Source organism: Callospermophilus lateralis, unplaced genomic scaffold (genome assembly GCF_048772815.1).
Source record: "Callospermophilus lateralis isolate mCalLat2 unplaced genomic scaffold, mCalLat2.hap1 Scaffold_63, whole genome shotgun sequence".
NCBI lineage: Eukaryota > Metazoa > Chordata > Mammalia > Rodentia > Sciuridae > Callospermophilus > Callospermophilus lateralis.
Genome location: NW_027514713.1, coordinates 19,687,116 through 19,831,294, shown reverse-complemented (window position 1 = coordinate 19,831,294; position 144,179 = coordinate 19,687,116). Strand labels below are relative to the sequence as shown.

Below are 144,179 nucleotides of genomic sequence, written 5' to 3'. Positions count from 1 at the left end.
GCAGGACAGAAGGGTGTGGAGAAGTGACAGTGTGATGGGTGACATCATATAAGTGAGCTGCAGCCAGCCACCGACACAGCTTCTAAATCAGATTTTAAAAGACTGATCCTTCTCCAACTTTCTGTGTCTTCCTCAAACCTTATCGTGAAGTCTAATTTTAATGATTGTATTATTAATTTTAGCCACAGAGTGAATACGAGGGATTATTTTAGTGAAAAATTTACCCCGACTATTTGTAATTTCAATAAATATTCAATAGTAGGTTGTAGATTGAATAGTAGATTGCAGATGAAGTTGTCATCTACCATCTCTCTCAAAGTTATCCACTCCCCCCATTGTCATTTCAGGATACCATCGCCTCTCACTTGGAATTTTGCAGCGGTCTCCTTAGTGGGATAAGCATCTCCATTGTCCACCCCACTCTTTCCCCACTCTTCTTTCCACACTCCCTAGAATTACTAATGTGACTTATTCAAAGTGCACATATTTTGGCTCTACTTTCTAGAATGGCTTTTCACTGCCATCGGGATGGGGCAGGTCCCACCCAGAAACAACACTCATCCTGTATCCTCCACTCCCCCGATAGCTCATTCTTGGAGCCCTTATCTCCTCCACCCAGGTAGTTCTTTGAGTAAGCCAAGGTGGTAATGAAAGCAAAGAACTGCATCTTAAGTCTGTGAAAGAGAGGTTATTTCTCTTTTACCAGAACAGAACAATTACTCTCAAAGAATTTCCTCATATCATTTCCATGGTTCCAGGATATGTCATTTTGCATTATGAAAACAATTTCTTCTAGCCCTTCGCTGTCCAGTGGACTGTAACTTGTCTGAGTCAGTATCAGATGATGCTGAGAGACAGGCATTCTCCCAAAGAGGCTTATATGTTTCATATTGTGCAATTGCAGAGATTAGTCTAAAATGCAAAATGTGAAAGTAATTAATTCTTTGAAGCTAGATTTAATTCTATGCTGTATATAAATCTTTGTGGAAATAACTCACTCACTCCACTGTTTTCTTTTAAAGAATTTTAAAAAAAAGTTTCATCCATAAATTTAAACCTAAATCACTTTTCCCTCCTGAGCCTTCTTAAATTTGTATAACTTTGGAGGGGTGGGGGAAAGTGGTGGCAGATAAAAAAAAAAATTAAGCAGAGGATTTTGTCAGGTTTATTGAGGTAAATTATTCACCCACTTTAGGTGAGTAATTCCATGAAATTTGGCAACATATGCAGTTCTGTAACCACCACCATAATCAAGATAAACAGCATTTCCATCACCTCAAAATGTTTCCTTGTGCCCTTTAATAATCTGTCTGCTCTCGTGGCTCCCAGCCTGCAGCAGCCACAGACCTATTCTCTGTCCCTGTGGTTTTGCTCTTTCCAGAATGTCATCTAAATAAAATCACACAGTTTGTAGCTTTTGGTTCTGGCTTCTTTCCAATAGCACAATTCTTTAGAGATTCACCCATTTTTGCCATATGTATCAGTAATTAATTTATCTTTGTGAACCAGTTGTACTTCATTGCAAGAATATGCAATGAATATGTATGCAGCAGTTGCTTCTGGATTTTAATGATTATGAGTAAAAGCTGATATAAACAAATTTTTGTGTGGACATGTATCTGTATACCTCTTGAATAAACACCTAGGAATGGGATCACTGGATATTAATAAGTGAATGTTTAGCTTTATGACTATTTTCCAAAGTACCAGTACCATTTTGCATTACTGTCAACAACTTCTGAAACCTCCACTTGCTTCTCTTCTTGGCCAACATTTGTTTTTTTTTTTTAAATTTGGGCATTTTAAGAGGTATATGGTGGTACCCCATTGTGATTCTCAATTTTATTAATTCTATTTCTAATTTAGTTAATTGTCGGCTGAAGGCAATGCATTAAGTCTAGAAGTACAGACCGAATACTTTTTTTAGAAAAATGTTTCCCAGTCGTAAATGTTGGACCTGATATAAGCACTTATAACAAATTCAAATCACTGAATTTGTATAAGTATTTTTCTTATGATCTTATTATTGCTAAGGACTATTCTTATATCTCACACAAAAAAATAGCAACTAGTGTTTTATAGTACATACATTTAAATAAGAGCAACATGTATTTACTGAACCCATACTCTGGGCTAAGTGAGCTGTCCTAGTTGTTACTTGTTCCCAATATCTATCCTTCCCTTCTTGGTAAAAGTTTCCCTGATCACCTGACTACATGACTAACTGGGATAAAGATTACATTTTCAGTCTCCCCTGTAACAAAGCATGTCCTTGTGATGTGGAAGTGACATGTTACAATTTCTAGGAGTCTTCTCTAAGGACATTTGACATGCACCATCTGTCCCCTTCCTACTTTGTTTCTTCCTCCTACCTAATGGCTAGAGCTGAAGATGTCATGTCAGTCCATGACTGAACTTTGACAATGTGGTCAAGCACAGAAGAGCAGTAAGCCAGAAGCAGCCTTCAGGGTGCAGGGTGCACACCTGTAATCCCAGCAACTTGGGAGGCTGAAGCAGGAGGATTGCAAGTTTGAGGCCAGTTTGGGCAACTTAGTGAGACCTTGTCTCAAAAATAAATAAAAAGAGCTGGGGACTCAAGTTCAATTGTAGAGCACCCTGAGTTCGATCTCTAGTACCAAAAAAAAAAAAAAAGACCCCCTCCCTCCAGAAGCCATTCCAGTCAAACCAAAACCTTCAGTGGGATCCACAGTGCTCAGCCACCACAACCTGAGAACTCTGCAGTACAGCTCTGCCCAGATGAGCAAGTAGCTGACAGTAATAAAGGATTATCATCTAAGCCAATGAGTTTGGGGATGGTGTGTTATTTAGGGTGTCTAATTGGTGTATCTGTTTGAGCTACTGTCTTTTGGCTCTCTATTATTCAGAACTGAACCAAATCCTAATTAATACAGATACAAAGGAGCACAATACAAAGCCTAAGCCCTCTAGAAGTATGTAATAAAAATGGGAAAATTGGAGCCAAGTTAATTTAATTAGGAAAGGAAAGTCTTTTTAAAAGGTTGCTGTAACAACTTGATAAATCTATAGGGAAAAAAATGAAATTTGAACTCTAACTCACTCATTAGGCAGAAATTAATTTGAGATAGATCATAGACTTAAACATAAACCTCAGAAACATAAAGGTTTTATTTCCCATTTTAATTACACTGAATGCCCATAATATGCTGCTTTAATAAAAATAATTCCCACAATTGACTAAATATCTATGTGTCAGACACCAAAAAGCATTTTTACATACATTATTATATTTCATCCTCAAAACAACTCCATAATATAGGTGTTTGTAGAAAAGAGCTCTTTGGCTTAACATTCTTTTTACTTTTTTTTTTTTTTTTTTTTTGGTAAGGTTATCTGAGTTTCCTTAGATGGCTTGGCCCCTCCTTCATGTCTAATCCTTTTGGTTTGCCAGGGTGGCCTCAGACTCTGGGTCTACCATCACACACTTGATCCAAACCTGGGCACGTGGAATCACAGTGATGTCCCACATTCCTGTTGCTGTCCCTCTTCTCTTCAAGTAATCTCTTTGTTTAAATTTTTTATTGGTACATAATAATTATACATAGTAGTGGAATTTATTGTGACATATCTTCACATGTGTGTAACATTACTTTAGTATGTGCTAATGAACACAGATGGTTCCTAAACTTTAGCATGCATAAGAATCACCTGAAAAGCATGCTAAAACAGAGGTTCCCAGGAACGGTGGAACATAGCACATGCCTATCTTCCTAGCTACTCAGGAGGTTGAGGTGGAAGGGATCACTTGAGCCTACAGACCAGCCTGGGCTACATGGCCACATCTTTATTTAAAAAAAAAAAGTCAATGATAACATAAATAATATAGAGGTTTCTGGACCCCATCTCAGAGATTATGACTAGTTCTTCTGCAATAGGGTTCATCACTTCACATTTCTAAAAAGCTCTCAAATGATGCTGACAGGTGCTGGTCCTAGTTGCTAGGAGCTTGTTAAAGATGTGGATTCATAGGTCCTCCTCCACACTTCTAAATCAGGCTCTCTGAAGACACAGAAATCTGAGATTTTTTTTTCATACCAGGATTGAACCCAGGGGTGCTTAACCACTGAGTCAAATCCCAGCCCTTTTTATTTATTTATTTTTTAAAGACACAGTCTCACTGATTAATTAGGGCCTCGCTAAAGTGCTGAGGCTGGCTATGAACTCACCAACTTTCTGCCTTATCCTCCCAAGTTACAGGCATGTGCCACCACATCCAATTGAGATTTGTTAAATAAAAACTCAAATGAGTCTGAATGCCAAAGTTTGACAATAAAGTATTTTTTGGTTTTTGTTTTTAGTTGTAGATGGACACAGTATCTTTATTTTATTTTTATGTGGTGCTGAGGATTGAACTCAGGGCCTTGCACTTGCTAAGCTAGCGATCTACTGCTGAGCCAAAACCCCAGCCCCAATTAAGTGGTTTTGAACCTTGAATTTATATTAAAATCACTTGAGGAGTTTTTAAATGATTCCAGAATCTACCTATGTCCTTTTGAGAGTCTCATTTAATTTTTTGAAAGATTTTGTTAGAGATAAACTTGCAGCCAAGGGGTAAGAAATGCTGCTGTCAATTATAGTGTCCTTAGGAAGGAGAATGGCCAGATGTACACGTTACATCTAAAGCTTGCTGGAGGGGTGAGGAGAGAGAATGAGGGAACATCTATATTCTTAAATTGGTAAAATAGCCTTCTAATATATGAGTTTTAATGGCTGCATAGTACTCCATTCTAAACTATTGAACATGAACTAGGGGCCAGACACTAACTTATTGACAATTCATATTAACTCCATCTTCCCAGACAACTGAGATAGAGAGAAGCTTAAGAAGAACCTAGAATTACCTGAATCCGAAACTCAAGTTCTTTTATACACCAGAGCTTTCAACTAGGCTGCCCACCAGAAATACATGGAGAACACTTAAATTACATAGACACCTGAACCCACCTTTGACTAAGGAAATCCAGATCTCTTGGATTGGCATCATATCTGTCTAGTTTTTCCCATTTCCCAGGATTATGGTGCATGGCAAAGATTGGGAATCTCTGTCCCTCAGCATTTTGCTGATAATAAAGGTACTCATTTCTGACTTCCTTTTTCCTTTCTAAGCTACAGCAGAGTCACTTTCCTCTCCTCCCATTTTTTACCAGGTAACCAAAATTACCCAAACAAACCAACCTCTCAGAAGGTCCTGAATGGATTTATCCAGTGCTTGGCAGCACCATAGGCATGGGCACATAATGATAGGCCATCACATCCAGAAAAGCTACAGTGCTTTCTCACTGCAGTGAGAAAGAATGGGGGATGGCTACGTGTTTTCTTCCCAGGAGGCCAGGACAGAGTGTACCTCAGAGCAAAGGGCAATGACATAGCGGGAAGGACATGCATCAGATGATGGTTCTCTTATAAGCCTTTCTTTTTTTTCTCTCTCTCTCGACAGAAAGCAAGGACATGATCTTCTGTCCCCTTGGAATTAGTGGTAATCTTTGGGAAACAGCTTTCAAATTGCCAGGGTCAGGACAGGGCGCAGGTGGCCACGCACTCTGACCACACTTGTTCTAAAACATTATTGGTGTTTTATGTGCAACCAAGCAAATACACATGTACACATGCATTCAGATTACCCCAACCAGAATAATTCATAAAGCAGAGTGACTAGAAAGTATTAAATAGTTTTTAGAGGTAGATGAAGTTAGTAATATTTCAGTTTAGATACATGATGTTTTGCCAACTAATATATTTCTACATATTTCTTCCTTTTCACCCAAATTCAAGATTCCTTTTCCTAACTGCCAAAGTGCTCCAGAAAAAAAATGTTTTGAGCAATGTGTGTGCTATGTGGGCATCAAAGCCTCTGTTTTGTCTCATGTAAAAACAAGAACACTAGTCTATGATCCTGACAGTCATGATATAGGAAGGGTAGAGACTCTGCGATACAGGTGACAATAATTAATTTCATTTCATTCAATTTGATTCATTCATTCAACCACTCATTTAGCATTTATTAGGCACAACATACTATAAATGACATCAAGCATTACTACAAAACAATGGTAAAATAAAACAATGTCTTTGAACTTTAACCAAAGAATATCCAAGTGAGGGGTCCAGGTATCTAAATGTATTATTTCAGGGAGTGATGACGAGACATAAAAACAGAGCTGTCAAGGTCAGGGGTACACCTACCTGGCCAGCTATCCGAGTAGCCTCAGATGGAGACAGTACATGCTACTACCAAATGTGGGTCTTCTAAACTTTGAGAGCATTTCCTTTCATGTCCTCCCCTTTTGAATGTACAAAATTGCACAAGTGGCAATCTGACCATTATTATTTCAGATAGCTAAGCTACATCCTGTTCATGTTGCTTTTTCTATCAAAGATTTACACTTGCTGATACAATTTGGAGATCAAAATATTTCATCACATGGGAGTATCATTTTCACATCAAGGTGATCAAAACATCATTGTAAGATAGTTGTGCAAAATGATGAGTGTTTGGAAGATTTATCTTTTCAACATTTACTACCTGTGGGTAATCTATAAAGTCCTGGCATCTGAAAGAAATAGATGGCAGCTTTCTGACTGTATCAGGTGGCAGACAGTGAGCATTAGCAAGCTGGCAAAGACCCACTTGAGATTAACTCATGAGAGAAAAAGAAATGAGATATTAGCAACCACATGGATTGTTAGTAAATTTTGCTTTTTTCCTTCCTTTGAAAGATCTGGAAACAATTGCATACATTTTCTTTTCTCCTTTAGTTACCCCTAAAATACATCTAAATGCAGAAGTATATTTTGTTCAATCTACTTGTTTACATGACTAATTCATGAATATATATAACATGCCTACTGTGTATACAATGCTTTTTAAACAACTTTGTTGTGGTATAATTCACCGAATACACAATTCACTCATTTAAAATATATAACCCGAGTCAGGCAGGCAGTCGGTCCGAGCGGTCGTAACCTCTCCAGTTCTCTTGAGCATTGCTGTCCTTCTTTCTTCCTGGTCAGCAACAGCGGCTGCACCAGAAGCATCGCAGTTCCTTCGGGAGGCGAGGCAGGGACTGAGCGGCGACAGCGGAGCGTCGAGCCCAGCGCAGCTGAGGCGGCGGCGGCGGCCGGGCAGCCAACATGGCGGCGGCGGCGGCGGCGGGCGCGGGCCCGGAGATGGTCCACGGGCAGGTGTTCGACGTGGGGCCGCGCTACACCAACCTCTCGTACATCGGCGAGGGCGCCTAGGGCATGGTGTGGTGAGTGGCCACGCCCGCCCGCAGCCCCGACCGCGCCGGGACACACCACCGCCTGGGGCTCCAGCGGACGCAGCCGCGGCCTCACCCGCGCTTTGGCCTCCCGCGCCGCGACCCCAACCATAGGCTTCTTGGTCCACGCGACGGGGTTTTAGCGTGGGGTCCCCGGGTGTGATAGACATTTAGGTGTTGTTAAGGGCGTTTCCAGGGCTGCTCTCTCGCGGTTGGGAGGGGCTCAGCGGGTGGAGGTTAGGAGACCCACGTACTTGGTCGCAAGCGCGGACTTTCAAGCCTCGACCCCCAGGAAGGGAACCTCGGCCCCTCTTGTCCCTTAATTGTCTAATATCACAGCCTTCTTTTTGAAGTTCAATTGTAAACCCTGGGATGCCATCAGATGCTCGTCGATGGTGGCGGCGGTGTTCTTGAAAGCCTTTCGCCTAGAGCCTATGTGCAGAATACCGAAATACTATTTTTTCTCCTTCCATCTCTGTTTACCGTGAACAGCTTTCATTAAGTACCTCCAGTGATGCTAATGGTGCTTTTCTGCGCACGCTTTCTAAAAAGCATTAGTGACACCAGTATTGGTTGCGAAATATTTCAACCTTGAAGTCTTTAAGTGGGTTTTAATATTGTGCTGTTTGCGTTTCAGGAAGGATAAGCCAGCATCACTCTCTTAACTTATTAAAAATCTATTTGAGTTGGGCCTAATTGGACTCCCCTCTCCTTACTCTAAGTGAGCTCTGTTAACAGCATAAATGCATCCAGACATTTTAGCTTAATTATGGTAGACTTTTCCTATTAATGTTTGGTTTGGGTTTTGTTGTTGTTGTTGTTATTGTTTTTTGTGCTGAGGATTGATTTTTCTGGTGCTTTGTGCACGCGAGGCAAGCACTGTACCTCTTAATATTTTTAGTGGTCAGTATATAAAGTCTAAATGGTATTCTTATAGAATCACATTCAGGCTGTCTCATCTTGATCCAGATCTCTCTAGAAACGATATTGTTTTTATTATAATGACCTAATTGAAGTGTTTTATGTTGATGAAGACTTGTGGAAGGAGATTCTCTTACACCTAAATCTTGGGTCTCTTTTGTATTAAACTAATTTATTGAATGCATCGTGGCAGGTACTGTGCTACCTCCATTATTTAATTTTATCTGGCTAGGCACCTTGTGGAAGGAAGACAGTGACAATATTCCTCTTTCAGCTCTGCCTATGATAATATCAACAAAGTTCGAGTAGCTATCAAGAAAATCAGTCCTTTTGAGCACCAGACCTACTGCCAGAGAACCCTGAGGGAGATAAAAATCTTACTGCGCTTCAGACATGAGAACATCATTGGCATCAATGATATTATTCGAGCACCAACCATTGAGCAGATGAAAGATGTATATATAGTACAGGACCTCATGGAAACAGATCTTTACAAGCTCTTGAAGACACAACACCTCAGCAACGACCATATCTGCTATTTTCTTTACCAGATCCTCAGAGGATTAAAATATATCCATTCAGCTAATGTTTTGCACCGTGACCTCAAGCCTTCCAATCTGCTGCTCAACACCACTTGTGATCTCAAGATATGCGACTTTGGCTTGGCCCGTGTTGCAGATCCAGATCATGATCACACAGGATTCCTGACAGAGTATGTAGCCACACGTTGGTACAGGGCTCCAGAAATTATGTTGAATTCCAAGGGCTATACCAAGTCCATTGATATTTGGTCTGTGGGCTGCATCCTGGCAGAGATGCTGTCCAACAGGCCCATCTTTCCAGGGAAACATTATCTCGACCAGCTGAACCACATTCTGGGTATTCTTGGATCCCCATCACAGGAAGACCTGAATTGTATAATAAATTTAAAAGCTAGAAACTATTTGCTTTCTCTTCCACACAAAAATAAGGTGCCATGGAACAGGCTGTTCCCCAATGCTGACTCTAAAGCTCTGGATTTACTGGACAAAATGTTGACATTCAACCCCCATAAGAGAATTGAAGTCGAGCAGGCTCTGGCCCATCCATATCTGGAGCAGTATTATGACCCAAGTGATGAGCCCATCGCTGAAGCACCATTCAAGTTTGACATGGAATTGGATGACTTACCTAAGGAAAAGCTCAAAGAACTCATTTTTGAAGAGACTGCTAGATTTCAGCCAGGATATAGATCTTAAATTTGTCAGGACAAGGGATCAGAGGACTGGACGTGCTCAGACATCGATGTTCTTCTTTCCAGTTCTTGACCCCTGGTCCTGTCTCCAGCCTGTCATGGCTTATTCAGTTTGACTCCTTTGAGCCGTTCGGAGGGGTGGTTTCTGGTAGTTGTGGCTTTTATGCTTTCAAAGAATTCCTTCAGTCCAGAGAATTCCTCCTGACCACCCCTGTGTGTGTCACCCACCGGTGACTGGCAGCAGTATGTACTTCCAATGCACGTACTGCTTACCGTTGCTTTAGTCACTAATCGCTTTCTGATTTGAAAGATGCAGTGGTTCCTCCCACTCCTGAATCCTTTCTACATGATGCCCTGCTGACTGACCCATGCAGCCTCACCAGAGCAAGAGTCTTTCCACATTGGCTCTAGTCACTGGCATCTTTATGATAGGGAAGGCTACTACCTAGGGCACTTTAAGTCAGTGACAGCACCAAATTTGCACTTCATCTGTTGACTATAACTTTCCCCCAGAGCTTATGGAAATACCTTGGATGACATTGCAGCCTACAGCAAGTGCTTCTGTCTCAGGAATCCTTTGGGAGCACTTGTCAGTGTCTTTTCTAATATCATGTTAGTTACTAACATATTTAAGGTATGTGCTATTTGCCCAGCTTTTAGAAAATTCAGTCATTCTAAATAGAAAGGAAGTACTGCACCCAGCAATGTCATTTTGCAGATTTACTGTGGTTACTTATAACAAGGGTAAATCTAAAGGAATTCAGTGTTTCACTACAAGGGATTTGAATAGTTGGCATTTTACTATACAATGTTTAATAGTATTCAAGTGGTGAAAACAAACATTAGCAGAGCAGATCAAAAAGTTAAGAAGTATTAGCAGTGATAAAAATGTCTTTGATGCAACAAACATGGCCATTTGAAATTTATTTAAATTGTAACTGAAACTGGTAGAGAAGTTCAAGCTATAAGGGACCATTCATTTCAACCTATCAAAGAAGATTAACGAATACTTATAAAATTACTCAAGGTAAGCAAATATTATTACTGTTACTTAAAGGAGTTTAAATATTGAAAATTATGTCAGATTATACCTTTAAACAGATTTTCTGAAAACACCATTTGTTTATATTTAAAAAAATGTTGAAGACGTCTCTTTCACTCATGGTTTCGTATATATTTTTAAGCAGCAGGAAGACTACAGGGCAGAAACTGAACTCCTGATGGCAAGAAATTAAACATGCTTTTAATAATCCAGTAGACTATTATTTCAAAGTCTAGTATTTGTAATTGAATTACACCAATACAAGATATTAATTACATAATTATACAAAATAAAAGTCACTCAAACTTTTTCAATGCAAGATTACTTTGCTGTAATACAAGTTGGTAAGTCATAAATCAAAACACTGGCATAAAAGGTCAAATGTCTTTTTAAAAAATTATTATTGTAGCAAACATGTAGATAATGCCCACATGCTGAGTTTTATGTTTAAAGAACTTTTTTTTTATTGGCTCTGACTTTACCCTTTCTGTTGTTCCTTTCATCAAGCTGAACAAATTCTTAGCTCCACCAAGTATAACCTCCCACAGTCTCATTCCACATGTGGACACAAAAGGAGGCACAGGACCCAACTGATCTCAGAGTAAAGATGAAGATTTTTCTATGATTGGGGGAGAGTTTTTGTCTCAATAAACAAACATAAAATGTATTGTGTCAACTGCTATTGGCAGCTATTTTGAGATTACAGTGGTAGTCAGTCTATGGACAGAACCAAGACATTGCAAAGGACAGAGTGGAGAGAATCATAAAGGTATGGAACTGGTGTCTTTGTGTTGCTTCATTTCCAGTCTGCCCTGTTCCCTAAAAGCCCTGGTAGGCTATAGAGTACAGTGCCTTTTTGTTTAATTCAAAATGTTTTATTCTTTGGTTTTGGTTACTTAAGTCCAAAGCATTCTTGATGGAATCTTTGTCAAATCAAGGCAAAATCCTTCTAAGGCTTTGATGTTGATTATATAGTTATCTTCATGAACACCTTGATTTTAAGATATTTAACACATACATCATTTTTTTTTTTTTTTATCGCTGACAACACAGTGAAGAGATTGAGACACCGAAGGAATGGTTGTTATTAGCTTTTTTTAATTATTTCCCAGAAGCATTTTTTCTTCTTTTTTTAGTTGTTGACAAACCTTTATTTATTTATTCATTTGCATATGGTGCTGAGAATCAAACCCCACACCTCACACTGAGCCACAATTCCAGCCACAGAGGCATTTTTTTCAACTTGACTAAAACATTGAGTGTTTAGGGTTTTAAGTCAAATGATTTTTTTTTTGCCAAAATGAAAAGTGTATTGATTTAATCTTGAACTTTAGGTTCACCCTATTTATATGTTTGCTATAGTTTCAATAAGTGTCTTCCAAAGCTCATATGTTAAAGAATTGGTCAGCAACCTGTGGCACTATTGGAAGGTGGTGGAACTTTGAGGTATTGGGTCCTAGTGAATGAAGTTAGGTCAACAGGATGTGTGCTCTTGAAGGGGTGACGGGGACCCCAGCCTTTCTTCCCCCTCCTCTCCTCTCCCTTCATTCTTTGTCATCATGAGTTGAGCAGGCTTCTGTGTCTCATGTTCCTACCATGGCTCAAAGCAACAGGGTCTAATAAGCATGGACTAAAACCTCTAAAACTGTGGGCCAAAAAAGACCCTTCTGTGTGTGTTTGTGTGTGTGTGTGTGTGTGTGTGTGTGTGTGTGAAAGAGAGAGAGAGAGAGAGAGAGAGAGAGAGAGAGAGAGAGAGAGAGACAAAGGAGAGAGAAAGAGAGAAGGATAGATAGATAAATATTGGGGATCGAACCAAGGGCCTCATGAGTGCTCTACTGAGACAGGATCTCATTGAGTTGTGCAGAATTTGTGATCCTACTGTGTCAGCCTCCTGAGTAGTTGGGATTATAGGTGTTGCCACCACCACACTTGGCCTAACCCTTCCTCTTTTTAAGTTTATTTTCTTAATTTATCTCAGGTTATTATGTAAGAGTGAATGAAAGCTACCATGTTTAATTTTCTTTCTTTTTTGCTCCTCCTTCTCTTTCTTCTTTTTGGCACTGGGATTGAACCCAGTGATGCTTAACCACTGAGCCACATCCCCAGTCTTTTTTATTTTTTATTTTGAGACAGGGTCTCGCTAAAGTTGCTTAGGGCCATGCTAAATTGCCTCAAACTTGCAATACTCCTGACTCAGTCTCCCAAGTTGTTGGGATTACAAGCATGTGCTATTGCACTCAGCTCATATGTTTAATTTTCATCTCTAGACTGAGTCCATCAATTATAATGGCAAGAGATGGGAAGTTATTGACTTTTTTTCACCCATTTTAATACACTGAGAGTTTTTGATCCTTTCACATGAGTACTGTTGGAAGGTAGACTTCCTAATTCTTCCTATACCTGGTTACTCGTGATTCCCTAAAAAGGAAGTGGCTAATTTTATGTTTTGGGAGATGCCATAACAATCACATAAAAATATATCCTTTTTAAGAGAAAAGATGAAGATAATAAACTGTTAGTCTGATTTTTTAGCTCAAAGAAACATAGAAGAATAAGGGGGAGGAGGAGAAGAGAGGAAGGCTGAGGAAGAAAAGGAAGAGGGGAAGGAGAAGAATAAAAAGAATGAGAAGGAGAAAGAAGAAGGAAGAAAATATCTTTGTGCTTCTTTACCAGAAGATAATCTGCACAGAAGAGATTAAAATATAGAGCCATTATACAATCTCTCTCCCTCTCTCTCTCTCTCTCTCTCTCTCTCTCTCTCTCTCTCTCCCCATTATACAATGTTTTGTTACAATGTATTCATTTGATAATGGTGCTTTGTTGTGTAATGCCAGATTCCTGGGACCCCAGTAGATCTCCAGGAGCTGAATCTGATGCAATCACACAAGAGTCTTTATTGCAAGCTTGAGCCTGGACTCATAACTGTTCCCCATGCAGCGGTCCTTTGTCCAGTGAGATTTTAAAGGTTTGGGGGGAATACTCTATGTGTCACAACATCACATAGCAAAAATCATTCCATACCGCAGGAAAATCAAACAACAACTCTTAACATTGATTAGCACATTCACTGGTGGGAACAAGTTGGGTAGGGGTGATTGGTTAGTACAAGAGGGGGATTCCTTTTAACTGATTGGTTTAGGCCATGAGGGGTGTACTCGCTAAACTACGTGGTTTCCCAACAGTTATCAACCACGATAAGCTAGTGGGGGGTCATCTGGCATCCCAGGTATTTTCTTTGTCTCATGCTGATTGGTGGTTGATAGGGAGTGCTATGGGTCCTTACCTAGTCTAACTGAGTCAGAGACTCCTGGCGCTGCAGATCTCTCTTGTTATTTACAGACAAACAACTCAGCAGGGTGGGTATGTGCCTAGGAGTGCTCTGTGGGTTTTTCAAAGGACAAAGGTCACGCCCCCTTCCTTGGACAGGCTTTGCTCTGAGGTAGAGGCTGGTTTCTCAAAAATGGAGTCACATCAGTTTCTCAGTTGCTTCCTTTTGTTTCTGATATGTACTGGAGAGTATCCTCCACCTCATTCTATGCCATGAATGCACAATTTCCTCCAGGAAGTATAGAAAATAGACAGGTTATACTACTTTCTATCAAGTTCCTTCACACCAAGGCAGGAACAGATGCTAAGTTGGTCTAATGCTAGGTTGGCTGGGAGCCCTGAGCAGAAATGCTCCATGTCTTTTTGCTCCATTGCTGAATGCATTGCTCAGTTCAGGCCCAAGACTGCCAGATGGTCAAAGAAACCATGCCTTCCACAGAGGTCTGAAAGCAGATAACACCTGAGTAGAAGTGTATTGAAATAAAAACAAAAATCCTTTGACTCATCTGAATACTGAATAGGAATAAAGTGACATTTAAAAAATTGTTTGGCTTAAATTTGGTGTCTTGATTGATTTCATTTCATTGGCTTGAATGGGGTTTAAGATGTTGCTTAATGAGGGAAAGCAGCAGTTGTAACATTGGCTGGTTCTAAGGAGGAGACAGGTCACAGCCTGGCATTCACTGGGCCATGTTTTCTTAGTGGGCAGAGTGATACCACAAAACAAAACTGGGTAGACAGTTTATTTGTTTACTTTTTTCCCACACAGGTATGGCAGACCATCCTCTCCTTCCTTTTTCCATGTGGTTATCACATATGGGCAGGGTGTGTGGCTCTTTTTGGAAGGATCTCAGCATCTTTTCATTTTTTTTTTGCTTTTAACTAAATTTGAAACATTTCCAACAATATAGAACGACACTAAAATCTTCAAATCCTGTGACATATTATGAAGAACATATTGTTGGGAATACATTGTGAATTTATTTTATCCAGGAAATGAATATCCACAATGAAATTAATGCCTACAGTATTAAACTCTTTCTGAGGGAAGCAGAAATGTAATTTAATGGTGGTGAACAATCATGTTAGGTGATCAAGTATATTCAGAATATTCAGTATCCTGATTCAATTTCTTATTTCCTTTCTTCTGCAAATCTTATATTTATTCTGCTCTTTCTCCCCTTGGATTCTAAGGGAACTTAGATTATTGACTTGAAACATTTCTTGATTTTCTCTTGTCTTAATTTTGCTATATCTGATATGAATACGTCCACTTCTGCTTTCTTCTGATTAATGGTTGCTTGCTGCACACACATTTAGCTATTTGTAGCTCAATACTATTGTGATTATGTCCCACAAATTTTGATATTTTATATTCCATATTCATCTAGTTTAGTGTATATATATGTGTGTGTGTGTGTGTGTGTGTGTGTGTGTGCATGGCGGGGAGGGAGAGATGGAAAGAGAGGGAAAGAGATGTGTGTTTGTATTTTAATTTCCCTCAGGGCCTCCTCTTTGATCTGTGAATTATTGGTAATGTACTGTTTAGTTTTAAAGTATTTGGAAATTTTCCTGTTATCTTAATACTTTGATTTCTTGTTTGAATCTACTTGGTTGTGGCTAGAGAACATACTCTGATTTCAATTCAGATATCACTTTATTGAGGTTTAAACTTGTTAAAGTTTGTTATAGTTCTGGAAGTGATCTATATGTTCCATGGAAACTTGAAGAGAATGTACATTGTGTACTTTGAGTGTTCTGCAACTAGATCTTGATGGATGGTATTGGTTGAGCTTCTAATAGTCTGATTTTCTCCCTAGTTGTTCTGTTAATTGTTGGGAGAAGAGAGTTAACATCTCTAACTGCTATTGCAGATTTGTCTATTTATCCTTTCAGTGCTGCTTTTTTTTTTCCTTCACATAAATTCTCAGTTGTTGTTGGGGTGTACACATTCAGAACTGCTGTGTGTTCTTTGAGATTCGTCATTTTATCACTATTGTCTCCTTCTGCCGCTGGTGATTTTCTTATGTCTGAATTTTGTTGTATCCACTTTCTTTTGGTTGCTTGCTATATTTTCTCATCATCTTATTTTCAATGTGCTTAAAGCATCAGATTTGAAGTGAGCTTCTTGTAGACAGGTTATGATTAAGTCATGTTCTACCAATTGTCTTTTAATTGGTACATTAGGAACATTTATATTAACATAATTTGATATGTTTGGGCTTAGGTCTGTCATTTTATTCATTTTTCTATTCCTTTTGTTTTTGTATTTTTTCTTGCATTCCTGGGAATTAAGATGTTTTAATAGTTTATATTAATCTATCCATGGTATTTTTAGTGTATCTCTTTGTAAAGCTTTTTAGTGACTTCTCTTGGTAGTATAACTGTTACAGTTTGGTGTCATGTTATTTTGCTAGTTTGATTCAACTGTGGAAATTTTACTTACATATATGTTCCTTAGCTGTCCTTGTATGACTACCTTAAATAGTTCTTCCATATGCACTTAAAACTATACTAGGCAATTTTATATTTTTTTTTGCTTTGACCTTCAAAAATGATTTAGAAAACTTAAAAAAGAGGAAAAAAGATTATTATAATTACCCAGAAAAAAAGACTATCATAATTTTCCCCCAGAAGGTCAAGAATGGGAATTTATTCTTATTTTTATTTTTCTGGGTTGAACCCAGGGCCTGGAGCATGCTAACCAATTGCTTTACCACTGAGTCACATTCCCAGCATAAAAAAAAATCATTTTTACATAAGAGATGCTACGGAATTGCAAACAATAATTTTATTATGCCTTCTGCCTAATTAAGACCTATTCAACATTTAAAAAGGTGTAGCAGGGCAAGGTGGCACAGGCCTGTAATTCCAACAACTCCAGAGGCTGAGGCTGAAGGATCAGAAGTTCAAGGCCAACCTTGACAATTTGGGGAGACCCAGTCTCAAAAAAAATAAAATAAAAAGAGCTGGGGATGTAGTTGGGCGGTAGCCTGCAATTGCGAGGCTCTGGATTCAATCCGCAAAACCAAAATAAACCAAACAAAACCAAACACAAAACGCCCTACTTTCCTCATTGAGCGAAAGAGGAAAAGAAGATCGACAGTGCGCACGAGCACAAGGGTCCTCCAGAAAAGGAGGTCTGGATGCCAAAGAGAGGGACGGCATGGCTCCATCCTGGCCTCTCACTGGCTCCGCCCCTCGACGCAAATTGCAAATAACGTCACGAAAAGTCTGTACTTCCGTTTCCGGCAACTCACGTTTCTCTTTCTTCCTGTCTGGCTGGAAAGATGGCGTCCGGTAAGGAAGGCGCTGGCTCTACCGCCACCTCTTGCAGCTCCACCACCGGCGTAGTAGGGAAGGGCAAAGGCAAAGGCGGCCCTGGAGATTCGGCGGTGAAGCAAGTACAGATAGATGGCTTGGTGAGTGGACTTCTGTCACCACAGGCCCACGTGCGGAGCGCAGTTCCCAGCCTGATCCCGCTCGCCCTGTCCTCGCTGCTTTCCCTTTGGGTTTCGTGAGGCCGGTCCCAGATTTTCCCTTAGTTCCCTGCTCTTACCTTTCCACTTTTTGTTCGGGAGACAATACAGCCATCTCTGGCTTCTGATGGGGCAGTTGGGGATAGATAAGAAGCGTGAGGGTGTATGTGTGTGACACATACTTGGTCTTATTTTGAGATGTCTGGGAGAGAAGATTTGGAAAACAGGCTTCTGGGTGCCAGCAGTTGACGGAAGGTGTGGAGAAGGATTTAATACCCAGTTTAGGGCTTTGAAAAGGGGAGAGTGATGGGACCAATATTGTTTCCTTGCCTGGGCTTCTGACACCTGTAGCTTCTCAAGAGATTTACCTTGTAGTCACTCTAGTGTAGTTCAGCACTTACCTGTAACCGAATAATCATAATGAAGTCTTTTGTGGTGGTAATTCTGAACTATATAAAATGCCTCGGAGAATAGCCTAAAATGTATTTAGTCGTTAGGATTTATGAACTAGGACATTTATGGAAATCTTGGTTAAGGAATTGGACAGATCTAGAATCATGAAATTTTATTTCTATTGTTACAACAAAAGTGCATTTGTAGGACTTTTTAGCTTTTAAAACATTCTTCCTGATTTTCTTAAAAAGAAACTTCCTCTCTTGGATTCCTTCGTATTAGGTAACTTTCATGTTTTTAAAGGTTTGTTATTTTCTATTAGACATTTATAATAAGGAAGGGTTTTTAAATTCATGTGCAAGTTGTAATTTCAGGGGCTATGTTTGAGGAAATTACTGATAATTTCGATCCAGCATACAGCTGAAATTTTGAACTGACATAAGTAAACTGGTTTAAAAAAGGTGGCCTGGTTTTGAGAGTTCATTCAGTCTTCTCATCTCTGTCATCCACTAGCTCTGGGACCTTGGCAAGGTTAACTTTTCTAAGCCTCACTTTCTTCATTTGTCCAGTGGGGATGAGAACTATCTATGACAGGGTTCTTGTTTGGATTAAGTGAAAAAGAGTGATCTTCACTAATCACTTAAACTAGTTAGTTGTGGTTATCATTGAGTTCAGTGTCTTTGGAGGGCAGAGTTTGAAAGATGCAGGCAAAAGGATTACTTTGGAATGTTTCTTCATTTCCATAATATTTTGAATAATATATCATCTACTTACTGATATCTTGGGCTTTCACTGCTTATTGGAGGAGAGATGCATGTTCTGGAATAAATGACATTTAAAAAATTTTTTTAGATGTTGATGAACCTTTATTTTATTCATTTATTTATATGTGGTGCTGAGAATCGAACCCTGCGCCTTTACATGCTAGGCAAGTGCTCTGCCACTGAGCTACAACCCCAGCCCCTAAATGACATAGCTTTAGAGACTACAAATTATTGGGTGGACTTGAATTATACCTGCAAAAGTAAATACCACTTATTCACTAGGGAAATGTTTAAGTCATTTATTAGGAACTTATTTCTTAATAAATTTTCTTATGCTTCAAAATAATCCTTTGAATTATTTAGTTTCCTGAGTTGAAAAAGGCAACAAGTATGTGGCATGAATCTATTTATTGGAGGTAATTTATTCAGCAAATATTTTAGAACATTCTTCTAAGTGCTAAGCACTTCTGTTGAAGTCAAAGAGCCATCTGAATTTGTAATGTTTTATTCTTTTCATTTCACTGTTAGTAGAATCTGCCATCACCAGTTCCCTGAATTAATTAAAAAAAGATCAATGATAACATTAGCAAGAGCTGTCAATGACATAAAAATATCAGATAGGCAAAATAATGTTTATATATATAATTTAAATACTTACAAATAAACATTGCTAACTAATTTTCAACTTGGAAAATATAATATTGAGAGTATCTTTGAATCCCTTTTCATCTCTTCCTCTCCTTTCTCTTCATTTTATGTGAATCACCATTGTGAGCTTTCTTTGATTTCTTTACAACTTCACCAGATTATTTCTAAACAAATTAAGTTTTGACTATTAATATAAATAAAAGAATAAAGTGTGAATTGAGTTGCATAGTTTCTCTTTCTCATGTTTTGAGTCTTGAGATATGTCTGTTTCATATCATGATTGTTAAGTTTTAGGATGCTTCTAGTTAGCTTTACTTTACTTGGTAGTGTCGTATTATTTTCCTAAGCAGTTTTACCACTTCACATTTGTCCCCAGTAGTATATGAGGAGACCCAGTGTTCTACACCTCTTTTACCTTTGGTGGCTAGACTTCTGTCCTTTCTACTATAATAAATTAGAATAGTATCACTCTCAGTTTTTCATTCCAGTAGACTTTTTGTGTCTCTTATTGTCTCCTGAAAGGGTCTCATGTTTGGTATAGTGTTGTGGAATAGAAGAGTGGATTTTTATTCTAGTTAAGTGCTCTCTATGTAGACAAGATCAAGCTCCTTCCTGTTGAACTTTCCATGTAAAACCCAGTTACTTTCTCAGAATGATTTGAATCTTACCCTTTTTCAGTTCATTAGCTCCTCTGTACTCCTAAGTGTGGTTCATGCACCAGTAAGATGCAGAACAGCATTGGCCTGACCTGAGAAGTTGTTAGAAATGCAGACAAAAAATATCATAAATTCTCAACCTCCTCTCTCGACCTGAATCAGGTTATATGTGGGATATTTTTGAGAAACACTTGGTCTGGTCCATATTGACTTCCTTTCATTGAACTTTTTATAAATTGATAGCAGCATGTATTCATCTTTGTATGTGATCAGACATGTCAGTTACTTCTTCAGTTGAATGATAATAACTCTTTTGTAGGCTGAGGTGTAAGACATTTGTATCCTCCATCTTTCCAGTGCTAAAAACCCATTGCCATTAAAAATTGTTACCTTTTAAAATGATAGGTTTGATGATGGAATATTTCTGGAAAACAGATTGAATAGTCCTGCTGTCAAGCACAAAGAGATTGTTGGAGTTCTTTTGTTGCGATTGTTCATTCTCTCATTTATCATGTGGTACCCAGTAACAGATTTTATTGTTTGTTAACACTTTTTATTTTGCAAGTAAAAAAGTCTGTCATGAATAAAAAAAAAAATATTACCTTTTAGGCTTTATTTTCCTATATTTGTAAGAAGTTCTTTTACCATTTTAGTATATTGTTAGCTTATTGTTAGTGTCTCTTCCTGTGGGTTTGTAAATAAAGTCAAGTATATTATTAATTAATGGGAAAGCCTGAGTTACATATATCTCTGTTGTCAACTCATGTCTTCTCATTTGAGCCCTTGTTATTTTCTGAACCTCTCATTTGTTGCTTGTTTGTTTCCTCATAGTAGAATATCATCTTCTTGAGAGCAGAATCTGTTTCAGGTGTGTTCACTGCAGTATTTCCAAGTGTCTAGAACAGTGCTTGACATATAGGAGGCATCCAAACACTGAATGAATTAATATAATTCTGTTGTGGTAGTTTTATTGAAAATGAATCATGAGAGCAAACTGAGTAAGTCCTTTGTAGGATAATACGGCTAATAGAATAGGTGAGAAAGGAGCACACAATTGAGAATATTCAGAAACTAGTTAGTTTTATGAGCTTTGTTCATATTTCATCTTTTTATTCGTTGGACTTTCATCTTCAAGAAAATCACTCATGTTAATTGAGTACCCAGTTTTTATAAGACCCTGCACAAGAATGTTTAACAGTATTTTTAATTTGGCTTTAGTGGAGAATAAATAGGTTATTTCACATATGAATTTTTCAGTCAGATAACTTGAAAGTCTTTCAAACATCAAAGCTTTTACATTTTAACCATTTTAATTACAAATCTTTCTGATGTATATTATGTAATTTTCTACTACTATAGGTGGAGAATATTGAACATAATCTCATGTTTTTGTGATTTAGTATAATCATTAAGAATGTAAATTATTGACCCATATTGGACAGTATTTCTCAAAAATAGGGTGGACCAAAGGGGAGGCAGGAGGGGCCGGTGGGAAGGAGAAAAACCGGGTAATGAAGTTGACCAAATTATACTAGGAGCAGGTATGATGTATTACAGTGAATTCCAGTTTAATAGATAAGTAATGCATTGATTAAAAAATAATGAAATAGAAGGAAGACCAGTAGAGTAGAGATGGTGATCAGGGGGAGGGAGGAAGAGAAGGAAGAAGGTCATCTTGGTAATTAACATGGAGAAAACTATATCATATGCATTTATGAATATGTCAAAATGAACCTCAATATTATGTGTAACTATAATGCAATAAAAATTAAAAAAGAAGAAAAAATTCCAAAGGGTAGTCCTAGTCTTTGTATTTATATAATGATTGTCCTATGTCATTGAGTTTAGGTTGGATGCTTTTTGTTTGTTAAATTTATCTCTTATGACCTTGACTTCTAGCTTTTTATTTACTGTAGATGAAAAACCAGTTAAGCATTCTTGTTAGGATTATTTCTAACCTTAGAGTAAGTACACTCTTGAATGAGGGTTAAATTAAGTACACAGCCTGACGTATTGACTGCTTAGTTTTATTATTTGCTCAGACAAGGAAGATGTTATTACTTGTAAATAATAACTATTTTATAAAAGAAAAAGGCATTTGACATATATTATTGTATCTTGGTATACCTCCATTAACTGATAGGACTAGTATTATTTGGATTATACATATGATTAATCCTCTTACAGAAGCTGAGTGCTTTTCAAAGTCATAATGCAGCCTATCCTAGAGCTTGAATTCAGATCACGTCTTGTTATCCTTGATTCATTTTTCTTCTATTATTTCATCTGTTTCATACATTTTAAGGACTTGATGTTTATTTTTATGTAATAGGTACTTTATAAAGTGCTTCTTGACTTACAGGGGTATTTTCTCCTGGTAAACCCATTGTAAGTTGAAAATATGTTAAGCCAAAATTGCATTTAATAACACCCATTATACTGAACATTTGGATTAGCAACATAGAATACTGTAGCCTATTTGTTTATGCTCTCATGGCTGGCTGGCTGGCTGGCTGGCTGACTGGCAGTAGGGCTCACTGCTGCTACCCAGCATTGTGAGAAAGTGTCTCACCACATATCTCTAACTTGTGAAAAGATAAAAATTAGAAGTTTGAAACCAAACTGCTATCACTTTTTTTACACCATTGTACAATCGAAGATTTATAAGTAGAACCATCATAAATCAAGACTGTAGATTACATAGCATTGATGTCATAAGAGCTCTGATGTAAAGAACCATTATTCCCGTTCTATAAATGAGGAAATGCTGATAAACAGATTTATTCGACTGATTAATGTCAAAATGAAAGAAATAGAAACTAAGTTGAACACAAATAATCCAGTGTTCCTTTTTTGGTCAGAACATATATTTTCTAAATTTAGGTTTCTTAAATCTGGTCATATTTCTCACTTTTTATTGTGTCTGCCAAGCTTTCTTGGATGAAAGCTTCTGATTTTAGTATTTACATGAAAATTTGGGTGCATTTGCTTTCAATTCAAAATTAACTCATAATTTTGTTTTGGTAAAATATTTAATCTATCATGCTTGCGTATTATTTTATTTGGAAAGGTATGAGATACAGTTTCAAGGGAAGATACCTTTGGTTTTTTTCCTGTAAATTACTTTTAGAAGATCATTCTATAAAGTGTTATACCCAGTGCAGTTTGAGTACCAGAGTACAGTGTAACATACATACCCATCTATTTGATGGTAAAGTGTACTGTTTAATCAAAATTAAAAAGGCTGAAATGGATACCTGAATATATTGGAGTAGTGTGCTGTATTTTTGTTAATATTGGTATCAAGCCCAAGCATACAAGAAAAAAAAATGTGATTCAGAAAAGTAGTGGTAACTTAGTATTAACTTAGTGAAAATAATGAATTATTTTTTTTTACTCTTGAGACTGAACATCTCCTGTATTTTTTCATCACCTTTATTTTTGATAAACTTTAAAAAATCTTGTTTTATCCCAAAATAATAAATAAACTAATCCCTAAATGGCACAGGTATGCAGGTATCCTGATGATTATATAAAAATTTTCTAGCCTATACTTTGTATAATTCTATCCCTGTCCACAACTAGTTTCATTGGATTTAAATGCAAATGTTTGCCTTTGATACAATACATATATGCTAAATAAATTTTTAGAAAGAAAAATGTACATCTATATTGTAAGAAAACTTAGGGAAAGCACAAAAATCCATAAGGAAGAAAGTTTTAAAGCTTTTAACATGAAATTAGGTAGCACCATTATGATTTGGTGGTTTATCTTTCTGGTGTTTTTCCTGTGCTTAACAAATACATAGACTAGAAAGTCTTTGTTTTAAAATTAAGTGTGCATGTTTGTATGCTTATTGTAGTGATTTAATTCAGTAAATATTTCCTTTTTCTTAGAGTAACCCCTATCTGGAAAAGTCTCAAGCTTCTGGCTTCATCTTTGATTGTTCCTTGGGGTTTTACTTAGATTCTCCTAAGATCATGTTTTTTTTTTTTTGTTCTTAAATTTATCATTGTATTGTCTGTGCTATTCATTTCTAGCTCTCCTTAACTATTGCAAAAGCCTTATGTTACTGGCTTCATAGGCTTGATTTTGTACTGAACCATCACACACAATACTACTGAGTAAATTATCCAATAGGAATAGCTGTAGCCCTAAATCTCAAAAACTCTTTGGAAAATCAGCATTCTATTCAAAATAAAACCAAGTGTTATTGCCTGATATTCTAGGTGTTTTCAACCATCAATTGAGGAATTATAGGCACTATTTTTTTTTTAAATATTGTTTTAGTTGTTGATAGACCTTTATTTATTTACATACGGTGCTGAGAATTGAATCCAGTGCCTCACACATGCAAGGCAAGTGTGCTACTGCTGAGCCCCAGCCTCAGCCCCTGTAGCCATTATTTTTAGGTCTGTTTTACTGGTAGCCCTTCAAACAGTTAAACTCATGATATTTTCCTTTTGGAGGACCCCCGCCATTTTATATTTTATACAGAAATGTATAATCTTAAGTATACATTCTGAAGGATTTTTTGACCAGAAAGATGAATAGACCTTATGGACTTACTATATAGTGTCCTTTGTTTTTGTTTTTGAACCCAGAGTCGCTTAACCACTGAGACGCATCCCCAGCCTTTTTTAAATATTTTATTTAGAGCTAGGATGTTGCTGAGTTCCTTAGGGCTTCACTAAGTTGCTGAGACTGGCAGGGATTACAGGCATGCACCACCATGCCTGGCTATAAACAGTTTTAATACTGGAAAGTAGAAGCCCTTTTAATCTATTAAGTCTGTCTTTAATTATAAAGACAGTACACTGGGCAATATGGGCACATACTACACAAATCAAAACACAGAAGACAAGATGGTAAAAAGAAACTCTTACTGACTGTCATCCCTGTTTTCCAGCTACCTCTTCTCAGTCACAGTTTGTTTATGTATGTTAAGTATGAATTTATTTATTTATTTATTTATTGTGGAACTGGGGATTGAACTTGGGACCCTTTACCACTGAGATATACTCTCACCCTTTTAATTTTTTTTTTTTTTTTGTATTTAGACAGGATCTTGCTAAATTGCCAAGGCTGGCGTCAAACTTGGGCTTCTCCTACTTCAGCCTCCCGAGCAGCTTGGAAATTACAGGTGTACACTACAACAGCCCATAGTCACTCTTTTTTTTTTTTTTTTTTATTTTAGAGAGAGAGAGAGAGAGAGAGAGGGGGAATTTTAATATTTATTTATTTTTGGTTTTCGGCAGATACAACATCTTTGTTTGTATGTGGTGCTGAGGATCGAACCTGGGCCGCACGCATGCCAGGCAAGCGCACTATCGCTTGAGCCACATCCCCAGCCCCATAGTTATTCTTTTTTATCCCCCTGCATCTATTTTAGCAAATTCTGCCTGCTTAAAAGGCCTCCAAATCACCTAAAGGTTTTCTATTTAAGCAGTTGTCAGTGCTCCTGGATATAATAAAATCAAATGTGTTAGGAAATACATAATTTATAGCAGTTACGATTTTTTTTTTTTTTTTGGAGAGGAAAATTTGTAGGTTGGTTTTCGTGTGTGTGTGTGTGTGTGTGTGTGTATAATAAACATGGAAACTTAAACATCTTTAGCAGTTAACTTTAAATTGTGATTGTATATTTGTACATTTAATTGCATCATTATACTTTTCCTAAGTTGAATTTTTATGAGACAAGTGGTGTTCTTTTGAATTTCTTTTTTTTAAGAGAGAGAGAGAGAGAGAGAGAGAATTTTTTTTAATATTTATCTTTTAGTTTTTGGCGGGCAGAACATCTTTGTATGTGGTGCTGAGGATCGAACCCAGGCCGCACGCATGCCAGGCGAGCGCGCTACCACTTGAGCCACATCCCCAGCCCACTTTTGAATTTCTTGAAACTGTGTTTCCCTTCTCCCTCTTTTTCCCAACAATAATTAGTTGATTAAACTTTAAAAACGTGGAGCATCAGTGATCATTAGGTTCAAGAAAATAATAATGAAATGTGTTCTTTCCAAAATGAAATAATATAGAAGTGATATTGATTAAGCATACTGGAGCATTGTACCTAGTCCCATGTGTGTCATGGGCTAAATATCTTTTTTTTTCTCCTATTAAAGTTACTTAAATTTCTTTCACATCAAAACTTAGCAGCAGTGATTTAAATCCAATTTATTATTTGACTCAGCCAGTTATGAAATGGAACCCCTATCCCACTTGATCCATAAAATGTGTTAATTTAAGACTAATGCAGTTTTCTGCTTTTTGAATTTACATTTTGGCGAAAATTACCTTCTTTGTTCAGTATTAGAAAAAATGATCTAGGCTTAACCAAATAAGAAAACTGCCAAGTTCACAGATCAGTCAAAAAAAAAGAAGCCAGAATTAAATGAAAGTCTAGATATTGACTTTACACAATATGCTAAAGGGAGATTTTGTGGTATCACATTTTCTTTGAGAATAAAATTTATTTTTCTATAGTAATAGCTATTCTCTGACGATGATTGATGTGAGAAAATCATGCTATGGGCCTTACTTCCCAGAAGCTATAAAACTGGAGTAAAACCAACTATGAATTGTGTATCCTGTCTGACCCCTTCTTCAACTAGCAAGCAACTGGTGCAGTTTGGGCTTTGATTTTTATTTCAAAAAGAAATAAGAAGAGGATCTTGGAATGGACCTTGCCCTTTCTTTTGAGATAATGATCTTTTAAAGGGAACTTATATACACATCCATATAGAATATTTTAAGTAAATCAGTTTAATTGCATTCTTTATCATTTTTTTATTTAATTATTTTGTTTATTTTTATGTGGTGCTAAGGATCAAACCACTGCCTCATCACACATGCTAGGCAAGTGCTCTGCCATTGAGCTATATATAGCCCATCCCAGTTTAATTCTATTCTTGACTTTTTTTTAATGCAGATTTAAAAAATCTTGTTCTGACACTTTCTGGCATTAGTCTTTATAAGATTGTTATAAGAGATAACTCTAGGATAATTTTGTGTTAGGTGATTGACATTTTTTTCCCTTTTTTCAGGGAGGGGGGTGCCTTGTACCAGGGTTTGAACTTGGGCACTACACCACTGAGCCACATCTCCAGCTCTATTTTGTATTTAGAGACAGGGTCTCACTGAGTTGCTTAGTGCCTGGCTTTTGCTGAGACTGGCTTTAAACTCGCAATCTTCCTGCTTCAGCCTCCCAAGTTGCTGGGATTACAGGGATGCACCATCATTCCAGGATAGGTGATTGCTTTTTAAAATTTTTTTTAAAAAAATATTTTTAAATTTTGATTTGGTGCCAAGGATTGAACCATGCGCCAGGTGAGCACTCTACCACAGAGCCACAACTCCAGCCCATGGTGATTGATTTTTAATGTTATAATTTACATTTTAGTAGGCTGAAAATCTCTGAGGAATGGATAGTAAACATTCCAGTTAGTACCCCACATATCAGTATCCTGAATGTACTTAGCATATTTTAGTCACTTTTAAAATATTTATTGGATGGGCAAATGAATGGATAGTGAATGAGAATAGGTGCACTGTTTGTTGTAATAATAGCAGTTATTATGGTGGTAGTTAATATTTACTGAATACTTCTTAGACATTGTATGCAAGGTACTTTGGGTTTATTAGGTTTTAATCTGTGCAACAGTGCTAAGAGATAGATATTGTCTGCTTTATTCTATAGGAAGGAGGTGAGGCTAGGATAGATAATGTATTCTTAAGCCACAGAGCTGTCACTCAGGCTTTATTTTGTATTCTGGTATCCAGTTTCTTAACTTTGCTACTAGTTTTTACTGTATTTATGGACCAGAGGGCACAGTTGTATAGATAGAAGATTTTATTTTTAAGCTTTTAGCTAAAGATTTTTCTTTACTCAAACATTATTTTCACAAATAAATAAGAATTTCTAGAATTACTGTGTACTAGACAACAAAGGGAGGATAGTGCTTAGAGGCTTGAATGCTAGGCTTTCAGCTGGGCTACTCCCTGGATGAATATTTTACCCTTTGTCTTAGCTGATAATTCAAAGGGATGCTCTGCTGCAGAAATAAAATTGTTTTTACTCCTAATAAATTAAAAATTTAAAATAGTATTAGAGCTGGGCTAGGGTTGTAGTTTAGTGGTGGAGCACTTGCCTAGTATGTGTGAGGCACTGGGCTCGATTCTCAGTACCACATAAAAATAAATTAATAAATAAAGTGAAGGTCCATCACCAATTTAAAAATTATTTAAAAAATAGTATTAGAGCTAAAGAAGTAATGGTCTTACCCTGTGGAGAGGTGTATGCCTGTCATCTCATAGAAATGCAGAAATATTATTCTCAGTTCTTCAGGAGGCTGTGGCAGGAGGATCTCAAGTTCTGGGCCAGCCTGGGCGCAACTTAATGAGATTGTCTAAAAAAATACGAAAGGGCTGTGGGTATAGCTCAGTGTAGAGCATCCCTGGGTTCAGTAGTCAGTTACCCTCCCACACCCTCCCCCCAAATAAAGGTCAGAGAGAAAAACATGAGCTTGGTAGTAAAAACAATTTGATGTTCCCGTCTATTGATAATGGTGTATTTGAGAAACTTCATATTTGTGACATAAATTAAGATAAGTAAGAATTATTTACTTACTAATGTTGCAGATTTTGTGGTATTCAGGGTGTGGGTTATGGTTTGTGAATGCTGGTCTGCAGGATAAGCATAGGATTGAAACTGAGTCATTAGAAACTTTCATAGCAGTTTCATACTGCTGTAATAGCCTAGTGTGACTGTTGCACACTGTTTCTTTAAAAATTTTTACTTTTCTAATAAATGACTTAAAACAAAATTAACTGAAGTATTGGTCTGTGATGGACTGGGGGAAAATAGCTTATTTACTGATAGCTTGGAAGCATTATTATAAATGATTTTTATACACTGTTTTAGTAATAGCTTCTTCCTGTAACTAGTGTAATAATATTTATAGAACCATATAAAAAATAAGCAGTTTCATGAGCCAGGGGTGGTACTTGCCTGCAATGTCAACAGTTTGGGATGTTAAGGCAGGAGGATCCTAAATTCAAGGTGAGTCTTGGTAAACTTGGCCAGATCCTGTTACTAAATAAAAAGAGAAAAGAGCAATGTTAGAATGCTTCTGTGTTCAGTCCCCTGTACTACTTCCAAAAATAAAGCAAAACAAAACACACAAAACTGACTAAAGTAGTAGTGTGGTCACTAAATACCACTAGATTCACTTAATTTTAGTTTTAGCATCTTAATTTGAGCTTTTAAAAAAAATCTGTGAACTATCTAAAAAGATGAACAAGTAGTTCAGTGCTTTGTTTGCTATAGCTATACCACACAGGTTGCACCTCTCAACATTCACAATGAATTCAGTTTTATAAAAGCAGATTAAAAATAACAGTATAGCTTTGACAGTTTTAACTCAAGTCTAATTATTTTAGTTGGTTTTTCAACAGATCTTTTTTATGTCTATTACAGAGACAATAGCAAACCTGCTGCTTTTCCTAATGGAAGTTTAATATAAATAATTTCATACAAAGTTGAATTGCTGTGTTGTTTAGAATTGGCACATTATATGCTTCTTCTGAACAGTTCTCTTGGCTTGTTGAAAACTGACTGCTACTAAGAGTTATCTCTTTTACATTGGTGGTATGTACAGTTACAGATTATGTGATAATTTGGAGATATATGTTCATTAACATCTGCAGTGGAATTGAAGAGCAACCACAGCAATAAGAGATTTGAATTCAGAGTTAACAGGTGTTGAAGATGATGTTTGTTCACATGAACAAACAACAGATTTTTATTGCTGGTTTTTAAATTTTTTAACTTTTTAGTGTTAAGGATCTCTGGACATTTGAGGAATGCCAGGGAACTTTGTTTCTGTCCTCAGAAAAAAGCCTTTAAATACATAGACACAAAATAATGCTGATGGTTTTAAGAAATTCATAGATATCTTTAAGCTCACCCATGACCTTTAAGTGTGAATTTCTTTTTAGGCCTTTGACTTTTTGATGTAGAGTTAATGGCTATTTTGAATTTATTTTAAGGCATTTTTTTGATGCGAGAAGGTAAATACTTGAATATCCAATTTCTTTGATAAACCAGTTTTACATCAGCAGCAGGTTTTTCTAGAAGCTGATTATTAGTTTCATTAAGCATTAAAATACTGTTTTTAGGTATCCTAATATAATTTAATATATTCTTGATTATCTAGTCTTATAAACTTGAGTGTGTATACATATGTATATGTGTGTATGTATGTATTATATATAATGTAGGGATATAATAGTGATTCTTAACTTACATTCTTGGACCTTAAAGCATTTTAGGGATCTTTGAACTCAGAGAGTAAAATTGGGAGTGGGTGCATATTTGAATTATTTCAGACTTTTTAAAGTCTTCATTTTTAAGTTAAAGTAATACATACAAATGTACAGTTTGATTGTAAATAGCTGTGTAACTGCCACCACAGTACTCTTCTGCATTCAGTATCTTTCTTCTCATCTTAGCCCCAGGCAACCACTTATATCCACTTTCTGTCACTATTGTTTTGCCTTTTCTTTTTTTTTAATATTTTTTAGTTATACATGGACACAATATCTTTATTTTGCTTATTTATTTTTACGTGGTGCTGAGGATTTGAACTCAGTGCCTCACATGTGAGAGGCAAGCTCTCTGCCACTGAGCCATAACCCCAGCCCTGTTTTGCCTTTTCTAGAATTCCTTATAATGAGATCATATAGTACATAACATTTTGTTTGACCCCTTTTTTTGTGAAGTAGTATTCTCTAGAATGGATAAGCCAAAATTTGTTTATAGTTCTGCATTTGGTGAACTTTTGGGTTGCTTCTGGTTTTAGGCTACTGTGAGTAATGCTGTTAGGAACATTTGTAAACATGGCTTTATGTGGGTATATATTTTTATTTCTCTTGGGCAGATTCTTAGGAGGAGGTGTTTGTCTCATGTGATAAGTTTTTTTTTAACTATAAGATACTGTACAATTGCTGTTTTCTACCTTCTCACCAACAGTTTTTATAGAATTCAAGCTTTTGAGAAAGGTGTTAGTTCTTGAACCTTTTTGAAAAGATTTTAGTTTCCCCTTACTCAAGACAAATTCAAGACTCATTGGGCCCAGGCACAGAGATTGGGGTACAACTCGTTCCTTGGCTCTTGTGGATTGTATGTGGACTTGCCTTTGGACATTGCTGCATTTAACTTGCAGGGTTTACATGTTCTGATTGTATTTCCTTTTCTAGCTTGGCTATGTATTTAAACTTTTAAAACACAGTTTATCCAACATTTCTACATGTATGTAGGGGTAGAGTAGGTTTGAGGTACTTCATATTGGCATATTACTAGGCCTGAAATTCTTAGATTCATTTTAGAATAGTTTCCTTTTTACTTCTGAACCTTACCAGAGTTATTGTCTTTTAGAAGAATGTTAGATGTTATCTTCATAGGTGTGTTTAGCAGGGAAAGATTAACCTTGACACCAGTCTTAGAAATATTGCTAATTAAAAGCCATACTAAATTTTTCTTGAAAGGATTTCATGAATATATTGTTTCATAACTCATTAATAAAATTATATGAAATTGATAATTATGAATTTATAATGTTATCTTAAGATATGACTGCTTCTGCCAACAGATTAGGTTTATTATTATCTATTGGTGCTTTTAGAAAAACATGAAAGAGTGCCATCCTTGTCCCAGTCCTTATCCATCTCTACGTCTTTTTGTTTCCAGAAAATAACAACTTGTGTACTTTATTTATTTATTTATTTATTTTTTTTTCAGTCAGTGCCAGCCTCAGATGTATGTGAGGAAAAAGCCTGTGTCCTCGAGGATAGGATGTTGGGTAGGGTGGTGGGGAGACAATAAATGATTAATAAATCATATTACAAGTTGGTTATGTGAGGGGGAAGCACAGATTGCTTAATAAAAAGGGGGTGATCTAGGAGGAAGCACATTCAGATAAGGGAGCTCAGCAAAACAAGGACCCCATGTTATTTGGACGAATTTGGTTTTTCAAGAAGATCCAAGTGTCACGAATAGTCTTGGGGTGAAAACAGCTGGGTGGGCGGGTGGGGGTTTGGAGGAGCCTCCCTGTACTGCCAACTTGGGACTTGGGGCTCACTACCCAGCGGAGACCCTGGGTAGCGAACATGAGTGCCTCTCTAGTGGGAATGGGTTTAGGGTCACCAAGGATGCCACAACGAACTGGTCACCTCGACAGGGAGACTTTCGGAGAAGTTGGGCATGGTAGTTTGGAGGTTAAACGAATGGGGTTGAAGAAGGGGCAACAGTGACAAGCGGCTCTGGGAAAGCCCTAAAGGGACGCGGGGACTGTTCAGTAGGAACCGGTGCCAGGCAGGAGGCGGGGAAGGCCAGATGCAAACGCCAAGGTAGTTTTGGAAACGGATCTGGAAAGGTAGGGTTGCACAGGTAAAGGGGAGGTGGCTGGAAGGGCACAGCCCAGAGGGCGGGACTCCTGACAAAGGCGTGCTCCAGGATGGGGGAAAAGGAGGGGCCTATCTCGCAGTTCTGTCCAGCCCCACGAATAAATATTTGAAATTCCAAACTTGGGGGTGGGGCCTGAGGAGCTACATTCTCCCCTCTCTCAGTGCACAAACACTAACCCTAATCCTAAGATTCTCTTTAAGTTTTTTCCCCGGGGTAGGGACACGCGGGCAGTCGCTTGGATGGGCGGTCTGGAGAAGGGTTGCTATGCACCACTGCAATCCGTTCTAGTTGTCCCAGGTCCACCTACCACTCCGTCCCGGTAGCTGGGTTCCGGCGCGAGTCACATCCGGCCCAGAAGCCTCAGTCTCTTCATTTGCCAAGTGGGGACAAGCTGTAGTGTGGCATGGCCTGGAAGGCATCCCCACCAACCTCGTCTCCCCTCTCTTCTTGGGCTGCGTTCCTTCCCTGGGCATGAGCTGGGGATGTGCCTGGGTCTTGCGCTCTCTTTTTCACTGTCCCGGACACAGGGACCCACTTTTCTGACAGCACGAGGAGCGGCTCCAGCTTTGGACGCGGGTTGGGTTTGGCAATTTCACGTCTCTGCTCCTTCCAGGCTGGAGCCCTACGCGCCGGATTACAAATTTCTCAGTCACCTAACAGGAGAATTTAGGGAAGTACAGGGCGGTCTGAAAACGCGCCGTCAAGTTTCACCAAGCCGCGAGGGGGCGAAAGGGACTATTTAGAATAGGATTGTTGGCCCCCAATGGACAAGGGATGGAGTCAGAAGTTCGCTAGCTCCTACCGCCAGCACACTCATAATCTCCAGGCAATCAGACAGTCGTCCAACGAAGCGACGAAAACAGGCAGGCGCCCCTACATGAGGTAGCACTGAAGCCCCAGGTCTGGACCATTTGGCTCAGCCTCGTCTAAGGTGCAGCACTCGGGGTTTGGGGGAAAAGGGATTCCTCATACCCCAGTGTTAAGGCCGGCCCTTGCACCTATGTGGACAGATCCTTTGCTGTGATCTGGGTTGACCGTCCAAAGCTCTAAGGACTCCTGATCTCTGCCGCCCTCGCCATCTCCATTCTCTATCTCTCCCGGAAGCCTCCAAGTGATACGTGGTAATTCTCACCGCCCGCTCTGACCCTTGGTGATTTCTTCCATAAACCCCGGCCGGCCGTCGTGACCCCCACAGCCCCTGGACTGCTGGTGACTTCCACAAGTCCGGCGTGACCGTCATGGACCGGAAGAGGCCTCAGGTCTTGCGCGTTCTTTTGCGAAGGTCTTAAGGTCCGGGCGAAAGGAGGAAAAACTGGGTTCACCACAGTTGGGCAGGACCGGACCGGAAAGTCAACTTGTGTACTTTATGAAAAGTAAATATTAAATTTTATTTAAACAATTTAAAATTCATAGTTGTTAAGTAATATCTGCATCCAGCTCTTCACAGTGCTGACTACTTGTTCTCTTTTGGGGTTTCATGACTAAGAGGTCTTTTCCTGGATCCCCTAGTTAAGGCTACTTAACTCCTCATTACATTCTCTCCTTTCTTTTCTTCCTAGTACTTTTCACAACTGTAATCACATCAGTTTTCTTTATTGTCATTTTAGAAGTTTTTTTTTTTTTTAATTTGAATACTGTAGTTTATTTAACCCTATATAACCAAATAGTATCATGTCACCATGTAACCAAATAAAAGTATTAAGGTGATACTTTGCAATTTTTTTTTAAATTTAATATTTTTTTTATTCTAATTAGTTATACATGACAGTAGAATGCATTTTGACACATCATTTGTAAAGGGAGTATAACTTCTCATTCGTTTGGTTGTATATGATGTGGAGTTACACAGATCATATAATCATATATGCACATAGTATAATAATGTCCGATTCATTCTACTATCATTCCTATCCCAGTGCCACCTTCTCTCCCTTCCCTCTCCTCTGTCTAGTCCAAGAATAGAAGTTCTTAAAATGTGGGCATTTTGGACATTATCTTAAAGAATTTCCAATGTTCAGACTATTTTAATAATAATATATAAGCATTTTTTGCCAATTTTACTTTCATTCTTTTTCCAGTGTTTAATGGAGGTTTCCAGATGATCTGTGATTTGTGACATCAAAAAGATGAAATGCAAAAACAGATGATACCTGTTTTCTATTAAGCCATACATTAAAAAAATATACAAAACTGTAAAACATTGGGATTCTTCTGATCAATTTTTTAAATTTAATATTTATGAAACTTTGAACTCAGTTTTGAATCCTGATTATTTTTATTTTGAAAAATATTTATTTTCATTAAAATGTAGTGTATTAGTATGTAATATGTTTGCTTTTATTTTTAAGAATTATTTTGAACATATTTCAGTTTGAGTTTCTTTTTGTGGGGGGGCAGTATTGCATTGAACCTAGGGGTACTTAACTACTGAGCCATCTCCCTTCCCCTTTTTATTTTATAATTTGAGACAGGGTCTTACTAAGTAAGTAGCTTAGGTCCTCAATAAGTTGCTGAGGCTGGCTTTGAACTTGTGATGCTCCTGCCTCAGCCTCCCGAGTTGCTAGGGCTACAATTCCATTTGAATTTAATTATTGATATAAAAGTTCCTTGTGATCCATAATGATTTTTAATTTTTAGGGACTGTGGTATAATGTTTGTTGGTACCTGTCACAGAGCTAAAGTCTAGAATTTCTTGAGTGATAAGGAGTGTCTTTTGAGCCCCTTCAATCTATTTTACTGGGGTGACTTAGAATGCACCTGGCACCAGAAAGACCAAGTGATTAGAGGATTAGAATTTTTGAGTCTCACTGACCTCTGGGAGGGTAGGTGGGCTAGAAATTAAATCCGTTAAGGTCTGTAAAAATTCTTGAATAATGTTTGATGAGCCTTTGGTTTCTGAGTACTTGGAGGAGCCAGGTCCAGAGCCTGGATTCATATACCTTGTCCTATGCATTTCTTCATCTTACTGTTCATGTTCATCTGTATCCTTTATAAAGCCCTTTATAAGAAACCAAGAAATGTTAAGCAGCTTGTTTACCTGAGTTTGGTGAGCTGTTGGAGCCAATTGTTAAATCCAGCCAGATGGTGTGGGAACCCCTGATTTATAGTGGTTGGAAGGAAGTTGAACAGAAGCCTTGTGATTCTGTGCCAAAAGTTTCGAACTCTTTCTGTAGTTACTGTTTATTAGTGACATCATATTTGATAGAAGTTATTATAGTTATCAAACAGCAAAATTTGTATTTTGGTGACAATTCAGTTGTTTATTATGATAGTGAAAGGTTTTGATTTCTATAGGGAGGTCTTACAGATTTTGCTAAATCTTCCACTTAGGAAGGATAAAAGATTTTACTTACCCTTCTTAATTCTTCAAGTTTTAGTTTTATTTGAGTTCTTGTGTAATTAATTTATTTGGATATTTTAGATTGACATTTATATTTTATCCTGGATTATTGAGAATATTTCTTAGAATTTAAATCTTTGGCCTGGGGATATAGCTCAGTTGGTAGAGTACTTGCCTCACCATGCATGAGGCCCTGGGTTCTAATCCCCAGCACCACACACACACACACACACACACACCAAAAAAAAAAAAAGGAAATCCTTTGTTGCTTTTAGACTTTGAAACAGTTTTCTTTCTTTCATATTTTAAACAGTAGTATTGTGTTCATTAGAGATTACTAATGGTCTTCTTTGCTTTTTCAAATAGTCTATATACTGAATAATAAACAATAGTAGAAAAAAGTTCCCTTTAGGGCAGTTTCAGCCAACATGACATCTGTTTACTATCTTGCAGGTTGGGATTCTTGGCCCAATTTGAGATCATGCAAACCTCACAAATCTTTGAGATAGTTCTAGAGACAACTGACTATTCAGAAATCCATACTTACTATGCAGGGCAAATCAAGTAGTTTTAAGCATTCGGATCCAGAATGTGACAAAGTTTCAGAAAATGTAGGAATTAGTACTTAAGGTTTCTACTGGCCAGTTTACTTCTGTCTCTTGAAGCATAATTTTTTGAAGAATCCTCATTTACCCATTGATTTATAGGGTAAAGAAACCTCATCAGTGCTAGTTCATGAGTCTTAACTGTTGGATCAGGCCATAAAACCTAAGACTTACTGTGGTACTAGAAGACTTGGTATGCTTCTAATATGGATTGCTGGTTATTACCTTCCTTCTCATTTCTGTACTGTAGAGAATGTTCCAGTTAGGGCTGAATTTCCTTATTATGGTTGATATTTATTGCTTTTAAAAATGTTCACTCTTGTTCTGTATTTCTCAATGTTCTCACTTTTATCAACGAAGACTCTTAAAACAGAGGAACGAAAACTTGTAGTTTAATCAGTAGTGTGCCTTGAGATCCCCTGAGGTGTTACAATAAAACAAAATAAAAACCAAGGAAGGCTACGCAATACTAGTTCATTAAAGTTAGAATGATGTAAGAAGCTAGAATTACTTGGAGAATCTAAAAACAAAACAGAAATAAATAAAATTCCCAAAACACAATATAAGAACCCAACTCAGATAATTAACCCTGAGTTCCAGGAGTGGGTTAATTATAAAGGTCCCCAGATGTCTCTAATATGTATACAGAATGAGGCTTTCTTTTTATTTATCTAAAAAAGCTTTTCAGGTTATTTTGTTAAGCGGAGAACCAAGTGATGGCGAGCTCCTGAGTGTGTAGGATCATTTGTGACACTATAAACAAAATATATCATCGGAGTATGTTTTTGTTTTGGAGAACTATTATTCTTTCCCTGTATCCACTTTTAAAAGTAAGAGCAGGGAGCATGACATCAATAAATAAGATGAATTTAAAAAAATGCATCAACACTGTTTATGGACAGAGGCATATGGTTCCTTGGAGGGAGAGGAAATGAGACGGGTGAGCCTGAGAACAGGATTTTTGTGGGAGAACATTGCTATCTTGTGGCTTGTGAGGATAGCATTTGTAGCTAAAGATTAAAAACTGAAACTACATTTTATTTTGGAAATACTGGCAGTCTGTTTTTGATTTTATTTTACTTTCAGAGACCAGGGCACAGCAGTATGACCATGAGCACCATTCCCTCTTGGCCACTAGTCCTACACTGAGTTTTTCCTATTCTATGCATGAATCCCTTCTGCAGCCCCGATTACAAGGACTTTACAGAGCTGTTGACACTGCATCTTATGTGTTTCAACTTTGTTATAAACATGTTTGAAGCAGTTGAAGTTAATAGCAATTGTGAAGGTAACTAAAAATACCCACGGGGATATGAGGTTTTATTTTTTTCCCCCTTTTGTTTTGGTGCTTTATTGTAACAGTGGCGGAGGCTTGGGGAGTGGCACGTGGAGTGGAGCCTGGGGCTGCAGCAGCTTGGGGGCCTCGGAGTAGAAAGCCCCGGGGACAAGGAAGGAAGGCCAGGCCGCCAAGTCTCCGAGTGGCCGTTCTCCTCGGATCTGTGGGGAGCCTGCCCCAACACCTCGTCTTCAGACGTTCCCCCTTCCCCCCTCCCAGCCCCGCCGCTGACGGGAGGAGGGGGGGGGGCGGGCTGAGGGGCGCCGCCACGCCTCTGCCCCGGTAAAGCGCCCGGCCATGAGGAGCCGCTCGGTCTCTCCCCCCCCCTGATGTCCCCCAGGCGAGCCCTGGGGTATAGGTCTAGCTTATCTAGCTTCCTTCCTCCTCCTCCTCCTCCTCCACCCCTCCCCCTTCTCCTCCCCCCCTTTTGTTCTACCCTCCCAGTCTCTTCCCTCACCCTTCCCCGCGCCCCCATCTTCCCTCCCTCCCTCTCCCCCACCCCTCCAGCAGTGATGGCAGAGGAATAACAACAGCCGCCACCACAGCAGCCTGATGCCCATCAGCAGCTTTCCCCCAGCGCCCCCAACTCGGGGGTGGCTCTGCCAGCCCTTGTGCCCGGCCTGCCAGGGACAGAGGCCAACGCGCTGCAACACAAGATCAAGGACTCCATCTGATAAGAGGATCCTCCATCGCTGGGGTGAAAAAGCCCAGGCACATTTCTGCTGCAAAGGGGGTGGGGGGCGGCGGATGAGGAGGCTGATGCATTCATTGAATGTGGGTTTCCCGACTTGGGTGCAAATTTGTAGGACCTCTGGTGGTGTGGGGAGTTTGTATTAACCCCTGGTCTCCTTAGCCAAAATATGCTTTTACCCAGTACTATACTTTAAACTTCTTTCCTGCTTAATTATGTAGTTTTAGAATTATTTTATAACCCTTTAAGTGAAATGTATACATCTTCATAACATGTTGTAAATAGAACTATTCTCAGCTTGTTTTCTTTGTGTAAATATAGAATTGGAGAAAAGATTAATCAAGTAATTCCAGTGAATATGATGTTTTATAATGTTTAGATTTGTCATACTTATATTTAAAGAATCTGGTTTTTCAAATTGAGACCTTGATGATCTCTAGTGCATTTTTTTTTCAAAATGCCTTCTTGTTATATCATCCTTATAATCTTATTAGCAAAACTTGATTGAACTCTACATTCTCTTTGTATTATAAAACCAAAAAGAAATTCTGAAAGAGTTGTTTTGTTTTCATAGTAATCTCTCCTCCCCACTCTGCTCAAATATAGTATGCTCTGTCTCAATCTTATTGAAGAATTGCTCATGTATATTGCTTTAAGAAACAGAACCAAAATTATTTCCTCCCCTTAACCTGTATATTGGAAAAACTTGAGTTGCTGGGAGTTAAATTTTTATTTCTCTGATAGTGTCAATCTTTTACTCCCTGGTAAGATTTCATCTTTTTTCATCATTAATGTGCATTAAACCAGATCATATCTACCAATCTTGCTTTATTATCTGATCATCTTGTTCCCTCAGTGAGTCCAAGAAGGTCACAGTGTCTGGGATCTCTATGCTACATGTTTGTCAATGATTAATGGAAATTTCCTGTGATAAGCAGCACAGGATAACCATGGATTATCAAGATTCTTTGTAACTGGCTTTAATTATATTGGTCCAGTGTGGCAGTCTGTTTTCTGTGTTGAGGGGATGGATAAGGTTCTTTCCTCATGGATATGAGTTCAGTCTTTCCTATTATCTCTACTCTTCTTTCATCTCATTTCTATCCATGCATTTAGTAAATGTTTATAAAACATCTGTAGAGTACAATAAGTTCTCTGAAACTTCAAGGAATCAAAGATGACCAGTGAACATTTTCAATGCTAATAGTTTTTCATAATCCACAGTTGACACAGATAAAAGCTTTCTTCAGTAGGGGGAGTATCTCATTTAAATACCATACATTTTATATATAATTATTTTATCCCCCTAGATTTCATTGTTTTTTAGAATATCTTCCCAGCGTCTCCCACACTGACTCAAGCAAAGTGAGCTCTCCCATTGAGTTTGAGAAGTATTTGTGATATGATTAAATGCTTGAACATGAGAATGTTGTAAATCAGTAGTAAAATTATTTACCACATTATTCAGTGGTCACTTAAGTGGAAGTGTAAGAATTGATTTAGGAAACTATTCCTAGAGACAATAGTGCCCCCATGGAAAAAGGCAGTCTTGTTATTCACTGTACCTATGGTGATAATTGGCATAAAAGATTTTGTTTTGATCAGTGTTACCAAATCCTAGGAGAGCCATCTGATTGTATACAAAGTGTTTTTGCTTTGGTGGGGACTTAAAATTAAGTACTTTTCCTGAACATCAAAATGTGAAATTACAGCAATTTCATGTCCTTACTAGAATTATTTGAACAGGTGTTCTATTTTTAGAAGGGGTCAATGATCATAGATAACAGCTCCATTTTTCCTGATATGATCCTTTGATTTGGGAGGGATTCTTTAGAGTTTTGTTGATTTGTATGTAATTCATTTGCTTCTCTTCAGTATATTTTCATTACACTTTGTCAGTTTCTGATGTGGGCTTCTTATAAGTTCATTTTCTTTTATACCAAAAGTGAATATATCTGTGTTGTAAACCTATAAACATGTAGTTATATTACTTCTTCGGTAATCAGATGGCAAGAAACAGGTAGCTTTATTAAGTCATCAGATTAGAATCAAAATCACATTTAACTTCTGTTGTTTCTGCATTTGACTAAAGGAAAAGAAGGTCACATTTCCTTAAGAACTTTCATTGTTCCAGGCACTATGCAGAATGCTTTTTAGCTTTGTTCATTTAATCTTCATAACCCTATGTGAGAGGATTTGCTGTTGTTTTTAAAAATGTTTGAAACTCAGTGGAGGTTTTTGCTCATTTTTTTTTATCACTCCCTGGTAACCATCATTTCACTCTCTACTTCAGTGTTTTAATAATTATTTTATAAAGATGGAATTTACATACCCTAAAATTCATTCTTTTAAAGCATACAGTTCAGTAGGGCTTTTTCTTTTAGTGCATTCAGAGTTGCACAATCATCTTCACAGTCTAATTTCAGAATATTGTATCACCCCATGAAGAAACCTGGTACCTGCTAGAAGTCAGTCCCCATTTTCACCTCCAGCACTGGGCGGCAACAGCTAGTCTTTCTGTCTCTAGGGTTTTTCCTAACTCTGGACATTTCATATAACTAGGCTCATACAGGTCGTCCTTTGTAGTTAATTTTCTTTACTTAGCAAGTTTTAGGGTTCATCCATGTTGTAGCGTATTTCAATGCCTCGTTTCTTTTTATGACTGAATAATATTCCATTTTGGGGGTATACTACATTTATTCACCAACTGATTGAGATTTGATTTGTTTCTGCTTTTTGGGGGTTCAAATAATGTCAATATCGACTTTGTATACACATTTTTATATGATCATATTTTCATTTATCTTCTGTATATATAGTAATGCATCACTTAACTATGGTGTTCAAAGAAATGTATGTTCTGAGAAATGTGCCATTAGGCAATTTCCTTGTGTGCAAACATCATATAGTATACTTATGCAAACTTGTATGTCATAAGTCAAATCTGTCAACGGGACCAAGAGATGTGGTAAATGCAAGATATCTGAAGCTGCTGATGGTATAACACCATCTAATCTACTCTTATACAGTGAACTTTAAAAAATATATGTACAGTACACTCTAAAATAATGGTAAAAGATATATAGTAAATTAGTCATTTATTATTATTAAATATCATGTATTGTCCACAACTGGATTTTCTATACTTTTATATGATTGGCAGCCCAGTTGATTTGTTTATACCAATGTTACCAAAACCTAGGAGCAGTGTGTTGTACTATAAGTTTAGGATGGTTATTATATCACTTGGGGATAGAGATTTTCTGGCTCCATTAAAGTCTTATGGGACTGTTGGCATTGTTCGTTGTTGACTGAAACATTATTATGTGGTGCACAACTGTACCTAAGTGTGGAATTAGTAGATAATATAACTATATGAAAAACTACCAGACTATTTTCCAAAGTGGATCTAATTTATTCACATTTTTTTTTTGCCAAAGTTTGTCTGTTTTTCATTTCAGTCATCCTAGTGGGTGTGAAAACCTCACTGAGGTTTTGATTTGCATTTCTCTTATGATTAGTAATGTTGACTACTTATGTATCTAGTTTGGAGAAATATCTGAGGCTTGGTGACTAGATAAACTTAGTTAATTGGTATTGTTTTTTTTTTAATATTGTTGCTGATGTTGTTATTGAATTGAATAAATTTTCTTTGGATCAATTTGGAATGCACTGTACCTAAATAAAAATAGGACTGTCATCTATACTTTAACCTTTCTGAGATAAAAATGTCTAACATATGAAATTCTCAATTTTGGGTGAATATTTTGATGTCTAACCACCAACTGCTATTTCAGCTAAAATGGTTGAACTCTGGTTTCCAGATGATAGTATTACCTTAAAATGGACCTGTTTTAAAATGTAGTTTATGATGAACAGTACAGCTGACATGTTTTATTGACCCTGTTATTTTTGTGTGGATTCTAGACAAACAGCATCTGGAAATTATGTGCAAATTAACTTTAAAAAAAAATCTTGTTACCACTAACTAGAAAGAAAAGGTAGAACTTTCAACAAAAAAGTAGAAACTTCTACTCTTTTGGTAGGGTTTTACTAATTAAGGTTCTCTGGGATGTATTATCAGGAGACCAATTGAAGAGCACATTGACAAACCAACATCTGCAGTTAATTATTAGTTACCATAGAGAGCCATCAATTTTCTTGTGAAGTACTAATTTTTTAAACATCAGAGTTGGTATCAGTACTGTTTATAAACTGAGTTTAGAGCATTAAAACTATTCTGATTTTGAGACTCTCAAGCTAATGTATTTTGTTAAGAATATTAAACAATAGTGAAAAATTTAGTGCTTGCTGTGTTAGTCTTGATGCTAAGTACTACATGTATTAGCTCATACAGTCTTCACAACAACTCCTGACCTTTAGATATTGTCTTAGTTATTATTTGTGTTCTTCAAATCAATATTTTGAAAAATTTAGGTAACTGATTCAAAAGTTACAAAATTATTAAATTATGGAACTAGGGTTTTTTTTCCTTTGATGGGTGCTGGGGACTAAACCCAGGGCCTAGCATATGATAAATAAGTGCTGTACTACTGAGCTACATCTTCATCCTATTTTACAAAAAAACATGAGATTTGTCAATATTTTTTATTCAAGTATAACAATTTACAGAATAGTGGGTCTCATTGTGGCATATAACATACTTTGATCAATTTCATTCCCCAGGATCTCTCCTTACCCTTCCCTCATCCAACCTCCTGATTGCTGCAAAGGGGGTGTTATCAGCCTTACTTTGTTTCAGTGAGAAGAGAACAGTTTCCAGAGTAGGCACTATCTAAAAATGGCTCCTTAGTGATGAAAGCATTTATTGCCAAGACTTTTGTTGCTTTGTCAATTGTCTATATTGGCTGTAACAGCCAGGATTTTGCTGTTTAATTATTTAAACCACATAAATGGGCAATCTTTCATATATTATCTCATTTTCTTCTTAAAAAATGAACTATACAATTTTAACTTTGACCCATATTTGTATACATGAAATATCTGAGACTCAGAAAAGTTAATGATTTGCCTATAGTCACACAATTAGACTTCTGACTGTTACTACAATCCTTTTGGCTATATTCCTTACTTCTGCTGTTGTTCTGGTAAGGAAGTAATTTATATTTCTGAAAACTAAGTGGATCAAGCCAAACAGTGTGGGGCTGGGGATGTGGCTCAAGTGGTAGCGTGCTCGCCTGACATGCGTGTGGCCCGGGTTCGATCCTCAGTACCACATACAAACAAAGATGTTGTGTCTGCTGAAAACTAAAAAATAAATATTAAAAAAAGCCAAACAGTGCACTGTGGAAATTGAGATGTATAGGCCACATGTCCCCAATATCTGTTCTGCATTTATTTCAACACACCAAATATTTGACCTCCATGAAAAGAATGCCAAGGTAAATTAGGCAGAACCAGAAACAGGAACTCATATACATGCCATATATTAGTGGCAATTTCAGATGTTTGAGTTTCTTTCTTTGTACAGTTGAAAGTGGAATAATATTTGTCAGGGCTAGACAAACAGTAGATGCTGGCATAAGACCTTGCCTTGTATATGACTCACTCCTATTAGTACAGTACACTTCGACATGACTTTTTAATTGTGGGGAATGCCTCAGCCCTACTGGTCATGCCCAGCCTAAAACTCCATCTTCCCTGGATTTAAGGACAAGATACTTGTTTAAATTCCACTTAAGTTATATGATCCCTTTACTTAAAGTCTAATATTTTCTGCATTTTTATTCTATTAAGTCTAAATCCTTATGCTTGATTTTCAAGGAATTTCATAATCTGACCTAAGCACACAAATATGTCATCCTTTATTAGAATCCTTTCCTCTTAGCAAAATGAGGTGTCCTTACTGTCCTTTAAACATATTTCTTTCTGCTGAGTCTTTCTTATGCTGTTTAATTCACTTGCCTTTTATTCTCTTTTTAGAATCTGAATCCTATGTACTTATCCAGGTCTAACTCAAATCCCAAGACTCATCTCTTACTTTTAACTCTTTAGTGTTTACAATTTGTACCAAAATACATTTTAGCATTTATTTTGTGGCAGGGTAGGGCCCTTGCCACCCTCCAACTACACTAACTCTTACCAAGGAGGAAACTGGTGTTACCAAGAAAGACCTGTTTATTTTTTAGGAGTTCCCACTCTCGAGATTATAATGAGGATCTAGAGTCACCTCCACCCATGGAGATAGATCCAAGATTGGGGTCCTTAGGCACAGGTGTAAAGGTTGATCCATTGCCTAAACCTCTTACACTGGCACAGAAGATGATGTACACACACACACACACACACACACACACGCCAAAACTCAGAAAGGAAGGAAGGAAGGGAGGGAGGGAGGGAGGGAGGGCAGGGAAGAAGGAAGGAGACCCTTTGAAATCCATTGAGAAATGATATTGTTCTGGTCAACCTGAGAGAAAATGGATATTTGTTGTCATTTTCTGACTTACCATATTGTGACCAAGCATTGTGCTCTTATTTTTATTAATTTTTTACTAAGACCTTTACTAGGATTCACCTGGTTTATAACTTTCTACATTTAAATATAACTGAATGTGCTGGGAGGTGGTGGTAGAGTCTATAATCCCAGATATTTAGGAGGCTGAGGCTGGAGGATCGCAAGTTTGAGGTAAACTTGGGGAACTGAGCCAGACTCTGTTTCAAAATAAAAACTAAACTGGGCATGGTGGCACACACCTGTAATCCCAGCGGCTCAGAATTGTGAAACAGGAGAATTGGGAGTTCAAAGCCAACCTTAGCAACTTAACGAGGCCCTGAGTAACTCAGTGGGACCTATCTCTAAATAAAATACAAAAGAGGGCTGGGGATGTGGCTCAGTGGTTGAGTTCCCAAGAGTTCCATCTCTGATAGCAAATAATAATAATAATATTATTATTATTATTTAATAATAAATGAATAAATAAAATAAAAAGGGCTGGGGATGTAGCTCAGCAGTAGAGCACCCTTGGATATTTGTACTAGGGAGTACCAAAAAAAAAAAAAGAATTTTTCAATGCATATTACTTTTTGTCTAGTTTATTTCACTCAGAATCTCCCTATTTTTGCTATTATCAATAGTTCTTTATTCTTGCTAGCTATCCAAAATTTATTATCTATTTTCCTATTGATATACATTGGGGATTTTTTTTTAAGGAAACCAGGTTATATTTATACAGTGGAAAATTATTAAGCAATGAAAATAAGAAGTACATTCACATTCAACAACTTGGATAAATCTTATAAAAATACATATGGAGCTAAAAAAGCCACACACCAAAGAACACATGTGTATGATTACACTGAATGAAGTAACAAAACAGGCAAAGCTAATCCTTGTTATTAGAAGTTAAAATAGTGCCTAACTCTGGGGGAGCAGAGGGAATAATTAGGGGAGCAATGAGAGAGGGCTCATGAAGGTGCATTTGATGTCTAATTTCTTGACCTGGGTTAGGGTTTTGTGGATATGTTTACTTTGTGATTATTCATTGTGCTATACGTGATTTTCTTTTGTCTGTTATATTTAATAAAAGAGAAGCTCTATTAACAATAAAAAAAATCAATCTCTACATTCATGGAATAGATAGTAATCAAATGCCTACTATATGGTTAATATGAGTATAAGGGTTCTGAGGCATGACATGTTCCCACAGTCCAACATTGGGGATTTTTTGACTATTACAAATAAAACCACCATGAATAGTTGTGCACAAGTCTCAGTGTGGATGTATGCTTTTATTTCTCTGGAGTAAATATCTCGACAGATGTGATTTAATTTTTAAAGCAACTGCCAAATAGTTTTCTAACAGTTTGTGCCATTGTTTGTACTACATGTTATAGTCTGCAGTTCTAAGAGAGATACCATAGTCTTCATCTTTGTCAACATTTGTTATGATCAGTCTCAAATTTTGTCCATCCTACTGTATGTGTAATAACACTGCAGTTTTGATTTACATTTCAAATTATGTTGGATATCCTTTCATGTGCACATTCACCATATTTGTATCTACTTTGGTGAAGAAAAAAATCTTCTGCCCATCCTTTCAAATTGGGTCATTTTTCTTATTAATAAGTTGCAAGAATCATTTGTATATCCTAGATATCATTCTCTTGAGAGATATATGTTTTGCCAATACTTTGTCCTAGTCTGTCAGTTTACCTTTCCATTTTCATAACAATGAATATAGAATAGACAAAGTTTATTGTTGTTGCTGTTTTTAGTACTGGGGATTGAACTCAGGGGCATACCACCACTGAGCCACATCCCCAGACCTATTTTGTATTTTATTTAGAGACAGGGTCTTGCTGAGTTGCTTAGTGCCTCACTTTTGCTGAGGCTGGCTTTGAATTTGCAATCCCCCTGCCTCAGCCTCTTGAGTCACTGATATTACAGGTATGTACCACCACGCCCAGCATGAGACAAAGTTTTTAAGTCTGATTTATTTCTGAGAGGAGAGAGAGAAAAAAGAGAGCATGAGGCAGAGAGAGTCTCTGCCAAGCAGCTTTTTATATTTTCTTCCAGAAGTTGTATAGGTTTAGCTGCTACATTTAGGTCTGTAGTCTATCCCTACCAGTAGTGTGTGAGGGCTCCCATTGATCCACATCCTTGCCAACTTATTATTACCTTTTTGATTATAACCGTCTTAAGAGATGTGAAGTAGTATCTCACTGAGGTTGTACATTTCCCTAATGGTGCTGGGTATTCTTTCATTTGCTTATTGGCTTTTGCTTATTTTCTTTGGAGAAATGTCTATTCTAATTTCTTGCCATTTGTCTTTTCATATTGAACATTAAGAATTGCTTATATATTCTAGGTAGTTGTATTCTAACTACATGAATTGTAAATATTTTCTTCTATGATTGTATTTTCACTTTCTTTGATGGTAGCCTTTAAAAGTTTTAAATTTGATGAAGTTTATTACTTTATTATTTCTTCTTTTGGTGCTTGGGCCTTTGGTGTCTTAACTACGAAGTCATTGTCTACTCCAAGATTTACTTATGCTTTCTTACATTTGGTTTTGGTTCTTACATATATATGTGTTGTCCATTTTGAGTTCTTACATTTATGTCTGTGGTACATTTTGAGGTAATTTTTATGTGGGGTAGGGTTTAACTTAATTCTTTTGCATTAAAGACTACATCATTTTGAAATATATATTCATTTGGAATGCAATTCTAGGATGTCAGTGTTTTTTTCTTTCAGAACTTGAAAATATTGATGTACTGTTTTCTGGTTTGCATGGTTCTTGAATGAATTTTGACATTTTACTCTCACTCCTTTGTACATAATGGTATCTGTTTTCTGTAGATGCTTTTCAATTTTTTTCTTAGCACTGGTTTTAAGCATTTAGTGTATATTTGTGTCATCTTTATCATTTTTCTTGTTCATTGAGCTTTTTGAATCTGAGTGTTCATCAGATATGGAACATTTTTATTTATTATTTCTTCAAATGTGTTTTTCTCACCTCTTTTAGGAACTACCATAACACATATATTGGACTGGTTGAAGCTGTGCATACTGATGCTCTGTTCAGTTCAGTCTCTTTCTCTGTGTTTCATTTTGGAGAGTCTTTATCACTGCATATTCAGTTTGCTGATATTGACTTCTTCAATGTAGAATTTGCTGTTAATCTCAGTCAGTGTAATTTTCACCTTAGCCATTGTTTTATCTGAGTTTGAATTAGATCATTTTTATTTCTTCTTTTTTCTCCTTTACATGCTTATGCTTTTCCATAGCATCTTGAACATATGGTATACAACTGTATTAATGTTCTTGTATAGTAACTCTATCACAGTGTAATTAATGATCATTTCTATTAATTTTCTTTTCAACATGGGTTATATTTTCCTACCTCTTTGCATGCCTCATACATTTTTATTGGATTCCAAACATTGTGAATTTACCTTGTTGAGTATTGGATATTTTGTATTCTTTTAAATATTCTTGAGCTGTGTACAGCTTTTTGCTGAACTATCTTGGAAACATTTTGTATTCTTTTAAATATTCTTGAGCTGTGTACAGCTTTTTTCTGAACTATCTTGGAAACATTTTTATTCTGATAGACAGGAGTTACCTTCAATTTTGGGCTAATTTTTGCCTTTTATTGACTGTTACTTGATGCCCTTTTATTTTAGATTTTCCATTCCAGCTGGTGATTACAAAAATTGATCTCCATGCCAACAATCACCACCACCTTCCATCATGTTTCTTTCTGAAGATTCTTTCTCTGGCCTTACATGTGTGCCCATTGTTACTTAACCACAGACTTCAGGGGAACCCTCCATAGATGTCTAGAGAGCTAGTACATGTACACACTCTCTCTCCCTCTGCAGTTCTCTACTCTCTCCTTTACTCTGATCTGTGACTTCTAGCTGCATCGGTCTCTTCAGACTTTAAAATCCATCTCTTCGAATCAGGAGATTTTCTATTTGAGTTTCCCTTCTCTGAATGTGGCCTGAAAAATTCTTTCCAGGGAGTAAATTGGGATAATCCTAGCACTCATCTCCCATGCTTAACTTTATCTTAGAGGTCACTCTTATGCTGCTTATTATCTAATATCTGAGAACTGTTGTTGTTTGTATTTTGTCCACTTTTTTTCCAATGTTTCATATGCGAGGGTAAATCTGTTGCCCCTCTTGGAGAGATTTAGTCCTCCATAATGTTTAACACTATTCTCTGGCACATCATTTACAATAGATGATGTTCTTCCTGGTAACGGCAGCGTTAGGCCTTCTGAATGCTCCTAGGCAAGTGCCTTCACAAGTTTCCAATGGTATATGTTATTATGCTGCCAATTATTTGTTTCAGATATGTTTTTCTTGTCTCATTTAGATTGTACTCTGACATTAGGAACCCTTTATACTTAGAATTTTATGTCCCCTCCACCCAAACTGGATACATTTACCTTTAACAATTACTCAACCCTTACCCCGTAAGAATTCCCTTTGAGGTATTAAAGAATAATGCACTTGAGATTATTTATCTCCATGCCAACAATCACCACCACATTCTATCCTGTTACTTTTCTGAAGGTTTTTAACATAACCTTATATTAAACATCAATGCCACATATTTAAATGCTATGAGTAAAAGTGAATGCTGATTCATCCACTAATTGTATGTATCCTGGTAGAAAGAACTACTACTACCTTATTGTGGCCAGTTGAGAAATTTTCTTCTCATTATCCACCAGACTAGTTAATATGTCTTTAAGGCAATAAGTTTAAAAAGTAATACTGATAAATCAAAATATTGAAAACTCTACAAACTAAGCAGCTAGTTCTTCAGTAACTGGAAGCACTAACTATGCATATAAAATTATATCTGATTATGAGTCAAAGTAGATATCAAGAAGATAATATGCAATTAGATCATTTTGCTATTCTGATTTTTCCACCAATGAATTATCATTAATCTCTATTCTATAATAAGAAAAATTCTACAACATACCATATTCTATAAGAAAAAATTAAAACTAGTTTTTAAAGATCTGCTTAAATATTCCAGTATCATGTAACCAAACAACTACTCTCCACAACAACTATGTTTTTATTCAACACAAACATTCAGGGGTACATTCTTGGAGTTGAGGATGCATGCTGCTGAGAGGTGGACCTTAAATGCCTTGTTCTCATAGCTTATTTCCTCTCAGTACTATTTATATATGGGGGCTTAATAGTTAATATATGTGTTTAGGTTAATAGTGTAGTATATTTATAATATCATTGAAACCATGAGTTTATCCAACAAATCATTTGTTAACTCTCTCATACATTCTAGTCATTTCCCTAGTCACTGATGTAACAGTAGTGAACAAAACAACTAATTTCCTGCTCATGTTGGAAATTGTGTTTGAGGTTGGGTTGGAGCAGTCAAGTAGATAAACAAATGTAAGGCAAGTAGTAAGAGAAGTCTAAAGTGGTAAGGCAAGTCTGAAGAGAAAGAAAGGCAGGGTGATGGGCTTGATAGTCATGGCAAGAGGCTCTATTTTGTGTAGGGTGGCCAGGGAAGGCCTTTATCACATGAAATGCCACTGTTACAAAGACATGATAAAGTGAGGGGGTAGTTAGCTAGTCAGGTGATTTGGGGAGTTAAGGTTGAGGCAAAGTTGCAAGTGTAAATGCTCTGAAGCAGGGGTGGGCTTGGTGTATTTAAATGGAACTAACAGAGCAAGAGAAGAATGTTAGGAAATGGGGAGAAAAGGATGAGGGGAGTCACATTGATTAAGAGCAGTCCATAATAAGGCAGGGCAGTCCATAATAAAGTCATGGCTTTTTTTCCTGATACCAGAGATTGAACCCCCAGGGGCACTTAAACACTGAGCAACACCCACAGTCCTTTTTAAAATATTTTATTTAGAGATAGGGTCTCACTGAGTTGCTTAGGGACTCACTACATTTCTGAGGCTGGCTTTGAACTCAGGATCCTCCTGACAGCCTCCTGAGCTTCTGGGATTACAGATGAGTACGAGCAGGCCTGGCTAATGTCATTGCCTTTTATTTGGAAATGGGAAGCTATAGGAAGATTTGGAACAGAGAGACACAATCAAATTTATATTTAAAAATATCTAGTTGCCATCAGGACATAGATATTGGGGAAAATGAGGGCAGAAGCAAGGACAGAAGAAGGCTATGGAAATTATTCATGTGACTTATGATGTGGGTTTGGCCTGTATATTGGCTTAGCAGATGCAGAGGAGTGGTCAGAATCTGGGCATGTTTCAAATGCTTACTTGGAAAGAAGGAAGTCAGACAAATAAATAAATAAAATGCTGTATAATTTATATCAAATTCTAGAAAATGCAAAACAATCTATAATGACAGGAGATGTTTGGAGACAGCCAGAGAAGGAGAGGGGAAGGATTACAAAGAAGGATGAAAGACTCTTTTGATTTTGGTGATAGTCTCATGGGTATATTCATGTCAAAACTTATCAAATTGTACACCTAAACATTTGCAATTTATTGTAGTTCAACTATATCTCAATAAAATTATAAAAATAAAGACATAATATTGTCTAATGGACTGGAGTTGGAATGTGAGAGAAAAAGAGATCAAAGATGGTTTGTAAGTTTTGGGCTTTGAGCACCTGGATAATGGGAATTAAATTGTCATTCTTATTTCTGAGATAGGGAAGACTGAAAGGAGCAGATTTTGAGAGAAAAATGAGTTCAGTTTTCAACATGTTGTTAGAGATGCCTACTAGATACATTTTATAACATAATAAATACATGGTAGAAAAGAAATGAAGAATGACTCAGACAGTTCCTCTCTATGATCCACTGGTTCTCCAGAAAGCGCAGAAGTACACTGGACCAACGGGGACCTCTCATGGCCCCTGTAGACAAATGTTTGTGCACACCTTTTTTCCATTGTTTTCTTTATTTAACATTATGAACATGGTGGACTACATTGTTTTCTCTAAGTTTTAAAGATTCAGTTAATTTGGGGAAACAACTGATGGGTTCATTGTTGGAGGTTGATGAATAACTTTAGCAGAGACTATAGTAACAAGCCCTTGGTCACAGACAAATGAGAATGGCTCCACCAAGGATGGGAGCATTGCAGACACTCTTCCTTGGGCTGGATAGCTTGTGCCTTTCCCCCCCTTAACTGTACATATCAGTAATTCAGCTATATTATGATTTAAATCAGATTTTGCTCCTCTTGTCAGAAAGTACAACATTTGCTTGTTAGTTGATGGGTTGTGATGAAAAGGAGTCTACTCCTTGGGTTTGAAACCTAGCTACATTACTCACTGGATGTGTGACTGCCTCAATTTACTCTAAAATAAGGATTGGAATAGGACCTACTACTACTGTAAGGTACTATTGTTATGAAGATTAAATGAATTGATATGTATAAAACCTTCAGAATAACAACTGGACATAAAGAAAGTGTTCAAGAAATGTTAGCTAGTAGCTTTCTTCTCTGACAATCAGTTTTGACAGTTGGTTCCCACTAAGTTGAGGACTTTTTCGGACCAGGACCAAATATCTTGTCTTTTGATTTTCATCCACTCCCACACCATGCTAGGGCTTTGTCCAGCATCTGGTATGAATGGTAGCACAAAATGAAAGTTAAAAATATGCTGTTGAATTAAATGACTTCTTCCCTTATGGATAAAGATAAGAATCTCAAGATCTTAGCCCGAAGACTACTGTCCATCTCTCTGCCCTCACTTGTCCCTGCCTTAAAAAAAAGCAGGCCATAGTCTCCAGTTTACACCCTCACTCACAGTTCCATTCACTTTCCCACTTTCCCCTTTCCTAATCAGAGGGATCTTGGGGTGGGGCTTCGAGGAACCTCTAGGAGTTTGAAGGGGAGGGAGCTTGGAACTAGCTGTGACAAGTCATGGGTGGGATTTGGTAGTTCAGAAAAGGAGGTACCAGACCAGGAATGGGGGATGGGAGTGATGGTGAAGTGGAGTAGGCTAGTTCAGGATGGACCAGAAATGAGACATTGAGGAAAGCCAGAAAGGACCAGTTGGTGGAGTGGCGGGGGATGGGTGGGTGACAAATGGAATGTCTCGGAGGGTGGCTTGTGAGGGTACAGAAGCAAAGGCAGGTGATTGGACGAGAAAGAGAGTCCTAGTTGCCACGGCAGCAACTAGAGGAGAAGGTCTTCAGTTGAGGAGAAGGTCTCCACTAGAGAAGGACGGGGAGCTCCAGCTCCCTGCGTTCCCCAGTAGAGCCAGTGCATCGACCCCCATATATCCCTGCTGACGTGTCAACCGGGAAAGGCTGAAGCCTTCCCGGGCGCCGCCCCTCCGCGCCTTGCTACCCACCGCCCCCTGAGCCCCGACGCCCGCCGCAGCCTACTCCACCGCGTCACCGGCTCCCCGAGGTGACCACAACATGGCTGCGGCGCTGGGGCTGCTCTTCTGGCTGTTCGTGCTCTGTCTGACCTGGCGAGTGCTGGGCCAACCGGACCCGAGCACCGGCCGGCGCTTCTGGAAGCACAAACTCTGTGCAGACGACGAATGTAGCAGTGAGTGTGCAGGCGGGTGGGCGGGCGGGCAGCCCGGGGTCTCCGGTGGCTCTTCGGGGCTGCATGGGGCTCCGATCCCCCGGTCCCCAGCCCCGTGGGCTGGGCTAGGGGGTCGCAGGACGACGGGTGGGGCGCAGGAGTGACGAAGAGCCTCGGGACAAAGCAGATATATTTTGGATAAGAATGCAAAGTACAAGTGAATGTTCAGGGTAGAATATGAAGCTGTGAAGAGATAATCTTTGCTCTGGATCCTATTGGTCTATGTCCTGAGCTCAGGAAGGAGATAGGTCCACCATTTGGCTCCTAGGTTATTTTGAACATATTTGAAAGGCACATTAGCAAGCTAGACTTACGGAATTCCCTTCTCTATACTGGCTCGGTGAGACCAGCACACTTGTAGATGAAAGAGTTCCTGTTATTTCTGAGCAGAATAGACATTTCACATGTTTGTTCTGGACCAGAATTCTCCTCTGCACATTTATTCATGTGGGTGTATGTTGGTTTGCCAAGGGAAGGTAAGTTATTGAAGCCTCTATCATAAATGTATTTGTTTATGAAATACTTTGGATTAAAGGCTTCTTTATAAATTTGACTGTATAGTTCAGTCATCCTTTAAATGGGATGAAAACAATTAAGCCTCCCGTATCCTTGCCCAGTTCTCATGGGCGCATGCCAGGACATGGAAGGCAGTGTTGAGGTATCTGGAGCTGTGTGCTGAGGGGGAGTGCTGATCATTGGGCTTAAGTGGGGGTAGATAGTGTCATCCAGCTGGCTCAATGCATTCTTTTCCCCTGTAGAGATGCAGCCACCCCATGAAGATGATTTTCCTAAAGAGAACACAAATCATCTTAATAGAAATCTTCATGAAGAGCCTCGCCTCCTGAGTCATCATTTAAATATGAACCATCCTGAAGAGCCCAGCCTCTTGAGTCAACCTGTGACTGAGGACATGGGTGTCTTAGAAGTGTCTCAGATCCCAAATACTGAGAAAGCAGACCCAGGTAAAGCTTGCCAATTTTTCTCTACAAAGTAGAGGCATTATCATAATGAAGGCTTTCAAGGATATTTGTTGCCAAAGCTACAAAATAGAGCAGAGAGTGATATAGGTACATGTGAGTTCAAAAAAAAAAAAATCTCTTAAGTGAGAGAAAATCAAGAATAAAGATGACTAGAAATCAAAAATAGGCCAGAGACTGTAACTCACCTAAAAGCAAATGTTTAGCTATGACTAGCTTGTGTAAACCATTTACAACTAAAATATTATTCTTCAAAGGCCTTATGCTCTAAAACTGTAATTTTCAACCAGACCAACAGCACCAGAAACTCTGGGGGTGGGACCCACAATCTGTGTTTAGCAGGCCTTCCAGGAAAGTCTGGCCTGGTACAAGTTAGCTTGAGACTCACTGTTCATAGTCTCATAAATTCTGTGTTTTTTCCCTTTTCTTCTAAATGGAATGTAATATAGCTCAAGTCCTGTTTTGACTTGCTTCCTGGACATGGTAATTAAACTTTTTCAAATGCAGTCAATGGTCCAGATCTTTATACTATATACTTACAGGAAACAGTACAGAACTGCAATCCATTTTAGACTGACACTTATGAATACTTCATCATAGTGCACAGTATCCAGTGGGAGATGAGAAACAATTTTTCAAAAAAAATCCCCAATAATGGCATCAACAGCATTCTACTTTTGTGTTGCTCACTCTCATTTTATCAGTAAATTAGATGATGACTAATTGTTTTATTTTATCCATCCAGTATGGTGCTATGAAGCCATAATTACTGTATTTTGTGTTTTTAAAGGTTCTGGTCTGTAAGCATAGCTATAGCATTATCCTGCACCAGTGCAGGGCTTGGCAGCACTGATCCTGACCCCCCCCCCCGCCCCATCTGCACACACAGAGTGTAGGAGAACTCATAGCAGGGGGGATTCAGTTAATTTGAGAAGGAATAACATATCAGTTCTCCCATTTTCCAGAAGACATTGCATCCATATATGAACACTACTGACTTCTGAACTGTCTTTAACTCCATAAGGTTCTGAAAATGAATCACGCACCATTAAGATTTGTTATTTTCATGCTCCAAAACTTTCAAGATTAGGGAAAACTTGGCTTACAAAATTAAGCATGAATTATTTCCCTGGCCTTTTAGGTTCTACCACAAAATGATGTCAATCACCTTTATAGGTAAAATCTTCCCAAATGTCATTTAATGTGTCTCAGGTGCTGAGATGCTGAGCCAATGGGCAGACTTCACCAGCAGTCAAATTCATAGACTAATAGTGAATGGAGGGCCTGGGGTTGTAGCTCAGTGGTAGAGTGCTTGTCTAACATGTGAGGCACTGGGTTTGATTCTCAGCACTGCGTACAAATAAATAAAATAAAGGTCCATCAAAAACTAAAAAAAAAAAAATTAAAAATTAGGCAAAAGCTTAAAAAAATAGTAGTGAATAGAATCTCAGGGTTGAGAAAGACCTTAGAGGCAACTGGTCCAACTTCCTTTTTTTTGAGAGAGAGAGAGAGAGAGAGAGTGTGTTAGTTAGTTTTAATATTTATTTTTTAGTTATCGGCGGACACAACATCTTTTTTTTTTTTTTTTGTATGTGGTGCTGAGGATCGAACCCTGGCCGCACGGCCAGACGAGCGCACTACCACTTGAGCCACATCCCCAGCCCAACTGGTCCAACTTCTTAATAACTGCATGTTGGACTCCTAGCTGTTTAATCAAACGTACCCCAGTCTTATGTAACTCATACTGAAATTCCACCCCTACAAGTTCTCAGATCTAACTGGAATTCTACCTCATTTACAGAGCCTCAATGCAGGTCTGTACCCAATTCCCTTTAGTCTCTCTTGGTATTACTGTGTTCTTTTTAAATAGCTGTCATCTGTCCACTCAATAAATAGTTGCTGAGTATCTCTGCCAGGTGCCAGATGCTGTGTTAAGCCTTGGCTCATTCCACTTGTAAATCTGCAAACCAAGACTCCCTCCCTCTCTTTCAGCTTTCCGAAAATTTTTAACACAAAGTTTCACCAGCACTAAATTCATGTTTGTTGAATGTGACCCTGTCTATATATCTCTGGTTTTAAAAATTTTCCTTTAGTAAATATTGTTCTGATAGCAGTTGTATGGCCATGGAAGTAGTGGAGAGTAGACTGGAGATTGTTCATTTTATAATTGAAGGGTCTGACAGCTCTAATTAGGATTTTGAAGTTTTCTTCTCTGTGTTAATTGTCTTTAGGAGAGCCACATATTCCAGGCACTGTGACTCATATATTTAGTGAAACACTCGATGAATATTGAAACTGAAGAGAGACAATTCTTATTCTATAGCATAAAATAAAAGAGCCATTTCCCCTTTCAATTTTAGAGCTACTTATAACAGAAGGTACTCCTGTTGATGATGCTGATACAGAAAACCAACTAGAGGAGACAAAGGTGGAAGAGCCAGCAGATGCCACCCTTTTGGACAACATGCTTTCCTTGTTATATTCATTCTTGCTTTATTTCACTAAGATGGTAAGTTTGACATAATTTCTTCAATTAGAATGTTGATTATTTATTAGTTTTTAAGTGGTTTCTGGTCATGAAGTGAAGAACTTAAAATGTCTTTATGAAAATGACTCCTGACCCTTTGAGTAGATAGCTCCTAAAACAAAAGCCATAGTGGTGTGGCTTAATGGCTACTTAGTTTAGCATATGAGGAAGATTTGCTGTCTACCAAGGCTGGACATTTGTACACCTGTAAAAACTTGGTTCTTCCCCTAAGAACCTTTCATTCTGGCAGGGAGATAATAGCATTCACTTGAAACACAGTAAGATAATGGCAGAAAGAGAGGTATTTATTTGATGGTAGAACATTATTGCCCATAAATGCATTTATTATGGTTGGAATGGTGATCAATAAGGTCAGAAAGTAGTTGAGATGTGTTTGAAGCACAGGCAAAGGGCAAACAGGAGTGTGTCATGTGGTTTGTTGTTGATTAGACAGGCTGGGGTGGAGGATGGTGGGGGAAGCTGGCAGTCAGAAGAAATGTGTTCAGAGAAATGGAAACATGAAGAAAAGGATATTTGGGTAGGCCAGGAGAATGTGAATAGTTGGTGTTGTATAAAGTGTGAAGTTGGAGGGGGATGGTCTGTTGGAGAGGCCAGCAAATCTTAAAGGAAGTCATGAGCCAAAGTAGCATTAGACAATTAATAGTGGGGATCCTTAGAAAGTTTTAAGAATGAAACGAATTAGGTTAGATCTGTTTCTTAGAAAGAGTCACTTAAGGCTGACCTTTCTAAAGAAAATCATGATCCAAACAAGACATTTAATCTGTCTAGAAGCTTATCTAAGCATTTTAGGACTTACCTCCCCCTCATGGTATTTGTTGATATTGGACTTTTAGAGTTTAATTATAGGAATGAGAAAGCTTTTAGAGATTGGAGGATAAGATGGTCCTAGGGCCATTGTGACAGCAATCCTTCTCAACTGAAGTTGTTTCCTGTAGGTTGTGTTATTTCAAGACTTGTGTAAGAAAAATGATGTTGTTATTTTCCTTGTAAAATGTATAGATTTTGAAGCCAGGTAGATCTGGTTTCAAATCCCAAGGTTATCATTTAGAAGTTTGGGCAAATACCTAAAATTTTGAATATCAGATTCCCCATCTGAAAAATGTAGATAATGCTTACTCCAATCATAATAATTAAATGATTTGACAAGGTAAAGTGTCTGGTGAGGTGTCTGGCATTTTGTAGGGTTTTACCCCCACGTACCCCCTAATTCTCATGTAGGCAGTCAGAGGTGGTATAAAGACAATGAATACCTGGGGAGGAAAGACCACCAGGGTGGAAAAGATGTGATGGGGAGAAATGAATCATTTTTCAGTTGGCTCCATGTTTGTTCATGGTGGTGGCAGCCACCTGGGTAAGGAGTATGTACAAGCCAGGCAGTTAGAATAATGATATTTCCAGTGATTAAAGCCCAGTCTTCCACAGTCATAATTTGATTATCAGAATGAATCAACATCACTTGGAAAGTTTACAGCCTCACGATAATGGAAGGATTTCTTTATTCATTTTTTAGATATGCACAGAGCCCTCCTCTAGGTCTAGGTCGGGGTACACGAATGTGGTGCAGGTATGGTCAGTGATTTTGCGGTGATAGGTAAGACATTGACATGAGTGGCAAAGAAGAGGCACAATGTTACGAGACTGATTTGAAAGGATCCTTCAAAAAGGCATTTTGATGGCCCAGTATGTACAGGACATTGTGCGAGGACTAAAAGAGTCTAACAGGTGTAAGGCATGATTGTGATTTTTGAAAGCCTTAAGAAAAGGACTTAACAAATATATGCAAAAATTATGAACAAGTCAATGTAAAATCTTAAACAAGTAGTATGATATCTGATAGGACTGGAGAGTAATAGGCTCTAATGTGTTTGGGAGATGTGCACCAATCAGATTCATTGATCAATGGAATCTTAGTAGAATCTTAGTGTTAGAAGAAACCTTTGAAGGCTGTTAGTCTAGTTTCTCACTCATTGCTGTAATTTTCTTTTTTTTTTTTAAACATTTTATTGGGGGTTAACTGATAAGGAGACAGGAGGCATGCTCAAATCCATCTCCCATTGGCCATTTTTTTTAAAGAGAGAGAGAGAGAGAGAGAGAATTTTGAATATTTATTTTTAGTTTTCGGCAGACACAACATCTTTGTATGTGGTGCTGAGGATCGAACCCGGGCCGCACGCATGCCAGTCGAGCGCGCTACCGCTTGAGCCACATCCCCAGCCCCATCATTGCTGTAATTTTCTTTACTGTGGCCCTGACGAGTAGTTATGAGGCCTGTACACCAGTATTTCCTTGCTTGAGTCACTCTCTTACAAGGCTATATGTTCTTCTGTTGTCTAGTTCATCCTTGTATTGACTCCAAATTTTCCTCCACATGATTTCCTCTATAAAATTGAATTCTTTTCTACATAGAAATCCTTTAAATATTTGAAGTTATATCTTAATTTAAAAATTATTTTTAGTATTTTTATCATGGAAACTTTCAAATAAGAGCAGAGAGAATAGTAGGGGACTATAGGTAACCATAACATACTGTACATTTCAGAATACTAGAAGAAAAGATTGTGAAAGTTTTACCATAAATGATGTTTGAGGAGGTAGATATATTTAACCTGATTTAAATGTTACATAGTGTATACATGCATCAAAATGTCATGTTACCTACTTCAATAATTATAATGTTTATTTCTATGTACTAATTAAAAAATAAATTTAATTAGAAAAGCTTTAAAGAAAAGCATAGAGAATAGTATAATGAACCCACGGGCCATCACCCAACTTAACAGTAATTCCTTGATAGCCAATATCAGTGAGTTTTTTTTTTAATTTGTTCTAATTTGTTATACATGATAGCAGAATGCATTTTGATCCATTGTACATAAATGGAACAAAACTTTTCCTAGTTGTACTCAACACATGTAGTAGTCCTACATGTACCTCGGGTAATGAGGTTCATCTCATTCCACCATCTTTCCTATCGTTATGCCCTCTCGCCTGTCCTACCTCCCCTTTGCCCAATCAAAGTTCCTCCATTCTTTCCATGCCCCTTGCCACCCACCTCACCCCCATTATGGGTCAGCACCACTTTCAGAGAGAACATACAGCTTTTGGTTTTGCCATAATTTTTTTCTCTTTTAATGCTATAAGTAACATTTCATTTTGTATATGTATCACAGTTTCTTTATCCATTCATCTGTTGAAGGGTTGTTTCCACAAAACTATGGAATGCTTCACAAATGTGGGTGTCATCCTTGCTCAGGGACCATGCTAATTTTTTCTGTATTGTCCTAATTTTAGTATATGTGCTGCCAAAGCAATCACACTCTGAGTTTTAACAAATGTAGATACCCATGTAAAAACTACCATAATTAAGATATAGAACAGTTTTTTCACTAGAAAAGTGGTTTCCTTGGGATCCTTCCCAGTGAGTTCCTTCACCACCTGTTCCAGGCAACCACTGATAACTTTTTTTTTTAAACTATAGATTCATTTTTCCTACAGTACTATTTCATATATATGCCCCTATAAGTGGACTCATATCTAGGAGTGCAATTGCCTCCTACGTTTAATGTATGTTTTTATCTTATGTGATACTGTCAAGCCATGCTAAAAAATGACCACAATCATTTTATACTTCCACCAGCAATTTAGGAGACTTCCACTTGATTTCATCTTCACTAGCATTTGGGCCATTCTAGTGGGTATGTCTTTGTGAGTTTATTTTCTGACAATTAATGATATTGAGTGAACTTTTTTTTTTTTTGAGATAGGGTCTCACTAACTTGCTTAGGCTCTTGATAAGTTTCCAGCCTCAAACTTGGGATCCTCCTACCTCAACCTTCTGAGTTGCTGGGATTACAGACATGTGCCATCATGCCTGGATCAAATACTTCTTCATGAGCTTGTTGACCATACTGTTTTTGTATGTCAACTCTCTCTGGCTTGCTGGAATCCAGACTTCTCCCAGCTCAGTGCCAACTGTGGGATTGGTTAGCTAATAGTTGTTCTTGGCCCTCACAGGTACTGCTTAGAATGTAGCCCCAAACTGAAGACCACCTCCATGCAGATTTCTGGAACTCTTTTTCTTTGTGGCTCCCATCTTTCTGGTAGTTTTCTCTACATGTTTTTGACTGCTTAATCTCCTGGAACTCTGGTCTCTTTCTCCTCAGTGAGACTGTTAGGCCCCATTTGGGTTCCCCTTCCCAAACTGAGGTCTAGAGGGTGCCTCAAGGTAGAATGCTCACCTATTTGTTCTCCTGCTCTTAGGGGTGACAGTTGCATGTCCCTTGTGGCTTTCTATATGAAAAATAGCTCTTTAAAAATATATTTTGACTGGGCATGGTGGCACATGCCTTAATATTCTAGTGGCTCGGGAGGCTGAGAGAGGATTATGAGTTCAAAGCCAGCCTTAGCAAAAGTGAGGTTCTAAGTAACTCAGTGAGACAATGTCTCTAAATAAAATACAAAATGTGGCTGAGACTGGGGATGTGGCTCAGTGATCAAGTGCTCTTGAGTTCAATCCCTGGTACCAAAAAAATATATATATATATTCCAACTTTCTGGTTGCTTTCAGTGGGAGAACAAGTCTCATATAAGTTACTAACTATTGATTTCTCCTTTTGTTGTAACTTTTTGCAATAATTAAAAAAAATATGTTTGTGGGACTTCTAGGATATATTGTAGTTTTGGTGAATAAATGACAATCCCCCTGGTACAACAATTTAATCTGTTTTCTCTATTGCCTTTTTTTTTTTTTTTTGGTGGTGCTGGGGATTGAACCTCGGGCTTTATGCATTCTAGGCAAGTGCTGAGCTAACAACCTCAGCCTCTCTCTGTTGCTTTATATTTCTTGGAAATTGGCAGTCAGGTTTAGGTTCAATTCTGTTTCTTATGAAAACTTAATAGGAAATATTGCATTGACATATGCATGTCCTCTCCTTTGATGTTGATTACTAGTCAACAGTGACATTGGTGAGATTTGCTAATATATTATAGGTTGCAAAATAGCAATGGTCTGAGTTGCTGGGATTTTTCTTTCTTCATTTAAAGGCTGGGATGCCTACACAAATAAAAATTTGATTATTCTTTTTTTTGGGGGGGTACTGGTGATTAAACTCAGGGGCACTCAGGGGCACTTGGCTAGTGAGCCATATCCCCAGCCCTATTTTGTATTTTATTTATATACAGTGTTTCACTGAGTTGCTTAGCAATTCCCTTTTGCTGAGGCTGACTTTGGACTTGCTATCCTCCCTCCTCAGCCTCCCTAGCTACTGGGATTACAAGTGTGTGCCACGGCGCCTGGCTATGATTGATTATTCTTTACACAGATATTTGGTTTGTATAGTTAAGGCAGGAGATAAATATTTGTTTCCTTTTCTTCATTTAAACACTTTTCAGAATAGTAAGGTATTCTTCTAGCTTATCAAATGATACCCAAAGGGTCTTGAAATCTTTTTATTGTTTCATTGTTTTTATTTGTTGCCATAAAATTAATTAGTTCTTTCATATATTTAAGTTTTTGTCTTAAATGAATTTTTTAAATTATAAAAACCAGGTTATCTAAGAGAAAAGAATGATCTAGAGGGATTCTAGCCAGGTGTTAGACAATGTGATGATATAGGGCCTGTTACAAACTGGAAATGTATGCTCAATTTAAAGTATTTAGATTCAGGCTGGGGTTGTGGTTCAGTGGTAGAGCGCTTGCCTAGCATGCATGAGGCACAGGGTTAGGGTTAGGGTTAGGGTTAGGGTTAGATTTAGGGTTATGGTCAGGGTTAGGGTTAAGGTTAGGGGTTCGATCCTTAGCACCATATAAAAACAAAATAATGTGTCCACCTGAAACTAAAGATACATAAATAATTTTTTTAAAAAAGTATTTAGATTCATTATACTTGAAAACACTGCAAGTGAACAAAAAATATGAGACTGCCAGTATCCTTTCTCTTGAAGAAACTATTGGAAAATATTGAGGAGGTGGATTTCTGACGAGGAGGTTGGTTTAGAATTGCCATGATTCTTTGTGACTGTTTTGTTATAAATTTAAGGTTTCCCATTTCTTCTAATTTGTCTGTTTCAGCTGTTTACTACATTGCCTGATGAATATCAACCTGGGCCTGATTTTTATGGACTACCATGGGAGCCTGTAGTTTTCACTGTTTTCTTTGGATTGGTATCCTTTGTCATTTTCTTTTGGAGAACTGTTCTTGTTGTGAGTAAATTAACTTACTTATACCTTAGCACATAAGCACAAGGATTATTTTATATAGTCACTGCCCCCCCACTTTTTTTTCCTTTTCAGTTGCTAAAACACAAATTAGTGGTTTAAGTCAAACTAACCTTATAAAATAATTTAGTGTGGGTGCAGTTGGTAGAACTGGTAATTCTTACAGCCATCCTGACCAGTAGTTTCATACATATCAGAAGTCTTAAAAGTCGGATAAAAGATGGGATAGGTTAGATAAATATCCTTTTATGTAGCATATATGTCTAGTAATCTATATTAAAGAAATAACTATGCTTTGAAGATTTTGGTAATGTTTTTCAGTGGAACAGTGTATTAGATTGAAGACTTAGCACAACATAATTCATTTAGGGGTTATTGTATGTTTGCTTAATGAAATAGTAGGCAGATTTATCTATTTCAAAGCTTTGAGGTACAGAAAATGCTCACAATTAAATGTGAAGTGGAAAAAAAAAGCAGAAACTAAGATTTAAATGTTGATGAACTGTATGTTAATATAAACACATATAAACAGGGGGAAATGCTACAAAGAAATACAGTAAAATGAGAAAAAGGAGATGAGATAATTTTTCCAGTCTTTTATATATATTTTTCCCAGATTTTATGATTTGATCATATGTTCAGAAAATACCTTTTTATTTGGAAGTATAGATTATGTGTTGTCCAAAAATCCATTAAATGTTTTGTTCATTAAGTCTTTTTTTTCTGAGCAGAATTAGTCTATCTCTGTGTATGTGTGTACACATATGTATAAGCGTATATATATACCCTTATACATACTTATGTTTGTACTGTAGGTCATTCTGTTTCATAGTTATTTAACATAATTGGAAGAAAATTATTTTAGGTAAATGGACTTTGCATATGAAAAGCCTAACAGTTAAAGAGGCCAAAAGCATTGAATACAAATCTTTTCAAATCTGAGTATTCTTTTTCTGATTTCTTAATTATATCAGACATATCATTGTTAAGATAAGTTTCCTCTCCTTGTACAATTGAGTGTAAAATCTCTTAAAAAGTATTCCCTTCTTAAATAGAAGAATCATTTGCCTGGATTCCTGTGAGGAACAGTTCAATCTCATTGAACTTTTTCTCAGCTAAAAGGAAAAAGGAAATAGAAGGATAAAGAGAAGGAAAAAACATGAAAACACTTTATATTTCTCTCTTGTTTCTCATTTCAAGAACCCCGGGACCTGTTTCTCTTTTCACTAGGTTATGTGGGATCTGGTTCCTAGTTGTTGCTCCTCAGTTTCGGCATTTGACTTTGGAGCTTTAGTCTCTTCCTTAGATGACTGCTTTTATGACACTTCCCATTTTCCTCTGTTGTCATTTTGAGTAAAAGGTTAGCAAGGCTATGACATTAAAGAAATGCCATTTCTTTCTGTGTTGGAGTTTTCTGAATGCAATTTCCTATTACGAAGATCCCATGGATGATCCATGGACACATCTGAGTATCCCATCACCATTTATAACATTTGAAAGGACAAGTATATGCTAAGTTACAAAGAAATTTAGTGATGTTTTTTAAAAATTTCTGCTTAGGTTTTATTATCAGGCAGTTTATTGCTGTCTTTAGGAAATGATTGTTTTTGTCCTTTCCAGAATATGTTAATTGTCATTTCTCTAGTTGCTTGTGCATTTTCTTCTAGCAGTCTTCCCTTTCAGATTTCTTGCTATATATTTAGTGGTTTGTAGAAATAAGATGATGTAGCCTCTTAGTTTCTAAACTCAGCCAATAGCCAAATTTAAATTGGAGTTCTAAGATGTTTTCTGGTGAGTGAAAGTGGCATATCTTAGTACAAATATTATGCCTTTAATATTGTTTCCTCAGATTCCTTTTGAATAGTCATTGTTTCTGGACTTTATCCTGGTTATTTAGAATTCTCAAGTAAATGATTTTGAGTACACATACACACACACATTCACACACATCTTTACTGTGAAATAAGGTACATATCTTAGTGTTTTTATGTCAGAGCCTATTTATGAAATATCACTACCAATTAAATTTAAAATGCTTGTTAACCTTTACTTATTTTTAATCCTATAAATTTATTATCCTGAACCAGAATGTTATTAAATTCTCACTTGGTTATGATTCTGACTGTTGTTTTAGGAATGCTGTTTCTATTGAGCAGATGTTTGACATCAAATTTAATCTTTTTTCTCTCTTCTAGGTAAAAGATAGAGTATATCAAGGTAAATTTTTAGGTTTCTTAAACTTGTATTGTATTGGTGTTTGATGTGTGTTTTATGTATGTTAGAAGTGGATACAGTGACTTTTAATGTCTATTACTTTTTTACCTCCTGAAAATTTTACTATTCCTAGGTTGCTAGCATGGATAATAGAGTAGATGATGATGGTTCCAACTCTGAGATAGGAGATAAAGAGGAGGAACAAATTGTGGATAGGGAGATGATGTTTTAATTTGGGGCAGATTAACTTTGAATATTGATGTAATGCAGATGTATTACATTTGAAGAGTATTTCTATGCTAATGATTTAATCATGCATTAAGTAATTGAGTAGATAATTTAAAGAATGGTAATGTGAATCAGTATGCTTTCATTTCTGTTTTTCTTTGCAAAGAATTAAATGATTCCATTTTCTGAAAAGAAAGTGTTTTGAGAAGGGAGGAATATCAAGCTACAACACTTTAATGTATTTCCCATCTGTGAAATAAGCTTAAATTGAAATATCATTTTGGATGGGAGGGGTACCTGGGATTGAACTCTGGGGCACTCTACTTAGCCACATCCCCAACCCCCTATATTTAGAGACCAACTATTGCTGAGGCTGGCTTTGAACTTGGGATCCTTCTAGCTCAGCCTCCTGAGCCACTGGGATTACAGGGGTGCACCACCGCCCCCAGCAAAATATCATTGTTCTTATATTTTTCTTAAATTTTAATAATTTTATACTCTTATTGCTAATAAGCATAGATTGCTTTTTAAAAGCATAATACTTATGCTAAGAAGTATTTCCTCATAGTACCATATAACATGTCTTTGCTTTTAGTAGATTGAGTAATTGAATTTCATTTAGTGATTGTAATAATCTTGTGTATTTCCCCCTTTTAGTCACTGAACAGCAAATTTCCCAAAAGATAATCAATTTCATGAAAGAAAATGAAGAACTGATACACAAATTTTCAAAGTATGAAGAGAAGGTATAATTATTTTTTTGTTTCTTTCTCCCTTGGTTCTAGCTTGAATCATTTCTACCTGTTTTAATTTAAAAATTGTATTTTAAAATTTTTGTTTCATTATTTCCTACAAATCATCCAAATTCTAAGCAGTCATATGTATTAAGTACTGCTTTCTTCTGGAAAGGGTCACTTGTCTGGAAGTAACTTGTATAATAGCACTATAATTTGTGTATCTTAATTCTGAATGCTTTATTTACATAGATGAAGGAATTAAAGAAACAGGTCCAAGAAACCATGAAACAAAATATGATTCTTTCTGATGAAGCAACTAAATATAAGGTAAAAATCCCTTCTTTGGGGGGAATTACATTCTAAACTCAAAAGTAAATGTAATGAGTGAGTAATCTTGACACCTTTTTCCCCAGGATAAAATAAAGCTTCTTGAAAAAGCTAAAGAATTTCTGGATGAGAGAACTAAAACTCTTCATGTTATGTTAGAATCTGAAAGAGAACAGAAAGCTAAGAATCACGACTGGGTAAGAGTTTTGCTGCTAAGTGTTCCTGTAATTTGGCTTTTGAAATATTTTGTAAAATTGGTTAAGTTGAACTTAGTCTAGCTGTTAATTAAAGTAAGATTAGGAGTCAAGGAAGTTGAACCCACTTCTGTGCCCATTTTGTGGAACTTTTAAGTACTGATACAACAAATTATTTTTATGGGCCTAGGAAATATTTTTATTCTCAACCTTGGATAATTTTCATATTGCTTTGCTCTGCCCTTGGAAACATGCATATCAACTAAAAAACTATTGTCCAATTGAACAGTATTTGTTTACTTTTTACTTGAAAGAGTAATGAATTAATCAATTTTCTGTACTTAAAAAAATTTTACTTACATATTTTATTTTCAATTTCTATAAGTTTCTGTAATTACATAAAAGTTGCAAAAGATAGTAGAGAGTGTGTTCTGAAATATCCTACCCTCAAGTAAGCTTGATTACCTAGCTGAGGTAGTATTTATCAGATTTCTCCACTGTAAAAATTCTTTCCAATCTTTTTCATATTATATTCTTTGGAAGTTACCATGCACAGCCCACAGTAAAAGTATGAAGAGTTACGAGCTCAGGATGCAGCTCATGGTAGAGCACTTGCCTAGCATGCATGAGGCCCAGGATTCAATCCCAGGCATTGCAAACAAAGATTGCAGAGTTATGTCCACTTCCTTAAGGAGCGAATATCTTTATAAATTTTTGGGAATTCTTCTGTATGTGAGATTAGTCTATTCTCCCTTAAATTTTAACATTTTTTACTTCAAATAAGAAAATTTTAAAAATGATCTTAGGAAATTTTTTTCTCTATCACTAGAAAAAAAATTACTAATTTGAACTGGTTTATTTGAAACAGTAATTAATTAATTTTCTATGCTTTAAAACATTTTATTATTGCATTATGATTTTCTATACTTTGACCTTTTTTTCTGGTTATCTCATAAACAGTAAGGTTGTGGGTGCCATGAAATATTTATGACTTCATTTTCCCTCATCTCTTTCAGTTCTTGATTTTTTGCTTAGTCCAAAGCTGGGTCCCCTGCATTTACCTGAAATGTAATGGGATGGCTTGACAAATATTTTATTGTGTTTATCTTTTTAGTATATATATGTGTGTACACACACACACACACACACACACACACACACACACATATCAGTATTTCTACTGAAATCCTAATGCATATTTTGTGTTCTGTTTTCACCTGGCAGATAATGGAAAATAAGAAATCTATAGAGAAGCTTGAAGATGTCATTTCAGTGAATACTTCTGAACTTTCAGAGGTAAAGCTGCCAACTCTTGCTAACGGGATATTAATACTACATCTTAGTTTTGTTGCGGACCAAAAATTTGAAGTGTGCTAAAATGTGCAAAAAATGAGAACTATATGATGTCTGGTTTGGGAAAGTATAACTCTGTTTTTTCTTTGGAATTAATTCACTAACTGTAGTGTTTTGCATTAGCTTCAAATTGTCCTCAATGAAGCTAAGCTTCGTGAAGAGAAGGTGAAGTTGGAATGCTGTCAGCTTCAGAAAGAAAATACCATGCTTACAAAGACGAAAGAGCAGGTAAAGAAAATTTGATGTCATACATAATGTAAACTAGAGAAGTGAATATCATTATCTTGTATCTTTCTTGGATCTGTTTCTGAGGTAAGAAATATTCATTTAGGACCTTTTCTAGATATGCAAAGTTTAAACATGCTCCCTAAATTGAGTGCATATATATGTTCTCCATCTGTTTTGGATTTTTGGATTATTGCTTTTCTTATCAAATGTCAATCAGTTATTAACTTGCATAGCCTCAAAGAAACTTTTTAAACCAGAAAATTAAGTATTTTATGATCCTCTTTTGAGTAGTTACTGATTCACCGGCCAAGAGAAGATTACATGATAAGGAGTCTAAATTTAGGAGACAGTCATATGTGTCCAGCCATTCCTGCTGGAGGTAAATTATTTGAATTGGCAGCAATTTTCTGGGGAATGCAATAAACAGGGTCAACTTCCTGAGAGCTCTGATGTTCTTACTGCAGCTGTGAGAGTTGGGGCCACTCGGCCCTCTTCCTTAACCAAGGTCTCAACCCCCTCGATTGAGGCAGGCCACTGAGGAGTATGGTTCTCTATTTCTTTGTCTAAGTCTTGTAGTCCTGATGTATCCAGTGCAGAGACCCCTCCTTAACCCACAGGAATTCATGTGTTTTGACTTTTCAGTTGCAGCAGGAAGTCAAAGACTGGTGTACATCACACGCTGAGCTCAGTGAACACATCAAATCATTTGAGAAGACCCAGAAAGATTTACTTGTAGATCTTAATCACAAAGATGATACTATTAATGTAAGTTTATACTCCAAATACATGTTTCATCTCATGAATTCTCCTGAAATCTTCTGAATTAAAATCGAGAGTCTTCCAACCTTTTGCTTCTTTTCTAGGCTTTGACTAATTATATCATACAGTTGAATCGGTTACAATGTGAATCTAAATCTGAGGATCAAAATAGAGTAGATGAGTCAGATGAATTAACCAACGGAGAGGTAGCAGGTAAGATCAATCTCAGGGAGGTTGAATCCTTTTTTTGCTTTCCTGTCTTTAATTAAGTATTTATACAGATGCCACTTTTCAGCTGGCTGATTTTCTTCTTAAGCTTCAGGGTTGTAGACACATATCACTGGATCTATAGATATGTCTGTTGCATTGGCAGAGGTGGGTTGCTGGGGTATAATGTAGCAATAGGCATGTGAAGAACACTGACTTTTTCTATCCCATTGAAAACTAGTAAGTACACTGCAGCTACAATAGTCACATCCTATACAATACTTAGAGTATTGAACATTGTACAGTAAGAGAAATTTATTTCTTAACTTATGCAGATGATAGTTGATTTTGATACTCATCATCTCTATGGCTCTGTGGTTTTAAGGTCCACAGTCAGTCTTAAGAGTCCGGAGGTAGTTGGAACCATAAACTAAGGCTGTGAGAACAGAGGCTAGAGACTATCAGAAAGCTAGAGAGAGGGAGTGTAACAGTGTTTACTGATGAGGAAAATATTTCCAGATGTTTTCTCCCAAGTTGGATATTGCTTACATAGCAAGTATTTCAAACCACACCTGGTAGTAGATTCAGGGAGAAAATAGAGGATTGAATCTTTCTAAATAAGACACTTACTTGCCCAGGTGAAGATAGATCTGAGAGAGAAGAAAAGCTTTTATCTTACAAGAATAGCATAGATAACATTTTAGTTGTGCAAACTAGAAATTCACCTTTTTTTGTTTTGTTTTTAAGACAGACACAGTACTTTTATTTATTTTTATGCTGAGGATCAAACTCAGTGCCTCACACATGCTAGGTGAGCACTCTACCACTGAGCCACAACCCCAGCCTGAAATTCACCTCTCTCTCTCTTTTTTTTTTTTTTTAAATCTAAGCTTGCAATTCTCTTAAAAGTCATTAGTCTAATCAGTTTGGTTATTTAATTGATTTTTTTTTCTTCTGGTGTTTGAACACAATCATTATTTAGTTTGGGGAAGTTAGGAGAATATAGAGTTAAAAGTAAGGAAAGAAAAAGCTAAAGTCTTTTGTTTTTTAGGTGATCAGAATAAGAAGATCAAAGATCAAATTAAGCAGATGATGGATGTCTCTCGGGTATAGTTCTTTGTAAGAGTCCCATAGTGCCTGTGAATTCTTCCTGTGCCTCACTTTTAAGAATACCTCTCTTTTCTGCAATTTTTAGACACAAACTACAATATCAGTAGTTGAAGAGGATCTAAAACTTTTACAACTTAAGCTAAGAGCCTCGATGTCCACAAAATGTAATCTAGAAGGTGGGTTCTTCTTGAAAAGAAATTGCCATGTTGGAAAGACTTAAAATTTTATTGGAAAGATAAAGAATGACTTCTGGCTTTCATGCTTCTTACTTTTCTTGGCACTACTCCCACAAACAAGTTCTTAAGTCCTTGTACACATATAGAGATAAAGCTGTTTTATCCTTTACAGACCAAATAAAGAAATTAGAAGGTGACTGCAATTCACTACAGTCTTCTAAAGTTGGACTGGAAGAGGAATGCAAAACTCTAAGGCAGAAAGTGGAGATTTTAAATGAACGCTACCAGAAAAATGAGATGGCACTACAAAAGTAAGATTTTCATTGTTTGTTATTGTTATCACTGTGTGAACTAATAGATAATTTTATCTTTTCTTAAGATTATTTACAATTTCTTCTAGTTGTAATAAGTAGAGATTTGTCTTTTTTCCTTTGTGTTTTGTTTCCTATAAGTTGCATTTTTCTTTCCATCGTCAGTCTTAAGGGTCCTGAGGTAGTTGGAACCGTAAACTAAGGCTGTGAAGACATCATAATCAATTGTCAAATTCATATGAAGGCAGGAAGTGGTAAAATGGTATTAACAGTCACTGATGTGGAAATACCTCTCAAAGTTCTAGACCCTTTCTATGATCCCCCTATTTATTTTAATTACCTTTCATTGTGATCAGTTATGTAATTCTAATGTTTTGAACTTGTATCTCTAACTCTGGACCTTTAAAAATACTGAGTGATTTGGAATGACATGTTTTAGTAGAATAAAAACTTCAAAAAGGAATAATATTTACTTATTGATGGTACAAGTTTTGGACTTGAATATCTCAGATGTTCACACAAAATGGAACTGTGGCAAGGACCTTAGGAGTTATGATTACAGAAGTACTTGTTTGGAGTATATATTTATATATTAATCTTCTCAGTGTGAAGCTAGTTATTTTTTGAAAGTTCATTTGAAGTTTTTAATCCACAAAAAAACTTGAATTCTCTAAAAATAGGTTGTGTCAGATATTATTTGTTTGCACCTGATTTTACTCTTCGGTATATATATATCTTGTAAAGCAAAGACAGAACTTCTTACAGACGACTTCTGTTGCCTAATTAATGCATTAAATATTGAAACCTTTCCATTAACTTTTCTAAAATTCTGTGATCTCCAATTGACCTTTTTAGAATCTCAAATTTTTGTTCAGGCCAGTTCTAAATTCCTGGCCTGTTTCAAAGAAACATTTCTCATTTTATCACTTTTTTTAAAAAGAACACTTGTTTTCTCTGTCCCTACTAATAATCTGAATGACCTAAATGGCAATTAATTTTCTTTGTAATGCAATTAAATTGTAGCACTATTTTTCTCAACTCCTCCAAAATTCATTCAGTCATCATCTGTGGTTTGTACTCTTTTTACTCATCCCCAGGTACTATGTTAGTTCATGCCTCTGTCATCTTTTCTGTTTCTAACCTAGATCATCTGTCTTCATTCTCCATTTTTTATATTTGTATATAACTTATTTCAAATTCTTAGTAGTTTTCTCTATAGCCGCTTGAGTGGACTTTCTAAAATATAAGTCTGTCCATGTCAATATGTGCCTGTGGTTTATGAAGAATTTGCTTTCTATTTGATGACCTGTTCTTTTTTTCTTCCTTGTATCTTTTTAATAGTTTAAATATGTTTAATTATTTTCCTCATCCCCTGTATAAGCTTGATGTAATCATAAATTATAATGGAATTATAATTATATAATTATAATTTTATTCATCTTCTCATAATTTAAAGGCCATGGTATATATTCTGGATTTAATAAAAACCTGACACAGATTAATAGGTTTATTATTTTTTTATGGGCTTTAAGTAGCTCCTGAATCAGATAACTGTTGTGGCATTATATGTTAGTACTTCATATACTGTGAACTCCACAAGACATTCATTCAATTTATACACATATTTAAAGTTTCTATAGTTCTTCATTCTACACTGTTGGTTTCTTATTTGAAATTATTTTCATTCTATTTGAACATTGTCCTTTAATGATAGATTTGATTAGTGTATCAAAGGCAGTACAAGGATAAACAGAGAATAGTATTTTATCCACTAAATATTGCTACCTTTATAATCTGTATTAGATTGACATGAACTTCATGATTAGAGTTAAAACCAGTTTCCATTTTTAAAGGATCTTTCTTTTGGCTACTGAATTTTGACTGTTACTTTTAGCAATTTAAAAATATCCAATTAATTACCATCTGTTTTAAATTTTTTCTTTAAGGAGTCCATTATCATTGTTGTTTGGTCTTATCCCTCCCCTAGTTTCTATAGTCCTTTCTCTGTTTTTTTAACAGTTGTATTGGGAAGTGCCTAGATGTAGTTTTCCCCACCCCACCCACTTTTCCTCTTGCAGTTATGTTGCTTAGGACCATTAAACACTTCTTGAATTTTCGAGTCTTTTTCTAAATGTTGATTTTACCTCATTCTCTCTTCTGATTATAATAATGCATATTAGAATTTGATTTCCCCTGCCTCCTACATTCTGGATTTACTTCTTCTGGATATTTTCTTCTGACCTGTCTTAAAAGCGCTAGGATTTATTTTACTTCCCAAATCTGCTGCTAAAATCATTCATTGAGTTTAGGATTTTAAAAAATTCAGGGTTTAAAATATTATTTTAGTTGTAGATGGACACAATATTTTATTTTTTATAGGATTTTTTAAGAGAGAGAGAAAGAGAATTTTAATATTTGTTTTTTAGTTTTTGGCAGACACAACATCTTTGTTTGCATGGGGTGCTGAGGATTGAACCCGGGCCGCACGCATGCCAGGCGAGCACGCTACCGCTTGAGCCACATCCCCAGCCCAACAAATATTTTATTTATTTTATGTGGTGTTGAGGACTGATCCCAGTGCCCCACACATGTGGGGCCCGTGCTTCACCACTGAGCCACAACCCCAGTCCTATTTCGGTACTATAGCTCAAACCCAGGACCTTGAGCCATGTGCTCTACTATTGAGCTACCGCCCCAGACTCCTTGCTCTTTCTCATAAGGGACTAGGGTCTTACTGCTTTCCAAGCTATCTTTAATCTCATAATTCTGCCTCTGCCTCCTGAGTATCTTCGACTGTAGGTAGGTCACCACACCCAACTATTTCTTGGTTTTATAGTTTCTAATCCTTTGACAAAATTCATCATCTTTTTTTTTTCCTCTTTTGTGGTGCTGGGGTTTGAACCCAGAGCCTTGTGCATGCAAGGCAGCACTCTACCAACTAAACTATATTCCCAGCCCTGAAATTCATAATCTTGACTTTACTTTTTTGACCATATAAAGCACAGTGATTTTAAAACATGTGCGGATTACCCCATTAGCTGGTTTCCTTTTCTGTGTGATTTTTTTCTCACAGAATTTTGTCTTATGGAGTGCCTGGTCAGTTTTGATTGGCCAACATTGTTGTGATAATTATAGATGAAATTTGAGGACTAAAACGAAGTTATCTTCTTATAGAAAAGTGTTGAGGTTACTTGAGTAAGATTGTCACTTTAAACTTAGTCAGCAATTAAGATAATTCAAAAATGACTTGTCTTTTCAATGTTTCAGTATTGTTCCTTTTGGATTTTTTGCCTGTTCATCACTTAAGTGTGCAGTACTTTCTAATCTACACTCAGAGACTAGGGCTTTTATTAAGGGTCCCTTTATTGGTAGCCTCTTTTTTCCTCTAAGCCCAGGAATTTAATGAAGGCTTGGTTCAGACTCATATCTTTGTGTTATCTTTAATAGGAGAAAAGTACCTTAAAGTGCCAGCCTTACTTGTAATTCTGAGATTCCTTTTTCTAATGGATCTTGGCCACATACATATATCTTCACTGACTTTTTAGCTTGGATCCCTTCAAACACAATTTTATATTCTTATAAAGATGTTTTGATTGTTCTTAGTGCTCTCAGACTAACTCTTTGATAATTGGAAACAAAATTCTCTCTGTCCTTCAAGATTCAGTTTTCTCCATATTCCTTCTTAAGCCACTGGGGAAAATTATTATATTCATTTAGGCATCATTTATACCTGAAACAGTGAGCTCTTTTATTCTTTAGCATCTTACAAGGTAACTAGTATATTATAGCCACTCATAAAATACTTGCTGAAGAATTAAATGAGAAGCTATATAAGAATATATAATCCCCTTTTTCTATTTGGTATCAGTAATCCTTTTTTACTGTAATTCTTCTGATTTATGGAAAATTAAGTTTCAAGTTAATTATCTTTTGAATTGGAACTATGGCTAAAGTAGTACAAGGATAGCAGAAAATAGTATTTTTTAAATCATTAAATGTGGCTACCTTTGTGTCAGTAGATGAACATCTTGAGTTTCATGATCAGAGTTAAAAACTTGTCAGTAGATAATACTCTGATAGTGGGTCAGTTTGGCTTCTTTTTCTGGTTGATAGACATTATCAAAACTCAGATTTGTCTTTTTGCTTAATTTACAATTCTTTTGAAATAGATATCTAAAGTGTGAAAAATGTTCTGTGGTTAATTGCATAGCTAAAAGACATATTCTAGAAGATTTTTTCTTTGACTGAATATATCCTTATTATGGTACCAGTCTTGGATTGAGAAAAGAGTTCCTCCATGACAAAGATATACTTAGTGTCCTACCCATGGCAGAAACGAGAAAAGAATTATCCCCTGCTTTATCCTAATATGTTTAATTGTGTTAGGTTGATCAGTCCTGATCTTCCACATTGAAGTAAAGTGAGTTTTTATTATCTTATACACAGGAGACTTGCCCTTGGGGCACATGTTGTTTTCACATTTATTTTATTTACTGGTAAGTAGAGAATTAAGAGGAGAAGTTAGAAAATGTAAGTGATTTGCCAGAGTTTGATTTATGAAATTGCAGGGTTGAATTCCTATTTTATGTGCCTAAGCATTTTATAGAATTGTGGGAAGTGATATTCACAAAGAGAAACTTTTGATTTGATAACTGGCTTTATTTTAGGAAACTGAGTCAAGAAGAATGTGAGAGACTAGAAAAAGAGCAGCAGCTGTCAGCTGCAGATGAAAAGGTGTTTTCCGCTGTACAGGAAGTTGAAAATTACAAGTGAGTTCAGTTTCTAAAGGAGGGTGTCAATGTCTAATGAATTAGTGTTAGCTTTTTTTTTAATCATTTTTTTTACATTATGTAGATAGAAGAAAATAGCATGGAAGTATAAATAACGAGAGGATATGAACACATTCAATTCACACAGGAGAAAAAATGAATTTCAACTTAACAAATGAAAAATGTTAACAAAAATTTACTTGTACCCAATGGGCAAGACCATAGGGAACTTGGTCAACGCAAACAGTTCTGGGGGTTTTGTATGTTGTAGTAATTCTTTAAGAAATCAGTTTGCTGTGTGTTATATCAAGACCCACAAAAGTGTGGCATTTGATAGACCTTGGAAATCTTCTGTGGATATAATTTGAAAAAAAGAAAAAAAGTTTTAAGGAGGAAGATATTTCTAGCAGAATTACTTGAGAACACACTGATGAACAGTTAAGGAAATTATAATTTATCAATTCAGAATCTCTAGCAATTAAATGATAAAGAAGTTATTAGTATTAGGTTTTCATTTTATTTATTTATTTTTGGTGCTTTACTACTAAGCTACATCCTTAGACCTTTTTTTTTACATTGAGACAGGGTCTCAGTTGCATAGGTTCCCACTTAATTGCTGAGACTGACCTCGAACTTGTGATCCTCCTGCCTCAGCTTCCCAATCATTGGGATTACTGGCATGTGGCATTGCACCTGGCCTGTAGTATTAGTTTTGATCACACTGGATTCATATAACTATAGAAATGTTTTTCTTATGTATGATAAAAGTCTTTAAAAGTATAGCTGATGGAATAAAGGGAAAATGGTCAGAATGTTTCAAATTTTATTCAATTGTTGTAATACTTAGGCGGAGAATTGAAGAGATGGAAGAAGAATTACAGAAAACCGAGCGCTCATTTAAAAACCAGGTAGTAATTAATACTGTCCTGTAGTTGCAGAATTCTTTGATATCTAATACAGACAATTATAGGCTATTATAATGAATCCCTAAAAACATATTTTTAATGTGTTGTCTTTTTCAGATTGCTATGCATGAGAAGAAAGCTCATGATAATTGGGTAAGATTTTTTTTTTCCCTTTTCTTTATTTTTTGCATAGCCTACCGCAACTGAATTTGAATATTTTCTCTTTAATAGCTCAAAGCTCGTTCTGCAGAAAGAGCTATAGCTGAAGAGAAAAGGGAAGCTGCTAATTTGAGACAGAAGTATGTGATTTTTGGTATCTTACTGTATGTTTTATAGTGTTTTAAGGTTATGCTAGATATTATCTATGATTGCTGTTTCATAATTCAGCCCATTCTTTCTCAATATTCAAGACTACTGGAAATGACCCAAAAGATGGCAATGCGGCAAGATGAACCTGTCATTGTAAAACCAGTGCTGGGGAGACCAAATTTACAAAATCCTCCTCGGAGAGGTAGGGGGCACTTTGTAAAAGGAGCTATTTTATTTCTTGGTGCAGAATGTATGTAAATTACTTTATATTTCTGTGTGTAATGGTTATGAAATAATCTGAATGATTTGCTAAAGCGCGAGGTGTGGGGGTTGGTGTCAGGGAGAAGGCTGCCTTAAAGTAGTAACACGGCATTGTTGTCTTTAGGTCCACTGAGCCATAATGGCTCTTTTGGTCCATCCCCCGTGAGTGGTGGAGAATGTTCCCCTCCACTGACAGCAGAGCCAGGTGGGAGACCTCCTTCTGCTACTCTTAATCAAAGAGATATGCCTAGAAATGGATTTGGTGAGCATTCACATGTTGCTTTATAGTAAACTGCTTCAAGGTTTTGGGTTTTTTTCCCTTTTGAATATTCTAATGAAAACATAGAATTTGGGCCTGTATAATATATAGAAGATAATTTCTTACTTTATCTTTGTGAATGTTTTCTGTAAAATCTGTTCTAGAATAGAAACATTTATTTTTTTCCTGGAGGTCCCTGTATTGTTTTTTTCTTTTAAATTTTACACTGTGAAGTGTAAACCTTTATCTTTAAATTAAATCTCTATGGTGTTCCTTTCCCAAATATTATAAAAGTAGCCTTAAACTTTATGTAGCATACATATTTCCAATATGAAATACTGAGTCTTATTTCCAATTCTAAATAGGACTGTAGTCTTGGTAAGATTGGAAGTCAGGTTATACAGACTAAAGAAAAGGCAACCTACACATACTTCAAGTCTGTAGCTTAAAGTTTAGGACCAGTACGTGTTAATTTGCTGTTCTATCAACCCAAGGCAGTTCTTTATTTTACTTAAATCTCTTCATAAATTGTGATTTACGTATTGGGCAACCCATTTTTTTAAAAATATTTTTAATTGTAGATGGTGTGGTGCTGAGAATCAAACCCAGTGCCTCACACATGCTAGGCAAACACTCTACAACTGAGCTACGACCCCAACCCCTGGCCAACCCATTTTTAATGTTGCTTTCTAGTTATTGTTGAACCCTGACCTGTCCACCAGTGATTTATTTCTTCTGAAAAATACATACAAGGGCTCTGATATTTCTTTCCCAAGGGTCAATGGATGGACCTTTACCTCGTACTCAATGGTCTTCTGAGGCATCTGGGAATCCCGTTGCCTCTGGTAAAGAGACCAAGAAATTTCAAAGAATCTGTAATTGTGGATGCAGGATTTTTATTCTTTTCATGTTAGAATAAGTCTGAATCCATTCTTTGATCTCTAACAGACCCAGGATGTGGTCCAGCTCACATGAACAGCAGCTCCAGAAGTTCTTCTCCAGCTAAGGTGACGGATGAAGGCAAGGTAAGTTCTGTAGTTACTGTGAATCACGTGGTCGTGCAGGAACATGTTGCTTTCCTACAGTACTTGCTCTTTGTTTTATCCTTCTTTGTGTTCTATTTGTACTATCCCATTTGTTTTTTAAAAAGCAAACTGTTCCCCAAGAACCTGAGACGCGCTCAGTTTCTACGATTACTTCTTTGACTGAGCATCCAGTTGGAGTAAGTACTTAGAGGTTGAGAACTGAATTGTGCATTTCTGGGAAGGAGAGCATGACACTGATCTTGTTTGCTTTAAACTGCATGCAATATTGAGCTTACTTTTTTCCTTAACTTGGAAATGTGGCTTAAGTGTGTACAACTATAATGAACTACAGAATGTGAAAAGTTATCACTCTAACTTTATATGGTGTTTTGTGTTGAATGTTCTAAGACAAAGTAAATTCATTATCAATTGTATAATTCATCATTTTTATTTTTGTTTGGAAGAATGCTATTTAAGAATTCCTCCATTTGTGCAAACCCTATTTTGAGTGATTTGAATTAGATTGGTATCAGATTTTCTGAAAGTGAAATACTGTTTCAGTGCAACAATGATAATCTGAAATGACCTCTTGAGCCAGTCCCAAGCAATGGTCTCATTTGTTCACATAAGTGCATTCTCTTGTAACTGTGTTGCTATTATATCTGGTAGGTCTTCTGCAGCTCTATAATAAAATAAATTTTTAATTGTTTAGTTTCAAACCCACTACTCATAGGAAATGATAAATCAATATCTCAAATGTTGTACAGTAAATGAAAGTAAATATTAAAGCCTTGTCTTCCTAATTTGTGTATATAGCATTGTGTTGGAAAATACTTCTCAAGTTCCAGTGTATACATATTCCAGGAATATACATCTCTGGAGCAATCTAAGGGCAGCTTAGATAAGATTTAAAAGAGAGCAAAGACCCGGTTTTAGAGAGGAGTAGAGGCGGGAAAAGCATGGCTTGGAGGCAAACCTAGGATTGAGATCCTTTAATATGCAGTGTGGCCTTCAACAAATTATGATAATCCATTTGCTTTTGTTCCCTCTTATTTAAAACAAGACAGTCTACTTAAAGATCTCAGAGGTTGAATAATATATGAAAGACTTACTGAAGATACTCTGAATAGTAGCTATTATTACATGGGTAGAGAATGGATTTTTCATTTTATTCTGTTCTTAATATGGAAGTAATGAGCTATTGTGATGAAAGGGAAGTGATGGGGGGGGACTCCCTTTGAAATAGGTTGTAGTGAATACAGCATGACATACTGGTCAGAAATCACCTCTGTTAATAACCTCTGCCAGTCCTCTTGCCTTTCCCTTTCCTGTGCAGATATAATCAGTAACAAACTGCTCCCTCTTGTGGAATCCTTCTAACTTCTGTAAGCTGTCAGTGGGAATACACAGGAGGGGTGGGTAGAGTTTTGTTGCACTGATGGTGTTCTCTGGACAGGTGCCTGTTTTGGGTTTTAGCTTTTATCGGTGTTGGTACTTTGTCTTAATACATAGGAATTTTAAAACTTTTAACTGCTTTCAAATCTTAAATTGCAGGTTAATATGGCTATGAAAGGGCCCCCTCCTTTCTCAGGGGTACCCTTCATGGGCCCCCCTATGGGACCCCCGATGGGACGGCCTCCACCACCTCCCTTTTGGTATGGACCGCCATTTCAGCTCGGTGGGCCTTTTGGGCCTCGGCCAATTCCTCCACCATTTGGTATGATGATCTGAACAGTAGTGATTGACTTATAAATCACATTCATCTTTCATTTCTATTGCTTGCTAAAACAGTTGGTTGCTATCTCAGGTCTTAACAATGAAAGGATACAGCTGAGTACATTTTAACTTTTCCTCCAGTTTTCTGGGACATATGGGACACTATATAATCTTATACTGAGATAGGCAATAGCTATCTCATAGACAAGGATAAGGGGCTATATAGAGAAAAGCCAGAAATATTACTTCTGCAGATGTTTGTTGAAAATATGTTGATATGCACTGCAATAGATGGAAAGGTGGATGAGACACATGTCATAACTTAAAATTTTGTCACAGATATGAAAATCCTATAACATAAAGTTTGTAATCACCCATAATGGAGGCATAAGCAGTAGGTTATAGAATATAGAAAAGGAAAAGTCAAACCCTCCTTACCTTGAGAAAAGTCAGAGGGAAGTGTTAAAGAGGAAGATTTAACAGTGACCTAATAAATGTTGCTGATTTAATTAGGTGGCTGTGGAAGGCCTTTTCCAGGAGGGCATGCACCTTGATTCTGATGGCATGTGTAAAGTCCATGCTGAAATACTTCATGAATTTTTAATGGATACAGTAATAAATAGTGGGATTTCCTTTTATCAAAATTTCTTTGATGTAGTAAAGTTCTTATTTCATAATCTATCATCTTGTCATGGTAATATAGTACTTCCAAATATAAATGGAGCTCTTGTGAGATAGAAATAATTCTGCAATTATATAGTAGGGAAAGAAAAAAGATAAACCTGGAGCTAGGTAGAGCCATGTTTAAATCCTTAATATGTTGCTTCATGGCTGGTTGGCCAGGCTATAACCTAAATTTGTTCCATTTCAGTTTGCCTCATCTGGCAAGTCAGGATGTTCACCAGTTGATGTTCTAGGCTTGGGAGAAATTAAAGACTATATTAACATACTTGAAATCACCCAAGTTCAGAAATTTCTGAGTATTTACATAACTTCCTTTTTATTTTCCAGGTCCTGATACGCGTCCACCAATAGGCTTCAGAGAATATGCACCAGGTGTTCCACCTGGACAACGGGATTTGCTTTTTGACCCTCGTGATTTTTTTCCAGGACCTGCACCATTTAGACCTTTAGGCTCATTTGGCCCAAGAGAGTACTTCATTCCTGGTGCCCCATTACCACCTCCAACTCATGGTCCCCAAGACTATGGGCCACCACCTGCTGCAAAAGACTTAATGTCTTCAGGCTTTAAAGATGAACCTCCACCTACACCCGATTCTCAGAGTAGTGAGGGCTGTTCACAGGCCTTAAAACAGGGCCCATAAAATTAACCTCTGACACTTAGTCAGAAAGTGGACTATGAATTATTCATTGTGTTGAAGGATTATTGGCTTCAAAATATAAAAGTTTATTTTAAATGGTTTATGTTTTTAGAATGAAGCTGCCTTGGCGCAGTATACATTTGGAGCCAAAATATTTTCCCCCTAAATATCCCCCACTTAAACTAGAGTATCCTTCCAACTTTAAAATGTGCAATAAGGAACACCTTTGTTTTAGTTAATGTAGCATGTACAATTGCTAAATGATTTAGAATGTCATAATTATGGACATTTCCTGTGGAAATGCTTTAAGAACATGTATTTCCATTATCCTATTTTTAGTGTATTCCAGTTGATAACAGAGAAATGGTGTTTTATAAGCTTGATTTTTCTCTTTAAATATCTGTTCGCAGAGACTGTTACGCTAAAAATGTTTACTCAAAGATCATAAACTTCATTTTCCTTCTTGCTGAAGTTCTTTGTTGTAATAGTTCATAAAAAATTGTTTATTAATATTTCCTAAGTGTCTGTTGATTCATTGGATCGTCATGAGACTTTGTGCCATTGGGGAAGCATGTAAACTCACTCTCAGAACTGAAGATGGTGACTTGGCAGCATATTTCCTGTTGCTCACTGGAGTTGACCAAGGCTGGACCTTGGTCAACTGTGGACTTATACAGAGGAATTTCTTTTACTTGTGAGAAGTCTTGTGGCTCTATTTTTGTAGCACATTCATGTACTTTTTTCTAACCACTGTCCATGTGAGAATGGTTTTCTGAGAATGAGTTTACATTAGTAGCAAGAGTTGTTTGACTTGAAGTTCTACTGCTTTTGCCATTATTGCATTATAACAGTAAAATATAGGGTGGTATGTTGTGTCTATAAAAAATAAGGAAATGTCTTTTAAAAAATGTACACACACACTCTTCTCTTTCCCATAACTTGCCACTGATTTTCAAGGAATATGATAAAAAAATTAGAAAAGTATAATCCTCTGAGAAAGAATGAATGAAACTCTAAGGCTTATAAGGTCTTTAATCAGCAACTATGGGCTGAATTAAATTTTTTTTTTTTACAGATACTCAAATATATTTTATTTAAAAATCAATTAAAGCAAGTCCTGAATCTGTAACTACTGTCTTTAAAACAATGTTTCTAAGAACTAGCTCTCCAGAGCTGTAATTTTAATTACAGCAATTTTAACAGTACATTTTAAGAGGTTTAATATTTAAATAAAATTATAAAAGCCTGGTACTTTTGTTTACTGCTAGACCATATTCTTCCATTCTTTAAAGTTCCAGAAAGTAATAGGATTGTTGGAACCTAGAACATATCATTGTTCTTTTATGTCCCCTAAGTATTCTCAAAATAGGGGCAAAAGCTTCAGTGTGAAACAAAATCTCTGTGAAACAAAATCTCTAAACTATTGAAGATGACTCAGAATCAAAAAGAATTTGAGTCCGTTAGGAAGAATTCAATCTACATAGCCTCCATTTAATATCAGAAGCAGCAGCTGTGTGTAAGAGGAAAACTATATAATAGTTTATGCCATTTTTAACCATGTAAAATAAAATTTAAGTCACAAACACCAATTTTGAATGTATCTTTCAACCTCTACAGGACACAAGGCAATGCTGAAGTTACTATAACTTCTAATTTTAAGATAGCATTTAAATAAAGGTGATGTCAGCTAGGAAGATAGATTTTCAAGGAAAGGCAGATTTATTTTTTTATTCAAAGCAACAGTAGTTTTCCTTCTAAAGCCTTTTTTGTATTTATTCTATTAGTAAGCTATAATGCATTCTACATAGTTTATCTGAGCAGTTCTGAACCCACCCATAGTTGCCTCTCCTTACATCCATCTGATTGTACCACTTCTGTAGCAAAGCCCAAGGTAGCTGCCCATATACCGGTTGTGAGAGAATACTGTCCCTTGATTCAATTATACTTTTGTATCTCAAAAGTTTTAGAAGTCCTCTCCAGCAAATTGTGTTTGAGTTTAGTTACTAAAATCATTTCATTTGTGAAGCAGTAGTGTTTCAACCTGAAAGTATTACTGCTATAGTTGTAATTATTGTCCAGTGACTCATCCCCTCCCACACTAGAAAGTAAATTTAAACAACTAATTTGTGAGATACAGATTGTTTTGTGTTAATTGCTTCAAGATAAAACCACCTTTTTTGGCAGGGGAGGTTTGGTCATTCAGGTCTGAATTAAAGCTAAGCTAATGACAATGTTCAATTTAAGTTTGTTTAATGCTGATGAAAGACATTCATACAAAGCATCCTCTTTTTTTTTATATAACCCCATTCTTTGAGCCACAACCCCAGCTGCCACCACCAGTGGTAGAGTACTTGCCTAGCACAGGCAAGGCCCTGGGTTTAATCCTCAGCATCACATAAATAAATAGAGGTTAAAAAAATAAGCATTCTTATGTGAAGGATGCTAAATGTTTCTTCATATAAATTATCACTTTGAGGGGCTGGGGTTGCGTGTGAGGCACTGGGTTTGATCCTCAGCACCACATATAAATATAAAGGTACTGTGTCCATCTACAACCAAAAAAAAAGGTTTTTTTTTTTTAAATTATCACTTTGATATACATGTATCAGTTTTGCTACATTTTAATAGTAGATTTTAAGGGAGCAACTTCAACATCAGTAACATCAAACAAAAAGGTAATGAGTACTCCACAGGGTACAGAGTGCTGCCAAGCACCTTGGAAAGTTTACATGACATGGAGAAGATGAGGCCCTTCTCTTGAGAAGTTTACAGTCTGGAAATTTTGACTACTCAGAGTTTCAGTTGAGTGAACATTTTATTAAGGCAAATTCTTTATTTCCTAGAACTACTGTAGACTGAACTATTTTTTGCACTTGTGAAATTAACTCAATCCAGATGAAAGAAAAGACTAAATTTGGTTGAGAATTCTTTCAGGCTCATATGGTTTTATTAACATTCATCTAGTAAACAAAATTGACCTAACAGACAACTGAAAAATTAAAGACTAGATCTCTTGAAGTGCAAGGGCTAAAATAACTGTTATTCATTTTAAAAAGCAAACAGATGGTATGATTAGGGTTTACACTAGTTTAAAAATAGGCCAAGTATTGCATTCCCTTCATGCATTGTTCTTTTAAAATAGTGAATATTAAAATACATGGGTTCTACATGTAACCCACAAAAAAGCTCCTCACAAATCTTTATGTTCTGTGTATCAAATATCCACCTTGTGTACTATGAAAGTTTTATTTATGTCTCATCATTAAGTTAAAAGTAATGTAAATGGTGAAATTATAATAGGCTAATGACCTGCATATTTTCATATGAATGTCAATATATCTAAATAGGAAATAAATGGCAGTTGTATCTATCTATATTAAAAAAAAATAGAATCTTTCCAGATTTTGCATACTCATCACTTTATAAAGACAAGGTATGCAGGTTTTAAGGTTTCGCAATCAGTTGTCAGAAAAACAGCAGTTGTTCCTGCAGTATCTCATTAGCATCTGACTCAATTATTTTTAGATGACATGATTTAAATCCACCCAAAAATTTGTAATTATTCTGAGAGAGATGGTTTTAATGTTAACCCTGGAATCATTAATGTTAACAACCTAGAAACAATAGCAATGTGATGTAGAACAACTAATCAACATGACTAAAAATATGCTCACTTTCAGAAAAACAATCTGGTCATCTGGAAAAAAATCACAGCTACAATCTGGGGGGCACTCCCATATAAGATATTGATAAGATATTTCTAAGTAGAACTATCAGATGAGGATGAATTTAGGCCAGCTCTAAGGAACAGCCTATAAGACAGACCATAACTGATCCAATTTCCTTTCAAAGCAATCTGGTACTATCCTACCCAATTCAATTCAAAAGTTTGAAGTTAATTCAAATCAAAAGACCATATTGGAGCAAAAGTGAGCAAATGTGTAAACTCTAGCACATTCTTATTGCTGTATTTTAAAGTTTGAAGATGAGCATACCTACCACAGCAGTATTGTTTCAGGAAGCAGGGTAGGAACAGTGGTAATTTAGGAAAAAGACTATTAATTGCACAATTAATAGAAAAGTAAAAACATGTTTCAAAATCTACAATAAACCTTGTATCCAAAGGAGTCATAACAATGAGGTGCTGGACTTTAGTTCTGTGGTACAGCTTTGCAATGAACTCACTGGCCTATAGGTACGGCTCACTTCCTGCCTCCTGAAGAATGAATATGCTACCCAGAGCTATGATGATTTCTACTGAGTGGTAAAATTCACAGAAATTCCACATTACTCATGTCAGAATCATTCCTTGTGCAAAGTTTGATGTAGATGAAGATAAAGTGGTTTCTTGGTCAATAACTGTAATTTCTGTAATAACTGTAATCAGTGGGTTTCTTGTATCTGTAACCACAATAGAAAGATGATTGTTTAAAATACTTTGATGATTGATTTACTCCAATGTTACATTCTAGATAAGAGGGACTAAGAAGAAACATGAACTAGTAACCATTAGAACAGTATGAATCTTATATGTATATCACTTACAGTTCTATTACAATTGGCCCAGGTTTAATCTCATCCATCTCCATGAAAGCAAAACACTTGGTGCTGGTAAACCTTTTTTTAGGCTTGTAGTGTTTGAATTCAAAGAAGATAGCTGCACCTAAGGAATTAAAGCAAACCACATAAGCCAGAGACCACACATTTCTTATGTGTCACCAGAAGCCTATGATTTTACAAAGTAACATGTGTCAAACAATCTGATGACACAACTGTTGATAACTCACTGTGGCTGTCACTCCAAGCTCTTCTACCATGTCTGAGTGACATTTCTCCATATCATTTAATTCTACAAAGTACAACAAAATTGTATAGCAAGAATGTAAGTTATGTACACAGGTAGAATCATAAACTACCAAAGAATATAAAATATTAAATACCACAAGAAAAACAGAAGTTACTTAAGTATCAGCAGTACCTACAGAAATGGTTTCAATAAGCACCTATATTAGATAGAATAGAAATTTAAAAGAGTTCCTTTGATACTTTATTTCTCTCCCTCCTGAAACCACCATGCCCAGATTGTCCTTTCCATATTCTTACAAACTGCCAGTTATAGTATCTTTTTACCCAATGCATCTTATTGAAAGAAAAAAAAATTCTTTAACTGTTAGAAAGTAATCATTAGGTTCCTAAAAGGACTTAAGATAATTATTATAGAACCTGCTTCCTTTACTCTGTATTATGAGAAATACTTCCCTGTCAAATAATATTTAACCACATTATTACACAACTAGATAATGCAACTGCTAATTCTCATATTTTAAAAAAATTGTTGATTTGACTTTCTTTAAGTCAATATTCATAACTATGTGACATAAGATCTTGTGTTAAGTACACTATCAACACAAACCCAGATAAGTACTGTCCTTAAGAAGTCCTTAAGAAGTCAGTAACTGATAATTACAAACCTTTGGTTAATTTTTCAATATGCTTCTGGAGCTCAATGTCCACATTAAAATGAACATATGTATCTTCTTTTCTTGAAGCCACAGGAGTATCTTGCACAGGAGTTAAATCTATGCCATTCAGATCTGGAGAAACAAATAAGTTTCTGCTTATGAGCATTCACATATACAGACGGAAAATCTAGAAACTGCAAATGTTATAGTTCCTAAAGAGGCATGGAAAGAGCTGAGAGGAGATTCTCAGGCTAAGAGATTCCTATTTGGTGTGAGCAAGTATGTGAGAGTTGTTGAAGTTCATGGGGTATGTGGAGAGAAATGAATATAGACTGGATAGGAGACCTCATGAAGGGGACAAGGAAGCCTTTACATGGCCAAGTGGACAAAACTTGATCTTCATAGTGAAGTGGTAAAAAGAAGAAACATGTTTTCCTTAGGGAATAGTCCACTATATTTTTCTATGCCAAAAAAAAAAAAAATCTGGAGTATATAATTTGCCACAATGGACCTCTGCCACCAATTTCTAACTTTGATCAAGTATTTGGCTTATTTGGAAAAGCCTTTAAACCTAACCTTATCATAATTTCCCTGTTAAGAACCAAAAATGGATGAGAACAGCCAACAAAAACCCTTTTGTTGATGAATAATTTTTCATATATATTATCTAAATTCTGGTTATACTGTTTACAACATACCCTGAATTTACAACAACCAGATGGTACATTATATATAGTTTTAATTTTCTGGGTTTTAAAATCTCAGTTTAATCAAATTCAACATGGACTCATTTAATAACTCCTCAGTGTTTATGTGTTATTCATTTATGTGTTTCAAAAAGCTCAAAAACAATTTAGTACATTTAATAATTAAAAAATATTTACATAAAAATATTTCAGTTTAACATATGCAAAGGTAACTTAACATTTACAACATCATTAAATATTTTTGTGTTTTAAGTATACTTTCTGAATGAGTATGCAGTTTTACAAATGGTCTATCAAACAATGTAAATATTTTCCAGTACACTATATATTTGATAACTGGCAACATCGGAATTTAAAAGTGTACCAGTATTAGTGCTGTGGATTATGTTCTTTAAATAAATCTTTTTCTTTGTGGTCATATTTTTCTTTTAATTAGCACTAATGAACCCATGGATCTGACTTTATTTCTGCAATTGATAAAAGTTCCTCCATTTAATTTCAGCACCGATCTGTTCCTTTGGTGCAAAACTACAGATTAAAATAAGCCATTTGTACTAATTATAGTTATTTCTGTAAAATGGTATAATTTATTCCTTAATCACATCATCATCCCACGGGATTGCTTTCAGGGCATGGATGTTATGGACGCACCCTACTTCCCTGTCCCCTGATTTTCATCTGCCTCTGTAGGACTCACCTATGTAGATACCTCAGTAGCACAGGAAGAAGAGGGGCTGAAGCAGGAGAGATGGGAAAACAGGACATGGGGCTTTGTGTAGAAAACTACACACCCATGGAAGGTGAGGAGTGCTATTGTTAATCTACATCCTGAAGGCTGTAGCTGCTGTTAAGGACAATGTGTATGTTTAGTCCGCACGTTAGCTGGAATCTGAAGAGAAAAAATCTATACAAACTCAAAAGCAAGTAGGAAATATATTTTGTAAGTCTTTCAGAACTTTCTGTTATGATCTCTTCTAGGATTTTGCCTCATTATAGAATGCATTAAAGTAAGTTGTCAGATATACAAGACCATCCCCTGTCAAAAACTTTGTCCCATATGAGAAAAAACATAATGCAATTTGCCAGTTATTTACCCTTTACACTAACTGTAATATAGGGATCGATGTGCTGTCCAGCATCTTTCAGACCAATTTTCTCAGTCCTGATAGTAATGTCATTCCCGGTTCTGATGGCAACCTTGATAATAAAGTACCTGGCAACAGAGAAACCTCAATAAAAGTTAGCTCCACCAATAATTCAGAGTAAATACTTTGACAAACAGAAGATATAGCCTACCTCTTAAGAACTAGCTAGGCATTATGTATTTTTATTTCCAAAAATCATGAACATCTGATTTATACTTTTTTAGAAAAATATTTAATTTTACACATAATATATGTGCATTTCCCAACTATACAATCACCTTTAAGCAGAAATAATAATTTCTATAATAATAGTGTATAGTATGTATAATAAAAGTTTGTTAAAAACATCACTTGAGGAAGCCCAATTATACATAAGAGTATAATATGCTCACATAATATTTATATTACATATGTACTTCTATATTATACTCAGCATCTTAATATGAAGTGGTAGAACAAAGACAAGAAAAGCTTTTAAAATACTTGTTATTCTGTTCTAAAGTCTGAGACATTTAATATCAGAGTTGATCAATACATTCTTTCCTTTAGTTACCCCTAATAAATAATAATTTACAATTTGATATTTATGTTTTAATTTAACTATATAGTCTTCTATTCTTCATTCTATTTTGTATGATTTATTCTCAGAAATTAGTACTATACAGACTGCCATATAAAAGGGCCATTTGTATAACTGAACATTTTTCCCCAAAACCAACTAAAATTTTTAAAACTAAAAACCCACCCAGAACAACATGACAACATTCACCCACCAAGAACATATGAAGGAAGAAATCAACTGTTCAGTATGTTCCCTTTTTTGAAACTACCAATAGAGAACAGATGCAAATAAGCTGATTTTAATCAAGTATGTATACAGAACCTCAAAATACATTTAACAAAAGATTTTGGTTGATGTTTTTCAAGTTTCTATTCATCAATGCATTATGCTACTTTTAGTGATGAGTTATTTGAAGTACATGAAGCAATCAACACCCTATATTTGAAAATACACATTTGATTGATGGCAAATGTGGCTTGAGGAAATTTTGGGAGGTGATGGGAATGTTCTGAACTTGTATAGTGATGACAGATGCAAAACTCTATAGAGGTGTCAAAAATCAATGAATTTTATTCTTACAGAAGGGAAATGTTATGATATACAAATTATACCTCAACAATGCTGTTAAAAATGTATTACTTTCTAATTTAAACAAATATGAAGACAATACAGACAAATGCAAGAATGGGAAGGCCTGGAAGCTGCATTCCACTGTTGCATTAACAAACCTAAATGGGCTCAGGCTGATATCATTAAATATATACATAATACCTTCTATGCATCTTCTTTGATTGACAAATGAGGGTACTTTTTGAAGAGGGGCTTGTACCTGGACATCTGAGATGAACTTCAGAGAGCTAAGAAACACCTTTAAAATTTTATGAAAAATGTGAATATGTATACATTTATATTTTTATACATACATATTCACATGTATGTATATCATATATGAATTTTTCTGCAGAAAAGTTCATTCTATTATGTAGTACATGGCTGTATAAATATCTACAGTTTATGTACAAATTCTTGTGTTGATAGATATTTGAATTACTTCAAGTGTTTGGATATAGTTAACAAGGCTATTATAAATACTCTTCTGAACATCTTCTGGTGCCCATAAGCACCCATTTCTGAAACAGAGGAATCACTAAGTCACCTGGCATGTTACCTCCATACCTACTATGTAACGACAATCCATTTCCCAAGGTGGTTGTGCCAATTTTTATTCCTAGCCCAAGTGCAGTAGTGTTCCCATTGCTCCACATCCTCACTAGGTACTGTTTTCTCAGATTCTTAATGTTAGCCAATTTTGGTATAAAGAGATCAATCATTTTAATTTGCATTCCTCTGAAGATTAATAAGGTTGAGCACCTTTTCGAATAAATCAAATAAATGATTTCCTCTTTTATGAAGTGTGTTCAAATATTTTGCTCAATTTTTTATTGAGATGTCTATCTTATTGAGCTGTAGGAGGTCTCTATTATTTTGCTGGACAAATGTTTTACAAATAGCTTCTTAGTAGTTTTCTTTTATAAAGGCTTTTTGTTGAAGTAGAGCATATACATTTTAAAATGTACAAATTGTTAGCACAGTTTGCTGAACTTTCACAAAGTGAATACACCTGTATATAGGAAAGATATGATCAGCCTCCTGGGAGTGTCCTTCCCCACACCCTATCCAATTCACTCTTCCAAAAGATAGCAACCGTTGCTAACTTCTAACACCAAGTATTAGTTTTGAATGTTAAGAATGACTTTTGTCTGCCATGGTGTCTTCTGATTATGATAAATACTTACTGCTAGTATTATCAAATTTCTTAATATCTTCCTTTACAATCAGTGCTTTTTATGTTATATTTAAGAAAACTTACCCCACTCCAAAATCATAAAGGTATTATCTTGAAAGCATTTTATTGTTTTGCCATTCACACTTAATTCTATATGTCACACAGAATTATTGTCTATGGTGTAGTAGGAGCTTTAATTTCATTCAGTTTCACATAAATACTCAATTGTCTCAGCACTACTCATTAAAAAGACTGACATTTTCCACCACTGATCTGCAGTCCCACCTCAATCATAAATCATGTGGCAATCACTTTCTGAGTTTTCTGTCTTACCGGACTGTTTATCCTCTTATCACTAATACAGTATCTTAATTGTATAGCTGTATAAAAGGTCCAGGAACTGCAATAAAAATTCAGATGAGTTTCAGAAAGAGTCTATCTTTATAAATTGCTTCTTCTAATTTATGAACTAGTATATATCTTTACATTTTAAAAATCATAACATTTATTTAATAGAACTTTATTTGACCTAAAAGCCTTCAGAAATAAAGACCTAGAGATCCAGGGAAAGCTCCTGTTTTTATGTTTATGTTCCATGAAGAATGGATGGCCATGTAGAAATGACTGGAAAGGGGGTGTGAGCTAATGGTAAAAGCCTGCCAGGGTCCTAGCAAGCCCTGTCTGGTCAGATTCTTCTTGGCTTCTCTGTATAGTCTTCTTTCCTTCTGGACCTAAGGCAGGTCCTGTCTGGAATGAGGGTTTTTAAGGGAGGGGGGAAGGGAGGGTAAGGGGACAGGAAGGGAATAGCAGGGAGGGTAGGGGAGAGAGAGAGAGAGAGAGAGAGAGAGAGAGAGAGAGAGAGAGAGAGAGAGATTTGTAGGTTTTATGAGAGAAGGCTTTGAAAGAGAAGGGTGAAGGACAGGAGGGCAGGAGGAGAGCAGAGGCTTTGCTGCTGAGGTTGCTTTCGGGATTCCAATCTCCTTCAGTTAGAAGTTCCCAGCAGGCCAAAACCCCACCTTTTGGGCTATCATATTCTGATCTGACCCTGCCCACCTTCCCCCTCTCCCTCCCTCCTCCTCCCTTTCTCCTTTTAAGAAGGGAATGTGTAGATCTTTCCATCTTCTAAGATCTTCTTTGATTTCTCTGTTTAGGGTTCTGTAGTTTTCATTGTATAGATCTTTGACTTCTTTTTTTTTTAAAGAGAGAGTGAGAGAGGAGAGGAGAGAGAGAGAGAGAGAGAGAACTTTAATATTTATTTTTTTTAGTTATCGGCGGATACAACATCTTTTGTTTGTATGTGGTGCTGAGGATCGAACCCGGGCCGCACGCATGCCAGGCGAGCACGCTACCGCTTGAGCCACATCCCTAGCCCCAATCTTTGACTTCTTTCTTTGATTCTCAAGTACCTTATTTTTTTTTTTTGAGGTTACTGTAAATGGGGCAGTTTTCCTCATTTCCTTCTCAGAGGCTTTGTCACTGATATACAGAAATGCCTTTGATTTATGGGTGTTGATTTATATCCTGCTCCTTTGCTGAATTCATTTACTATTTCTGGAAAGATCTACCTTGCTCTTGGGATAGGCAGAATTAATATTATCAAAATGACCATACTACCAAAAGCACTATATAGATTTAATGCAATTCCAATCAAAATCTCAATGGCATTCCTCATAAAAATAGAAAAAGCAATCATGAAATTCATCTGGAAAAATAAGAGACCAAGAATAGCTAAAGTAATCCTTAGCAAGAAGAGTGAAGGAGGGAGTATTGCTATATGAGACCTTAAACTATACTACAGAGCAATAGTAACAAAACAGCATGGTATTGGCACTAAAACAGACTGGTAGACCAATGGTACAGAATAGAGGACACAGAGACTAACCCACAAAATTACAATCATCTTATTTTAGACAAAGGTGCCAAAAACATGCACTGGAGAAAAGGTAGCATTTTCAACAAATGGTGCTGGGAAAACTGGAAATCCATATGCAACAAAATGAAATTAAACTCATAACTCTCACCATGCACAAAACTTAACTTAAAATGGATCAAGGACCTAGGAATTAAGCCAGAGACTCTGTGTCTAACAGAAGAAAAAGGTAGGCCCTAATCTTCATCATATGTGTTAGGCCCCAACTTCCTTAATAAGACTCCTATGGCACAAGAATTAAAACCAGGAATCAATAAATGGGATGGATTTAAACTAAATAGTTTTTTCTCAGCAAAAGAAACTATCCATGAGGTGAACAGAGAGGCTACATCCTGGGAGAAAATCTTTACCCCTCACACATCAGATAGAGCACTAATCTCTAGCGTATATAAAGAACTCAAAAAGCTAAGCACTGAAAAAACAAGTAACCCAATCAAAAAATGGGCCAAGGACTTGAACAAACACTTCTCAGAAGAGGATATACAATCAATCAACAAATATATGAAAAAATTTTCAACATCTCTAGCAATCAGAGAAATGCAAATCAAAACTAAGATACAACTCTAATCAGAATGGCAGCTATTATGAAGACAAACAACAATAAGTGTTGGCAAGGATGTGGGGAAAAAGGCATACTCATACACTGCTGGTGGGACTGCAAATTGGTTTAGCCAATCTGGAAAGCAGTATGGAGATTCTTTGGAAATCTGGGAATGGAACCACCATTTGACCGAGCTATTGCTCTCCTTGGACTATACTCAAAGGACTTAAAAACAACATACTACAGGGACACAGCCACATCAATGTTTATAGCAGCACAATTCATAATAGCTAAACTGTGGAACCAACCTACATGCCCTTCAGTGGATGAATGGATTTTAAAAAATGTGGCATATATACACAATGAACTTTTTAAAAAGAGAATAAAATCATGGCTTTTGCAGGTAAATGGATGGCATTGGAGAAGATAATGCTAAGTGAAGTTAGCCAATCCCCCCAAAACAAATGCCAAATGTTTTATCTGATATAAGGAGGCTGACTCATAATAGGGTAGGGAGGAGGAACATGGAATGAATAGATGGATTCTAGATAGGGAAGAGGAGAGTGAGGGAAAGGGAGGAGGCAGGGGATTAGCCTCCTAATGAATGTGGAATGAATGTGATGGACATCATTATCCAAAGTACATGTCTGAAGACACACTGAAGACACAAATTGGCTGTCAACCTACTTTATATACAAACAGAGATATGAAAAATCGTGGTATATATGTGTAATAAGAATTGTAATGCAAAAAAAACCCAAGTACATGTATAACGTGAATTGGCATGAATATGCTTTATACAAAGATATAAAAAATTGTGCTCTATATGTGTAATAAGAATTGTAATACACTCCATTGTCATGTATTTAAAAAAAATAAAATCAATAAAAGAAAAAGAAGGGAATGGGGAGTGGGTAGGGAAAAACTGTGGAATGAACCCAAACTAACTTTCCAATGCACATATGTGAATATACTATAATGAAACTCATCATTTTGAATATCTATAAGATGCTAATTTTAAAAAATGTAAATAAATAGATCAGTAAAGTGGATCAAAGGGAACAGTGGGAGGGAGGATGGGGAGGGTGCAGGGACTGAATTGGAGCAAATTATATTCCATGCATTTATAATTAGTCCAAATGAATCTAATGTCAAGAATAACTATTATGAACAAATGAAAAAAAAAGAATAATGACTACTTAGATATGGTATCTGATAAAGATCAATTAAAAAACTCAAAGAAATATTTATAAAATGACACTGATTTATAGATTCATGATTCTCAAATTCTGAATCTCATGATTTCCAAACAATAGTTCAGTTTTGCATATCAAAATGAGGATGAAAGGAGAAATGTGTTATTACAGAGAATAGTAGTAACATGTGTCCTTTACTACCAAGAGAGGCAAATAAGTTAGGGATTGGGAGACCAGGAATCAGAGAAGAGAGAATGTACAATGGGAAGACAAGAGAGCAGCTACAGAAATCAAGACACTCTGCTATAAACCTGTGCTGCTAACCACAAAATAATTGTTCAAAATGCTGACACCCCACTTATTTGTAAAAAAACACCTGACCCCATTTGAGAAGCAGCACACTAATTATGCTATAAAAGAACATTAAAACAGAAAAAAATCTTACATAGGAAAAAGTTAAATGTAATGGTTGAGAAGGGTAAGAGCTATGGAATTAAGAAGATTCAAGTAATCATCCTGAAAGGTGAGTCAATTAAATTTTGTTCTTTTTGTTTTCTCTACCTATTAAATATTTATTTTAAATGTTTGCTGAAAAAACAAGTTTTATAATTTTTTATTGGAAATTTCAATAGACACACTGGGTAAAAATATGCACCTAAAAATAAGACAGTATTTGTAAAATGTATAGATTCTAAAGAAAAAAAGAAGAACTAACGAAGGACACTACAAAACACTGTTTTTTCATTATGAGGTTCAAATCCAAAGATGCCTTACACAATCTAATACTATTTATTGAGAATGCAAAACTAATGTTTAACATATAAAAAGACTCACACATGCAATAGGTATGAGTTCATAAAATGAGAACCTAAAATAAAAAGGATTAAGTCATTGTTGTGGTAGAAAAATTATCCAAACCTTACAATAATTTCCTCAGCACTACCACCACATCTTGTTCCCTTTGACTCATCTGTATGATGATAAAATGTATCATGACTATGAAATATAGATGCATAAGAAATTAACCGTTGCTTCATTCTTACTCACTTAGAATTAGTCCTGAATAGAGCCACTGTAGAAGGACCAACAGTGCTGCTGAAAAGCTCCCAACACAAGCACCTTTTCAAAAATATGTGTGGATATATGAATTAATTTATACTTACCACTTTCTTAACTTCTAGACAAAATATGACAGGCTGTCACTATAAACATAAGATCATAAATTTATAAAACAAATTGAAAGAAAGGAAAAAAAACATACTCTGTCAACATACACTGGGAAAAAAAATTACCTACCTTCTCTTCTGAGGAAATGGTAAGTTTGTCACTTGAGATTAAGCTGCACACTTGTTCAATGCCCAGGTTGAGAAATTCTTCACTAAGTATGACATCTGCAAAATGTTGCTCTGTTTGGGAATTAAAATCAAAATTAATGCATTTATACCAATATCCACTTATGACAGTTTCTTAACTTTGTCTAACCTACAAATAAGAAAACCAACTGCACTTCCTCCAAGCAAGAACTAACGAACTTCACAAACTCAGTTCATGATACAGCAAAGCAACAGCACGTGTGGAAGGCTGCCTTAATGGACATTTAGCTGTATCAATTCTGTTCTATACAGTGCACTTTGGAGTTAAGCATGTAATCCTTTTCATGGTGATGACCCAATTAGTATTTGCATTTGTAAAACTTTTTGATATCAGGGTTGTATCTGATAAAAAATAAGGTTTCAATAATTTAGGGCTGGGGGCTGGGGTAGTGGCATAGTGGTAGAATGCTTGCTTAGCACATGTGAGGCACTGGGTTTGGTCCTCAGCACCAGATCAAAGTAAATAAAATAAAGGTATTGTATCCATATCCAACTAAAAATAGTGCTTATTAGTATTATCCCTAAGTTCTAAAGTAAAAACTTGCTTTAAAAATTCAGATTATCTTATAGGTCCTCACAATTAACTACATCCTAATACTACATAAAAAGATTTTTTTTAAAGATTTGCTTCAAATAAAAAATGAATATAAACACCATAAAATACCATAAGAAGAACTGACTAGTTGGCTTCCGCTTTAGAACATTTGGAAAAATCTACTTTCAAAAACTTCATGAATAACTATTCACCTTATAAAAGGTTCATCACAAGATGATTTTAAATATAATAAGCAGCTCTGGAGTGATTACGAAAGATTGGCTCTACAAAAATCCAAGAGATACAACTTTTTTCTAAACTCAGTCTTGGTTAAACAAGGTATCACACTGAAATAAATACAAAATTGAGACAAAATGAAAAATCGTGAAAACAACATATCAATAGAACAGAATGGAGAGCCCAGAAGTAGCACTACACAAACTGATCTTTGACAAACAAAAATAATTCAACACAGAAAGGGTAGTCTTTTTAACAATATCTGAACAGCCGATCATCTACGTGAAAAAAAAACGAATCCAGGTAAAGACCTTATATTTTTCACAAATATTAACTCAAAATGATCCATAGAATTAAACATAAAACACAAACTTTAAAAATCCTAGAAGTTAACAGAAGAGAAAACCTAACAGATCTTGGATCTGTCTGGTGATGACTTTTTAGATACAATACTGAAAGCATGATTCATGAAAAAATATTTGATAAATTGAACTTCATTAAAATTATAAACTTCTTCTCCCTGATACTAAAGATATAAAATGATAAGCCACAGTCTGGGGGAAAATATCTGCAAAACATATATCTAATAAAGGACTATTATCCAAAATATATTAAGAACACTTAAAACTCAAAGAAAATGAGTAACCTAATTTTAAAATGAGCACCAAACAGATCTGAACAGACACTTTATCAAAGAAGATGTAAAGATGGTAAATAAGCCTATTAAAAGATGTTCAGCATTTTATATTCTCATAGAGTTACATGTTAAAACATTAATAAGATTTATACATTTACTAAAACAACTAAAATTCAAAACAACTACTGGTAAAGATGTGGTGCAACAGAAACTCTCATTCAATGCTGGTAAAAAGACAATTTGGCAGTTTCTTCCCAAACTGAATATACCCTTACTATACAATCCAGCAACTTCACCCCTTGTCATTTACTGGAATGAGTTGAAAATCTATGATCAAACAAAAACCTATACATGATGTTTATAGCATCTATAAAGGTTAAGTATACAAAATAGGGTCAGTTGTGTCACATCCAACTGAAATATAGCCAAGACAAGCATATGTATGCCTGTTTCAAAACTGTCTTGCAAGCCCAAGCCACAACCCTGAGGGCCTAACTCCAACATTACAAGTCTTACCTAGCAATTATGGTCACATGCCAATCAGGACACTACAGCACCAAGGAACTCTCTTTCAAAAAAAAAAATGTATATAACATCCCCCCCCAATTCAATATTTCCCTTTGTTTTGAAGACATGCTAGAGCGTACCTGGTGTGTGTGTGTGTGTGTGTGTGTGTGTCCTGAATTGCAAACATAAGACATTATGAAAAAGGCAAAACTACAGAGATGATAGAAAGTTCAGTGGTTGCCAGCATATATCAAAAGAAAGAAGAGAGATGAATAGGGGATTTGTAGGGCAGTAAAAACTATTCTATAATGGATATATATCATTAAACATTTATCAAAACTTACAGAATATACCACACAAAGAATACCCTACTATAAACTATAGTTAATTACAAGACATTGATATTGACTCATCAACTGTTAACAAATGTACTACAGTATGCAAGATGTTAATAACGGGAAAAACTGGTGGAATGGCGGACTCAGGGAATATATGAAAACAGCATTTACTCCTTAAATTTTCCATAAATCTAAACCTACTGTAAAAATATAGTATATTATTTACAAATTATGTTTACAAATAATGCACTAATAAGGAACAACATTGTGATAAATTTGTGATTAAACATGAACATGGTCAAAACTCAAATTACAAAGAAAGTCAATAATACAAACTAAGGATAAAACCTAAATACCTACTTTTAAGAGATCTAGTCTTTACAGTATAATAGTACTTCAAAACTTAATATGAAAGAATTTTAACAGGGTTACAGATTTCAAAATGTTATCACAATTAATGGTACATGTTCTTCTACATCTAAAAACTCCTACTATTTTCTGACCTTACTAGAAGTTCATGTAAAAAATCATTTCTAAAGTTTTTTTGGTACACTAACAAAAACAAAAAAGTCTTCAGTAGTTGAATCTATTAACTGAAAAATGAATATAATAAAATCATACCAAGATTCTTTAGACTAAATGTTCTAAAATACTGAGAAATAAATCAATTTTAAGGAAAAATAGCATATAACTTTTAAATATTTATGTATAACAATTTAGAAATTCAGATAGAAAACACACAGTAGATATTGAATAAAAGAGATACTAACATAAATCTCTTTCTTCCTAGTTGTAACAATATTTCACCTCCAAATATATGTCTATAATTGTTGTGTACTAAGTTTCTCCTATAAATTATAAATCCGAATGGAAGTAAGGGGATTGTTGGCCTCCTTATAATTTTCATGTGGGAACAAATTCTCCAGGGGCGGTGAAGAAAAGAGAAAACACAACTTTTCTACACTGTAACTATATATGTTATCTTAGTTAGCCTCTGCTTCACAGATCAGAAAAAAATGAATTTGTTTAAAAAAAACAAACTTCGGGAGTGATACTAGCCAAATGATATTGTTATATTGTGTGCATACATGATTATGTAACAACAAATCCCATCATTATGTACAACTATAATGTACCAATTTGAAAATGTGGAAAGAATAAAAATAAAATTGAATTAACAGAATAATCTATACAAATTATATATAAATTTACATAAATTGTTTGAATCTAATATGAAAAAAAATGGTGTTTTTTTGTGTGGAATTATTTAACAATAGTATTTACTTAGAAGCATGATGGAAGCCTCACTATGAATACCCTAATTTGTCATTGACAAATGTCTTTCTCAAAGCACATGGTTCAGAAAATTAAGATGAAGTTTTCAAAGTGGGTATAATTTGTTTTAAAATCATCAAGTTAGGACATGAGTACACCCTATCTAAAATCAAGTCTGGGATCTAAATTCATTATGTACTCCTTACTAGTAGATAATCAACTATTATGGTCAATAATCAACTATTACTGCACTGGCAAAATTAGAACAGCTAATACTCAAACAAATGAACACTGTCCTTCACCAACTACACAAATTACTCGAAAGGAAAAAATAAAGAAACAAGAAATGTTCAAGTTCAAAGTAACTCTGATTGTAGACATACACATATTTTAAAATTATTTTCAACTTCTGTCAACTTTCTACTGAAATCATCACTCCTTCGTAGAAAATCTTTCTGTATTGTTATTTGATGTTTACACTCCTGTATTAAGTTTTCTTTGGAAAGATTGTGGTAAATATGCGGCACATTCCTAAATATCGAGGGCATTGTTTTGAAATATCTGTTGGAAATCAGTTTACTTTAGGGTCTTCTTTTCCTCTATTTAGATTAACTACATATTTCTTCAAATGTTCTGCTGCATTAACTGGTAGGCAATTTAACAGTATTGCTGCCTTTAACACACTTCCCCAGGACCCAAGACCCAGGACCCAAGGAAATCAGGAAGCCCCAGATGACCAGCTGAATCATTCTAAGGCATTTGATATTTTAAACTCTGGCTATTCAAGTGTCCTTCAAATAATCTAATTGGAGTATTTATTAATATTTCCTACTAAAATAAGATTCTACACACTTACCTACAACAATTCACACAATTTATATAGCATGAGTCTATCCACAAATCAGCATATCTCAAGAATATTCTATGATTGCTATCACTGGCCCAACCCTCTGTCTTCAGAATGGCTGCATGCTCAGACATTGCCAAACACATTTCTGATGCCTAGATTGCAGTTTCTCTTGCTTCTTGCTTCTCAGTAACCCATGATTGTCCTGCATGATCCTATCAATCCTAAAACTTACCAATTCACTTAGCATCAAACTGAAAACATTAAAAATCACATCCAAACTAACTACAGTATTTTTAAAAGCATCTATCATTTTTCCTTTCTTTCTTATAACCCTTGTAGCATAACAAAATTGAGATTTCATGAAATAAAAAGACTTAAGCTTCTGATAAGCACTACTGAAAACTGGGAATAAAATATTAAATTGATTATTACTCAGTTAATGAACTATTTCTAATGAGTGATCAAGAGAATATATATTTGAATCACACACTAATTAAAGTATATCTAAATAATATACTAACAACCTCTCTTTGAGACCTGGATGTACTTCACCACCTCCACAATGGTGATTCACAAACTTTATGCTAAAAGTGACTTTTCCATTTTTGCCATCAAAATATCCTTCTTTTTTGAGTCTGGTTTAGAATAAAACTAATTATAATATCTAGAATATCTAATTCTCTTCAACTAAAATAAAAAACAATCTTGTCATTTTTGGGAGTGGGGGTATATTTGCTGGAAAAAAAAGCAGCTGATGTCAAAATTTTGGGGGCAAAAGATGCTACAAAAAACTGTATGGAAACATGTAAAATCCAAAATACATCTCTAAAGGGAATCTCTTGGTTATCTCAGAAAAAAAAAAAAAAACTTTGAATAAGACCACAAATTTAGCCCATTTATGTGAGATACATACATAATGTAGGTCACTTCCCAAATACATATGACCAACTAAGTAACAAAAAAATCAAAGGTGCCTACCAAAGCCAGTTAGTGAGGCATTGAGTATGGTTTCCAAAAAATTTTTTTAAAGAAATACATATTTAAATTTTAAGTATCAAAAAGCAACTGAAAACATGTTAGGATAGAAACTGGGTCACAAGAACTCTGTGGGAAGAAGGCAAGAAGGCATTGCTGCCCATCTGTTATTTAATGCTCTTTATCCATCATCTATCATGACATTAAATGCTTTTATATTACTACTACTAAGAATAAAAATGATATGACTGAACATTTCTTGCTTAGTCTCAAGCCATAAAACCATAAGGCAAAAGATTTTAAAAAACTGAAAAACAAAATATCCTACTATGAAACATTGTGCTACTTCATACTACTGGTAGGAGAATAAATTAGCACAAATCTACAAAAAATATTTTTGAAATCTCATCCTGCAAATATACTTGGCCACTTATAAAATGACACTTATGTCATTATGTTATTCTCTCCTACACTGTTTTTCTGTTTTTGCAGTGCTGGAAATCAAACCCAGAGCCTTGTGTATGATATGAGTACTGTTTTTATAATTATATAAGAGAGCAAATCAGTAGGAATCGGTTAAAAAATAATATATTTTATTCTGTTGTGGCTCAGTAGTAGAGAGCTTGCCTTGCAAGTGTGAGGCACTGGGTTCAATCTTCAGCACCACATAAAAATAAATAAATAAAACAAAGGTACTGTGTCCATCTACAACTAAAAAATATTAAAAAAAAAACAAGGAAGCTCATGATACAGAAAAAGCTTTAGAAAATACTGCCAACTAAGTAAAAACAAAACATAGACCAGTAAATACAGCATGATAGCTATTTGTTATACAAGAGGAAGAGAGACAATACACTGTACATTAAAAAGATATAAAAGGAACTAATAAAAACATACATAGCAAAGCATTTACCTAAAATGTGAAGCCAAAGAGCATGTCATCTCAAGAGTACAGTCTGTCTCCTCTCAGCTATGGTTACTTGCTATATTTATAATCTTGTTTCATTCAACTCCTCTCTATTTTCTTTACCCTACTTCTCACCTAGTTACCCACCTTGACTATTGCTTCTAATTCTTTCACCCAATATTGTCAAATCATCCTGCTTATAACACGCAGCTTCACTGTGACATTCATTTGTCTTCAGTAGTTTACTGCTGGCCACTCAATAAAAGTCAACCCCATTCTACTGGTATTTAAAAATCAGTTTCTTTTCCCTGAAAAAATATGCAAGATGGCATAAAGACTATGCATCAATATGCACAGACATTAAACACATGTGTTGTACACGTACAACACACATATGGTTTTTTCCATGGCGAGCATGTATGCAGGAGTCTCTCACTGTCTAAAGCAGTTTAACTTTCCTGTTTGCTTCTCTCCAGCAAATAGATTAAGTTTATCAATAAATAACGGACAATCCCTAGGATTTGTCACACCAGGCCAATAGAGCTCATCAGGTTCAGGGCTCTCACACCAAATTAAGTACAGTGAAATCTGCAATATAGGTAAAAAAATATCCCTATTCCATTTTGTATCCTGTAATAATGTGTAAAGTACCATTTGTATTTGATTTCTAAAGAACAAGGACCTTTTTCTTCACAACTAAATGCCAAGAGAGGTCTCTGTAATTCCTCTACATTGCACCTTGAGGCAGAATCCCATCTGAAAATTGATGGAAAGCGCATGACTATATTATAGTATCTCAATCCATAAAGTTCTCATTCTTGACAAAGTGTTTTTATAAAAAAATATACCTGATCTTCATTTTTCTAATTAATAAATGAAAGTGTAATGTTTGACAACTACTAAGGTTCTGACAAGTGCCAACACTCTGTGTTCTTTGACTCTCAACATTATTAATATCTCAGGGAAAATAATTCACATATGTATCTCCAACAGTTTCATTAACTCAAGGCAGTTTTGATGAAACCAAAAAACAATTCATTTCAGTAGAACACTAACAAAAAAGCAGAGCAAAGATTGCACTTAGTTTACTAGGGCATAAATAAGGTCCACAATGAGTACAATATAAAAATGATTACTTTTTAAAGACAAGTCATTTAAGTCAGCATAAATTTATTTAAGAAGCATCATACATCCAGCGCTTCCACAGTTCTCCAAAGAAAGAATCTTCTGTATCAGTAAATTAACATTGAAATAGACTCAAAGCAATCAGCATGTATTCTTTAATATGCATATCACATAGTCAAGGCTAATAATATTATTAAAATCACTCACTCAGCACAAGTTTCTTTCAACAGGGCAGCATTCAAATCATGGGCTTATTCTGACAGATATTTACCCCAAGTAGTGATTGCTAGCCTAAACTGTAGAGGGGTAGACAAATATTAGAATTTTAAAAAAAATTCTACACAAGAAAATGTTTAAGAACTGCTTTTATAGAGAATAAGTCATAATCCAAACAGAGTGGATTTGGGTGTGGGTTTACTAAAACTGGAATATAAACTATTACAAAAAAAGACTAAAGCCTGTTATTATGCCTATTATCTATCACCCATAGCAGTTTGGGCGATGCTAGAAAAACTGGTGCGGCCAATTTGGAAAGCAAAATGGAGATTTCGTGGAAAGCTGGGAATAAAATCACCATTTGACCCAGCTATTCCCCTTCTTGGTCTATTCCCTAGAGACCTAAAAAGAGCATAGTACAGGGACACTGCTACATCGATGTTCATAGCAGCACAATTCACAATAGCTAGACTGTGGAACCAACCTAGATGCCCTTCAGTAGATGAATGGATAAAAAAATGTGGCATTTATACACAATGGAGTATTACTCTGCATTAAAAAATGACAAAATCATGGAATTTGCAGGGAAATGGATGGCATTAGAGCAGATTATGCTAAGTGAAGCTAGCCAATCCCTAAAAACAAATGCCAAATGTCTTCTTTGATATAAGGAGAGCAACTAAGAACAGAGTAGAGAGGAAGAGCATGAGAAGAAGATTAACATTAAACAGGGTTGAGAGGTGGGAGGGAAAGGGAGAGAGAAGGGAAATTGCATGGAAATGAAAGGAGACCCTCATGGTTATACAAAATTACATACAAGAGGAAGTGAGGGGAAAGGAAAAAAAAACAAGGGGGAGAAATGAATTACAGTAGAGGGAGTAGAGAGAGAAGAGGGGAGGGGAGGGGGGATAGGGGATAGTAGAGGATAGGAAAGGCAGCAGAATACAACAGACACTAGTATGGCAATATGTAAATCAGTGGGTGTGTAACCGATGTGATTCTGCAATCTGTATATGGGGTAAAAATGGGAGTTCATAATCCACTTGAATCAAAGTGTGAAATATGAGATGTCAAGAACTATGTAATGTTTTAAACAACCAACAATAAAAATTTAAAAAAGAAAGTTTTACTATAAAAAATGTATCACTGCACTGCTTTTTAAATAAAAGTCATTCTCCAAAAAAAAAAAGAAAGAAAAAGAAAAAGAAATTAGCTTTGAACAGAATGACCACTGGATCTAAGCCGAAGAGCCAAGAACTGTCTGAAAGAAATGAACTCAGGGAGTACAGAATTATGAAGAAATATAAGAGAATGAGAAGGTCGAAATATTGTCACAAAGGCTAAAACCATGGAGTTCCAAATATGACAGTCCAATATCCTCTGGAATTATGGTCTGAGATAACAAGTAGATTCATGGAAGAAAGATGAGGGCCACAAGGAAATAAGATGAGAGGTCTCAAGTGAGCCAACAGTAAAGATTTTGAAGTAGCTGGTAGCAAGAGAAATGAAGTATAAAATGAAAAAGTAACCTAGATGTTAAAGTATATGGCTGAGGTTGTGGCTCAGTGGTAGAGTGCTTGCCTAGCACATGTAAGGCACAGGGTTTGATCCTTAGCATCACATAAAAATAAATAAAATGAAGGTACTACATTTACAACTAAAATTATTATTTTTTTAAAAGTATGCCTAGAAGCCAAGAGAGAAAATGGGCTACAAGAGAATGCTGTGGACCACACCTATCTGTGCAGAACCAAGACATGACAGCAAGAGAACATAGTCTGGAAGTAGTACCCTTCTACTTGTGTTCCCAGTGAGTTGAGGGTATGGCCTTAAAGGCATTCCCCTCCAATACAAAGCTGGGATAAGGGGAACAAAATTCCAATTAAGAGAAAGGGAAAAGGAATGCATGTGAAAATAAACAGGCATCTAAAAAAGTTGGATAATTTGACTGATCTAGATTTTCATGAGAAGAGAAGTGTAGGTGCTGGATAAAGATAAGGTACTATTACAGGGGCAGGGAAGTATTAACAGAGAACAGAGAACAGCAAGACAGGAGCAGGAAACAACAGAAAGTGCCTGGAAAAGAGTGCTTCTCCCCAGGCAGTCCTGTTGATGAGAAACGTAGTGCTCACCAACTCAGAATTTCATCTAGAGTACTAGCCAAAAAATGATAATGTGAATTTTCCTGAAGGTAGTTAAAACTGGAACTAGGAGCTTCTCTGATTTCAGTACAGGGAGTGATGATGTATAAGATGACTAAGAAAGAACTATTTTTCCCCTAACTTATTTTGACATTCTTGAAATCCAACTACTTCCAACCCTTGGTTATCAACAAGAAAGGCTAAATAAAATTCATCTAGTAATTTATAATTTAAATCTAATATATTAAAATCTGTTAGAGTGTTTGCCTCACATGCACAAGGCCCTGGGCTCAATCTCCAGCACCAAAAAAAAAAAACAAAAAACAAAAAAAAAAACTAATTTCCTTAAAAGACTCTTCTGCTAGAACTATTAAAATATGCCTAAACTCATTTCTTGTAGAAAAAGATAAAGCAATCATGAAATTCATCTGGAAAAATAAAAGACCCAGAATAGCAAAAGCAATTCTAAGCAGGAAGTGTGAATCAGGAGGTATAGTGATTCCAGACTTCAAACTATACTACAGAGCAATAGTAACAAAAACATCATGGTACTGGTACCAAAACAGGCGGGTGGACCAATGGTACAGAACAGAGGACACAGAGACCAATCCACAAAATTACGACTATCTTATATTTGACAAAGGTGCTAAAAGCATGCAATGGAGAAAGGATAGCATCTTCAACAAATGGTGCTGAGAAAACTGGAAATCCATATGCAACAAAATGAATCTGAATCCCTTTCTCTCGCCATGCACAAAAGTTAACTCAAAATGGATCAAGGAGCTTGATATCAAAACAGAGACCCTGTGTCTGATAGAAGAAAAAGTTGGCTCTAATCTACATATTGTGGGGTCAGACTCCAAATTCCTTAATAGGACACCCATAGCGCAAGAGTTAAAAACAAGAATCAACAAATGGGACTTACTCAAACTAAAAAGTTTTTTCTCAGCAAGAGAAACAATAAGAGAGGTAAATAGGGAACCTATATTCTGGGAACAAATTTTTACTCCTCACACTTCAGATAGAGCCCTAATATCCAGAATATACAAAGAACTCAAAAAATTAAACAATAAGAAAACAAATAACCCAATCAACAAATGGGCCAAGGACCTGAACAGACACTTCTCAGAAGAGGACATACAATCATTCAACAAGTACATGAAAAAATGCTCACCATCTCTAGCAGTCAGAGAAATGCAAATCAAAACCACCCTAAGATACCACCTCACCCCAGTAAGAATGGCAGCCATTATGAAGTCAAACAACAACAAGTGCTGGCGAGGATGTGGAGAAAAGGGTACACTTGTCCATTGCTGTTGGGACTGCAAATTGGTGCGGCCAATTTGGAAAGCAGTATGGAGATTCCTGGGAAAGCTGGGAATGTAATCACATTTGACCCAGCTATTCCCCTTCTCAGACTATTCCCCAAAGACCTTAAAAGAGTGTATTAGAGGGGCTGGGGATGTGGCTCAAGCGGTAGCGCGCTTGCCTGGCATGCGTGCGGCCCGGGTTCGATCCTCAGCACCACATACAAACAAAGATGTTGTGTACGCCGAAAACTGAAAAATAAATATTGAAATTCTCTCTTTAAAAAAAAAAAAGAGTGTATTAGAGGGACACAGTTACATCGATGTTCATAGCAGCACAATTCACAATAGCTAGACTGTGGAACCAACCTAGATGCCCTTCAATAGATGAATGGATAAAAAAATGTGGCATTTATACACAATAGAGTATTACTCAGCACTAAAAAATGACAAAATCATGGCATTTGCAGGGAAATGGATGGCATTAGAGCAGATTATGCCAAGTGAAGCTAGCCAATGCCTAAAAAATAAATGCCAAATGGCTTCTTTGATATAAGGAAGGCAACTAAGAACAGAGCAGGGAGGAAGAGCATGAGAAGAAGATAATCATTAAACAGGGATGAGAGGTGGGAGGGAAAGGGAGAGAGAAGGGAAATTGCATGGTAAAGGAAGGAGACCCTCATTGTTATACAAAATTACATATAAAGAGGAAATGAGGGGAAAGGGGGAAAAAACAAGAGAGAAATGAATTACAGTAGATGGGGTAGAGAGAGAAGATGGGAGGGGAAGGGAGCGGAGGGGGGATAGTAGAGGATAGGAAAGGTAGCAGAATACAACAGTTACTAATAGGACAGTATGTAAAAATGTGGATGTGTAACCGATATGATTCTACAATCTGTATATGGGGTAAAAATGGGAGTTCATAATCCATTTGAATCAAATGTATGAAATATGATATGTCAAGAGCTTTGTAATGTTTTGAACAACTAATAATAAAAAATAAATAAAATATGCCTAAACTGATAAGTTCAATTTTTATCTCCATTATAGTTCTGGGCTACCCAAAATGCTAAAAGCAAAGGTTTTCATGATTTGAGAAATCATTAAAATATGAATACCACTTAAAACACTTCTCTATGAGAAGTAAAAAAAAAGAGTCCATAAATAAGCAGTATCCTAAGAAGTCAATACACTTGAAGTTAACTAGAATTTTTCATTTTTAAAAAATAACAAAGGCTGACTTCAGTTCAGCACAACCATGCCTCAAAGCAGTCACTAACCCAGCTGATCTGATCACTTCTGTTGTCACTGGTTTGAAACAGATCACCACTTGCCTTGGAGAAGCACATGGACCAGTGAGACAGGCTGTGACTGCCAGCACCCCATTGCTGAAACCACGCCAGCACAGGTGCAGAGAAGGAGCCCTGTGGACTCCACACCCTCTCCTGCTGGGCCTCTGCTCCTTCCCCACTTGCTTTCTCAGCTTTTTACCTTCTCTACAGAGGTCCCATGTTGTGAACACTGGAAGCTTATTTCCAATCTCCATGTGAAAGAAATAAGGCATATCTGAGTCCAGGCTCTCTGGTGGGTTTTCAGGAGTATGCATACTCTGTAGTTTCTAGAGGGTTCTAAGCCTGGTCATCTTGGATGGGAAAGCACCCCAAGGGTATGAAGGCTTTCTTTCCTTACTTATCCTTTCTCTCCCTCAGATCCTCTTTCTCCTCCCTTCTTTCTATGTATTTATGTATGTATAAGTATCGACACTTCTATTGCTATTTTCTTTTTTACTTTCCTGCTCAGATAAGCTCATCACAGGCTCTGCTCAGCTCACAACTTATGATAAAGAAAAAGATGTTGACTTTTTCTATTGCTATTGTCCCCTTCATTCTCTAATCTTTTCAGATGGTATATGATTTGACTAGGAAGTAATTTAGGAGTTTGGATAGATATTCTGGACACATAAAATGCTTGAAGATAAACTAAAAATCAATTCTTTGGAGGTAAAAGAGAGCTATGGACAACTTCCCACGTGGGCTCCTTACGTCCCCATCTCCTAGTACTTAAGATATAAAAATAAAAACCTTCACTATCAAGAATAACTGCTTTCTAGCATTATTCTGGATTATTTATTTTAGAAAGTTTGTTGCCACAGGTATCAATACACCAAAGATATGGAAATGGCTTCATTATACAAAGTTATATTTTGTAATTATATTTGTAAAATAATAATAAAAATATAATGGTGAAAGTATATAGATGAAACTGACAATTGCTTCAAATAATATAGGAGGATGCATAAAATGTGTCCAGCTATATAGAGACTAGTGATTTGGGTACTTTTCTGTATATATCTTAGATTTCCTTAAAAAGTTTACAAAGCAAAAAATAACAATTGAAGAGGGGGAAGTTAAAAGGGTTATAGCTAAAACAAGATTACCCAATAAGTTAACAACTCTTGAAGTTGTATGATGAGTACTATTCTAATTTTGTACATTTGCAATTTTTCATAATAAAAGACGTTTTAAAATGGTACTTACAACCCTAAGAACTTTTTATTCTAAATAAAAAAATTCAGAATCATGGTATAAAAGCAGTGCATCCTTTAAGAGTAGATACTGAATTAAAATATAGTACACTAAAAATGAGGAATCAACGTTTCTGGGTAATTTTCTTAAAAGTGACAAGAATTTTTCAAAAAAAAAATTGTAGAAGGACTCTACAAACTAAGATACAGAGATGTTCTAACTCTAGGGGAAATTTCTTCTTATTCTGTAGTAAAATACAATAAAGGAAAGAATCAAATCTAATTATCTCCTGATAATACAGCAAATGAGTTGGTTCTAATATAAGCAAAACTAAGAGTATTAGTACATCCTAAGAATTATGTTTAGGTATCTTTTGCATAAATCCAGTTTTATTTGGTTTCTCCTGAGGGACTTGGCCCCTATTAAGAGTCAATTTACATTTCTCAAGAACTACAGAGGAACTACAGAATGCAACCAGCATTCTAAAAAAGATATAAATAGCAATTGCTGCATGTAGAGAAAAATTTTCCAAAATATATAAGTATCCTGTAATTTCCTAATTTAAGTCAATTACAACAGGTGTATTATGTCTAGCAGTTAATGGAGACTGGATTTAGAAGAAATATTTTCTACTTAACTGAAGAATGTAAGTGGTTGCACTGGAATGTACCAATGAATTAAATTATCTGTTTTTTTCTTAAAATGCCTTACCCCATGCAAAAGATTTACACCTTGCATTGTAATGTAGGCATTGCTCAACTTATAGAAAGGTTGTTATAAAACTTATCCATAAATCAGCTTCATGGAACTCAAATTACATTTTCCCACTGAAACGATTTTATAAAGAATAGTAAGTCCATCTTTAAGAAATCCATAAAGCTAAAATTCATAGAACCTATTGTGCTTTACTGAAACACTGTAGGACTTTTTTTTAACTAACCACTTGGAATCATTACTTGGTTAATACAACAGATTCTAGGAATATGTCTCTCCATTGCTCTATGCATGTAAAAACAAACACACACACCATCTACCCACACCTATAAAACAGAAAGCTCCTTTTCTCTTTAGTGTAAGCACAATGAAGGAAGTAGAGCTTGGAAAAGAGGTTCTTGTATCTGAAGGCTGGGAGAGGTAGTATGCTAGAGCTTACTAAAAGGCAATGAACACTAGAAGTTTCGATAGGATTGGTTTCTATTGAATCTTAAAGATGCAGGACAAACATCTTGCAAGCAAATGGTGTATTATAACTTCTACCAGTTGTCTCCTGGAAAGATGGTTTGTTTTTTTTCATTTTGTTTTTTTGCTACCAAGGACTGAGCCCAGGGGTGCTTAACCACTGAGCCACATCCCCAGCATCACTCACCTTTTAATATTTTATTTAGAGACAGGGTGTCACTAAGTTGCTTAAGGCCTCTCTGAGTCCATTCCAGTGGCTTTGAACTTGCAATTCTCTAAACTGCTGGGATTACAGGTGTGTGCCACTTGCACAGCTGGAAAGATTTTTTTAACAAGCTTAGAAACTTCCTAATAATCACTTTTAATTATGTATTTTTAAGTTTTCATAAACTCAAAGAAAAATAAAGTATAGGTTACTTTTGTGAATATTAGATACATCCAAAGATCTAACAATAACCTCTCCTCCCCAACTATAAAATTGGGTGTGTGGGTTGAAGGAGTCTGCACAGCAGCTGACAGGCATCCCTCTGCTAGGGACCAAGGCCAGAAAGTCTTGGCAACTGCTATCTCAGGAGAGGGCTGCCTACACTTGGGACCTACTTTTCTACTCTACCCAAACACATCTAGATTTTTAGATTTTTTTAATCCACAAAACTATTTTTAAGGATGCAAGAAAAAGACATAAAAAATCACAAAGACAAATAACTTAATTTCACATGAATACATTTTCTCATATGCCTATTCCTTTAACAATTTGAAAGAAAAATACATAGGGATCAATACTCCCACAAAACTAGCTATTCTATTATTCAGTCCCAACACCAATTTACAGTCACTCTTTTTTTTTTTTACAGTCACTCTTAAGTTGAGAATTTCATGTTTCAATTATGCCGTTCTACCATTATAAGATTTTAAGTATTTTTTATAAAACTCATATCCATAAACATTACATGACTTTACAGAGATCACTGCAAAAGCACATGAGAACAAGAGTTCCACATTCCTCCTGGTCTCCAATTCAGCTGAAGTCTCCTCCATTTGCCTGCATAGGTGTTGGCCTTGTTCAGGAGGTCTGTGCATGCATGCATATCAGCGAAAGCCCGAATTCCTAAGCATTTGACAGGATGAAGCTGAGATGCCAAGAATTCACAGCAAGTCTTCTTCACATCCTATAACTGTAACTGACCAGCTGCTGGGAGAAGTACCTGCAACACACAAGGGAAGGTGCTTAGGCCACTGCTATTTTACCTGCTTCTCCAAAGGGCACAAGAAGTCCAGTCATCCACTCCCAAGTATTCCATAGAAAACAAATTTAACAATTATTTGCAAAAGTGGTAATGACTCTTCATTCTCTATAATTTCTAAGGAATCGTTCAAAGCTCTCGGCAGTCTCAAGAATATAAGATATCAGATCATATTATATTTATGGTTTGTTTGATAAGCATAAACAAAATGTTCCTGAATTTTTAAAAACACCCATTATTAGTAAGCTAGGAGGTGCTATCATTCAATAAAATGGTTTTGTTTGCTTAATGCAATGGTCCTGAGCTTCAGAATTTTGTGAGTAAGGGGTGTACCCAGACAAAGCCACATTTTTCAGAAGGCCTGCTCTTCCACTGTCTGAATAATACAACAAACTGCTTTTCATAGGGGGTAGAACAATTTTATTTAGCCATTTTTTAAGAGTGCATTTTAATTATACAGAAAATGTGTTTCACTGAGGCACACCCATACATGTATATAGCATACTTTGATCATAATTACAAGGGTACAATAATTTAAAATTCAACATGAATCTCTAGTTACAAACAATTTCTCTAGAATGTAATACATTACTGAAATAAAAATCATAAGTAGTAATTGCCTAATAACGTTTAAATTCATATTTGTATTCCAACAACTCCAAGCAATTTTATATCAATTATCAGTTGTTTTGTAGAATTTAAGTACTATCCTCACTATAAATACTACAACTAAGATTATACTTCTTTACAAACAGATCAATAATGGAGCCATTTTTTTCTTATAAGTGAATGAGGAGAGCACTATTTTAAGGACCAGATTTGAAAATCAAATTGAGAAAAACTTCATTTAAAAAGTTATTGACCGGGCTGGGGATGTGGCTCAAGTGGTAGCGCGCTCGCCTGGCATGCGTGCGGCCCGGGTTCGATCCTCAGCACCACATACAAACAAAGATGTTGTGTCCGCCAAATACTAAAAAATAAATATTAAAATTCTCTCTCTCTCTCCCTCTCTCTCACTCTTAAAAAATAAATAAATAAATAAATAAATAAATAAAAAGTTATTGAATGCCAGGCACAGTGGCTCAGCAGTTAAGTAAAGCCCTAAGCAATTTTTCAAGATCCTGTCTCAAAAATAAAAAAGGGCTCAGGAGGTAGCACAGTGACTAAGCACCCCTGGATTCAATCCCTGGTTCAAAAAACAATAGTAATAAAATAAAATAAAAAGAAAGTAAGTTACTGAATACCTACAATTCTTTCAAAAAGGCCACTCCCGGGCAAAATCAACTATTTAACAATGGTCAATTTTAGAAAAGATATTAGCATAAAAAAACCTTCTAAGTTCCTTCAGGAGTTACTTTAATATATATACCACACTGTAGTCCAAAGAAAATAATTAGAGGAAACAGTAGTTGATGAATACCTTTTACGATTTTCCTAAATCTATGTAATAAGATATAAATTTGTAAAGAATGATAGTATGCATATGTCTTTCTATATCACCAACTACCTGTATTTTCTTAAATGAAACACAGACACTTTCACTCTGGGATCTAGAAGCCCTGGGTGTGTCTGCTGAACACAACCAAATATTAATGAATAGAACTAATGACCAAGAGTGTGATGCTTTGTATTTTAACCCAACTCTATAAACTACTAATAGTTTTCTCTAAAAAAGGAAAATAGTAACTATAAACTGCCTTTTTCTTTGAAGAAAAATAAAGTATAAATAATGTGGTTATAGTCAAACCTTTTGCACAATATGGAGTGTGCTTCATTATGTTATGAGAATGAATCTCCATGGAAGACTTTTAATTTGTTGATAATTTTCAAATTAGAGGTTTTTCTATGATGGTATAATTGTGCTCTAAAGCAACATAAAGCACATTCCAAGATGCTTAATAGCACAGTCATTTAATTCAGTAAACACATATAGTTTGGAAAGTGGTCTTCGGCATAATACTCAGTGTGTGAAATTTACATAAATGGTAAAGATCACTCATCTAATCAGCACTTTCCCAGGGACAAAAGAGTGTAGTTCAGTAGTATTCAAAGTTGTTTGGTAACACAGAAAAACAGGGAGGAAAAAGTGGTTGAGCAGAAACAGGCCTGCTTACACAATGCTGGTGGGAGTGTATCTTGGGTCAACTTCCATGAAGAACAATTTGTCTGCTTCAATCACATTACAAATTAACACAATCTTTGATTCAAAAATTTAACCTACAGATACACTAACATGCAAAATTTTGTATGTGCAGATATTTTTATTACAGCATTACTTTAGTATTAATAGAGAAGCTAGGGAAAAGCCTGACTCATAAAGAGACTGGTTAAAAAACTAAAACCATCTATTCAGTGGAATACTTGGTAGTTATTCAAATGAAGAAATTATACAAATGGGATAGTCGATAAGATCTATTCTTTTTTTTTTGTACCAGAGATTTAACCAAAGGGCTTACCCACTGACTCAGATCCACCGAGTCACATCCTCACTTTTCATTTATAGACAAGGTCTCACTAAGTTGCTCAGAGCCTTGCTAAGTTGCTGATGCTAGTTTCCAACTTTTTATCCTCCTATCTCAGGTTCTGAATTGCTAGAATTACAATGCAATATATTTTTAAGTATTAAAAAAACAGTAATTAGTACATATTATGCTAACACATGATATATATTCACATTTACATAAATGCCATCTAAAAAAAGCAGCTAGAACAGGTTTTTAAATATTTATTTCCCTTCACTGTTTTCAACGTCATCATTACAAAGTCCAGATCTACCTTAGAGGAGATCAAAACTCATAAAATCATAGAATCTCAGATCTGGAAAGGACCAATATAAGTCCAATATAAAAGTTATTTCATCAGTGGGCTGTGCAGCTAGAAACATATAATTTTTATTGATGGCAGTGATGAGAGAAATGGTTCCATGCTTGGCAAATCATACGTTAAACTTATAAACTGGGCCAAATGTATAAAAAGTGCTTATTTCTATTTTTCTTTTGTCAATAGATCCTTTCAAAATGAGTGAGTTTTATGATGTAATTTTACTAGCACTAGACTATTTAGCTTACATAATTACATACAGTTTCAAAAACAATCACTAATTGGTCCAACTTGCTAAACATGACATTTGGTGACCAGCAGTCACTCATAAATGAAAACAGGAAAGTAGTCAGGGCCTCACGAATGACCTTGCTTATTTTGTGGATTAGTCCTACAGCCAGTTAAAACAAAAAATAATGAAGGATACTCAGACTTTAGATGAAACATATTCCATGATCAAAACTACTCAGACAGCTGGCAACCTGTGAACTGGGTACTTTAGAATTAAATCAAGTTTCCCAATAAACTGTTTTGGAAACCAAACTCATGAGGAGTTAAATGCTTTGTCCAAGTCAAACAGCTGGCCATTGAAACCTATGGATACAATTAGATTGGCCAACTCCTTAGTCAGTTATAATACCTTCCACTCAATATTTAGGTGCAGAAGGAAGGTACTTGTGCAAATTTCTAAATATCTAATATTCTTTTCATCATAGTAATAAAGACAGCAACCACTTCAATAATGCATTCTTTTTTGCTTCCATTTACTGAGTAATTACTGTATCAAGTATGGAGCTAAACACTCCTCTGGAGGTTTGGAAAAGTTGGTTGACTTGCCTAAGGTCACGTACTTGGAATGGAACAGGTCAAGCCTCCTACGTGAGCAGTATTAACCAAGACAGGTACAACTATTTCAGAAGGCACACAGACCTTGTGTTCGTGGCTATGAATATAAGAGGAATATATTTTAAAAGTTACCTTTCACTTTTTTAATAATATAAATATTCTTTCCTAAATAAATTTATTTAAATAAAAATGAAGTCAATGTAGAGAAAAACATTAAATATTTAACAGTATTCATGGTACAGAATATAGCAAAATTCTAGAGGATGCACATAAATGATTGAAATTTGGAAAATGTTGATTTAGAAAATGAGATTTAATATTCTAATCTTTCCTATCTGATAACATGCTGATTCTGATGATTCACATAAAAGTGACAAATAAGAACATGCTTTTACCTGGGGTACTCTAACCCCAGGACTTATTTTCTACTGAAGTGACTAAAATATACTATTAATAAAAAAGTGGAAATACTTAGCAAAGCAAAGAGGTGATTTCTTAATTTGCTCTGGGTCACAAAAATATCTTGGGCATTGTCACTTCAAGATCCAACAAATAAATTTTCATCTTAAAAACTTATTTTTCTCAGTTTTCTAGGGCGAAGGAGCAGCTGAACTGTGATAATTCTTACATGAAGTAGATTACAGTTAAAATAAATGCACAATGAAAAATTTCCATTTATTTATACTTCACTAATATTAACTGTTGAGATTAATGATCTAAGACAATGAAGTATATTCTAAAACATATAAGAAAGAATAATTATAATTTTCTATATATTTGAATGTTAATCATAGAGTCTAAGAATCTCAGAGTGATTAAATACAATAGCACATTTATACAGGGAGAGCCACACTCCCAAAGCCAGAGGAAATGTAAAGTAGGTGACTCTCTGAGAGTCTCTACTCAGACCCTGCTGTTCTTACCATGGGCTCAGTCCCTTTCAAGTCACTATTAATAGCTTTGCTTCATTTCATTTGCTTCCCAGGACTAACACAACTGGAATGAACTGATCTTGTGTATTTGTTCCCATGTTTAGTGTTCATCTCCCTGCAAAGGAATATGTAACAGCAGGATCACATTTTATCCCCTGCTGTATCCCCAGGTCTATAGCAATACATAGATTTGGTGGACAAATACTTAATGATTTGGAAAATATTCTTCATAAATAAATCAACTTGAATGTAACTCATTTGTTACTTCAGGGGCATATAAATTTTAGGGCTAGGGATGTAGCTCAGTGATAGAGCACCTCATGCATGAGTTTCTGGGTTCAGTCCCCAGTACCAGATTTAAAAAAAAATGAAAGGGGTACAATTCTGGATGAATTCTGTGTCAGAATTACCAACACTCTATTTCCAGGAATGCATCTGTATGGAACACTTCTTGTGTCCTATATCAAATCCTCTCAGCCCTACCTCATGCTCTAGCTGCCATGGCCACCAGCAGGTTTGAGCAGACTTTGAGCAGACTTTGATCATCTTTGGGAAGATGTAATGCAATCCTTTGCCCCAGTCTCTGCCATACCTCTGTCCAGCTTCCTACCTGGGACTCTGGCACTAGGCACTCAGACCTGCACATCCAAAGCATGGAAAATAATGCTGAAGGACCAACCTCCACCAGTAAAGAATGGTCCACCATAGGTACATGTAAGACTGCACATGTGATACAACCATAAAAATGAAAAGTTGTTCTCCCTTTGTATATAATGAATTGAAATGCATTCTGCTATCATGTATAGCTAATTAGAACAACAAAAACAACAACAACAACAAAAAAAGAATGGTCCAAAGGAAAAATAAAGACTTTTCCCTTTAATCCCTAAGCAGATAGTTCAGAGACACATTTAATACAGCTCCTCAAAAGGGAGAGTAAACACATCACACTTAGCTGTGGCTAGATCAATACCATACCTCTGAACTGGATTCCCTCCTTTCCAGTTCAAACCCCAACTCACTCATTCCTGGCTCCCTGGAAGTGCCCAAATAAACTAAGTACATAAGACTTGCTTTCAAAGGAACCCCCAATTATTGTACTGAGCAATAAATTAAACTGTGAATGTGGATATTTTAACTATAAGAATGTTAACTATGATGTTATTTACAATATCAAAAATTAAAAAGAATTTAAATGTCCAATAATGGCAGATAATGAAGCAAATTCTATAATGTCAATGAAACTGAATACTTTGCAGCTATTAAAAAACATTTGAAAAAAAATCATGATATTAAAAAAAATGGGGGCCAGGCACAGTGGTGCACATATAGAATCCCAGCTACTCAGGAAGCTGAAGCAAAGGACTACAAGCTCAAGGCTAGCCTCAACAACTTTGCAAGACCCAGTCTCAAAATAGAGCTAAGGATGTAGCTCAGTAGGTAATCCCTAACACCACAAAAAAAGTTTTAAAAGATTTGGTAGGGGGCTGGGATTGTGGCTCAGCAGTAGAGTGCTCGCCTAGCACGGGCAGGACCGTGGTTCAATCCTTAGCACCACATAAAAATAAAGGCTTCGTGAAGAAGCTATAAAAAAAAAAAAGATTTTGTAGGCAAACATTTAATAACTTGGAAAATGTTCCTAACATACAGTTAAATATCACATAACATTTCAGTCAACAATAAGCTGCTTATAAGATGCTACCTGTACCATATAGCCAGGTATGTAGTAGGTATTTCATTCAGGTTTGTATAAGTACATTCTATGTTTTCACACTGATGAAATCATTTAATGACAAATTTCTCAAGATTATACCCCCAACGTTAAGCAATGAATGGCACTAATCAGCATAAAAAGCTAGTTTTTGAAAAGAATATTTAGTTTGATTCTTTTTTATTTATATTTTGGTAAAACACACAATACATAAACACAAGGATAATGCCAAGGGATATACTGCCATTGTTTGTAAGTATGATCTCTGGTTAGTGATAGAACGGAGTTTTTCTATTTACTTATTTTTTATTTATTTGCAAAATTTTTTCAGTGTTCTATAATGAATGTGTGCCATTTAAGTGATCACATCATTCAAAAGAAAGTCAGGAAGAAGCAAGGAATGACTTTCTACATCTGTAGAATTCTAGCCAAGGTAACAGTGGGTAAGGAGAGCTGTTAATGAGATGCAGCTCTCCAGTCACCAGAGGTTGCCTCACACTGGCCCATCCAGTGTACCAGGAGTCTTGCAGGCCTTTCATCATCAAGTTGTCCTACAATGTTTTGTAGGTCATTGAATAGGCTCTCCATATATTATTTGCATTCTTGTGAGAGCAGTTACCTTAAAATATCTAAAGAAATATGAAGTAGAAGAACATCATAACTAATTAAATAAAACTAACAAAGTGCTATCATTGGGTAAAATAGGGAAATTTTTTTCATTTAGATATGTTGATTTCCACCACATGAAGACAAATTAAAGGCTACATATTTCATACTCAGAAAATGCTTTCAGCACTGAACAAAGAAAGGGGGTAAAAAAGCCACCATGATTAAGGAAGATGACTAGAACACTAGACAAGGACGACGCCCAAGCCATACAATGAGCATCCATGTGACACTCGTACACAAACCAGCTGCACATTTTAAAGTAAGATGCTTTCATCCTCTTTCACATTGTTTGACAAGCCAAATTACACATAAGATATTTCGCTTAGACAAGTACATTCCTTCTGCTTGGCTATTAGGATCTGTAGTTTATTTTCAGCTTGGGCATTGACTCCATAGAGGGAAATAATTTATGTAGTAAGACTTAAATCCTGAGCCATGAGCTATCTGTTTATTAAGAAAAGACTACCAAGTGGCTGACTGCTCCATATATAAGGCTTGCAGATGTCTAAGAACACATGCAAACATGAAACCCATAGCTCAGTCTCTGTTTAACTTTGCTGTAAGTACACTGCTAAAAGGTGATTTTTATTAATTTGCCAGTCACTTTAAATCTATATCAAAGCACCTGTTTATTTAATGTGCCAGAAATGACCTAAAAACAAACAAGGAAACAATTGTCCAAAGGTCATTAGCAGAGGGAAGATACCAGTAACTTTGACTAGTATATACCTCCTTAATCTATACTCAGTACCCAATTTATGCCACCATAGCTCAGAAATAGTATAATAAATGGTTATAAGCCACAAAATCAAAAGTTTAATAGTATTACCTGACTGCTCTCACCTGGGGGAGTGGCAATACACAAAAGAAGGAGGAAGAGGTTCCTTCCTCTTTCTGGAATACAGGGCTGGCCTAGTTTTGAAATAGAAAGTATCAGTCCCTGACATCTTACCATCTCCTTATCCACACTTCTGCCTCTCAAGACTACGCCTCAGCTACCAGGAACCAGCCCCTCTGCTCTCTGCACCCAACTATGATTCTCCATCCAGATCTGATCTGTCTTTCTTTTGTGAATGCTAAGTATTTCTCCTCCCAACACACTTAACTGAGCTCCATCTCTTGGGATAGCTGCTGCCAGCAGAATTTAAAAAAACAAAACAAAACAAAGAAAAAAAAAACAAAACTCTTATTAGCTCACATTATAGTTAATAATGCATGGCCTTCCAAAACAAATTCCTTCCAGAGGTATTCAAAGTTTTAAGAGAGGCTGACTCTGAAGCAGAATTTACCTGCAACAGAGAGAATTTCCAACAGTATAATCAATGAAGTACAAAGGCAAAGAGATTACAGAAAGAAGAAATTTGGAGGTAATATAACCTGCAGGCAGTCTGAAAGACATCTCTCCTAATTCATCCATTTTACAGCTGCTACTTCCATCATTTTTAACCCAAGGTTTCTCTTAAAACTTCAACTTTCTTGACATTGGCTCAAAAGGATAATGAAGACAGCACACCTACCTTGCAGAATTGTGGAAAAACTTAAATATAAATTGCTCAACCATTTACCAGAGCATCCATTATGTAACCCTATAACACACTACCTCTAATTCAGAACTTTTCCCCCTTGGACTTGATAGAGCACTCACAATGGAATACTGAGATTTAACTCCCTCTGTCACAAGATGATGTTCAACCCCAGATCATTCACAACATAGTGGCTTTCTGTTTTGATCAAATATTCCCAAACATAAAAGATAAAATCATGGGCTGGGGTTGTAGCTCAGTGGTGGAGTGTTTGCCTAACATGTGTGAGGTACTGGGTTTGATCCTCAGCACCCATAAAAATAAATAAAATAAAGGTCCATCAACAACTAAAGAAAAAAAACTTTTTTAAAAGATAAAATCATAATTTTACAAAATGTGCCGAAGTAACTGACTATGTAAAAGTAAGAAAATTAATATAAATAAAAACAATGAGAGCAGTTTATAACTGATTGGGTAAAATACGGGAAAAATTTTCATTTAGATATGTTGATTTTCAACACATGAAGACAAATGAAAGGCTACATATTTTATACTCAGAAAATGCTTTTGGTGGGTGGGGTTGTGGCTCAGCAGTAGAGCACTTGCCTAGCATGTGTGAGGCCCTGGGGTGGATCCTCACACCAAGTGAAAATAAATAAATAAAATAAAGGTATTATGTCAACTACAACTAAAAAAAATAAATATTTTTTCAAAAATGCTTTGGTAATGAACAAAGAAATGGGGTTAAAAAAAGCCACCACTGATTAAGGAAGAGACTAGAACACTCTGCCACAGTGCTACAACCCCAGCCCATAATTTTATCTTTTATGATAGGAATATTTGATCAAAACAGAAAGACACTGTGTTGTGAATGATCTGGGATTGAACATCATCTTGTGAGGGAGGGAGTTAAATCTCAGTATTCCATTGTGAGTGCTCTGTCAAGTCCAAGGGGAAAAAGTCCTGACTTAGATAAAGGTAGTATGCTATAGGGTCACATAATGAATGCTCTTGTAAATGGCTGAGCAACTTTTAAGGTTTTCCACAACTCTTCAAAGTAGGTGTGCTGTCTTCATAATCCATTTGAGCCAATGTCAAGGAAGTTGAAGTTTTAAAAGAAACCTTGGGTTAAAAATGATGGAAGGAACAGTTGTGAAATGAATAATGCAGGAGAGATGACCTTTAATACAATTTTAAAAAATTTTTTATCAGTAATAATACGTCTTTTCAAGTCAAGATATAATATACCTTCCTCCCTCCCTTCCCCCCCTCCCCATGTCGCCGCCGCCGCCGCCGCTGGGTTTGGGGCTACGAGCTGAGGCGCCGCCCGCCGGGAATGTGAGCGAGGAGCCACGGTAGGAGCCGCAATGGGGTCGGTGCCGATTTGATGGGAAGGGCCCGCGGGGGAGGATCGTGAGGCCACCGCCGCTGCCGCTGCCGCCTGAGCGCTGAGGTTCCGGTCCGGCCCTGAGGCCTAGAAGCGCCGCCACCGCGGAACCGGAGGGACGCCGCACCGGACAGCCGTCGCCCCGGGCTCCCCGCAGCTGCCCGGACCTCCCTCCCCCCTGCACCTCCCGGTTCCACCGCTCGCCCCCTCCGCGGCCCCTTCGCCCTTCTCCCGCCCCTCGAAACCACAGATCATCTTTGGATTCTTCCCCAGAAGCTTCAAGTAGGGATATGTCCTCAGCACCAACTACTCCTCCATCAGTGGATAAAGTAGACGGATTTTCTCGGAAATCCGTCAGAAAAGCCAGACAGAAGAGGTCACAAAGTTCCTCACAGTTTAGGTCTCAAGGCAAGCCTATTGAATTAACACCTCTGCCGCTGCTAAAAGACGTTCCAACCTCAGAGCAGCCTGAACTGTTCCTAAAGAAGCTTCAGCAGTGCTGTGTCATTTTTTACTTCATGGACACGCTATCTGATCTTAAAATGAAAGAATACAAGCGCTCCACTCTTAATGAACTGGTGGACTACATTACAATAAGCAGAGGCTGTTTGACAGAGCAGACTTACCCTGAAGTAGTTAGAATGGTATCTTGCAATATATTCAGAACTCTCCCTCCTAGTGACAGCAATGAATTTGATCCAGAAGAAGATGAACCTACCCTTGAGGCATCGTGGCCACATTTACAGCTTGTTTATGAATTTTTCATATGATTTTTGGAAAGCCAAGAATTTCAACCCAGCATTGCCAAAAAATACATAGATCAGAAATTTGTATTACAGCTTTTGGAGCTATTTGACAGTGAAGACCCTCGGGAACGAGACTACTTAAAAATAGTTCTATACAGAATTTATGGCAAGTTTCTTGGTCTTAGAGCATTTATCCGAAAACAGATTAACAATATTTTTCTAAGGTTTGTTTATGAAACAGAACACTTCAATGGTGTAGCTTAACTTCTGGAAATATTAGGAAGTATTATCAATGGCTTTGCTTTACCTCTTAAGGCAGAACACAAACAGTTTCTGGTGAAAGTGTTGATCCCTTTACACACTGTCAGGAGCTTATCACTCTTCCACTCCCAGTTGGCATATTGTATAGTCCAGTTTCTGGAGAAAGATCCTTCACTCACAGAACCAGTTATTAGGGGATTAATGAAATTTTGGCCTAAAACATGCAGTCAAAAAGAGGTCATGTTCCTTGGGGAGCTGGAAGAAATTTTGCATGTGATTGAACCTTCACAATTTGTTAAAATTCAAGAACCTTTGTTTAAACAAATTGCCAAGTGTGTATCTAGTCCCCATTTTCAGGTGGCAGAAAGGGCACTCTATTATTGGAATAATGAATACATCATGAGTTTGATAGAAGAAAACTCTAATGTCATCCTTCCCATCATGTTTTCCAATCTTTATAGGATTTCAAAAGAATATTGGAATCCAGCTATTGTGGCGTTAGTGTACAATGTGTTGAAGGCATTTATGGAAATGAACAGCACCATGTTTGATAAGCTGACAGCCACATACAAGTCAGATCGTCAGCGTGAGAAAAAGAAAGAAAAAGAGCGTGAAGAATTATGGAAAAAATGGGAGTTTATGGAAATTATGGAAAATTATGGAAAATTATGGAAAAAATGCTTGTTCTTCCAACCATTGTTTGCAAAGATTGACAAAAGTCAATTCATTGCACAGAATGAGTGAGGTGAGTCTCTGCTCTGCAGTCCAAAACAGGAGGTAAAAGGGCCCCCAAAGTGAGTTTAAGACATGACCTACCTGACATAATCCTAAAAACAGAAGAAAACATAAATTCAGAGAGAACCATACCCACATAATCTCATTTGACAGAATCAAATTCATAAGAGGAACAGAGGACATAGGCAAATCTAAAGGGATTTGACTATATTTTCTTTTTCTAAATTGCTATTAATGTCTCCCACAATTATAGAGTTCTGGATCTCCTCAGTTACTACTTTATCATTACCTTCAACCTACAATGCATGAGGCACACTGAATTTACCCTCATACTCATGTACTTATCACTTATTTTTTTCTCTAGAAATGCATATGTATATGAATATATTTTTCCCACATTTCCAAGATTCCACCATGAAAATTTCTGTGATATCACTTCCCTGAAATGCATTTTCATTATTTCATGTCAGTTCATCTAAGGATTCTATATCATGTCTTGCAAAAGATGAGACAACTCTAAGTCCACTCTTATTTGACTATTTATAAACTATAATTAAAGGTCAACCTCAGTACCTCCACAGAACTTAAGGGTCATTCACGTTTCTCATTCATAGTGCTTTATTTTTTAAGTAGGTAGCAGAAATTTTATTTTGAAGAAGAGTAAGTGATTTAAAGCCATTCAGTGTACTTCAGAGGATCTCAAAAACCTATGGTTGTGGTTCTTAAACAACATTACCAGTGAAAGATCTGGATTACACTCCAGGTTGGACACTGATACTATGCTTCCATGGGAAATGGTTTCTTGGTTGTGAATATTGTCTTTCCCTTTCTCCTATAGTCTTGGAAATGTGTAGATTGTATGAACTTTTAGAATCACTATTTTCAACACACTTAGAATGGACTCATTTGATAATAGAAGACATCTATATTGTGAAAAAAAAGACCCTTCTCAAAGCCCTAAAGAAGTGATAAAATAATCTTTGGAAAAAATAATAGTCATCCATTAGATTATTTTTAAAAAATACTAAGAATAATTTTAGTTAGTAATACATCACTGTACTAGGAAAAGTGATATGAATGCAAATTTAATTTTTAAAGTTGTTTCTGATTACTACAAAGAGAGTATAAAAATCTGGGTACATGGGCTAGAGTTGTGTCTGAGTTGTAGACTACTCTGCTAGCATGTGCAAAGCACTGAGTTTGATTCTCAGAAAAACATATAAAGAGGGGTTTTTTTATTTTTTAAATACAAGATAGTGAAATGCATCGCAATTCTTATTACACATATAGAACAATTTTTCATACCTCTGTTTGTATATAAACAATGCTCATATCAATTCCTGTCTTCATATATGTACTTTAATTTTTTAAAGAGAGAGAGAGAAAAAAAATTTAATATTTTTCTTTTTTAGTGTTCGGCGGACACAACATCTTTGTTTGTATGTGGTGCTGAGGATCGAACTCCGGCCGCACGCATGCCAGGTGAGTAGACTACCACATAAGCCGCATCACCATTCCCATATATGTACTTTAGATAATAATGTCTATCACATTTCACAATCCTTGCTAATCTTTACACAACACTCCTACACTGGCTACTTCATATAAACTTGCCTCAGGGATTTAATGCATTAATCAAATAGATTTTATTCAGCCTATGCAGTGCTGTTGGAATGGCTATTATAAAAATCTAAAATTGTCATGTACAGTGGCATATGCCTAAAATTTTAGAATCTATGGAAAATGACACAGGAGAATTGTTAGTACAAAGACAGCCTCAGTAACATAACAAGGCTACAATCAACTTAATGAGAGCCTGTCTCAAAATATAACATGAAAAAGAATGTGGATGTATCTCAGTGGTATGCACCTCTGGGTTCAATACTCAGCACCAAACCATACAAAACCAAGCAAATATCTCATAATTAACAGGGATTCCACGATACACAAATATGTAAAAAATGTTGGTGACAATATAAATTTAATAAATATATTTTTATAAAGTGTTAAGGTTCTTTAAAAGCTCCATATAAAAATGCCACATAATCCACTTGTAATAATTTGGGGTAGCAGTGCAAAATCGTACATGCCTGTACTCCCAGTGGCTTAGGAGAATAAGAGTTAGAAAACCAGGGATTCATTCTTAAGTTAAAGTCCAGCCTCAAGAACTTGCCAAGGTCCTAAGAAAATCAGTAAAACCCTCTCTCAAAAATAAATAAATAAATAAAAATGTTGGAGACTGGGTATGTAGCACACTGGTAAAGTGCCCTGGGGTTAATCTCTAGTATTTAAATAAATTAGAAAATATAAATAATAATTCTTGGCAAAAAAAAAGACATACAATCTAGTAATAATAACTCTGGGTATATATGTAAAAAATTAGAAATCCTTTTACTAAATATATTGCCACACATCTATTTTTATTGTACCTTTATTCACAGTATCTAATAAAAGAAAACAAATAAAGTATCTTTTAGATAGAAAGTATATCAGAAAATGTCTTCCCACTGCAAAGCATCCAATTTGTCCATCCCTTCAAAAGCTAAACACTTAAAATTCAAACTGGTCCCTAGAAGGCAAGACTCAGAGAGTGGTGTTTTATAAATACTCCAAAAAATTTGGAATCTCTGGGAACCTTGTTTCAGATATTCTAAAACTCAGAACTAGGTCCTATGGGAGGTCAGAATGAGAACACAAGACATAATAAATTCTTTAATGGAGAATCTTAATTCAGACACTGACATAACCAAAAGCAGTGTTGGAGATTAAAAAATAGATTCTGTTTCACTGATTTCTGGGTTATGGATTCAAATCAAATATATATTAGAAAAAAAGTTAAGGCTACTGGTTAAAATCTACATAAAATAGATATTATAAATGTATCAGGGGCTGGGTGTGTTGGTGCAAGCCTGTAATCCCAGTTGCTGAAGAGGCCGAGGAAGAATTATCAAAAGTTCAAAGCCAGCCTTAGCAGAAGTGGGGTGCTAAGAAACTCAGTGAGATCCGGTCTCTAAAAAAAAAAAAAAAAAAAAAAAAATCCTGGGGATTTGTCTTAGTAGTCAAGTGTTCCTGAGTTCAATCTCCAATATCCCCCATAAAAAATGTACCAGGGGGCTGTGGCTGGGGCTTAGTGGAGCTCACTTGTCTGGCACATGTGAGGCACTAGAATCAATTCTCAGCTCCACATATAAGTAATTAAAATAGAAGGTCTATCAACAACTTTATATATATAGTACCAAGATATTGACATGGACTTTGATCTAATTTGTGTGTACTTTAGCCCTTAAGATTGATGTTGGTTGGGGCTGGGGATGTGGCTCACGTGGTGGCATGCTCGCGTGGCATGCATGCGGCCTGGATTCAATCCTCAGCACCACATATAAAGAAAGATGTTGTGTCTGCCAAAAAATGAAAAAATAAATATTAAAAAATTCTCTCTCTCTCCCTCTCTCTCTCTCTCACACACACACACACACACTCTCTCTCTTAAAAAAAAAAGATTGAAGTTGGCCAGGAATGGTGATACATTCTTGTTATATCAGCTGTTTACAAGACTGAGACATAAGGATCATGAATTCAAAACCAGTCTCATCAATGGTGAGGCACTAAGCAACTCAGCGAAACCCTGTCTCTAAGTAAAATACAAAATAGGGGTAGGGATGTGGCTCAGTGATAGAGTGCCCCTGACTTCAATCCCTGGTCTGCCACCCCCCCAAAAATGGGGCTGAGTAAATAGCTCAGCTTGTAGAGTGCTTGCCTTCTAAGCATGAGGCCCTGGGTTCAATCCCCAGTACAGAGAGAGAGAGAGAGAGAGAGAGAGAGAGAGAGAGATTGAAATTGCATGTAATTTAAATTCAAGTTAGTCCCACTTTTATTTTTTCCTGCCACACCAGAATAAAAGAGTTTCCCAAAATATTTGGAATGTTTCTGTGGGTTATTTATTTATTTTTTCTATTTACTTATTTTTATGTGGTGCTGAGATTGAACCCAGGACCTTGCACGTGCTAGGTGGGTGCTTTATCACTGAGCCACAATCCCAGATTGTCTGACCATAAATAAATAAATAAACAAATTAATAAATACATAAACCCTCAATTGATGACCCTTTACAGTTTTTAAAAATCCTTAATTGGGACACATAAACTTCATTTAGGAGAGATTCATTCTTTTTAATGTCACCTAATTTTATTCTGCTTTCTTCTCATGAGAAAATCTCAGAATGATAAATTTAGATCTTGTAAAAATGCCCTCCAGTTCTTGAAGAATGACATTATAAATGATGCATACCTTTGCAATAAAACATGGGAAAATAATGATCAATAATGCTGAATGTGGAGTTTTGAGATGAACCAAAATTTCTCAGTTTTCCAATTGAATCTGGGTGCTTGTCTCATAAATTTTGAAGAAAAAAAATCTATTTAAGCAAGAAGAAATAGAACACCCACCATGTGGTATGAGGAATGATACCAGAAAAAAAAAACTCATTTTTTTTTGTACCATCTTAGAAGTTTACAGATAGTTTTGGGCAGAACAGGTAGCATAATGCATTTAGAATAGGCTTTGGAAAAGGCATCCTGACTATCATATGGGTTCACTTTCATTCTTTCTGTGACCCATCCTTTTTTTCTTCATATTCAATCAGGAATCACCCCTGGGACAAAGGACTTTGTTGAAGGCTTCAAGGCCTTTTACATTTGAAATATGCCTTAATGGTGCTCATTAACATCATTCAGTTAGCCACCAGGTGTGTTTGAGTGAGGCCCATTATCCACATTACATGGTCATTATACTATCTATTCTATTTTATACTTATTCCCTGTGAAAAGAGAACCCAGATTTGCATATGTGAACAGAGAGCTAGAAAACTAGGGGTTTACTCTGAGACCTATGGAGAGCTAAACTGAAGTTCTGGATTTCAGATTTTTGTTTTGGATTTGAGATACTGCTTCTGCTACATTTAAAAATCTCAGGACTCATGAAGAGAATGAGTTAAAAGCCAGCATCTTCAAATTTGTGAGGCCCTAAGAAATTCAAAGGGACCCTGTCTCTAAATAAAAATATTAAAAAAGGGGTGGGAATGTGAATCAGTGGATGAACACCTCTGGGTTGAATTTCTGGTGCCAAAACAACAACAACAACAACACACACACAAATAATAATAATAAACAAATAAACAAACAAACCCTCATGAGTAACAAGCCCTAAAATTAACAGCTTCTCTCATGCATGAATTCAATAAATGGATTTGGAGTTCTCTCTTGATAATTATCTCAGTCTTCACCATGCAATCTGGAGACATGCTGGACTCATGGCACATGGAATCCCACAAAGGGCTTTAGAAAGAAGGTGAAAACACCATACAATTATGGAACAAAATGCCCAGGTTTTCAACTGCTGATCTAAGCCTCACTAGACTAGTCAGAGGGAGGTGAAGGCTAAGACACCACAGAGAGTCCCTCTGGCCACAAGACTGTGGAGAGAAACAGGAAGAGTCCCTAGCCATGACTGCCAGTTTCCACCATTGCCACTCCTGTCAGCTTTAAGCCACCTTCCTAAGCAGTCTCAATATAACAAGGCACACTTACCATTTCCTGGCTCTCAAGGTTCTCAGCATTCTCCCTGTGGTTTGTTTTCTGATTCTGCATAGCACAGACACCTGGGCTCCAGATCCAGGACAGAAGCCTACAAAAAGAGTGAAAAAAGGGCGGGTTCCAGACACGAAGGGAACAGAAGATTGTGGAAGCCCTCCCTCTTGTCACTGGCTGCCTGAGGATTGGACAGTTCTCACCTAAGTGACTGATTGGTCAAGGCTTCAGGCACTGCCTCCAACCTGAGCCAAGTGGGCACAGAATCAAAGTCTAAATGACAGGCTGCTCCATTGTCATTGTTAACTGACTACATATCAGGGCTGAGAATATAGCTTAGTCAGTAGAGTGCTTGTTTTGCTGATATAAGGCCATGGATTCAATCCCTGCACTACACGCACACACTCTCCCCTCCCCAACCCCCCCCCAAAAAAGATTAAGGACTTTGGGGACTAGGGTTATGGATCAATGGTAGAGAACTTCCCTAGCATGCATGAGGTACTGGGTTGAATATGAAGCACCGCATTAAAAAGCCACCCAAGAGGGGGATGTGGCTCAAGTGCTAGCATACTCGCTTGTAATGCGGGTGGCCCAGGTTTGATCCTCAGCACCATATACAAGCAAAGAAGTTGTGTCCGCCAAAAACTAAAAATAAATATTAAAAAAAGCCAACAAACAAACTACTAATGATACTGTGTCCATCTACAACAAAAAGTATTCAAGAAAGAAAAAGATTGTGTATTGGACTTGTGCACCCTCACTACAGAACTCATAACCACTTTTTATAAATAATATATACATATATGTCTTTAGACAATGTATAAATTTCACCTGTGATGTCTTTTCAAGTAACTTATATTACAGGTATGCTTTACAACCTGAAATCCTCTTCACCTCTCCTTCTCCTTCTCCTTCTCCTTCTCCTTCTCCTTCTCCTTCTCCTTCTCCTTCTTCTTCTTGGCCTGTTAATTGCATTAAATGCCTCTGTATGGGGTTCTTTTAAGGCAAAGTTTTCTTCCAATAATAGGACCTAGCCCAGAGAGAAATGTATTGACACTTATAACTGTTTATAAGGTTAAAGAAATTTGTGAATAAATATGTATATATATTTTTATGAAAATGATATCACAATTACTTTAATATATATTTTTTTAATTTTTTCTATTCTTTGTCTCATAAAAAAACAGTTTGAACTTTAAACTCTTTAGCAATGTTCTTATATCCCCTACCCCAAAAAAGTGACTCACAAGTATAATTCAAATTATTGAGGCTCATAAATTTTTTATCTTTTATTTTAACTAGTGAAGTCTAAAGATTTTCTTTTTATTTTCACCTTTAAATGAAGCACACTTTTATAGCTTTCTTGTTGTTTAACTGACCTTTAATATTCTGCAATTTTTACCCCCATTCTGATCACTTTGGACTATTGATGTTTTCATGGAGGGGATCGCAAAGTGTTCATGAACAAGGTAGGAAATGGATATAGTAAGATATAAGGCTGGTAATTGCTGAGTATGTAGATTTTGCTATACAAAATAAGTATTGGTGGATGATATGGGGGTAGGGAGAAAAAGAGCAATGAAAAAAAAAGAAGAAAAACTTGAACAATAGAGGGGTTCACATGCTACAAGTCTACAATGATAGCGTGAATATAGAGGGTAGTGTTCTTGGAAGCAGCAATAAAATTTGAGGGAAAGAAAAAGGTAATATTTTGCACAGTTCCCAAGTGAGAGAGCCAGGTGAATGGGTTCTGTGTTCAACTCTTCCCACCTAGGAGTGGAATTTATAGTTCATAGGGTATGTCTCAGTAAGTAGTAAAACACCATTTCTATGTACCTTTACACTTTTTCATGGCTACAAGCTGACTTTGACAATTCCAGTCACATTACATCTTTGCACTTATTAGCTATTCATTAATTAATTCATTCATTACATTATTTATTTGTTTTTGATTAATTCACTTTTTTTAGTTGTCATTGTTTTTACATAACTGGTGATTACATAATTGCATAAATATTCTGAATGTTGACTTTTGGTTAAATACTGTTTTATGTGTTTATTCATACATTTATTTTTCATTGAAATGTTTTTCCTTTGCCAAGCCTGATTTATATTATACCTCAATCTTCATTTATGAAGAATAGATAAAATCACATTATTCCAAAAAACTCAAGGATTTAACATCTTTGCAGAATCCTAATCACCTGCTAAAGTTGACCCAGTCTGGGTCATCTAAAAGCTGTGTCAAAACTCCTCTTTTTTCTTATATACACTTTAATAAAGGATTTCTCTCTCACTTTTATATTTGGAGAGTAGACTAACTTCCCAAGCAGTAGTTAATAACCTAGATGAGTTTTCCAACTAGCTCACTATTACTTTAAAATTGTTTACAACCTTGACACTAACAGTGTCACTGATTACTTTTTTTAATTTTTGCAAGATATCTCTCTCTCTCTCTCTCTCTCTCTCTCTCTCTCTCTCTCATATTACAAATTGAAATCAGATATGCTTTTTTACTAAGAAACACTCCCAGCCTTTAATAAAATATTCTACAAAGAAAAAGGGTTCACTGATTATCTTAGAGCCCCACTAAGTTGCTGAGGCTGGCTGACTTTAATCTATTGTTATAGAAGTATGATATATATATACGAGAGAGAGAGAGAGAGAGAGAGAGAGAGAGAGAGAGAGAGAGAGAGAGAAAGAAAGAGAGTAGTGTTCATTTGACTCTTTCTCCTGGGGACTGTGCCAGAATTACCTTCTTCTTTCACTTCTACCTTATTTCTGCCTCCAAAGAAACTACCCTTTTCCCTCATACTTCATTGATCCACCATTAGACATTTTAAATCTGAACTCTTGAGCTGCTCATTCTTTCCCTCTTTTCTTCACAGCACTTTTTCTCTACCTGTACCTATTCCACCAATACTTATTCATGAATACTCACTACTACAGACACAGTATCCACCAATGTCACAACCTGACCTATCCCTGTTCTGCTTTTTCCATGGATCACTTTTAGATTCCCTCAACCAGATATCAATAGTCCAGAGTAAGGTCAGGTAAGGGTGTTATATATGTAGGTTTTTAAATGTCATTTACATAACAATGAGCCTATTAAAATTGGGATTTATTTTGTCTTAGTTTAAAAAAGAAAATTTACAGACTGCACTGTTATACTCAATTGTTTAAAATGCATTTATCTCAATAATTTGGAAAAAGTAATTCTATAAAAAGGAGAATAAAGAAAAGAACATAATACATAAAATTGACAATTGATGGAGTAGATATTGCTGTTATTTCATCATGAAAAAATATATATATATATATTCATATATTTATATATATATATATATATATATATATATATATATATATATATATGAAATACTCCTCACCAAGCAGCTTAGACCTGTAGAAATTATTGTGTGTACAATGACAGCATACAAGTATGTGATAGCATAAGACTAGAGCTATACTTGTCAATACAGTAGAAATCTGTGGCCTAGGAGGAAAGACGAGGTGATTCAGAAAAATAAAAATAATAAAGTTTGAGAAAAAAATGGTTTCTGGAGCCCAGAAAGATTTCTGGTTTAATTAGAGTACAAAATACCACATAAGTATTATACTGAAGTTACATCTGTTAAATACATCACATGTATAATGGTTTTCAAAGAAAATATGTAGAAATTATTACAAACTAAATAAAAATTTACAAAAGCACATAAAATAGCATGTGTGTAAATAAAACTAATCATTACAAAGACAACTATTTTAACTCAATTTAATATATAATATTTTCCTATCAAATTTTTAGCATGTTTTTCTTTAAATACAAAAAGAGAGCTGGTCCTGTTGGTGCACAATTGTAATCCCAGTACCTTGGGAGGTGTATTGTGAGCTCAAAGCCAGCATCAGAAAAAGTGAGACCCTAAGTAACTCAGTGAGATACTGTGTCTAAATGTCATACAAAATATGTTTGGGGATGTGGCTCAATTCCCCTGAGTTTAATTCCAAGTATCAAATAAAAGAAAAGAAAAGAATGGACCAAAAAAATTATCTTAGAAATAAAATATATGTAAAATACCCCAAAACCTTTAATAAAAATCAAATAATATATTTATTGTTATGAGACACATTTAATGTATATTATGAAACTATATTGAAATAATACAGACCAATATATTATAATATAAATCAAATCTGAAATCATATGTAGATCAATAGTATTGTTAAGAGCAATAGAAAGGCATATGTAAAACCAACCATATGAAAAACAACATTAGAAGTGAATGAATGAATCTATCCGACCTAAAGTTAGAATTGGGACATAGAGGCAAAGTTCACTGTTAGAGTGTGTGTGCAGAATGTGCAAGATAGTCAGTTCCAAACTTAGCAACACTATAAAAAGCAAATATTAACAGGGAATGATGTTGAAAATAAAGCAGCATATTAAATGAGACACTCTCCCTCCATCTATAGATAAATTTAAGGAAAAAACTACTGTGATTATTTCTTTGGCAAAATCATGAATGAGTAGAGAGATTTAGATACACTGGATACTAGTCCAGTCTTAAGAAATGTACCATATGTGGGACAAAATTCCCAACTACCATAATCACCTGCAGTGAGCAGAAATGTGAGAGAGGGGCTGAGGATGTAGCTCAGTTTTTAGAGTGCTTGCCTTGTATGCACAAGGCCTGGGTTCAATCTCTAGCACCACAAAAAAAAAGAAGGAAATATGAAAGAAATGATACAAAAAAATGGTGATATCTAGGAGCCATAAAATTTTTCACAAGTGCTTCATCAGCTGTGACCAAGACACAAAAATACCCAAATATCAAAGCAGTCAATTTATCTCAAAAAAAAAAATCTGCCAGCATATTTTCCCAATTGCTGTTGCTGACAGATGAAGTTCACTCTAGCTTGTATTATAGGCAAAATAGGGAGGAATCCAGTAAACTACTCTTAACTTGAGTAAGATTTTAGCACTTCCAGAATCCTGCCCCAACCCTGATATACTAGTAATAAGGCCAGAAATACCAATTCCTCCTAGAAAAATTTATTGTTTTTTTTTTTTGTGGGTGTGTGTATGTGTGTATTGAATGTTTCACATTTAACATATTTTGTTTATGTTACTATGTCCCTGATACACTAGTAATAATGCCAGAACTACCAATTGCTCCTAGAAAGTTTTTTTGTGTGTGTGTGTATTTGTGGATGTGTGTGTCGATGTATGTACTGAATATCTCAACTGTAACATATTTTATTTACCTTACTATGTCCTGAAGTTCCAAACTCTAGAACAAAAGGTGATTGAGCTTATGTAAATCTCTGTAGATTTCAAACAAATGAATTTACATTCTTTTCCCAGCACTTTTATGAACTGTGATACCAAACAGCTGTTCAAAAAGGAGCTTAACAAACAATGATTCTGTTTATTCCAACAAATCTATACAGAATAGTCCTGCATTGGCTACTTCATATAAACTTTCCTCAGGGATAAAATGCATCAGTCAAAGAGATTTTCTGTAGCCTGGGCAGTGTTGTTGAAAAGGTTATTATAATAATCTGAAAGAGCTAGGTGTGGTGGCCAATATACTAGAGGCTGGAGAGGCAAGTCAGGAGGATTGTGATTTGAAAGACAGCCTTAACAACATAGAAAGGCTACAAACAACTTATTCAGAGATGAGTGATATATCACCCGTCTCAAAAAAAAGGACTGGAAACATAACTCAGTGGTAAGCACCCACGGATTTCAATTCCTAGCACCAAACCACACCAAACTAAACAAATATCTGAAAGATAGTAGGGACTCCAGAGTATAGGTGTATATGCATAGATAAAAATTTTGGTTACAATATAAAGTTAATAAATATACTTTTGAAAAAACTATCATGGTTCTTTTTTTAAAAAGAGAAAGCAAGAGAGGGGGGGAGAGAGAGAGAGAGAGAGAGAGAGAGAGAGAGAGAGAGAGAGAGAATTTTAAAATTTATTTATTCATTTTAGTTTTCGGCAGACACAACATCTTTATTTGTACATGGTGCTGAGGATAAAACCCAGTGCCACATGAATACCAGGCAAATGCACTACCACTTGAGCCACATTCCCAGCCCCTATCATGGTTCTAAGAGCTCAAAATAAAAATGCCATATAATCCACTAATGATAATTTTTTGAAGCAGGGTATCATTGTCAATGTCTGTACTCGCAGTGGCTTGGGAGGATGAAACAGGAGGAACTTAAAAACAGCCTCAGAAACTTGGCAATGGCTTAAGTGACTCAGTGATATCCTGTCTTATTAAAAAAATTAGGGATGTAACAAAGTGGTAAATTGCCTAAATAAGTACAAATAAATAACAATAACAATTCTTGGTTTAAAAAAATGCCCTATTACCCAGTAATTATAATTCTGGATAAATATCTAAAGAAATTGGAACACTTTTGTTAAAGATATTACTTCACTTCCATTTTTATTGTAGGTTTATTCACAGTATCTAATAAAAGGAAGCCAATGAAGTGCCTTTTAGATGCAAGGTATTGATGAAAAGGTTTCTTCCAGCTGCAGATCATCCATCTACTTGCCTTAAAGTCTGCATACTTATAATTCAAACTGCTCCCTAAAAGGCAAGACTCAGATACGGATTCTTCTGAGTACTCCAAGAAATTTTGATACCTCTGGACAAATTCTGTAAGACTTTTCCAAAACTAAGAAATAGGTAAATTTTGGAGTTTAAAATGTGGACAACATACAGTAAATTCCTCAAGGGGGAATTTTAATTCAGACACTGTGATAAGGTGTCTAGTCTGGGGAAGAAAGAGGAAGTAAAATAAGAGTTTGAGATAAAACTAGACTTTACTTTACTGATTTATAGGTTATTGATTTAATCCAAACAAATATTGGAAAAGGGTTAAAGCTACTAATTAAAATTTATGTAAAACAGGTATTTAAAAAGTACCAGGAAAGAGCTGAAGGTGTGGCTCACTGGTACAGTGCTTAATTCTCAGTGCCCCATATAAATAAATTAAGTATAAATAAATATTAAAAATAATACCAGGTAAGGATTTAAGGTTGTTGTTCAGTAATAGAATTCTTGGCTAGTATGCATGAGGCAGTCTGTTTGATACTGGACCCACATTAATAACAATAACAATAATAATTATAAAATAATAATAATAATAATAATAATAATAATAATAATAATAATAATAAAGATATTTTGTTCATCCACAACTTAGAAAAACATATTTTAAAAAGTACAACAGTGCTATGGCCTGTAACCTTCTAATTATCTGTGTTCTAATTAAGCCCTTGCAATTGAACTCTCTTGTTATTTAAATTAAAGTCCAGTTCCACTTTTATTTCCTGCCACACCAGGACAAAGAGGTTTGCTTGAATATTAGGAATGCTTCTAAATGTCACTTTAATAAAGTTGTTTTACATATTTAAAAACTCAGCTGAAAGCAAACTTGGTGGCACAGGCCATAACCCCTGTGGCACAGAAGAATTATACATGGGTATCATGAGTTCAAAGCTACCATCAGAAAAAGCAAGGCACTAAGCAACTAAGTGAGACCCTCTCTATAAATAAATACAAAAAAGGACTGGGGATGTATCTCAGTGTCCCTGAGTTAAATACCTGGTACAAAAAAGAAAAAGAAGAAAAAAGAAAAAAAATCAATTGAGGACAAATACATTAAATAAACAAACAAACAAACAAAAAACACCTTAATTTTGGGCAAATTAACTACACTATTGTGAGGATGGCTTTAGGCCTGGCTTAAAAAAAACTCCATATTGAAAACTTCAGTTTGAAACATGCAGCCTCACCAGGCATGACTAAAGAAGCCCTGCAGTATTGCCCTCAGACATAAACAAATCACTTCCCCTCACCTTGATAAACAGAGTGAGGCCTCTGGCAGGTTGTCCTCACCTAATAAGAGGGTAGGGTGAGAAGACCAAGGTGCAGACCACCAGACCAGATGTTTCTGGCCCTAGAGTAAATGATGTCATGGAAAAATCTGGTGGTAACTAACAAGGATTGAAAAAAGTGTAAAAAAGCTGCAAAATTTAGTATAAAGAGTAGAGCAAATGAACAGATGTTCAGCCAGCTCAATAAAAAATACACTTCAGCTGGGGAGGCTGATGAGGACTTGGAATGACATTTCATCACTTCTCATCATTTGTATTATCCTCACCACTCTTAAACTCTACAGCTTATGTGATGTTCTTCTCATGTGATGAAAACTTAATTTCAGTGGGGAGAAACCCAATGGGGAAAATAAAACCAAGAGGCAAGATCTCCCACACACCCAAAATATATACTTTCATGAATAAAAATTTTATCAAAATTACTTTAAAATTTCATTTAACTTTTGTGCTCTCTGGTCTTATGAGAAAGAAAATTTTATTTTAAACTTCTAAGCAATGTCCTAAGGCATTAATATTTTCCCAGAGGGAAAAACAATATAATGCATTAGTATAATTTAAAAACTTCTAGTATTCATAATAAAAATTAAGAAGGACAGCTTAAATCAATTTAATAACTTAAACTACTATATCCCAAATATTATTATTTTTGAAAATATAAATTGACAAATAAATAAATGTATTTTTCAAGCTTCATCCTAAAATTCACTCTTGACCTCTCAGGGATATCTATGTTCACCATAGCTACATTCCATGTTTGATATCTATAAATACCCTGACCTCAGCAAGATGAAAAAAATTGACAACTCAGTTCTGTGGCTTAGGTTATGGAATAAACATACCAAACAGCATTCTCTCAGGGCCAAGGAACAGGAGAGACTCTGCACTTTGAGAGAGAAGCCATCTACAACTCAGAAGTGTACAAAAGTGGAAACTGTTTCTCACAGGATTCTGGGCACAGATCCATTTTCATTTTAGATATTATACTTTAACCAAAAGAGATTGGTATCACTGGAGAGAAGACTCTAGGTCATCAGATCATCAGTAACCCAGAAACTAGAATCTAAACATTTAAAAAAAATTATTTTGCAGTTTTTTTCTTTAGCCTAATGCAGGGTTGTGATTTCATTTTTCTTCTTTAGTATTGGGTACTCTGAGAATATCATCAAACATTAAAGGCATAGAAGTCTACACATATTTCCATATAATTCAATAAATCCTGTCAAGAGATTAAAGTTTAAATTTAAATTAATAAAAATTTAACCAGTACCTATAAGGCACAATATGTTTTTCCCATAACTTCTGTTCCACATGTGATTGAATCCTGGCATTCAGCCCATGTTTAGTGAATTAGATATCTATCACTGAATAAGAAGAAACCATATAAAAATTATTGTCTCAAGTGTGGGCTTATCATCAATTAAGCCTGTGTTCATATGGGATCTTTTTACTGCATTAGGTGATAGTTGGTAAAATTACTGAACTTCAGAGGGATATATGGTTGCCAAAAAAAAACCACCCTTTTTCTCAGAATCAAATAAATTAAGGTAGGCTCATTCTCAAGGAGGTGACAGGTTATGAAAGTAAAAACAAAGTCTTCAAAGTGTTTCCTGACTAAAACACTTTCATAGTCACAGATTTACATAAGTCACTCACAAAAAAATAAGAGCTTAGATCCAAAATTTGGGAAATATACTCTGCACTTTGGCTACAAGAGGAGTAAAAACACATTGTCAACTTTATGTGTACAGATAGGGCTAAAGAATTGCTAATATGTTGACACTCAGTATCATTCTGCTTTTTGTAATGGATGAGGTTTACATAGATGTTCAGTGTGAAAGAATATTGGAAAGGTCTCCTGAATATTAAGCAACTTTACTGGAATTCAGGATCAATTCTCTGTGACCCCAAAGCCACAACTCACATCCTCTAGACTACATGAATTATCAATCTTTAATTATTGTTTTAGAAGTTAGATAGTGGCACAAAAAAAAGCAGATTATTTTTTTTTGTACCAAGGACTGGACTCAGAACACTTTATCACAAATCACATCTTCATCCCATTTGTTTTTAAAGACAAGCCAAGTTCTCACTAAGATGCTTAAGGCCCCACTGAGTTGCTGAGTCTAGCCTTGAACTTAAAATCCTTCTTCTCAGCCTCTTGAGTCACTGAAATTACAGACATGCATTACAATATTGGCTCTTGTTTCCTGGTTTATGAATAGGCAAAATTGAAATGATAAGCAGAGAAGCAGCTGTTATAATCACCCCTTTATTAATTCTGGCTTCATTCCTAAGGTTTAAATATTTAAACCCATATTTCAATGTATACTGAAGGTAACATTATCTATTATAGTCAACAGTCTGTTCATGTCCATTTTATCCAGACAATTTTTTACTGCCTAAACTTTGATTTAATTTGAAAATGTTAATCAATATGTTTGAACTTCTGGTTTTTCTTCTGGCATTATTAGGATACTAGGTTCAAACCATACAGCCTATGGAAAATTATGGTGTGGTTATAGCTAAAGAGAAGACTATATGATGAATAAAATTTTAAACTCACAAGGATGATGTATTTTCTTTATTTTTATGTAACCTTGGTGAATAAGATACAGCGTACACAGCCAAACCTTAAATCTTAAAAAGCAGGCTCTAACTCTAGTTAATAAAGAAAAATATGAAATACAAAAAGTTGTGTTGCAAAATCACATAGCAGTTGGTTTGTTATCAGCAGCACAGGAATGGGTTTCTGCCATATAATAATATCAGTATGACTTAAATACATATGATATCTTTAGATGCAACCACACAGCAGTTGATCAATGATAAGTTGCAAGAATGATGAGCTAGTTTAGATACCATCTGGAGATGGATTTTAGTAATCCTAGACAGGGGGATTGTGTTCTAGTTCTACAGCATATGTTTTGAGGCCTGTGGATGCAGAGTTCTTACCTCCTTGGTAATAGATCACTGCAGAAGACTTCAAGTGTGTAGATTTTTGATGATGAAACTTTTAAGAGTGGATCATTGGAAAGGCCAAACATGGCTATAGTTACTCTGTGGTTGATGCTTCCAAAAGGTTACTGTTATTATTATGATGATGATTAGTATTATTATCATTTATTTAAGTAATGAATACCTTGATTAAGGGTACACATTCATTGTCATAAACATTTTCTTCTGAGCATGTGTTCACTATGTAAAATATTGATCATGCACCTTTTTTTTCTGGCCTATATATGAAAGGGCCTATGGAATGATGCAGAATTCTGAGGGCTGAATGCTCTGGGCTACCTGGGAGCTATTGTTACCTCTGCATAAGCATGACTACACTGCCAACTCGTCCTCACATCTCTCAATTGCTAGAGACCAAAATTTTACATCCTGGGTCTCAACACCCACACAGCGACTCTAATAGTCTTTAGGATATTTGCAGGTGAGAGATATCTCAGTCCTGATAGATTAATGGAGATTTTTAGGGGAGTAGTGGCAACTAAGGACACGAAGAAGCATACAACACTTTGTTGCCTCAGTCCAATTACAGTGAACTCCTGTGGAGAGCTGTTATATAGTGGGATTAGTTCCTTGTAAACAGAAATAAGGATTCTGACTGCACTGTGTGCAAACATAAACCTTGGAATTTGAACTATCAATGAACTGCTGAAGCCCAGGCCTCAGCCCCTTGCCAAAGAAAAAAGAGGCAGCAGTGGCATAGATGATTTGGAGAAGTAGTCAAATGAGTCATGTGCAGCTGCTCTGGTCATGGGATGAATTGTTTCTATAGATCTGACAGCAAAAACTGATGCAAGTGTATGAGAGATTACCAGAATGAGAAATTGAAAAATAATCAAGAAGTATAGGAATCCAAAGTATATCCAGTAGAGTAAGATCTCTGTATTTTTAAAATACCCATCATCCTTCTCCATTGTGATGACTGAGTCTGGGGAGAAGAAGAAGGATAAAGGCCTTCAAGTCCAGTCAATGGATGATGCATTAAATGAATCAACAGTATCCAATGGCTTCAGTGAACAACTGGCATGGTCACCTCAGGTAACCAAGTTTACCCCATTTTACCATTAAGTAGAACTGGTGGACTTAAAAAATAATTTACCCAGGTGGCAAGAGAGCAAGATTATTAATTTTTGTCTGTAAGAATTAGAGATAAACAGCATTCCCCTTTTTGAATAAATGTCACTACTTAAAAATGTCACTACTTAAAAATAATGATGAATCATAGCTTCTAAAGGAGGTAAGTTTTGCCTTTGTGTCAGGCATATTTGATCTTGATGTGTACTTAAAAATTGTGGGCGCACAAAAAAGCATCGTTGCAAGATCCTATTTCAAAATAAAGAAAAAGAAAAGAAAAAAATTGAGAATACAGCTCAGGAATATTAATTCTCTCAGTTTAACCACCAGCACTACACTCATATAAACACAGACACACAGACACACACACACACACACACACACAAACACACACACACACAGTACTTGTGGGATTTTGAAAATATTTTTTGACACTGAACAGCTGTATAAACCTCATCTATTAAAAAAGGCAGAATTAGTGGCATAATATCAACAGTCCTTTAGCCTTATCTGTGTACAGAAATTTGGTAATGTGATTTTACTCCTACTCTAGCCAAATGCAGAATGCATTGTACAAACTTTGAGTCAGGGCTCTTCTTCTTTTTTATGGCTTTTATAAAATTGTTTCTATGAAAGTGTACTAGTCAGGTATCTAGTCAGGAAATATTTTTAAATATTTTTGCTTTTTATTTTAGAACACTGTCTCCTCAATGAGAACAATCTCACTTTAATTTATTAGATTCTGAGATATCATGTGAAGAAGATTCAGCGTGCTTTTTCTTTCTTTCTTTTTTTTTTTTTGGCAGCCAGATCACCCTCTGAAGTTTAGTAATATTAACAGCTAAACATATTCAACAAAAATATTGCAGATGAATGCAGTTCAATCCAAATATGAACCAGTAAGTTTTAGAGTGACTTCTTATACAGTTATAGACAACAATATATCCACTGGAGGGAAAATGTCAGGTTTTAATCATATGTGGTACAGTGAATATCTGGAAAACAGCAGATATCTTATAAGAAGTATTTAGATTTATTTTATTTAAGTTCATATCCCCAGCCCTTATCCTTAGTCTTTTAACAATGAAAATGGAGCAGCTTGCCTTTTGGACTTGATTCTGGACCCACTAGGCTTAGGTTGGAGTCAGTGCCTGAAGACTTGCCCAATCAGTCTCTTAGGTGCCATTCTTTTAATCATTTTGTAGGCTTTCTGTCATGGATCAGGAGCCCAAATTTCTGTGCTAAGAAGCTGAAAACAAATCACAGGGAGAACTCTGAAAATCCTGAAAGCAAGAAAATGATAAGTGTGCCTTGTTTTCTTGAGACTGGATAAGTAGGTTGTTTAAAGCTGGCAAGAGTGGCAATGGTGGAAAATGAAAATTGTGGCTAGGGACTTCTTGTGAGGGGGCAACAATTGTGATATATGCAGTACATGAGAGAAATAAAGAATTTCCATGCACTTCTGCCCCTTTCAATGCTTTATTCATTCAATTACTCAACATAATTTCACTCTATAGGTACTTAATCAAGAAAAAAACAATTTTTAATGCTAGGCACTGCAATAGACATAATCCATTCACAGCTAACAATTATAAATTAATTCTAAGCACTGCAAAGCACACGTAATAATGACAGGCTAATTACAGACATTCCCTCTGCATGCTAAGTTCAAAAGTATCAAGCCTTAGGCTTTATGTCCAGCATATGCACACTCACTCAGACCAGGGTAATCAGGACAAAAAACAAGGCAGGGCTTTCCTGGTGTGGAGCAGATGACTGGTTGAGGAGAGAATGATAGGGAGAAGTTGCAGCTCTCACTAGGGTCCAGACAAGGGCATAGAGTTGGAGAGTGGTGAGTATTATGCAGAGGAAATGAAGACAAGTAATGGGATGTCAGGTCCTCATCAGGCTTTCCATCTCAAGTGCATCCTTGTTTTGGCTGGCTCAATCCCTGTTCATTAGCTCTATTATTTACATAAAATTTTGGGCTTTTTAACCCCCCTTGCAATCTTCTTCAGCTACCACCAGGTTTCTCAATATCATTTACCCTGGGGTCAGAAACATCTTGTCTGGTGGTCTCCACCCTGATATTTTTGCCTTTCTCTCTTATCAGGCTAGGAGAGCCTGCCAGGGGCTTCACTCTATTTATCAAGTTGAGGGGAAATAACTTGTTAGAGGCCATACTGGGGTGCTCTGTGTGTGTGTGCCTGGTGAGACTGCAGGTTAGAAACTAGAATTTTTAAAATAGAGTTGTGTAGGCTCAGGCTTAAGACCATCTTCACAGGACTTCTCAGAGGGTCTCTGTGACAGATCAACCTCCATCCACCATCCTTACTAGTCTGGTGAAGCTTAGATCAGCAGTTAAAATCCTGGGCATTTTGTTCCATAATTGTATGGTGTTTTCAGCTTTTCTCTAAAGCCCTCTGTGGGCATCCATGTGTCATGAGTCCAGCATGTTCCCACATTGTGTGGTGAAGACTGGAATAATTATCTGAAGAGAACCCCAACTTCATTTGTTGTTTCCATGCACAAGAGAGATTGTACTTTTAGAGCTTGTTATGGAGGTTTTTCTTTGTGTGTGTGTGTGTTTTGTTTTCTTTTTGGTACCAGGAATTCAACCCAGGGGTGTTCAGCCACTGAATCAAATCCCCAGCCCTTTTTAAATATTTTTATATGGAGACAGGGTCCCTTTGAGTTTCCTAGGGCCACATTAAGTTGCCGATGCTGGATTTTAACTCAATGCTCCTCATGACTCCTGAACTTTTTTAATGTAGGGGAAGCAGTATCACAAATTCAGAACAACAATATAAATTTCAGAACTTCAGCTTAGCTCTTCCTAGGTCTGAGAATAAAACTCTAGTTT

The 144,179-nt window shown here is 36.0% G+C and overlaps 2 protein-coding genes, 1 non-coding gene and 2 pseudogenes across 3 annotated transcripts; 3 read left to right on the top strand and 2 right to left on the bottom strand.

Moving 5' to 3' along the window:
• Positions 1-7,217: 7,217 nt before the first annotated feature.
• Positions 7,218-9,546, top strand: LOC143389546 (mitogen-activated protein kinase 1-like). Its single transcript, XM_076842535.2, has 2 exons — positions 7,218-7,289; positions 8,494-9,546. Exons 1-2 carry the CDS (start codon positions 7,282-7,284, stop codon positions 9,455-9,457), a joined length of 972 nt encoding a protein of 323 aa, XP_076698650.1. The 5' UTR covers positions 7,218-7,281; the 3' UTR covers positions 9,458-9,546.
• A 44,451-nt stretch (positions 9,547-53,997) lies between these two features.
• On the top strand, positions 53,998-81,416 carry LOC143389630 (transport and Golgi organization protein 1 homolog). Its single transcript, XM_077108364.1, has 25 exons — positions 53,998-54,199; positions 56,575-56,723; positions 62,833-62,964; positions 65,175-65,196; positions 66,079-66,167; positions 66,408-66,485; positions 66,572-66,682; positions 67,904-67,975; positions 68,156-68,260; positions 68,903-69,025; positions 69,124-69,232; positions 70,278-70,333; positions 70,422-70,512; positions 70,685-70,823; positions 75,491-75,592; positions 76,440-76,500; positions 76,615-76,650; positions 76,729-76,796; positions 76,908-77,008; positions 77,192-77,329; positions 78,103-78,171; positions 78,275-78,351; positions 78,477-78,548; positions 79,906-80,068; positions 81,079-81,416. Exons 1-25 carry the CDS (start codon positions 53,998-54,000, stop codon positions 81,390-81,392), a joined length of 2,679 nt encoding a protein of 892 aa, XP_076964479.1. The 3' UTR covers positions 81,393-81,416.
• On the bottom strand, positions 59,971-60,077 carry LOC143389732 (U6 spliceosomal RNA). Its single transcript, XR_013090162.1, has one exon. It is a non-coding gene; the product is annotated as a U6 spliceosomal RNA (small nuclear RNA).
• Positions 81,417-85,691: 4,275 nt separating the features above from the next.
• LOC143389631 (axin interactor, dorsalization-associated protein-like) lies at positions 85,692-122,232 on the bottom strand (annotated as a pseudogene).
• Positions 121,992-135,970, top strand: LOC143389632 (serine/threonine-protein phosphatase 2A 56 kDa regulatory subunit epsilon isoform-like; annotated as a pseudogene).
• Positions 135,971-144,179: the final 8,209 nt, after the last annotated feature.

Coding starts and splice junctions, on each gene's coding strand:
- LOC143389630 (XM_077108364.1), top strand. CDS start 53,998: ATGCAGCCACCCCATGAAGATGATTTTCCTAAAGAGAACACAAATCAT. Junction 66,168..66,407: donor TTTCAAAGTATGAAGAGAAG/GTATAATTATTT, acceptor TTATTTACATAG/ATGAAGGAATTAAAGAAACA. Junction 66,683..67,903: donor AAGCTAAGAATCACGACTGG/GTAAGAGTTTTG, acceptor TTCACCTGGCAG/ATAATGGAAAATAAGAAATC.